The 121,975-nt window shown below is 39.7% G+C and overlaps 5 protein-coding genes across 9 annotated transcripts in view; 1 reads left to right on the top strand and 4 right to left on the bottom strand.

Annotated features, from left to right (window-relative positions):
- Positions 1–44,704: 44,704 nt before the first annotated feature.
- On the bottom strand, positions 44,705–49,360 carry LOC125778147 (uncharacterized). The gene is made up of 2 exons (XM_049454717.1): positions 44,923–49,360; positions 44,705–44,843 (listed from the first exon to the last, which is right to left on the bottom strand). The coding sequence occupies exon 1, from the start codon at positions 46,781–46,783 to the stop codon at positions 45,866–45,868; it is 918 nt and encodes a 305-aa protein (XP_049310674.1). The 5' UTR covers positions 46,784–49,360; the 3' UTR covers positions 44,705–44,843; positions 44,923–45,865.
- A 176-nt stretch (positions 49,361–49,536) lies between these two features.
- On the top strand, positions 49,537–81,363 carry LOC109579478 (transmembrane protein 203). 4 transcript variants are annotated; one of them, XM_049454738.1, is made up of 3 exons: positions 49,580–49,724; positions 69,504–69,672; positions 80,804–81,363. In XM_049454738.1, exon 3 carries the CDS (start codon positions 80,920–80,922, stop codon positions 81,337–81,339), a length of 420 nt encoding a protein of 139 aa, XP_049310695.1. In that variant the 5' UTR covers positions 49,580–49,724; positions 69,504–69,672; positions 80,804–80,919; the 3' UTR covers positions 81,340–81,363. The 4 variants fall into 4 exon arrangements, with proteins under 4 accessions (XP_049310697.1, XP_049310695.1, XP_049310698.1 ...); XM_049454739.1 differs by having other exon boundaries at positions 49,606–49,720; XM_049454740.1 differs by lacking the exon at positions 69,504–69,672 and having other exon boundaries at positions 49,537–49,653.
- On the bottom strand, positions 57,647–76,056 carry LOC125778132 (uncharacterized). Its single transcript, XM_049454663.1, has 2 exons — positions 75,012–76,056; positions 57,647–59,399 (listed from the first exon to the last, which is right to left on the bottom strand). The coding sequence occupies exons 1-2, from the start codon at positions 75,183–75,185 to the stop codon at positions 58,221–58,223; spliced, it is 1,353 nt and encodes a 450-aa protein (XP_049310620.1). The 5' UTR covers positions 75,186–76,056; the 3' UTR covers positions 57,647–58,220.
- A 15,931-nt stretch (positions 81,364–97,294) lies between the features above and the next one.
- LOC125778134 (uncharacterized) overlaps positions 97,295–121,975 on the bottom strand; it is a 171,888-nt gene continuing 147,207 nt past the window's right edge. The window contains exon 2 of the mRNA XM_049454665.1: positions 97,295–97,834. Coding sequence (XP_049310622.1) covers positions 97,613–97,834 — 222 coding nt within the window. The 3' untranslated portion in view covers positions 97,295–97,612. The remainder of the gene's footprint in view (positions 97,835–121,975) is intronic.
- LOC105224823 (asparagine synthetase domain-containing protein CG17486) overlaps positions 111,589–121,975 on the bottom strand; it is a 39,664-nt gene continuing 29,277 nt past the window's right edge. For both annotated transcript variants that reach the window (XM_049454655.1, XM_049454654.1), the window contains exons 2-5: positions 118,402–118,631; positions 116,728–117,137; positions 116,492–116,675; positions 111,589–112,061 (exon numbers count right to left, since the gene is read on the bottom strand). In XM_049454655.1, coding sequence (XP_049310612.1) covers positions 111,633–112,061; positions 116,492–116,675; positions 116,728–117,137; positions 118,402–118,631 — 1,253 coding nt within the window. In that variant the 3' untranslated portion in view covers positions 111,589–111,632. The remainder of the gene's footprint in view (positions 112,062–116,491; positions 116,676–116,727; positions 117,138–118,401; positions 118,632–121,975) is intronic.

The following is a 121,975-nucleotide window of genomic DNA, read 5'->3' as shown; positions in this document are numbered from 1 at the left end:
CTGCCCTCGTAATTCGTGATCAACCCATATCGTTCCACAACCACCGTATTTACCTGATCTGGCGCCGTGCGACTTCTGGCTGTTCACCAAGCTCAAAAGACCGATCCGGGGACACCGTTTTTATACGAGACGGAACTGAAGGCTATCCCGGAAAGTGACTACAACCAGTGTTTCGAAGATTGGAAAATCCGTTGGCATAAGTGCATTGCATCGGAGGGGATTACTTTGAAGGGGATGAAATTGATTATAAATAAAGAATTTTCAAAATAAATACAATGTCATCTTTTTGGACACAGTAGTATATAAATGTATGAACATGCAGATTAATGCGCGAGTTAAGGAACGTATTCCTTATAATAGTAACAAACAGCAAAACAACCTTTTGTTTCAGTAAACAGAATGCAAACAACCTTAAGTTGGAACAATTGAAATGCACTATCACTACAACAAACAATCCTAAACAAAGAAGTATCAAAACAACATTGAGTTTGAATACCACGACAACCTTATCTTAAAACAAAGAAAATGTATCTAAGCAAAGAATATATATGTAAACAAACCCTAACAAATAATTAATCTGTATGTAGACAAACTATCAACTATTTAGTAATAAGTAAACATACTAGTTAGTATAAATAGAAGTAAGAACCATGTAATAAGTTAGTCTTAAGAGAATAAAAAAAGAGTACACATTTCGGTGCAGCTCAAAATATATTCTTTTGACTCATTTTGACTTCTGGTAAAAATTAACTCGCGCACATGTAATGCATTGATAAGTGATAAAATCATGATTTGAATTTCTGAACGCGCACATGCGTATACATTAGGGTGGAGCGATTTTTATTAATTTTTGATTTCTGTTTCGGTACACCTGTAGAAAGTTGTTGTTTTAGGTAAATACTAAACACAAGAAATATCAGTAATCTCATGCTATGTTTAGAGGTGCCCCTTCGACTTGAAGTTTTGAATATTTATTCCAAATACTGATAAATTCGCAAACATTTTATAAACGTTCTAAGCGGTTCTATGTTAGAGTAAGATAGAAATAAATGATCTTAAAACATATATATCACTCTCTAATCTTATTATAATAACATAACTCGTTCCGCACTTTAATTTCACATTCCTAATTCCACACTCCAAAACTTCCCACATTCCATATGTTATGCTAATTTTCCTAGGCACTCACTTTACACAATCCCAGGCCTACAATATCCAAATAACGGTAGATTTAAGCAAGCAACTGACTCCGATCTGTCAATTCTGTATAGTCTTAAATTTGAAGTAGAGTAAAGTGGCTTGATGTTAACAAAGTAAAAAAACTTAAGTTGATACCTATATTATTTCGTTCGCCTTTTATTTATTTGTGACATCAAATTTTACTGCTGGAATCGGAATATTTACAGTAAGTAGTACTTTTCATGTATATTTGATGCTTGTAGCTTAGCTTATAACTGTAATTAGTACCTATTACTTGTCTTGATTGTAGAAATATCTTCTTCATTACTGCGGCGACTTACAGAAGGTTTCAAGACCGGAGCATACTCTTCTAGAACCCCCCAAGGTGATCTAGACAGCGATGCCCAGAGCATACTTAAATTATGGAGGGAACACTTCTCCAGCCTGCTGAATGGCAGTGAACGCACAACACCGGGAGAAGACGAACCCGATACCCCAATCGATGACGATGGAGCAGACGTTCCATTGCCCGGCCATGAAGAAGTTCGAATAGCAATTGCCCGCCTGAAAAACAACAAAGCGGCAGAAATATCAGAAATTGTAGCTGTTTAAAATAGTGTCGTGTTGTCAAGGAGGAAGTAAGTTTCTTACTCCATCAAAAATCATCCACAAAAATGATGATAGGCGGTGTCCATATAGTTTCAACTGTGAAGAATAAAAAAAAAAACAATATAGAAAAGAAAAAAGTTTATCGCGTAACACAGAGGCACACTATTTTGTCTAACCGTGTTGTTCTAGTTCTTTGGCTGATGTATTTTTAATTGAAAGCAGCAGCTCATGTGATAGTTTTTTTGTACAATCTAGTCCAAACCAAAAAGACACAAAACAGGGCTAGGGAAAATTATCACCACCTTTGAAAAACATGAGATTAAATTTACCGTCATTAGCCCTTGCATGTGATCGTACTGGAGTCAGAGCTGATGCAATTATAGCTTCTTCAAATTGCGTTATTGATCCTTCAAAGTTGCGCCATGAAAGACCTAAGGTCAGAACAACTTTACAAGAAGCGGACTGCAATAAAATACTTCGCGGTTTGTATTTTGATGGAAGGAAGGATAAGACTTTGGTTCGTATTGATAAAGAAGGGAACGACACATAGAAGATCATTATGTGATTTTATCGGAACTGCAAACAGGAAGCAACTATTTTGGTCACATCACCTGTGAGTTGGGTACTGATAAAAATATTAAAGACTCTAATTTTGTAAATTTGAGTAAATTTGCTGTTGTTGGGTGCGATGGAACTGTAGTGAATACAGGTTTCAAAGGGGATGTTATTCGTCTGAGGGAGGAGAAATTCAATAGGTCCAGAGGTTTATTTGTCAATTGCATTCAAATGAGTTACCACTACGTCATCTTTTATTACATTTAGATGGAAAAACTATAGGACCTAAAAGTTTTTCAGGCGCCATCGGTTCACAATTACAAACTTGTCAAACAATGCCGATAGTCGAATTTACTGTTATATCTACAATATTACCTGAAATAACTAGGGAAGAGCTTAGTATCGACCAAAAGTATTTATACGACGTTATGGTCGCTATAAGTACTGGTATATTTTCATCTGATTTAGCTAATATGGAAGCTGGAGCCAAAAACATTAACCTAAGTCGTTATTTGAATTCCTATATAAAAGCAATCGGTCTCTCAGAAAATCTTCTCATTGCCATGTTTGGTGGTGACAGAGAGATTATAAGAGCTCTTGCATATCGAAGAATTGTAAAGCAAGATCAGAGAATGCTCGAAGACTTCGAACGTTTAAAGTACCTACATTCAACTTCGATGGCAAAGATTACACTGAGATTATTATGTGGCAAGACTGTGATATAACTGAGCCACCTCTAACTTTAAATATGTCTGATGAAACCTTGAAAGACATTGTCAAAAACGTCTTGGTACATATCAGAATATTACAGATTTTCTTTGCCACACCCAAGCCTGCATCAAGGGCAAATAAACGAGATTGTTTCATTAGGGCAAGACTGCTATCACGTCAACGAATGCCTCATATCAATGAAAAAAAACAGTTTTATGCTTAAATAGTATTTTAAGTAATGTAAGAGAATATTTTTCGTAATAAATGCTTAGAATGCCATTTTTTTGTTTTATTTAAATGTTTGACTGTAATGGGGCACCTCAAAACATTAAGCCAGTTTGATATTTCGCATGTTTGTTTTATATATCCAAAGGAACTTTTCATAGCTATGTCATTAAAAAAAAAACAAGAAAAAAGAAAGTTCTCCATACATTATCGCTCCTCCTTAGTATACATATAAAAAATCATAAATTGAACGTATCTCTGAAATGTATGGGGAAGGAAAAAGGGACAACGCCGCAAATAAAAGTATATTCAAATCCAATAGAATAAAATTGACAACATAGTTTATTTCTCAATTTTCAAGTCAAGAAACGTCTCAAAGAAAATATTCAATATTCCTCTGCTGTATATGTACAGTCAATCCTGGTTTAGTAGTACTCCGCTAAAGTGCCAATCCCTCTTCACTTCCTGTATCTTGCTGCATCTCAAGCTTTGTTTTTTGAAATACATTCAAACTATTGTTTTAAGTACGACTCGGTTAAGTATCCACAGTCGCTTATGTACCCTATGATTTCTTTATTTTTAACAAACCACAAAAATTTGCAAATTTTGCAAAAATTTGTGGTTTGTGCGTGTGGTTTTTTAGAATCTTTTTACATGTACATGCAATTATATGCATATGTGAATCTGTGCGACTGCTTGGTTATAAGATGTTATCAAAGTTTCTAATGCCCAAAAAAAATAAATTCATACATAAATAAATAACTTATCATACCTATATTAATTAAATATTTATGTAAAAATACAAATATAACTTTATTATAAATTTCAACAGATTTAATGGAATTCATCATTAAAAGGGTCAAATTACACATACATACATACATATGTGTATACTTATGTGCTTTGATATCAAATACATACATACAATATGTACTTATATCTTTCATAATATCTATAAATGATATCCATAGTCGTTTGCGCATTGTAAATACGCGAATCTGTAAGCGTATATTTGTAAACATTGAAATTAACATCACTTTTCTCATTTAACACTGAAAATGCTCAATTCTACTATATTCGGCCCCTTCATGTTAAATATTGGTGAAATCCGCTAATTGGTGAAATCCGCTAATAATATTTTTTGGCTCGGCAGAAGAAACTTTAACAGAAATGAGTGAACAGAGCTGAGAATTCAATGAAAATTATGCTCAGAATTATACATTGCTTTTACAGACGCCTGTTGGCCTTTCGGCTTATATTTTTGGAACGAAGTTCCTTACGGCAGGCTTGCAGAAGATAGGATTTTGCTGCGGGAGCTAACTGAAAAAAAAGTGATAGTAAAAACCGTAAGAAATAACCCGTAAGAAATATCCGTAAGAAATAACCCGTAAGATCGCTAGTTATAGCCTACCTTTAGGTTTTGCAAAATAATTAGGCATGAAAATCTGTAACATTATTGTGTATGCAAATTAGTTTTGAATGAAGTGCGGAACACATAGAGCGCGACAGACTGCAAACTACATCTGTCAAATATTAAAATACAGACGTTCTTATGGACACTGTTATTTTGACAGCTGCAGCTTGATACGCTGAACACAATGGTTGCGACAGACGACAAACGACATCTGTCAAATATTAAAATACACACGTTCTTATAGACACTGTTCTTTTGACAGCTGCACGACTACACGACGGTAGGCCGACAGTAGAGTTGCCAGTAGAATGGGAGATAGAGAGATGAGGAAGAGTGGGGGTGCCACTAATATGTAAAATGTAAGATTATTCACAGATCTTACAAACTTAACGTTATTTTACAAATAAAAGCATAAAATTGCTCTATTATAGCTCTATTATATCCTTTGTAATAACAATTGATAATTTAAAACAAACAAAAATTTACCAAATTTTACTAATTTTTTGCATAAAAAAAATTTCACTTTGAACAAAATATTAAAATTTCATTGAAGTGAGAGGTAATAGTATGGCCACAACGGTATTGTGTACATGCAAAATGGACAGCTGTGTTGTCTTGTGTACATGCCGGCCATTGTTATGTTGCTGCCTTCTTACGAATGTTCATGTATTATCATGTGGTATTTTTTTTGCAAATTGTATCGATTCTACATTATCCGAAGGAACTTTGTTTCTGCCTGGTGGCCCACGACAGCGCATTTCTTGTTATATGTTTAAATGCTATCATATGAATTGATACGAATGTCATTTTTGTGAATTCATGCAAAATTGATAACATTATTATTAAATTATGCTATTTTCATGGTAATATTGGTAGTTAATGTCCAAATAAAAGCTACTTTTAAATATTTCTTATCGTTGGTAATATTATATAATTTCGTATGCATGTATATATCTTAATATATAAAAATCACGTGTCACGTTGTTTGATTTCGATGGACTCCTAAACTACTAAACCGATTTTAATGAAATTTTTAACATTGTGTGCAGTTTGGTCCAACTTGAAAGATAGGTTAGTTTATAACTCTCCTTATAGTCGCATTATTTAGTTATTGCAAATTATTTGTTTATTATTAGCAAAGAGCTATCCACCAGTTGGTGGCGCTAACAGCGGTATTGAGTAAGTGCGGTATGTTACAGTAGATGGCGCTACATTTCTAGCAGCTGGCGGTGTTTTATCAATTTCAATATGTAGTAAATTTTCATGGATTTACCGTGCGATTCTGTAACTTGAGACAGTCTCAAGTCTCTAAATTTGAGATTTTAAGTTAGAGACAATTTTTGAGACTTGAGATGATATTGCTATTCTGTAAGTGACACTCACAAAATCTATTACATTTCATCATTCAGAGATGTTTTTACACTTGAATGGAAATAAATATGTCGATAACAAATATTAAATTTTCAATAACATGGCGTTGCATCTGTGGGCTTTTCGAGAGGTAAACTTCCACCTTCTTAGCTTTGCTTAGGGAATAGCGTTTCTACCACATTTTTTAGCAAAGAGGGGCAGGTAGGAGCTTGTCGCTTTCTCCCTTCTATCTTTCCCATTACTATCTTATACGCTTCGCCCCATGGATTTTCGTCAACTTTATCGCGTAACATATTGAAGCAAGAAGTTTTGCTCACCTTTATCGCCTTTTTGGGGTCCCTGCGCTTTTTTTTTTGAAAATGTCTCTCAGTCTCTCAGTCTCGTAAAATCGCTGCCTATGCTACGTTGGAACCGGCGCCTCGATTTGTGACACTCGCTTCTCAGTAAAGCGTTTTCACGATTCCACCAATATACCGGTTTTCTTTGTGTTGTTTGCTTCCTTTTGACCATAGCCGCATCGCAGGCTTTGGATATGTGGTCCACCAGCAGTTTGGCCTGGATATCTACGTCAGTATCTTCCTTTAGGTTATCGTCCAGCATAAATTGGAAGAGTTCCTTGTCAAGTGTTTCAATGCTCCACCCTTTGGACTGCACACTTTGGCGACAAGTGGTTCTACGTAGTCCTTGCATTGGCTTGCTGATATTTATTAATATAGCCAGGTGATCGCTCTGGGTATATATGCACACCCGCTAGTCCGTTGATCGTATTAAGGTTCTGCTAGCAAAGGATACGTCAATAATCCATAATCCCATTCTTTTCAAAAGTGTTCTTTGTCCTTGTATTCAGTAGGACAGCGTCTAACACAGCAAAGGTTTTAAGCAGTGCCCTTCCTCTTAGGTTAGTTGCTTTGCTTCCCCATTCTATCGCCCAGGTATTGAAGTCCCCCGCAATTATATTTGGTGTAGTTGTGGTTGCTTTGATCACAAGTTCGTCAAGTATTTTTTCATATTCGTCAAGTGGGATACTTGGCGGTATGGAGCAGCTGTAGAGGTAGATCCCGTATATTTTCGCTCTTGCGTAATAGGCCCTTCCAGTCAGTGGTTTGTGTTGAAACGTTTTGTCTCCACATGCCCATATTGCTATCTTTTTTATGGTATTCGAGATCACACATAATTGCTACGTCAATACTATTTTCATATACCGTTTGCGTCAATAGCTCCTGAGCCGCTGGTGTTCGATGTTCGTTTTTCCACTCTTTTTGCACGCAATGCAAAAGGGGTATTTGCAGGAAAGTGCAGGATTTTACAAAATGACCCTCCTCTCCGCACTTAATACAGCACTTACTCCTGTCTTCCAGGTTGCTGCACGCCTTTACCACATGTCCATATTCGAGACACCTAAAGCACTTCTTCAGTTGAGCCTTCTCCCTAATCCTGCAGATTGTCCAGCCAATCCTGATCTTTTGGGCTTGTAGTAAGTGTCTTGCTTGTTGTGCAGGAAGACTTATCACGGCTATTTGGGCTACATGCGTTCACATGTCACCCGCAAAAATTACAAATATTGTCCTACAAAAACAACCATCGTTTGAAAAAGCATCAGAATCCAATATGGCAGCCAAATTGGCGACGTCAAAATTTATAGTAAATTACACAAAGTATATTCGATTCATTCATAAAAGCAGACGCCATTACATCTTCCCGAGCATGCCTTGCCCACAAGCGTCTTTTCGCGACGATTTCAAAAGCTAAAATTCATAAATTGAATATATAGTATTTCTAAAATTTTATGGAAGGAAAAAGTGACAACCCCGCAAATATATATCTTATATATATAAAATTGCCAACATAGTTTATTTGCCGATTTTCAAGTGTAGAAATATTTCAAAGAAAATATTCAATATTCCTCTAATTTATGTGTACAGTCAATCCCGGCTAAGTAGTACACCGCTTAGATCAAAATCAATTCCCTCCTTCATCACTCTTAACAGGCTATATTATATTTTGCTGCATCTCAGGGGCTTTTTTTTTGAAATACATAGAATTTATTGTTTTAAGTACCACTCGCTTAAGTATCCACACTCGCTTATGTGCCATAGTATATTTTTATTTTTACAAACCACAAACATCTGTAAAAAATATTTTGTAATGCTGAAATATTTTTACGAAGCTCACGCACAAACATACATATTTACGCTGGTTTGTAGGCGGAGCTGTACAGCGGCAAGAGAAGCGGTGACAATCGACAATTCGTTTATTTTTTTGGTTGCCAGTGACAACGCAGATTTTGTATGAAACAATGGGTGTATATATTTATATACAAAGTTGTGTGTAGACAAAATTACAAACATTATTATGTTTACATGAACACAAAATTACATACATATGTGAATATGTGAACTTTATGCGTACGGTTTTTTTAAATCTGTTTACATGTACATAATTATATGCTTATGACTTTTTATCAAAACGGGATTTTGTCATTCCGGGTATGGTTTTTAAAAATCTGCTTATGTACACATAATTACATCCATGTGGAAATGCGTCGGCTTGGTCTTTAAAATGTTATCAAAACCTCTTTTGCCCAATATACATACATATATTTATGTATATTTATTTAGGTAATAATGGAAATATGATTTTATTATAAATTCCAACAGATTTATTGGAATTTATCATTAAATAGGTCAAATTGCACACATATGTACATATATTTGTTATCTAATATAGGAGGATGGAGTCATGTGTAGAAGTTCACTCAAGAGAAGAAAGTTCTCTGATCGCCATTCACTTGGGAGTGGCCAGAAACGATTCTTTTACATATGACTCAAGCAGCTCACGACTTCCGGTCGTTGACCAAGTATCCTCTGGGTAGCCTAAGAACATCCGTTTGAAGGCGAACTAAAGTGAGAAGGCGAAACATCCCCTCCGCAGGGTTGTGCGCTGGGTTTGGGACCCGTCACGTAAAAAATCTTACCAATGAAAAGGAACAACAAGCCTCGCATGAGTGACCCCCCTTTTGATGACGACCATGGCAGACGAATTAAGAACTATGATTTAAGGGCATGCACCTGGAATGTCCGGTCCCTTAATTGGGAAGGTGCCGCTGCCCAGCTGGTTGATGTCCTCGTGAAAATAAAGGCTGACATCACCGCCGTCCAAGAAATGCGATGGATGGGTCAAGGACAGAGACGAGTAGGTCCTTGTGACATTTACTACAGTGGCCATATAAAGGAGCGCAAGTTTGGTGTTGAATTCGTAGTGGGAGAGAGACTCCGTCGCCGAGTATTATCATTCACTTCAGAGAATGAACGTCTAGCCACATCCCGCATCAAAGCGAGGTTCTTCAACATATCGCTGATTTGCGCCCACGCCCCGACGGAAGAGAAGGACGATGTGGCCAAAGATGCCTTTTATGAGTGCTTGGAGCGCACTTATGAGAGTTGCCCCCGCCTCGATCCCAAAATCGTGCTTGGCGACTTCAACGCCAGGGTGGGCAAAGAAGGTATCTTCGGCACTACGGTCGGTAAGTTCAGCCTCCACGAGGAAACATCCCCAAATGGGTTGAGGCTGATCGACTTCGCCGGGCCCGAAATATGGTTATCTGTACTTGTATCTGTACATCAAGCTACCTGGCTGTCTCCGGATCGAAAAACCACCAACCAGATCGATCATGTTGTGATAGACGGAAGACACGTCTCCAGTGTTTTAGATGTGCGTGCGCTCCGAGGTCCTAACATCGACTCGGACCACTATATTGTTGCAGCCAAAATTCGCACCTGCCTCTGTGCAGCAAAAACGCACGCCAACAAACACAAGGAATGTTCGACGTCGAGAAGCTGCAATCACAACAGACAGCCGAACGATTTTCTACTCGGCTTGCACTCCTGCTCTCTGAGAGCACTCGTCAACAACTCGGTATAAGGGAACTGTGGGACGGCATTTCAAACTCCTTACGTACAGCTGCAACCGAAACCATTGGTTTTCGGAAAGTGCAAAGGAACAGCTGGTACGACGAGGAGTGCCGTGTCGCACTCAGGCTGCCTACCTCGCAACGTTACGATCGACCACAACATGTGCGGGATGGGATAGATACCGGGAGTTGAAGAGGGAAGTGAGACGCATTTGCAGAAAGAAAAAGAAAGAGGCCGAAATGCGTGAGTATGAAGAGCTTGATAAGCTAGCCGACAGGGGTAATGCCCGAAAATTCTACGAAAAATGCGGCGGCTTACAGAAGGTTTCAAGACCGGAGAAAACTCTTGTAGAACCCCCAAAGATGATGTAGTCACCGATGAATTGCCGGCCGAGCTATTCAGACACGGCGGCGAAGAGCTGATAAGGTGCATGCATCAGCTTCTTTGCAAAATATGGGCGGACGAAAGTATGCCCAACGATTGCAATTTAAGTGTGTTATGCCCAATCCATAAAAAAGGAGACCCCCCTATCTGCGCCAACTACCCTGGGATTAGCCTCCTCAACATCGCATATAAGGTTCTGTCGATTGTGTGAAAGATTAAAGCGCCCACCGTCAACAAACTGATTGGACCTTATCAGTGTGGCTTCAGACCTGGCAAACCAACAACCGACCGGATATTCACCATGCGCCAAATCTTGGAAAAGACCCGTGAAAGGAGAACACAAACCACCTCTTCGTCGATTTCAAAGCTGCTTTCGACAGCACGAAAAGAAGCTGCCTTTATGCCGCGATGTCTGAATTTGGTATTCCCGCAAAACTAAGACGGCTGTGTAAACTGACGTTGAGCAGCACCAAAAGCTCCGTCAGGACCGGGAAGAACCTCTCCGAGCCGTTCGATACCAAACGAGGTTTCAAACAAGGCGACTCCCTATCGTGGGACTTCTTCAATCTGCTGCTGGAGAAAACTATTTGAGCTGCAGAACTTAATCGAACAGGTACAATCTTTTATAAGAGTGTACAGCTGCTGGCGTGTGCTGATGATATTGTTATCATCGGCCACAACACCCGCGCCGTTAGTTCTGCTTTCTCCAGACTGAACAAGGAAGCAACGCAAATGGGTCTGGCAGTGAACGAGGGCGAGACGAAATATCTCCTGTCATCAAACAAACAGTCGTCGCACTCGCGATTTGGCTCTCACGTCACTGCTGACAGTCATAACTTTGAAGTTGTAGATAATTTCCTCTATTTAGGATTCAGCATTAACACCACCAACAATGTCAGCCTGGAAATCCAACGCAGGATTACTCTTGGCAGCAGGTGTTACTTCGGACTGAGAAAGCAATTGAAAAGTAAAGTCCCCTCTCGACGAACAAAAGCCAAACTCTATAAGTCGCTCATAATTCCCGTCCTGCTATATGGTGCAGAGGCTTGGACGATGACAACAACCGATGAGTCGACGTTGCGAGTTTTCGAGAGAAAAGTTCTGCGAAAGATTTATGGTCCTTTGCGCGTTGGCCACGGCGAATATCGCATTCGATGGAACGATGAGCTGTACGAGATATACGACGACATTGACATAGTTCAGCGAATTAAAAGACAGCGGCTACGCTGGCTAGGTCATGTTGTACGGATGGACGAAAACACTCCAGCTCTGAAAGTATTTGACGCAGTATCCGCCGCGGGAAGCAGAGGAAGAGGAAGACCTCCACTCCGTTGGAAGGACCAAGTAGAGAAGGACCTGGCTTCGCTTGGAATATCCAATTGGCGCCACGTAGCGAAGAGAAGAAACGACTGGCGCGCTGTTGTTGACTCGGCTATAATCGCGTAAGCGGTGTCTACGCCAGTAAAGAAGAAGAATATATGGAGAATATCTATAAATTGTATATACATATGTACATAGTCGTTTGCGCATTGTAAATATGAGAATCTGTAAGCGTTTACTTCTAAACATTAAAATTAGCTTTATTTTTCTCCTTTAACGCTGAAAATGCTCAATTCTGCTATTTTCGACCCCTTCATGTTTGGATCGTACCAAAAAACTTTGACACTTCTAAAAAAAAAAGAAGTATAGAATGGTAGTCGGTTAGAGAAAATTTTATTTTGTTACTATTCCAGATCGCTACTCCATTCAGCAAATAAATGATGTATTAGCTCAAAAAAAATTTTTTCAGTAATGGACTTAAAAAGTGGACTCTACCAAATATCATTAAAGGAACCCGATATCAATAAAACCTTTTTTTTTTTATAAGTGACATAAAATATGAGTTTACATGACTCTTTTTCGGTTTGAAAAATGCTCCATTGATATTTCAAAAGACACTTAACGACATTTTTCGGAAACATTTAGGGAAAATTATATTGATGACATATTAATTCTTGGTGAAAATGAGGAATCTGATATTAAAAATAGAAAAAATAATTTTCAGACATTCTAATAAGTTGATTCAACTTGACAAAAACGAATTTTTAAAACAAGAAGTTGATTTTTTAGGCTTCTTAATATCCATTAATGGAGTACGAACAAATTGCTAAAGTTAATGGAAACTCTTAAGGATCTTCGGCCATTTCTTGGCATAAGTGGCTTTTATAAGAGCTTCTTAGAAGATTAAGCAAAACTCGCACAGCGCTTCTTAGAGGGAAAAGAGACGAAGTTCCAAGAATATGTTCATTAAAGAAATCGATACTTTTAATAACCTGAAATGTTCTTTGACGACACAAGATGTTATGCTAACCTATCCTGATTTATTCCAAGAATTTCAACTGACAACAGATGCGTTAAATCATGCTAAAGGGGCTATCCTGTCACAAGGTGATAAAGCAATCATGTTGATTTCCCGAACGCTTAATAAGAGCGAAGAGCATTATCCAACAAATGAGAAGGAAATGGCTGCTGTAATATGGGCTCTTAAATCATTATGAAAATTTTTATACAGCTCCGCAAAGGTTTTCTTGTTTTTTTTTTCAAAATTATTTTATTTATTGAATCTGCTTTTTCTTAAAGCCTAACAATAAGTTATAAAATCTTAAATCTATTTAAAAACTAGGCAGGATCAAGCAGGTGATTGAGCTGTTTTGATGATACGCCGCTCTTTAATACGCAGGCATATTTCTTTTTTTAAGTCGTGTTTGATTGCAGGAATGTACCAAGGCATTAGCCAAAGGATTTGGGTGATCTCGGAGTTTAGACATATATTTAATTCTGCTATCTTCTACTTCTTTTTCATTTCGCGTGTACCATGGTGAACATGTAATTGTTCATCATTTTTGATTGAAACCTTTGTAATACGAGTATATCACTATTAGTTGCACAGGTCGTACCCCAAAGTTAAATGCCATACATCCAAATCGATTTTTATTTTACTAGAGATGTGTTTTCTATCTAGGTGAATACCAAGATATGTTACTTCGTTCGCTTGGGGTACTAAAATATTGTTTATTTTTACTGCCGAGCACATCTTTGGTCTTAGCGAAAATGTAACATGCTTACACTTCTGTTCATTTACATTTATACAACAGTTGACTAGCCATTCTTCGACCACCATTTTATAATTTCCATATTTTCAGTGTTACGTTATTCCTCACGTTTAAGCGCTTTTTTTAGCTTTCGTACAGCAGATTTCAGTTGAAGCCCGTTCGCGCCTAGCTCGCCTTTTCTCATTTACAATTTTCTCTATTTCATTATTGGTGATCTTTGTAAAACCAACTGGTTTATTGTTTCTTTTTGGTGGTGCCAATACAGCTGCATTAGTTATTACGTCATTAAATTCTCTTATATTTTCATCAATGTCTCTTCCTGTATTTATTTCGCAATCAATATTCATGTGGCTGCTGATATACTTTCTACTTCAACTAGTTAGTTTTATGTGATGTTGGAGAAACTTTTGACTCAAATATCATGGGCTGTTCGTATAACTTTATTATTACAGGAGAAGTTTGTACATGTATCTACTGTCATAAGCGATCTATCTATTCTTTTGACTACAGCAAAATCTATTAAGTCTAGTATTTTTAAGCTTTGCATAGCTTCTATCGCGGGCTTCTGAGCGCGGGGACCGAATACAGAAATTCTGTAACGGAAACACCTAACGCTCAAAATGTCGCACACAGGTGGCGCTGTGTGGCGTGAAAAACAAATTCCAGTGACGAAAAATGTTGCACACCACGAAGGCGCTACCGTAACGGAAGTGTGTGCATACAGGATGACTCATTAGGCAAAATATTTTCCCTGATTTGTTGGACACAGGTGGCTCATGAGAAAAATATTTTCTGTAAAATGTCGCACACTGGTGGCGCTGTGTATTGCGAAAAAATAAATGCTGCGTAAATATCGTAGAAAATTGACTTGAAGCACTAGGCGCCCATAACCACGCAGTAGGGGTGTTGCCAAACTAAAAACTCGAATAACTCCGCCATTTATAAACCGATTTAGAAGAATGAGGTGTCGTTGGAAAGCTTATCGCGTGAAGATTTTTATTTTTTTATTTATTTAATAATAGAAAAGTTTGTTTCCTTATTGGTCACCAAAAAGTGTAACTTGAATTAATATCAAAGAAAAAGAAATACTGCATGAATAATATAAATAAATAATTATAATTGCATAAGTTGAAACAAAATGCTATGCAATAGCTTTACCGCGGCAGTCCCCGAGTGCCACACGTCTTTTTTTTCTATCACAGGGCCAGTATGTCGGCTTACCAGGAGATATTATATCCAGCTTATTATGCTTATTCATAATAGTGTAGTATAGCTGTCGTCCTTTCGGATTACTAAGACGTGAGCCCCAGTAGGTTTGTTTTGCATTGTAATCTCTACCTCTTAGAAATCTTTGATCTAGTGTTCCAAAAAGTCTTTAAATTCGCTATCTGTAATTTTAAAACGAGGTGGACCCGATTTTTTAATGATATTGTTGCTTGTAACTGTGGTGTAGCATGAGATTCCATAGCATAGTGGTTTAAACGATTTCTAATCAACACTGCCGTGCCACCATGCGCTTTTCTATCCGGATGATTTGTAACATAGAGTCTAAATCCCGGTATTTTTATTTGATAAATAAGTTTCTGATGTAAGCATTACATCTATATTCTTTTCAGACAGAAATCTGATAATCTCTAATTTTTGATGGTTAACACCGTTAGCATTCCATATACAGATATTTAATAAGCTCATTTTTTACTTATAAAATTTTGCAGCATTTGAGTTTGTGATTTTATTAAAACTTGAATCATGTTTTGCATAGTAGACATAAATTGTGTCATACACTGTGTAATAGGTTTAATACCTGCATTTAGAGGATTGTGTGGCAGTTGCATTTGCACAGTGTTGCCTTTCACCACATTTGCCTAGCTTCCTTGCATTATTATTGTTAGAAGTAATAGGATTTGAACTTTTTTCTGAGGTTGCTATAATTTCATTACGGGGCGTTTGTAACATCGGGTTACGACGTGCTTGAATGCCCTGTGACAACTTCGATTTCAAATCTTTATATACAGGGCAACCTCTGTAGTTAGCAGTATGATTTCCTCCGCAATTGCTGAATTTTTTATTTAATACTTCTTTCTTAAGGGTGCATTTAGAAGTTGGATGTTAATCACCAGATACTACACAAACACTGCGTAGAGTGCAGTATGATTTAGTATGCCCATATTCTTGGCAGTTAGTACATTGTACCGGATCGTTTCTTTTTTGTGGTTCTTTCTAGAGATGAGCGATATTGCGATTTTTAAATCACTGTGATTTCAGTGATTGCTATTTTTAAATCACTGTGATTTTATATTGCTATTGCGATCGCAACTAAGTCGACGTTCAAACGTCGTTGTTGTTGTTGTAGCGGCAGATTCTGCCAATTTGACACTGTTTGGCCGAATAAAAGTCCGGGTCTGTTCCACTTACCACTTACGTAGGTTTTCCGCCTTTCTTTTCACTACATTTTCGCAAATATTGGAGCGGTTCGGCTACCTGACACTTAGAGCGTAGTTCATTTGTATGTTGGTATGATGGTTTCACACATTTCTTAGAAGGAATTACCATTAGTGTGGTTGATAATTTGTTTGTTTAGAATACCCGCTTTTAATATTTTCAAGACCAAATAATTAACGCGAGTTTCCTAATCTTTGGGAAAATATTAAAAACTCGTAATTTTTTTATTCCATCATTTTTTCTGAAATTAATTAGTTACAATTCTTGTTTTCATCACAAAATGCTTTATATAAGAACGTTACACTCAAAACTTCAAACCGCTATGACGAAAAATAGCATATACGATATATACAATACCCTGAAGAAAGTTGTTACTTTTCTGATATTTGCTATTGTGATCGTAATTCACAGGTTCGAACTGCTATCGTAAATCACAGGTTCGAACTGCGATCACAGTTTCGAACTGCGATCGCAATCGCAGTTCATAGAAGCGAACTGCTATTTATAAAAAGTGATCGCAGTTGCGATTTGCGATTTTTCAATCACAGTGAAAAAATCACCGGTAGTGAAATATCGCTCATCACTAGTTCTTTCACAGTTACTCTACGATGAAGCAAATATTTCAAATAATATATTGGATAGGTCTCATTTTTTTAAGTTTATTCCAAATCGGCAACAATTCAATTTTAAACATTAGCAGTGGTACTTTGTTTCTGTTAAATATATTTACAACTCTTTTAATTCCAAAACCACATTCTTTCAATTTTTCTCTGACTTCACTAGAGCATTACTGCTACGTTCTCACAAATATATTGGAGGTGGTTTGGCATTAACGACTGTGGTGGTACCCTTCGCTTCGTCGTCTGATCCATTGCTTAGTAAAGCAAACCTATTGCCATTTAAAACTTCCGGTTTATTCTTAATTGGTGTACAGCCTTGAAATTTCTTTGGATTGACCGCTGACTTTGAAGGACTTAATTTCATTTTTATGTTAATGTAGCGGTCAATGCCAGTTTGTTCAGACTGGCTTTTTTATTGGTACATTCTCACCTTGCTTTATGTTGTTCTTCGCTGCTTGCGTACTTGCTGGTACCTGCTTAGTTGCTGGTGTGATCACGTTTGCTGCTGGCCGTTGTTGACTGCCATTCTCTTCTGCTTTTGTTTTTTGTAAGCACCGCAGCAGCACCATAACTGCTCAGTTGGTCGCTGCGATGATTCATCCTTCTCACTGTTGCCTTGTTTGTTTGTAGGAACTGAACTTGCAGGCTCGACAAAGCTGAAGAATGCCGACGGCCTTGTGGTGGGGCTGCGCTGCGCTCATGCTTTTGTATTTTTTGTTTTATTTCACACTTATTATTTGTTTTTTTTTTATTATGTTTATTGTTTGTAAACAGTTTGTGATTTTTTATGTTTTGATTTGCACTTTCGGCGTTATTGCGTAACGTTTGCATTTAAGGCATGAAAGAAAGGCACTTTCGGAAAGTAACATAAGAATACAAAATAAAATAATACATATACAGAAAAATAATAATAATAATTAAATCTAATATACTGTGCGACAAAACATAAAATCAAGTACTGTAAAAATACAAAATATGTTCAGTGCTCTACGAGTAGGCCGTGAATTTACATATTAATATACCAAAAACGTATACACAAGTAAAAAAAATTAATATACATACATATACAAAATTTAGAAAGTAAAAAGTGTCTACAGCAGTACAAAGTGCTTGTTAAACAAAAACACAAAAGAAAGAATATATCTCACCTCATAAAAGAAAAACAAAACAAAAAGAATCCAAATGGGCGCGAACTAAATTAAAATATCTAAAACTATTCTAACAAGGATCAAAAATAAAACATCGATTTGTCGCATTTTGACCAAACATTTGGGCTTACGAAAGATGTGTGCACGGTTTGAACCGCACAAATTGACTGACAACCAAAATTTGCTCAGAATCCAACATTCGAAGGACATCATTAAAGAGGTCAAAAGGGACAAAAACTTCCTTTACAATATTGCGACTGGCGACGAAACATGATGTTTCCAATATGACCCCGAAACGAAACGCCAAAGTGCTAAATGGAAACTAGTCAAGGAAGCAAAGCAAATAGGTCTGGCAGTGAACGAGGGCAAGACGAAATATCTCCTCTCATAAAACAAACAGTCATCGCTTTCGCGACTAGGCTCCGACGTCACCGTTGACAGTCATAACTTCGAAGTCTTAAATAATTTCGTCTATCTTGGAAACAGCATTAACAATAACAACAACGTCAGCCTGGAAATTCAACGCAGGATAACTCTTGTCAACAGGTGCTACTTCGGACTGGGTAGGCAATTGAAAAGTAAAGTCCTTTCTCGACGAACAAAAGCTAAAGTCTAAAAGTTACTCATAATTCGCGCCCTGCTCTATGGTGCAGAGGCTTGGACGATGACAACAACTGATGAGTCGACGTTGCAAGTTTTCGAGAGAAAAATTCTGCGGAAGATTTACGGTCCTTTGCGCGTTGGCCACGGCGAATATCGCATTTGATGGACCGATGAGCAGTATGAGATATAGAACAACACTGACATAGTTCAGCGAATTAAAAGTCAGCGGCTACGTGGGCTAGGTCATGTCGTCCGAATTCACGAAAACACTCCAGCTCTGAAAGTATTTGACGAAATACCTGCGGGGGGAAGCAAAGGAAAAGGAAGACCTCCATTCCGTTCAGTGATTAGAGTAGCAAGTGAAGATTACACCACCACCCAGGGTCTATTGTGCTGATATTGCTATGATATTTGAACAAACATCTTGTAAAGCGATGTTTAATATTTGTACAAATGGAAATAAGTATTATTAATAAAATAATTGGTTTGAATTTCGTTTTATCGTATTAATTTTAGAATATAATTAAATATGTGATTAGCGTTTACTGTGAGCAGTAAAAAACGCGCTGTTTAACACTTTAATTTACGTATGTCAGTTATAAATATGTCAGGGACTTCGTTTATAGATGATTCTGTAGAGGGTTTGCTTGTTGATGACTCCATGTTGTTCTATCACTTTACACTTTACTACAACTCAATAACTTCACTTTTTATTTTCACTACACGTGCACAGTAAGTTCTGCTCCTATCAAAATCCCTTCTTGAACTGATTCTGCGAGGACATAGCGCCTAATTATAAGCACACTCCTTCATTGCTCTAAAAGTAGCTAACGGTTCTTGCCTCTCTTTACTCTGTTCGCAGAATACGATCAGACCTCACTCAGTAACAGTTTCTCTAGTCCTGTTACTATGCTTATTTGCACATTTACATTCTGTAGTACCGTAATATGTATATGCCGCCAATGCGTCGCCTACTTCAAACGACGCATAAAGGACAAGCGCCTACATGCCCTAGACTATTAAAGACGGTTGTCCAAGCGCTTTTTCCGACTCAATTGCTACAAAGGCCGCAAATAAAAGAAGCTACAAACGCACCCCTAGTTATTGACCAAGAAACTATTGAAGCAGCAGAGAGACTCGAAAATACTAAAGCATCAGGCCTAGATGGCATACCGAATAAGGCCCTGAAACTCGCTATTAAATATAAACCCACCCCATTTACGGAAGTCTGTACGCAATGCTTAAGGGAGTGAGTATTCCTTAAGATTTGGAAAAAGCAGCGGCTAGTGCTTCTACAAAAGCCGAATAAATAAGCAGGAGAGCCAGGCTTCTACCGACCATTATGTATGTTGGACACAATGGAAAAAATACTGGAGCGTATAATCTGTGTGCGGCTAGAGGAACATCTAGAAAGACAGCCACCGGGCTTAACCGAAATCCAATATAGTTTTCGAAGGCACAGGTCGACAATAGACGCCATAAAAAAGCTAACAGAGGTCGCAAGCAAGGCAATTGAAGAAAGCAGATGGATATATGGCACCAAAGAATACTGCGCGGCTGTGACGTTGGTCGTAAAAAATGCCCTTAATTCGGCCGCATATCATGGAAGTCTGAAACAAAAGAAGACACCACTCTACCTACTGAAGATCATATCAAGCTACCTCTCCGACAGATTATTGCTGTATGACACAGGCGGTGTACCACAAGGCTCAGTACTAGGGCCACTACTATGGAATGTTTTATACGACGGTGTGCTACGTCTCCCATTGCCCAAAGAAATACAAATAATCGGGTACGCTGATGATATAGCAGTAACGGTAGTGGCAAAAGAAATAAGCCAGATAGAGTATCTATGCAACCACGTGGCGATAAAAAAAAAGAATGGCTCACAAAAGCAAAGCTCCAGTTAGCAGGCCAAAAAACTGCAGCGGTACTAATAACGAGTAGGAAAAAGCTAGAGACAATATCCCTACACAACAATCGTTGAAATACCTGGGTGTAATTATTGACGCGAAGCTAAATTATCGGAGTCACATCGCGAAAGTCTGTGAGAAAGCAGCAAAGGCTGCATTAACTAGAAACGTGGCCAACATAGGTGGACCTAGTCAAAATAGACGCGCGACATATGCGAATACGGCAAAAGCAGTAGTTCGGTTAAGTGCAATCAGGGTAGCTTGCGCTTTCCGGACTGTATCACACGAAGTGGCTGGCATTATTTCAGGTATCATGCCTCAAGATATTATGGCGATGGAGCTAAAAAGAATTTATGACAAAGCGAAAAACACAGACAGACGACAAAATAAACAAGAGAAGCAGCAAGAAAGACAAACCAGCCTTAATGAGTGGCAGAAACGATGGGACGAAACAGCAAAAGGTAGATGGACACACACGTTGAGCAGAAACGTGCAGGTGTGGGTAGAGAGAAATCACGGAGAAACTGATTATTACTTGACGCAGTTCCTGACACATGTTACGTTCCCAGGAGGTGTGGAAGTTTGTTAGAGAATGGAGCGCGACAGCTCTAATAGAGCTTAGAAGGAAAGAATGGCAAAGAAAGAAAGAAAGACGGGTGATCAACTTGGAGCTGGAAAATTCGTAGAACGAGAGCCAACCGGCTAAAGCTATCCTTACGAAGAAATGCCTAGCGGCGGTCCCGCAGGGAAAATAAATAGCTTGAGGAGACGGAGTTAGAGTTTAGTACGTAGGCGTCCTACCCCGCAGGTACCGCACTTGGTAAGATGAATCGTGCATTCCGTCTGAAACAGGATGGTATCCTTCACAAATTCCCCCTCCGGCAAAAAAAAAAATAGCACTTCGACATACGCATGTACACTGACATACAAAATACAAGTACTACCGCTCCGACACGGCCTTCCTGACAAATCACACGTCCTCGTGTGTTTACTTCAAACCACAATATTCTAACAAATCAGTTGCTACTGCTTTTGCCACTTAGAAACATTTCATTAATTTTCCCTTTTTGAGATTCCAAAGCACCTACCATTCACATCTTCCGACCCCATCTGGTATAGTGCGGTCATTATATCTCCTCTTGAGATTTCAGGACACCAACTGTGCCATTTTTTATCTTCATTTCTCTTTTTAAAATCAGACACATCTCCTCTTGAGTCGACCAAATCAACTTCTTTACTTATTTGTCTATTTTTATACTTATTTTTTTCTTGTTAATGATTTTAAAACAAAACTCTCTCTGAACTTAAAAGTTTTCTTTGGTAACTATTTTTTTTTTTTTCTTCTTTAAGGTCCGTATCCAGCTCTTAAGTATTTGCTGAAGAAAAAAAAATACATTATTTCTTCAAGTAATTTTGACGCATTGTGAATGAGCCACATTAGAAGAGCAAGAGAGAATAAACAAAGAAAATAAACTTTGTGCATAATATTGTTACAAAAGTAGTATTAAGTTATATTTGTATTACTATATGCATCCCTGATTATGAACAATAGCTGTAGGTATATGGAATAGCATTTGTCTTGTTGTAGACATCTGGCGCCACGGCTGTCTGCTCGTCGAAACAATAGACATCTGGCGCCGCACTGTCTGCTTGTCTAGGTAAACAATTGCTGAGTCTGGCGCCGCGACTGTCTGCTTGCGTCTGGCGCCGTATAGCCGTATGTTCTGGTAATTTCCAGACGCGATATTCTAGAAGGACACGTCGGCATCAGCGAGAAGTGCGTGGCTATATAAGCCGTGGCAGCGCCAACGTAATCAATCAGTGCTAAGAGTAAACTGCTATAGTGTAGACGAGTTGTGAAATAAAGAGTTGTTGAATTAAATTAAACAGTGTTGATTTTATTTGTCAATCCAGAGATACGAACCTAACAAAGTAAACTAGCAAGAGTAAATTCGTAACAATTGGTGTCAGAAGTGGGATTGTCAAATAATCCAAATTCAAGATGGTTAAATTCGGAGAATTGAGAATTCAGCAATTAAAAAATGAACTGGAGGAGCGTAATTTGCCGATAAGCGGGCAAAAGGCGGATCTGCAGGCACGATTACGTGAAGCAATGGAAGCGGATGGAATTAATGTGGACGAGTTCGAATTTGTTGGGCCAGAAACTTCTACAAAGGTAGAAGAGAAAGTAGAAGAACAACGAACATCATCAAGTGTAGACATGAACACGTTGTTAGTGGCTATTAAGCAAATGGCAGAAAATGTAGTGCAAACAGAAAATCGTCTGGCACAGCAAATGGCAGAAAATGCAGTGCAAACAGAAAATCGTCTGGCACAGCAAATAGCCGAAAATGCAGAAAATGCAGTGCAGGCAGAAAATCGTCTGGCACAGCAAATAACGCAAATAGCTGAAAATACATCACAGTTAGAGTCTCGCCTTACACAACAAATAACTGAAAATAATACGCAGTTAGAAAAGCGTTTGGTACAACAGATTACAGAAAATAATACACAAGTGCAAGAGAAATTTTCAAAATTTGAAGACGAATTAAGCACTTTAAAAAATGACGAAGAAAATTTAAGATCAGAATTTCTTCAACTGAGTAATCGTGTGCGAGAACTGCAACTACATGGCCCTGCACCATCAACAAATAATCAAAGATTGAAGGCACCCACATTCGATGGAAGTATTCCATTTCAAATTTTCAAACTTCAGTTTGAAAAGACAGCAATGGCCAATAATTGGAATGCAGCGGACAAAGTGGCGTCCTTGTTTGTATCATTGAAAGGACCTGCGGCAGAAATCCTTCAGACTATTCCAGACTGTGAACGGGACAACTATGAGGCATTGATGAGTGCGATAGAAAGACGATATGGTAGTGAGCACCGGAAACAAATATACCAGATCGAACTGCAAAATAGGGGTCAGAAAATGAACGAGTCATTGCAAGAGTTCGCAACTGAAATAGAACGACTGGCTCATTTGGCAAATGCAGATGCACCTGTGGATTACATTGAGAGGGTAAAAATTCAATGTTTCATAAATGGAATTCGTGATGTGGACACCAAACGCGCCACATATGCATTGCCAAAAAGAACGTTTGCTGAAACGGTTTCGCACGCCCTCACACAGGAAACAGCTTCCCTACTAAGTAAACCAGCACACAAGGTACAAAGGGTTGAAATGGAACAACCGGCGCTGATGGAAGAAATATTGAAGACTCTGAAGACAATTGCTGCACCGCGAGTAAATACAACAGGAAGATGTTTCAACTGTGGAAAAGCGGGTCACTTTGCCCGTAATTGCAATATAAGGGTAAACCCATCGAAACGGAATCATCCAACAGATAACGAGGACGGAGCATCCACATCTCACAAGTCGTTAAACTAAAACGGAACAGTTCAAAGGGGCGTGAGCTGGTTCCCACAACTATTTGCCCCGCCATCTCGATATCACAAATAGGTCGCCATGACAACAATCTTACTATCAACGGCATCGTAAATGGACGACTGTCAACGCTTACTTTGGATACTGGTGCCACACATTCAATTATCCGACCGGATGTGGTAAGAGGAACGGTTGAACCATTAGTCGGTTGCAAGCTTCGAACGGCCACCGGGGAGGAAGCAGCTGTCGCGGGAAAAGTGTTTTGCGAAGTGATGATTGGTACCCTGGAAGTTAATCACACCTTCATCGTAGCAGAAATCACGGATGAAATTATAATGGGAGTAGATTTCATGATTGATCACGGGGTTACTTTGGATTTAAACAAACAAATGCTGTTTTGCCAGAACATGGAGATGCCTATAAACACCGGATATGTGACCAACGTTGAAAGTAAGAGGGTGATTGTTGATGATAATCAGAGTATTCCACCAAAATCTGAGGCGATTGTATGGGCTAAAGTGAATGGAGGAGGTGGGACTGAAGAATTGTGGATTGTGGAACCAACAAAAATAGATACACCCATATTGGTAGGAAGAACGCTTGTGAAAATTAGAGAAGACGCCACCATTCCGGTCAGAGTAGTGAATGAATTCAACACGCCTATAAGTCTGAAGAAAGGAGCAGTAATTGGACAGTGCCAGAATATAAGTGCAATAGCACGATGCGAACGGTCACAACAGAAACCTACTATTGAGCCACAGCAGATAAGTCCTACACTCCTAAACAATTTGCTGAACGAACTGCATGGAAATGAAAAATTAAAAGCAGAAAAACTATTAGAAAAATACGCATCCATATTTGCAAACGAAGGAAACACAGGAAGAACAGGCATTGTCAAACATCGCATAAATACTGGAGACGCTAAACCAATCCGACAAGCTCCGCGTAGGGTTCCACTAGCAAAACGTGAGGATGCTAACAAAATTATTGAAGACATGCACAAAAACGGTGTAATCGAACCTTCAATAAGTCCATGGAGCTCACCTATCGTCTTAGTTAAAAAGAAAGATGGTAGCACCCGTTTCTGCGTAGATTATAGGAAGTTGAATGATGTCACAAAGAAAGACAGTTATCCTCTACCGAGAATCGACGATACATTAGACACCTTGTCTGGAGCGAAATGGTTTTCTACATTAGATCTACAAAGTGGATATTGGCAAGTCGAGATTGATGAACGTGACCGTGAAAAGACCGCTTTCAGTATGGGCGACGGGCTATGGGAATTCTCGGTGATGCCATTTGGGTTATGTTATGCGCCTGCAACGTTCGAGCGACTGATGGAACATGTGTTAAAAGGACTCAACTGGAAGACATGTTTGGTGTATCTTGATGACATTATCATCATGGGAAAAAGTTTTGATGATCATCTGAAAAATCTAGAGGAAGTCTTTCAGCGAATAGCATCAGCCGGATTACGCTTGAATCCCAAAAAGTGTTCATTATGGAAGAAGCAGGTCACATATCTCGGACATAAAGTGTCAACTGAGGGGATTCACACCGAGGAGGGAAAAATAAAAGCAGTTAAAGATTGGCCTCAACCCACCAACATACATGAACTCCGCAGCTTCCTCGGCTTATGCACGTATTACCGCCGTTTTGTACCTGGATTTGCGAACGTGGCTAGAAGTTTACATGATTTAACAAAGAAGAATCGCCCGTTTGTATGGCAGTTGGAACAAGAAAAAGCGTTTGAGCAGCTTAAAGAACTACTTTGTACGGCGCCGATGTTGGCTTATCCAATACCTGGAAAGAAATTCATCCTGGATACAGATGCGAGCGCTTATGGAATTGGAGGTGTCCTGTCTCAGCTCATCGACGGACAAGAAAGAGTAATTGGGTATTACAGCAGAGTGCTCGGGAAACCAGAGAAAAACTACTGTGTGACGCGAAAAGAACTACTAGCTGTGGTGGAATGTGTAAAACATTTCCACAAGTATTTGTATGGACAACGATTCTTGCTGAGGACTGATCATGCAGCATTAAAATGGTTATTACAGTTTAGGAATCCGGAAGGCCAAATTGCACGATGGATCGAAAGATTACAGAATTACGACTTCGAAACGGAACATCGAAAGGGGATTCACCACAAAAATGCGGATGCATTATCACGTCGCCCTTGTCCACTGGAATGTAAACATTGCTCCAAATCAGAAGGAAAAGAAGGTATAATCGACGTGCGATTACTGAATATAGAACCTGAAGATGATTGGACTCCTCACCGCATCAGAATCAATCAGCTGGAGGACCCTGATCTTGCAAAGCTGATAATAGCCAAAGAAAATGGGGTACGACCACCAAAGGAACAAATAAGTAGCGAGAGTCCAACGGCAAAAGCATATTGGGCCCAATGGAACAGCATAAACCTCGTTAATGGATACCTTCATCGTACCTGGGAAAGTGAAGATGGCAAACAGTCTCGTCTGTTGATCATAGTACCGAAGTCCATGATCCCGAAAGTGTTGAAAGAATATCACAATGGACCTAGTGGAGGGCACCTTGGAATTACAAAAACTATAGAGAAGATTAAACAACGGTTCTACTGGATCGGTTGTCGAGATTCCATAGCAGAATGGATAAGTAATTGCGTAGAGTGCATGGCAGCTAAAGGTCCTAAAGCCAAAAGTCGCGGTAGGCTACAACAGTACAACGTGGGATCACCATTTGAACGAGTCGCAATGGATGTTGCAGGTCCGTTCCCAACCAGTACGGCCGGTAACAAATATCTACTGGTTGTCATGGACTATTTCAGTAAATGGCCAGAAGTATATGCCTTACCAAACCAGGAAGCGAAGACCGTAGCCGAAGCGTTTGTAGAAAATTGGATAACAAGGTTCGGAGTGCCCGTCGAATTACACTCAGATCAAGGCAGAAATTTCGAATCTTCCATTTTCCAAGAAGTCTGTACATTATTGGGCATCCACAAGACACGGACAACAGCGTTACACCCACAATCAGATGGGATGGTAGAGAGATTCAACCGAACGCTCGAAGAACATCTGCGGAAAATCGTTGATAAAGACCAACGAAATTGGGACAAGTGCATCCAGATGTTCCTGCTGGCGTATCGTTCAGCGAAGCACGAGACAACTGGTTACACGCCAGCAAAGATTATTTTCGGATCTGATCTGCGACTCCCTGCTGATCTTAAGTTTGGAACGAATCCTTCAGCTGTAAGAAATGATGGAGATTATTGTTCTGCCTTAAAGGAAGAAATGAATGAATTGCATCTAATGGTAAGACAGCATACGCATCTGATGAGCAATAAGATGAAGGACCGGTTCGATCAAGCGGCAAATTCAAAAGGTTTTGAAGAAGGTGATCTGGTCCTGTTGTACAATCCACTTCGAAAGAAAGGCTTGTCCCCGAAACTGCAGACAGCCTGGGAAGGACCCTATATGGTGATGAAACGACTTAATGACGTGGTATACCGCATACAAAGAAATGGAAAAGCACGATGTAAAATGAAAGTAGTACATTTGGAGAGGCTCGCCCCATTTGGTTCAAGAGGATTTGTGCCTAATCGGGACGATTAGGCTTTAGTGGAGGGCAGTGTTACAAAAGTAGTATTAAGTTATATTTGTATTACTATATGCATCCCTGATTATGAACAATAGCTGTAGGTATATGGAATAGCATTTGTCTTGTTGTAGACATCTGGCGCCACGGCTGTCTGCTCGTCGAAACAATAGACATCTGGCGCCGCACTGTCTGCTTGTCTAGGTAAACAATTGCTGAGTCTGGCGCCGCGACTGTCTGCTTGCGTCTGGCGCCGTATAGCCGTATGTTCTGGTAATTTCCAGACGCGATATTCTAGAAGGACACGTCGGCATCAGCGAGAAGTGCGTGGCTATATAAGCCGTGGCAGCGCCAACGTAATCAATCAGTGCTAAGAGTAAACTGCTATAGTGTAGACGAGTTGTGAAATAAAGAGTTGTTGAATTAAATTAAACAGTGTTGATTTTATTTGTCAATCCAGAGATACGAACCTAACAAAGTAAACTAGCAAGAGTAAATTCGTAACAATATGAATGTATGCATGTGTGTAGTAACATAAATATTTTCATTGCGATTTAAGGAATGTTGTTGATGATTGGTAAGTTTTATACAACACTAGCTTTTTACCCGCGGCTTCGCCCGCAGTGGAGCCATTAAATAAGTATGAGAGATAAAAGGTAAGGGTATAATAATAGAAATGAGTCAATATGATAACTAAATTATATTGCTTGGCTGAGATCAACAATTTTTAAAAATTACTACAGACAATGAAGTTTCAACACCTTAAAATATGCGCATTGAAATGCAACAACAAATGTTAAAATATATTTCACCGTAACAAAAATAAATAATTCTGAATCCTAACAATTTAGAAAAATAAAATACAAAGTATTAATCTAGGATATTTTTGTAGACAATGTTATAAGTTTTCATGTCGGGTGCAAATATGTGTAAAATGCGGGCATTAGGTTTACGTGAACAGGCCACATAAAGTTGACCATGAGAGAAGCATAAGTTTCCTAAATTCACTCCTGCTATCTGGAATTTCAGCCCAAATTATGTTGTCAATTTGATTAGGAAGTAGCTTCTGTTTTAGCCAAATTAATATGTGGTAGACCCCGTTTCTGCCATTCATAGAGTACATATGGCACTGGGCATCTCCAAATATTTGTCCCTTTGTTACAACGTTCATTAACTTTTGGACCTTTAATCGAAACACGCGACCAACTATGTCATGTCGATCAGTAGCCTTTTGCCCAGACATAAGCTTTTGAGTTATATCCTGCCACGAAGGATTACAGTTAAAAGTTACGAAGAGATTAGACCTTCCGTAAGTTCGTACATAAGAAAATGCGTTTTGCGTGTACTCATGGAAATAACGGGGACAGTTCATAAAAGTGGACGGCAAAATAACCATTTTGCTAATGTCGTTAGGTCTGATATTATTGCCTGCGCTAATCGCATCTTGTATTACATACATTTACATTTCAGTTCTTAATTTTTCGGGTTTATAGAAATGTAACGAAGACATTCGCTCTCTACTTTAATATACATACATATCTACCAAGAATTGGTGAAAAAGTTAACTTTATGCAGAAGAAGGTTGAAGTCATTCTCTCGAAGCATCATGTAATACGCATAAAAGTCCATGCAAGAAACTTTTTTATTAAGAATTGGTTGTCCCGTTGTTGGATTAACGACTGGAATATTAAAATGATATCCAGATTCTCCTTTACTGAAAATTAATGGGTACTGCAAAGCATCATAGAATCTATGAGTATCGGCTATACGCTTTAGCGTATTGTCATATGCCTGTGGTACTATGTCTTGTGGAGAGCTCGGGTCACCAGTAACCAAAACAGCAACTTCATTGACCATCGGCTCATTATAACGCCTTTGTACGTATGTATTAAAAATTAGTACTGGATTTCTTTAGAGCTGCATACCAGCACAAGAAAATTTACCGCAGGAAATTTTCTTGATCATTTCTTAAGCGTTTTTTTTTATACGAAGTTTTTACATTTCTTGAGAGCTGGATACTAAGCTTGTGCATGACACATTCATGCATTTTATTATTTTTGCCTAAATAAAGCACCACGTTTGTCATAACGAGCATTAGCTTCAATATTTTCCTTTGCTTGTTTTCTTAAAGATTCCCCAACAAATAAATTATTCACTTCTTCGCCTATTGGTAATAGGCTAAAAGGTCTAACTTCTCTACCGATTAGCTTTTCTAAAGATCTTGGTGACTTGATTGACCATACAATTCATTGCCAACTGTACTTTGGTTAACGAATTTCGCCACAACCTCTGACTGATTTCATCGGCGGTCAGCATACTCTTTAACATGCTCATTATACATTCTACCCTGCACTCCTCACACATGTAGCAATTAAATGTAGCTCTCTCTCCCCATATATATTTTTTTTTTGTTTTCACTGAATCCTGATCTTGCAAAGTTACGGTCCTAATCCGCTATAATTCGAGTAGGCATACCAAACAAACACACAGCGGATTTAACGACTTTAATAGAACTTTCAGTGTCAATGTTTATCTTCACCTTATGCCTATACGAGTATGCACCACGGAATGCCTTTCTCTGAAATCGGATTTAATTCAGCCCACAATTTTTTATTGATAGCTTAGCTAATTTGCAGCTGATATGATTTTCGACAAATCAATGAACATACTTTGACATATTTGCGAACAAATAAAATCCATCGACTTTATCCAAGTTTTTTTTTCCAACCTAAATGCATAAAAGCTTCGTGGACGTGATTAATCACTGCGCATCTAAATGCCCTAGGAATTACGAAAAAACATTTAGCTTTACCGTTTTTATGTATCTTTCCTATGTTTTCTCTAAATTTTCTTTCAAATCATTATATTTTTTAACTTAGTTGATAACTTGGCTACCTCAGGATCACGTTATTCAGATACTAGCCAATTATCATTTACCTAAGCGAATTGATCCATATTTTAACTATTTTTTTCCATACTCAAACATTCTTTTTTTTATTAACTTTCCTATTATTTATTGAATCTACCCTACTTAAGAGCCTAACAATAAGTTTTCGAATCTTAAACTACGCACTTAATTTACACCCTACATGGGTGATTATTTTTTTTAAACTGGGCCTAAAATATATTAAATCTGGGCTGGTAAGTCGTTTCTACGTAATCTTGAGCTCCTGTTCACACGCAATAGCGATCTTGCTAGTTGGTTTGGGTGAACCGAAAGTTTCAATGCATACTTCGCGCTTCGTTGCTCTATTTCAGTTCGTACGTCTGGAATTCTTAAGTCGCGTTGGATGTTCTCATTTTGGATATACCACGGTGCTCCGGTGATTGTACGAAGAATTTTTGATTGCGCACGACGAAGAATTTCGATGTTGCTGCTACTCGCGTTGCCCCACAGCTCACACCCATAGGTCCAGATTGGTTTTAAAACAGTGTTGTATATAATGATTTTATACTCCAGACTCAGGGCCGAGCGAGAGTTAATAAGCCAGTGCAAAGAACGTGCCTTTAACTTAAGGTAAGTCCTTTTAGCCTCTATGTGGTTTCGCCAAGTAAGTCGCCTATCCAGATGGACCCCTAGGTAAGTAACATGATTGCTTTGTGGTATTTGTACGTTGTTCAGTGTCAAAGGCGAACAGCTGCTCTTGTTTATGGTAAATGTAACGTGCTTACATTTTTGCTCGTTAACCTTTATCCTCCAGTTTGCGAGCCAGTTGGCCACAGCTACGATATGATTTCCTAGCAGCGCATTTGCATGAATTGGGCACTTGGAGCGGCTGATTATTGCAGTGTCATCGGCAAAAGTAGACATAGTCAAGCGGTCGCTTACTGGGATATCTGAAGTGAATAAAACATATAGCATTAGGCCAAGAACACTACCTTGTGGTACACCAGCTTCAATCGTTTGGGCTTCAGATGTAGTGGTGTTACATCGAACTACAAAATTTCGATCATAAAGGTAGGACTTAACTGTTTTGCGGGAGTAGCGTTTTTATTTTGTACATAAAACCATCTAACCATACTCGATCAAAAGCCTGCGCGACATCAAGAAATATTGCAGAACAATATTCCCCTTTTTCAAAAGCTGTTCGAATTTCAGATGTGATCCTATGTATTTGCTCGATCGTTCCATGCTTTTCCCTGAAGCCAAATTGGTGAGATGGTATTATGTTGTGGGTTTCAAGATGTGGCTTAATGCGGAGCATAAGAAGTCTTTCAAATAATTTCGACATGCACGATAACAAGCTGATGGGCCTATAGGACGATGGCTGCGTTTTGTCCTTTCCAGGCTTAGGTATCATCACTATAGTTGACTTTTTCCATTGTTGAGGAAAGTGAGCTTGTTTTGTGATTGCATTGAAAAACATACAGATACAGATTATAGCACAATTTGGTAGCTCAATAATCATTTTTGGCGTAATTAAGTCGTGCCCAGGAGCTTTTCTTGGATTTAATTTCTCCATAATTATTTTTGATATCTCTTCAGGTACGAATTTCACTGGCTCAGATTCCATCAAATAGGGTACGGTTGGAAGTGTAAAGTCATTAGTTTCTGGGTTTGGCTGGAAGACATTTTTTAGATGAGCAGCGAAAGTTGCTGACTTTTCTGCATCAGTCCGAGCCCATTTGCCATTATTGTCACGTATTGGAATTTCACACTCTATTGGCGCACTTAGAGTTTGATGTGCTTTCCACAATGGGTGCTTTGTACTAGTCGGTGACAGCTTTTGAATATACTGGTACTGCGCACGCTGTTCCTCACTTCTGAGCGCTCTCGTCAGTGCATGTGTGGCCGCTTTCAACAGTTGTTTTGAGGCTGGTGATCTATGAACCTGCCACTCCCTTCGTAGGCGTCGTTTTTGTAATACGAGTATTTCAATTTCCCTATTAGTTAAGCTATGCTTTTTGTTTTGAATGTAACCTTTTTGAGGAGTTGAAATTTTGGCGGCTGTTATAATGGTTGATTCGAATGCTGCGATGGTATTTTCAATATCGACCGGTGTATCTAAATTTGGTTCGAGTTCTATGTGTGTGCTGATGTATTTTTTGTACTTTAACCAGTTTGTAGCTTTTGACGTGAGCATATAAGGTAGCTCTTTATAGTGTGACTGATGCCGCAAAGTGAAGAGAACTGGTGAGTGGTCTGATGAGAGGTCTGCTCTTGTTTCTGCAGTAATAAGGCTGTGAGGAATTTTCCTAGTTACTGCGAAGTCTATTAAATCTGGCAGCTTATTCGGGTCTGTCGGCCAATACGTAGGCTTTCCAGGAGATACGTAGTCCAGTTTGTTTCTTTTACATATAAGGGCGTTATATAATTGCTTGCCTTTAGGATTACATAACCGGGAACCCCAATGAGGGTGTTTCGCGTTATAATCACCTGCAGCAAGAAAGCACTCTCCCAGCGAGCTGAAGAAATCTATAAATTGCTTTTCTCTAATCGGGAAACGTGGGGGACAATAAACGGCGGACAAAGTAATGTCACCTTGCTTTGTCTGCACGCATATTGATGTTGCTTGCAGATAATTTTCAGCAGTTCCAGTTAAATAATGGTGTTTAATGCGACTTCTGATTAAGATACCAGTTCCACCATGCGCCTTTCCATCTGGATGATTCGTACAATAGAAGGTATATCCCGATACATTAAAGTTGTATTTATTGGTTAGGTGAGTTTCTGCAAGAAGCATTATATCTATTTCCTTGTCGTTGAGAAATTTTGCCAGCTCCAGTTTATGGCGAGGTATACCATTTGCATTCCATAAAACAATTTTAAGCGAGCTCATTATTTTGAACTTTGGTTAGCAAGCAGTTGCAGCAATGTGTTTTGATTTCGCATGAGTTCTTGCATTGTGTTCTGCATGAATGCTTCATAACATTCATCATGCTATTTTGCATTGACGCTATCATTGCTTCGATATTCGATTGACTACCAGATTGAACGTGGGGCTGCTGTTCTTGCGGCTCAATAAGACTCGCTGTTGCTGTAGTTATGGGTCTTCCTAGGCCTGATTTTAGGACGTTTGCAAACGATACGCCCGTGACGGTTTTTGATGGAGCTGTCAGAGGATTCATATTGGAGGATACAACGTTCGGTACATTATGATTGCGTTCGGAAACTACACGTTGGTTGATCCGATTTTTTAGCTCCTTGTAGACTGGACATCCTCTGTAGTTTGTTGTGTGGTTTCCACCGCAGTTTCCACACTTTTTTGCATTTTGGTCTTTTTTGTTTGACGTGCAGGTGGCAGAATCATGCAACTCTCCACAAGCTACACATACTGCGCGAAGTGTGCAGTAAGACCTGGTGTGACCATACTCTTGGCAATTGGTGCATTGTACAGGGCCGTTTCTTTTACGCGGTTCCTCCACCGTGATCCTACGATGTAGCAAATATTGTAGTTTGTAAATGGGGTGCACACAATTTTTTTCAAGTTGTTTGTTTTCTGGTTCTAACTCAACTTTGAACATAGGCTGTGGGATTTTCTTTTTATTAAAAATATTTGCAACATTTTTGGGGTTAAAACCGTGATCCTTAAGTGCTTCGTGAATTTCCATGGGTTCTACACTTGGCTCAATACCTTTAATAACAACTTGCAGGCCTCTCGCACTTTTAAGTTGATAAGTGTAGAATTTAATCTTTTTCTCATTTAGGTATTTTGACAATGTACGAAAGTTATGTTCGGAGTATATTTGCACTTTCGTTTCTCGAATGTTTCCCTTCGACAGCGGAACTATATGAAAGTTATTATTGCCGATAAGTTCAGTAAATATTTTAACGAGAGCGCCAGAGTTTTCCTCTCTTACGTATATTGGCGGAGGTTTGGTGACTTTGTAAGACTTTCAGGAGTTTTGTTACTCTCACCGTCAACGGTGTCACTTAAAAGCGCAAATCGATTTGTGCTTAATGGCTCAGATGCATTTCCTCGGCTTATTTTTTGCTTAGCGTTTGTTGAGTTTTGCGGACTAAGCTTACGCTTAAAGGTAATGTACCGATCCATTCACCTTAATGGCTCAGATGCATTTCCTCGGCTTATTTTTTGCTTAGCGTTTGTTGAGTTTTGCGGACTTAGCTTACGCTTAACGGTAATGTACTGATCCATTCCGGTCTGTATAGCCACTTTTTTAGGAGTTTGGGTTTTCTTATCTTGCGCTTTGTTGCCGGAGTCAGAGCATGCACCGGCCTCAACTTGTAGAACATCAGCCATAACGAGCTCTGGCGTTGGAATCGTTGACATTGAACAAGATCGGACTTTCAAATTTGGAGGGGGTTGAAGCGTGGACGATGAGTTTGATTTTGCGCTTTCACTGTCACTCTGAGACCTGATCGAAAAGTATTGTTACAAAAGTAGTATTAAGATGTATTTGTATTGCTATATGCATCCCTTATTATGAACAATAGCTGTAGGTATATGGAATAGCATTTGTCTTGTTGTAGACATCTGGCGCCGCGAAACAATAGACATCTGGCACCGCACTGTCTGCTTGTCTACTTAAACAATTGCTGAGTCTGGCGCCGCGGCTGTCTGCTTGCGTCTGGCGCCGTATAGCATTATGTTCTGGTAATTTCCAGACGCAATATTCTAGAAGGACACGTCGGCATCAGCGAGAAGTGCGTGGCTATATAAGCCGTGGCAACGCCAACGTAATCAATCAGTGCTAAGAGTAAACTGCTATAGTGTAGACGAGTTGTGAAATAAAGAATTGTTGAATTAAATTAAACAGTGTTGATTTTATTTGTCAATCCAGAGATACGAACCTAACAAAGTAAACTAGCAAGCAGTAAATTCGTAACAATTGGTGTCAGAAGTGGGATTGTCAAATAATCCAAATTCAAGATGGTTAAATTCGGAGAATTGAGAATTCAGCAATTAAAAAAGGAACTGGAGGAGCGTAATTTGCCGATAAGCGGGCAAAAGGCGGATCTGCAGGCACGATTACGTGAAGCAATGGAAGCGGATGGAATTAATGTCGACGAATTCGAATTTGATGGCCCAGAAACTTCTACAAAGGTAGAAGAAAAAGTAGAAGAACAACGAACATCATCAAGCGTAGACACGAACATGCTGTTAGTGGCTATTAAGCAAATAGCAGAAAATGCAGTGCAAACAGAAAATCGTCTGGCACAGCAAATAGCAGAAAATGTAGTGCAAACAGTAAATCGTCTTGCACAGCAAATAACGCAAATAGCTGAAAATACATACATCACAGTTAGAGTCTCGCCTTACACAACAGATTACGGAAAATACTACACAACTACAAAAACAAGTGCAAGAGAAATTTTCAAAATTTGAAGACGAATTAAGCACTTTAAAAAATGACGAAGAAAATTTAAAATCAGAAGTTCTTCAATTAAGTAAAAAAATTCAATGTTTCATAAATGGAATTCGTGATGTGGACACCAAACGCGCCAGATATGCATTGCCAAAAAGAACGTTTGCTGAAACAGTTTCGCACGCCCTCACACAGGAAACAGCTTCCCTACTAAGTAAACCAGCACACAAAGTACAAAGGGTTGAAATGGAACAACCGGCGCTGATGGAAGAAATATTGAAGACTCTGAAGACAATTGCTGCACCGCGAGTAAATACAACAGGAAGATGTTTCAACTGTGGAAAAGCGGGTCACTTTGCCCGAAATTGCAATATAAAAGTAAACCCATCAAAACGGAAACAACCAACAGATAACGAGGACGGAGCATCCACATCTCACAAGTCGTTAAACTAAAACGGAACAGTTCAAAGGGGCGTGAGCTGGTTCCCACAACTATTTGCCCCGCCATCTCGATATCACAAATAGGTCGCCATGACAACAATCTTACTATCAATGGCATCGTAAATGGACGACTGTCAACGCTTACTTTGGATACTGGTGCCACACATTCAATTATCCGACCGGATGTGGTAAGAGGAACGGTTGAACCATTAGTCGGTTGCAAGCTTCGAACGGCCACCGGGGAGGAAGCAGCTGTCGCGGGAAAAGTGTTTTGCAAAGTGATGATTGGTACCCTGGAAGTTAATCACACCTTCATCCTAGCAGAAATCACGGATGAAATTATAATGGGAGTAGATTTCATGATTGATCACGGGGTTACTTTGGATTTAAACAAACAAATGCTGTTTTGCCAGAACATGGAGATGCCTATAAACACCGGATATGTGACCAACGTTGAAAGTAAGAGGGTGATTGTTGATGATAATCAGAGTATTCCACCAAAATCTGAGGCGATTGTATGGGCCAAAGTGAATGGAGGAGGTGGGACTGAAGAGTTGTGGATTGTGGAACCAACAAAAATAGATACACCCATATTGGTAGGAAGAACGCTTGTGAAAACTAGTGAAGACGCCACCATTCCGGTCAGAGTAGTGAATGAATTCAACACGCCTATAAGTCTGAAGAAAGGAGCAGTAATTGGACAGTGCCAGAATATAAGTGCAATAGCACGATGCGAACGGTCACAACAGAAACCTACTATTGAGCCACAGCAGACAAGTCCTACACTCCTAAATAATTTGCTGAACGAACTGCATGGAAATGAAAAATTAAAAGCAGAAAAACTATTAGAAAAATACGCATCCATATTTGCAAACGAAGGAAACACAGGAAGAACCGGCATTGTCAAACATCGCATAAATACTGGAGACACTAAACCAATCCGACAAGCTCCGCGTAGGGTTCCACTAGCAAAACGTAGGGATGCTAACAAAATTATTGAAGACATGCACAAAAACGGTGTAATCGAACCTTCAATAAGTCCATGGAGCTCACCTATCGTCTTGGTTAAAAAGAAAGATGGTAGCACCCGTTTCTGCGTAGATTATAGGAAGTTGAATGATGTCACAAAGAAAGACAGTTATCCTCTACCGAGAATCGACGATACCTTAGACACCTTGTCTGGAGCGAAATGGTTTTCTACATTAGATCTACAAAGTGGATATTGGCAAGTCGAGATTGATGAACGTGACCGTGAAAAGACCGCTTTCAGTATGGGCGACGGGTTATGGGAATTCTCTGTGATGCCATTTGGGTTATGTAATGCGCCTGCAACGTTCGAGCGACTGATGGAACATGTGTTAAAAGGACTCAACTGGAAGACATGTTTGGTGTATCTTGATGACATTATCATCATGGGAAAAAGTTTTGATGATCATCTGAAAAATTTAGAGGAAGTCTTTCAGCGAATAGCATCAGCCGGATTACGCTTGAATCCCAAAAAGTGTTCATTATGGAAGAAGCAGGTCACATATCTCGGACATAAAGTGTCAACTGAGGGGATTCACACCGAGGAAGGAAAAATAAAAGCAGTCAAAGATTGGCCTCGACCCACCAACATACATGAACTCCGCAGCTTCCTCGGCTTATGCACGTATTACCGCCGTTTTGTACCTGGATTTGCGAACGTGGCTAGAAGTTTACATGATTTAACAAAGAAGAATCGCCCGTTTGTATGGCAGTTGGAACAAGAAAAAGCGTTTGCGCAGCTTAAAGAACTACTTTGTACGGCGCCGATGTTGGCTTATCCAATACCTGGAAAGAAATTCATCCTGGATACAGATGCGAGCTCTTATGGAATTGGAGGTGTCCTGTCTCAGCTCATCGACGGACAAGAAAGAGTAATTGGGTATTACAGCAGAGTGCTCGGGAAACCAGAGAAAAACTACTGTGTGACGCGAAAAGAACTACTAGCTGTGGTGGAATGTGTAAAACATTTCCACAAGTATTTGTATGGACAACGATTCTTGCTGAGGACTGATCATGCAGCATTAAAATGGTTATTACAGTTTAAGAATCCGGAAGGCCAAATTGCACGATGGATCGAAAGATTACAGAATTACGACTTCGAAACGGAACATCGAAAGGGGATTCACCACAAAAATGCGGATGCATTATCACGTCGCCCTTGTCCACTGGAATGTAAACATTGCTCCAAATCAGAAGGAAAGGAAGGTATAATCGACGTGCGATTACTGAATATAGAACCTGAAGATGATTGGACTCCTCACCGCATCAGAATCAATCAGCTGGAGGACCCTGATCTTGCAAAGCTGATAATAGCCAAAGAAAATGGGGTACGACCACCAAAGGAACAAATAAGTAGCGAGAGTCCAACTGCAAAAGCATATTGGGCCCAATGGAACAGCATAAACCTCGTTAATGGATACCTTCATCGTACCTGGGAAAGCGAAGATGGCAAACAGTCTCGTCTGCTGATCATAGTACCGAAGTCCATGATCCCGAAAGTATTGAAAGAATATCACAATGGACCTAGTGGAGGGCACCTTGGAATTACAAAAACTATAGAGAAGATTAAACAACGGTTCTACTGGATCGGTTGTCGAGATTCCATAGCAGAATGGATAAGTAATTGCGTAGAGTGCATGGCAGCTAAAGGTCCTAAAGCCAAAAGTCGCGGTAGGCTACAACAGTACAACGTGGGATCACCATTTGAACGAGTCGCAATGGATGTTGCAGGTCCGTTCCCAACCAGTACGGCCGGTAACAAATATCTACTGGTTGTCATGGACTATTTCAGTAAATGGCCAGAAGTATATGCCTTACCAAACCAAGAAGCGAAGACAGTAGCCGAAGCGTTTGTAGAAAATTGGATAACAAGGTTCGGAGTGCCCGTCGAATTACACTCAGATCAAGGCAGGAATTTCGAATCTTCCATTTTCCAAGAAGTCTGTACATTATTGGGCATCCACAAGACACGGACAACAGCGTTACACCCACAATCAGATGGGATGGTAGAGAGATTCAACCGAACGCTCGAAGAACATCTGCGGAAAATCGTCGATAAAGATCAACGGAATTGGGACAAGTGCATCCAGATGTTCCTGCTGGCGTATCGTTCAGCGAAGCACGAGACAACTGGTTACACGCCAGCAAAGATTATTTTCGGATCTGATCTGCGACTCCCTGCTGATCTTAAGTTTGGAACGAATCCTACAGCTGTAAGAAATGATGGAGATTATTGTTCTGCCTTAAAGGAAGAAATGAATGAATTGCATCTAATGGTAAGACAGCATACGCATCTGATGAGCAATAAGATGAAGGACCGGTTCGATCAAGCGGCAAATTCAAAAGGTTTCGAAGAAGGTGATCTGGTCCTGTTGTACAATCCACTTCGAAAGAAAGGCTTGTCCCCGAAACTGCAGACAGCCTGGGAAGGACCCTATATGGTGATGAAACGACTTAATGACGTGGTATAACGCATACAAAGAAATGGAAAAGCACGATGTAAAATGAAAGTAGTACATTTGGAGAGGCTCGCCCCATTTGGTTCAAGAGGATTTGTGCCTAATCGGGACGATTAGACTTTAGTGGAGGGCAGTGTTACAAAAGTAGTATTAAGTTGTATTTGTATTACTATATGCATCCCTGATTATGAACAATAGCTGTAGGTATATGGAATAGCATTTGTCTTGTTGTAGACATCTGGCGCCACGGCTGTCTGCTTGTCGAAACAATAGACATCTGGCGCCGCACTGTCTGCTTGTCTACTTAAACAATTGCTGAGTCTGGCGCCGCGGCTGCCTGCTTGCGTCTGGCGCCGTATAGCATTATGTTCTGGTAATTTCCAGACGCAATATTCTAGAAGGACACGTCGGCATCAGCGAGAAGTGCGTGGCTATATAAGCCGTGGCAACGCCAACGTAATCAATCAGTGCTAAGAGTAAACTGCTATAGTGTAGACGAGTTGTGAAATAAAGAATTGTTGAATTAAATTAAACAGTGTTGATTTTATTTGTCAATCCAGAGATACGAACCTAACAAAGTAAACTAGCAAGCAGTAAATTCGTAACAGTATGCATTGTTGCGCTGGACGGAGAGCCGGCGTGCATCTTGTTCGCGTTGTCTCTGGGCACGGATATCGCTTTGGCTCATGATCATTGAATCATTTAATTTTTTTTTTTATTATTTTTATTTATTTATTTATTATTATTATTATTATTATTTTTTTTTTTATATATATATTTTTAATATTTTTATTTATCTATTTTTTTATTTATTTTTTATTTATTTATTTTAAGATACACGTAAGTGTTTCTTTATGTTTAACGTTTAACGTTCTCAGATTACATTAAGTTATATGAACTGCCTTATCAACTGCTTTACCGACTGTGGGTGTAGAAATGATCCTGACCACTTACAACTCTGCGTAGACAGATGATTTGCCGTGTGACAGAAACAGCTGATAAGCACTTCTGATATGCGAAGGAGAATTTTTCCGCAAAAATTAATTGAGTGTTTTTTGTTTTTTTTTTTTTGTTTTATAATTCTAAGATTTTACAATCAAACATTTATGGATTTCAAACACCAATGCACCAAGCAAATTGTTGTGCGCGAGGTGCCAACGATGATCAGGATCTCCAGCGAATCTGCCTGTAAGCTTTCACAGCCTGGAATTCACGTAAGTTAACACAAATTGAGGAGCACACTCGATTGTTGACCGTACACTTAGACCTCTGAACGCGAATAATCATTCTTTGATAAAATGTTTACGTGTGTCATTTATAACTTTTGGTTATGCTTTTATCAACTGCTGGGCATCACAGTCCATGTGAAAGCAAGCTAATAAATAAACGCATACTACCAAACATACACACGCCCACCGTATAATAGTCTGCCGCACATTTAAGGAATAGGAAAGACTTCCCTTCATTATCTATTTGCGGCCTACGCTCATTTCTTCTTTCGATTATCTAATAATTTTGGTTCCTTCTCATTTTCCATGCACTTAATTTTGATTTATTACATCCTCGTTTCCACTTTGTATTTCGCTTCACATTTTTAACTCTATACTGGATTAGGATTGACATTCAAATTGAGGTAAATCAATTTCGAAATTACCAACCAACCACAACTTTTACTAACACTTGTGTCCATTTGGTATATTAAAAAACACTAACAATTACTTTCCTTCAATGAACATTCAGCTCCAGAGCTAAATCAAAATGGAACGGACTCACCTAATAATTTTGCCACAGCCTTTGGCGAAACTAATATCTTCACGCATCTTCTATATTTTCTCTCTCCCACTCATCCGGACTTCAGGATATGAAGTAGCGTAATGTGCCATCGTTGCATTTGAAACATCGCGTACTGTACCGATCTATTATTCCAAAATTGACGCTCTCATTTTAATTTTCCTTATGCATTGTTTCGCCTTTCCTGTCGATTGGAACTTGAACTTCTTCCGCCAGGGCCGGTTACACATGCATCCTCTTCCGTGTTACACCTCTCAGAAGCGTAGGCCTCCAGTGGTTGTAGCTCATTGCGGCTTGTTACATGGGAGGTACATGAGAATTGAGAATTATTAATTGAGGTAATGCACCGCGACCTAGGGTCTATTGTGCCCTCTCCTATATCACATGACCTCACAGAGCCCAAGCAGCCTGAACAGTTCCAGGAGTTTGCTGGGCTCAAGCGAGGTTATGTGATCCCTGCTGATATACACTGAATCCAGGGCCTTAAGCCTTTTCCCACAGATTGCTGTGCAATCCTGGATAAGGTGTGCTGGTGTCTCCTGTTCCAGGTCGCAGAACCGGCAGTTGGCACCGGAGACCATGCCCATGTTGGACAGGTGCTTCCTGAGTTTACAGTGGCCGGTGTATATTGCGACGAGGAGACGGAATTTCTCACGAGGTAGGTTAATTAACGCTTTACCTGGAGAGGTTATACCCTCCCAGGAGCAGCTTAGCGTGGCACATACCTGCTGCCTGCCGCCAGTGCCGCTCTCTATCCTCTCTTTCCTCCGTGCGTAGCAGCTCCTTAAGAGTTTGGGGTCCTACCGCTATATATGGCTCTGGTCCCAACATCTTGGATGCTGCTGCCGTGCGGGCCAGCTCGTCGGCCTTCTCATTACCTTCTACTCCCTTGTGCCCTGGTACCCAGATTAGATGTACTCGATTGCACAGGGACAGGCGGTTTAGCCTTTCTATACATTCCTCGACTAAAAGCGATTTGGTCTCGTATGATAGAATCGCTTTTAGTGCCGCTTGACTATCACTGAGAATAGCTATGCGCTGGTTGCGATAGTTGCGCTGAGGTTGACTTCCGCGCACTGACTGATGACAAAAACTTCAGCCTGGAAGATACTTGGGAAGCTGCCCATAGGTATGGACAGCTTAGTACGCGGTCACGCAATACCTGCCCCAATACCTTCCGGTGTTTTTGAGCCATCAGTGTACCACTGAATGGTACTGTCTTTCAGTAGCTTTTCCAGAGTGGAATCATTCCACTCCATCTTGCTGCCTAGAGTTACTTTAAAATTCTTTTTGAGATTAATTTTCTTTGTTGTGCCATCTCGTGAGAGGAGGGCCAGCGGTGTGCTTTCCGCTAGGGCGTCCATCTGTTTAGAGGACATGATCTTCCCTCTTCCACAGCCTTCTGCTGACATTAGCAGCATGGTGTGCTTTGCTGCTAGCTTGATCACTTGATGCAGCGGTGTGAGCTCTAGTCTGACTTCCAGTGCCACCGTGGGGCATGTGCGCATTGCCCCCGAAGCACAGACATGCAAGTCTTTGCAGCTTTGACAGTCTTCCAATCACCGAAGACTGCGCCGCTTTGGTGGCCCAGGCAACCGCTCCATAGGTGACGATAGGTCTTACTATCATGGTATACAGCCATCTAATGATGCTTGGCTTGCATCCCCATGATCTGCCGGCCAGGCGTCTACAAATCATAAGTGCTCTTGTTGCCTTGGATAGCGTTAGGTCCAAATGCCTACTCCATCTTAGCTGTGAGTCTAAGGTGAGGCCAAGGAATTTGACCTCTTTAGACATTTCCACCTCTGTGCCTCCGATTGTAAGGGATCTCAGGCCCGGAAGAGATCTCCGCTTTGTGAATGGGATCACGGTGGTCTTTGCTGGGTTGATGTTTAGCCCTACCGTGGTGCACCATCCTTTCGCCAAGTTTAGGCCCCTTTGAACAATGTCACAGAGAGTGTTCACAAATCTGCCTCTCGCCATTATGACGATGTCGTCCGCATACCCTTGGCAGCGGATTCCATTGCTTGTGAGTAGCTCGAGTAGCTCGTCTACTATCAGGCTCCATAGCAGAGGGGATAGTACTCCGCCCTGTGGGCATCCCCTCGTGGTGCCAAGACGAATCTTACTTTCTCCCACTGTTGTTTCTGCTACCCTAGTGCGCAGAAGGGCTTCAATCCATCTCTCGAGTGCCTTGATCACGCTGGTGTGAGACGCATTGTCAAAGGCACCCTCAATGTCAAGGAAGGCGCAGATCGCTACCTCGCCATTGACTAGTGAATCCTGCAGTTCAGACGTGAGTTGGTACAGAGCAGTATTTGTGGATCTTCCCGCTCTGTACGCGTGTTGTCTGTCATGCAGGGGTGCGACCTTCAGCACCTCCGATATTATGTGGTTGTCTATTACCTTTTCCATCCCCTTCAGAAAGAAGGAGGTCAGACTTATGGGCCGGAATGATTTGGCTAACGAATAGTCTCTTCTTCCTATCTTGGGGATGAAAATTACTCTAGCAATTCTCCATGACTCGGGGATATACGACATCGCCAGACTGTCTCTCATCAGCCCTAGCAGGTGTGGTAGGAGAATGTCCATACCTTGCTGCAGAAGGGCCGGGAAGACGCCGTCCACTCCCGGTGACTTGTAGCTCGAAAAGGAGGCCAGTGCCCACCTGACTGAGTCTGCAGTGAACAGATTCCTTGCAGTCAGCCAGTCTGAGCGATCTGGCCTACGCGTGACCGAAGCTGGGGTTAGGTCAGCTTGAACTGTCTCCGGGAAGTGCGTTTGTAGGAGTGTTTCCGCCCTCTCCTCCGCGCTTGTCGTATAGGTCCCGTCCTGTCTTTTTAGGGATAACACTGTGTCCGTCTTACCCTTCGACATCGCCTTGTGCAGTCGGGCTGCCTCCGGGGTCGAGGAGACGCTCTCACAGAATTTCCTGAAACTGTTTGTCTTGGCAAGCCTAATCTCCTTATTGTAGATTGTTAGCTGCCGCTTGTATTCTTCCCAGCTGCCCGTGCGCTTGGCTTTGTTAAACAGCTTGCGCACCCTAAGTCTAAGAGCGGAGAGTTTACTGGACCACCAGGGACAGCTTTGTTTACTGGTGGTCGCTTTCAGTGGACAGGCACAGTGGTAGGCGTCCATAATGGATTGGTTTATGGCGTTTAGCCTACTCTCCAGCCCAACTGTGGTGGACCTACGATCCGCCTGCTCCACTGCACTTAAGTTCCAGTTTAGATTTTCTCTGAAGAGACCCCAGTTTGTATTTCTCGGGGTACGGGTCGGAGGTCGGTCACCGACTGTCACCCTCAGAACAAAGCGAATGATCATGTGATCTGACAGTGAGGGTTCTTTTGAAACCCGCCACTGCGAGATCAGCCCAATCATGCTGTCGTTGCTCAGGGTAATGTCTAGGACCTCTTTCCGAACGCTGGTTACGAAGGTTCCTACATTCTCTATGTTAATATTATTACTAAGTATAAATTCTAGAAGTGACTCACCCCTCACGTTACAGTCCGTGCTGCCCCATTCCGTGTGGTGCGCATTGGCATCGCAACCTATGGTTAGGGGCAGATTGTTGGCCTTGCAGTGCTCCACTAGTTTGAGTATCGATGGAGGGCGGTGCCGTGGCCGTCTCTCCTGGAAAATATGCTGATGCGAGGACGAAGTCCGATCCTTCCTTGTCCTTTATCTGTACTGCCACCAGATCTTGCGTTAGAAACTCTGAAATACAGAAAAGGTCGATATCGGCTCTAACGACTACACAGCAACGGGGTCTCTCCCTAGAGAGATCCCAGATTACCTTGCTCTTTCTTGTGTTGAGGCCTCTTACCTCTCCTCTGAACACCCAAGGTTCCTGGATTAGGATGATGCCCAGGTTATCCGAGATGAACCTCTTCACGATGACCGCCGAGGCTGCCGATGCGCGATGGAGGTTCACCTGAGCCACCTCTATGCCGGTAGTGGAGATTATAGTACAGGTTCGACGAGAGACGGGTCCTCGTCTTCAATCCCTCCATCGACCTGCATCTCCAGCCCTTCCAGGAGCTCTTGGGTAGATGGCAACCTGCCTTCCTGCTCCTTAGGGATCTCGTTGCTGCTGTTCACTTCTGCAGTGGAGGTCGCAACCTGCCCAGCCGAAATTGTTTCGTTGGTGGGTTCCTCTCTCTCACACGAAACCACAGCGGCAGTCGCTTCATGCGCTGCTTGGCGGGCTACGGGTGGAGCTGGTGCTGCGGTCGTCTCCGTCGGAGGTTCCTGGCTCGTAGACGTGGTCTTGGGCCTCCATGGCCTCACGACGATCTTGCCGAAGCGGAAATTCAGTCTGAATCCCTTCTGCCGGATATACTTGTATGACTCATCGTCCATCGTTATGTTGAGGTTCCACCCAGAACCCTCAACTTTGCTCGCTACGACCTTCCACGCCGAGGTACTTAAACCTTCGTTCTGGTTCCTTACCAGATTGAGCGCGATGTCGTAGCCTTTATCTGCGCTTCTTGGGAAGAACGCCACCATGTTGTGTAGCTGTGGGATCTCGTCTCCCCTTCTTACACACAGGGCCGGACCCCTCCAACCCTCCAGTCTTGGTACGATCCTTTGTAGCCAAGTGGCCGACTTTTCATTTTGGCAGTCAACCAGCAGCATTCCTCCCTTGAAGAATATGCCGTTAAAGGCGCCGGTGAAGCCTATGCTGACAGACAGAGCGTCCACTATGCAGTCCTGGAGAGCCGTCAATTGTTCGGATCCTAGGGCCTCCGCGGGTAGTTGCGGGGCAACACAGCCATCCGAATGCTGCTCACAGCCTCTGCGTATTTACGGCTTGCGGTTGGCTGCTGGTTGGGGTTGGAGCGCCTTCCACTGGTTTCCTGTGGTTTGTCCTCTCTTACCCTCTTTGGTCTAGGTGGCTCCTGAGGTGTTATCTGGCCACTCTTTCTCTTTTCCATTCTGGGTGCCTCTTGGGGCGCAGTCCTTGCTTCGCTCCGTCCTTCTAACGAAGCAGCGTGAGCCTGGCGACGCCTTCGATTCCTACGCCTTGTTGCCGCCGATCCACCGTTGGCACCAGTGCGCTGCGCATTGCTGGGAGAGGGGTTATTCCCGCTGCTCCTACTCAGAGCCCGCTTTTCAGCTGACTCTGGTGTCTTACCGTCCTCCAGGAATCTTAGGTACCACTTAAGAGTGGCTCCGCTCATTCCTGCTCTACGAGGATCGCCATGACCTCCTGGCTGTCCTGGCTCCGGGGTACGTGGAATGTTCCCTCGTTGCCTTCTCCGCTTTCGTTCACCCTTAGATTCCACTTTCGTGAAACCACCCTCCTCTCTGCAGTCGATCCTTCTCAAGGGGGTTGAGGGGGCAGCATTTGCGCGATTTACCGTGGTCTTTCCTGACTCACTACGCTGTGTACCGCTGCCGGAGGGCACATCGTCGTCATCGCGAGCGTGCTCCTCGAAGAGTGCTCGCTCTTCAGGCGACAGGGCATCCATGAAGCTAGCCTTTCTTCTAGCTCCTGGGCCACTCTTGCTTGCGGTACTGCTGCTGCTTCTACCCGTTGCTCCGGTTGTTGTTGTCGTTGTTTCGGTTGCCGTTGTTGTTGTTGCCGTTGTAGTTGCTATTGTTGTTGCCGTTGTCTGTTTGTTGTTTTTTGTTCTGTTGTTTTGTTGTTCCATCTTGTTCTTACGACCGTTTGGCCCGTGTTGTGGGCCTCCCGGTCTAGTCTTTGAAAGGGGAATCCAGAAGTCCGCTGCGCCAGAGCCCCTTGACGCAGTAAGGCCACCGTTACTTCCCAAGGCGGCCCGGTGTTGGGAAGGCTCCGTGCGAATACAGCCGAATTTACCTCCTGGCTGCAAATCATCCAATGGGCACGGGTCGCATAACACCCTGGATTAGGAGGTGGTAGCTCTTGGTTGCCGCGCACATGCGGCCTCTGCCATTCCCCAGGGGAGATGCTGAGCAGCATCATCCCTGGTGGGTGGGAGCTGCCGTGCTGTGCTGCGGTTTAAGCCCCTGCACCTCGACAAGGTGCCTACCATTCGCAGAGGATGGGAGGTACATACCCAGTGTAACAAGCTATTGTCGGTTTACGCTATGTGTGCCAACATTACCGACTTTGCGATTTCCTCCAAATCTTCTTTCCACTTGGTTATGCCTGCGAAACATATTTGCAATAACCATTGTAATGCGCTATCGTTAAGCGCCTTGCTAAACACTATCCCAAGTGCCCTGCCTTCGAGGGTATCGGTTCACCGTTGTACATCTTGCAGAGACATCCGCTTCAGCACAATCGGTATTGAATTTTGTCACTGTCCGGTCTTGGTATCTGTATGAACTTCATTATGTCCATTAGATTCCGGTGCTATGGTTCTAGCGCTAGGAGGCTCTGGCACGAACCTCGCTTTGTAGGATTAGCCGATCCCACTTCTGATGTCGGGGATTTCGTTTGTAGATGTAGATTCTGTATAGGATTTGCTTGTTGATGACTCCATGTTGTTGTATCACTTAACACTTTACTACAACTCAATAACTTCACTTTTTATTTTCTCTACACGAGCACAGCAAGTTCTGCTCCTTTCAAGATCACTTCTTGAACTGATACTGCGAGGAAATAGTGCCTAATTATATGCGCACTTCATTGCTCTAAAAGTAGTTAACGGTTTCTGCCTCTCTTCACTCTGTTCGCAGAATACGATCAGACCTCACTCAGTAACAGTTTCTCTAGTCCTGTTACTATGCTTATTTGCACATTTACATTCTATAGTACCGTAATATATTATTATATATGCCGCCAATGCGTCGCCTACTTCAAACGACGCTGTGCCACATACAGTTACCTACAAAATATTAGCACTCTGACATACAAAATACTAGTACTACCGCTCCGACAAATATGTTGCAAGAAAAGGACCATAAATCTTTCACAGAACCTTTCTCTCGAAAACTCGCAACGTCGAATCATCAGTTGTTGTCATCGTATACCATATAGTAGGACGAGAATAATGGGTGACTTATACGGTTTGGTTTTTGTTCATCGAGAGAAGACTTTACTTCTCAATTGCCTACTCAGTCCGAAGTAGCAAGAGTTATTCTGCGTTGGATTATGAGGCTGACATTTTTGGTGGTGTTGATGCTGGTTCTAAGGTAGACGAAATTATCTACAACTTCGAAGTTATGACTGTCAACAGTGACATGGGTCCCTAGTCGCGAGTGCGGCGACTGTTTGAAGATATTTCGTCTTGCCCTCGTTCACTATAAGACCACTTGCTTCGCTTCTTTATCCAACCTGAAGAAAGCAGAACTAGCGGCGCGGTTGGTAAGGCCAATGATACCAATATCATAGGCATATGCCAGCAGCTGTACACTCTTATAAAAGATTGTACCTGCTCTATTAAGTTCTGCAGCTCGAATTATTTTCTCCAGCAGCAGATTGAAGAAGTCGCACGATAAAGAGTCGCCTTGTCTGAAACCTCGTTTGGTATCGAACGGCTCGGAGAGGTTCTTCAAGATCCTGACGGAGCTTTTGGCTTTTCTCAACGTCAGCTTAAAAACCCGTATTACCCGTATTAGCTTTGCAGGCATAACAAATTCAGACATCGCGGCTCTCAAAAGCAGCTTTGAAATCGACAAAGAGGTGGTTTGTGTCGATTCTCTTTTCACAGGTCTTGTTCAAAATTTGGCGCATGGTGAATATCTGGTCAGTTGTTGATTTGCCAGGTCTAAAGCCACACTGATAAGGTCCAATCAATTTGTTGAAGGTAAGCTTTAATCTTTCACACAATACGCTCAAAAGAACCTTATATGCGATGTTGAGGAGGCTAATCCCACGGTAGTTGGCGCAGATTGTGGGGTCTCCCTTTTTATGAATTGCGTATAGCACACTTAAATTCCAATCATTGGGAATGCTTTCGTTCGACCATGTTTTACAAAGAAGCTGTTGCATGCTCCTTATCAGTTCTTCGCCGCCGTGTTTGAATAGATCTTCCTTCAATCCATCGGCCCCACCGCGTTGTTGTTTTTCAGACATACATATAATTGCTATACGAACTTCTTCATGGTCGAGCAATGAAACGTCTGCTCTATCGTTAATTACATAACTAAGTATATATATGTTAGATTCATGTTTTAATGGCATTTGTTATCATATGTGTAAATATTATATTTATTTATTTTATTGATAAATCCGTACAAAATTTTAAATGTTTCAGGAGCACAAAGCATGCGCAAAGCATCCTGAACCTACCTACCTGACTCCAATTCGCGAATGATTATTATCATGATATCAAATACCCACTTAAGGATATTGCCAACCTCAATGGCAATATATTCGACAGATCGCTACACTTGTATATTGCTTGTCGAGGAACCGTATAAAATTATCGATAACTTTTATGTATAAGTTATATATTGCAATCGAAAATACTTTATGTTTAGAACTTGAATTAATAATATGGGAAATAACAGATGTAATCAAACAAAAAAAGTTTCTAAGAAACAATTTAAAAGTGAACGTGATGTTTATGTTACATCAAAGTCAAGTTTTGAGGTTTGTGGTGCTTAATATCCCTATCTTACCTGCCTATTATTACAATATCGATGGATTATATGCAATAGTATGTAAGTTATGGAAAATCCTTAGAATGTCGTCACCGAAATAGTGTAAACCTTATATATACCGTCCTAGAATTTCGGGAATAACAGATGTGGTCGGATAGAGGACGTTGGCACAATTACGATTTCTTTGACGCCGCGATTTGAAAGTACCTTTGGAAAGAGGAAGTCCTCCTGTTTAACAAATAACTATATAGGGTTATAGCCAGGGTTCTCATTTACTACTCCGTAGCAGCGAAATTTCTAGAATTATTGCTATGCTATCGCTACCGCTATCACTTTTCCGGGAGCCACAGCATAGTCGTAGCATAACAATGTATAAGAAGTGCTCTACTCTGCTCCGAGTTTTGTTAGGTAAAAAACTATAGCTGGAGCGGGAGCAAAAAATTAAATTCTGCGCTATGCTCTGGCGTAGCGGTAGCAAAAAATTGGGAGCGGTAGCACAGCAGAGCTAATGAAAATTTTCATGTGCTACAACTCCCGCATGTGTTTGTTGTTTTTTTTCTTTTTTTTTTGCTATTTTCTGTCATAATATTTGAATTAATTGAATAATTCAAACAAAAAAATGTTATGCAAATCATTTTGGCACTTGTTGCGTCAAGTGACTTTATAAATCTAAAATCAAATATTTTAAGAAATATAGGGTGATTTTTTAAGAGCTTGATAACTTTTTAAAAAAAAAAAACGCATAAAATTTGCAAAATCTCATCGGTTCTTTATTTGAAACGTTAGATTGGTTCATGACATTTACTTTTTGAAGATAATTTCATTTAAATGTTGACCGCGGCTGCGTCTTAGGTGGTCCATTCGGAAAGTCCAATTTTGGGCAACTTTTTCGAGCATTTCGGCCGGAATAGCCCGAATTTCTTCGGAAATGTTGTCTTCCAAAGCTGGAATAGTTGCTGGCTTATTTCTGTAGACTTTAGACTTGACGTAGCCCCACAAAAAATAGTCTAAAGGCGTTAAATCGCATGATCTTGGTGGCCAACTTACGGGTCCATTTCTTGAGATGAATTGTTGTCCGAAGTTTTCCCTCAAAATGGCCATAGAATCGCGAGCTGTGTGGCATGTAGCGCCATCTTGTTGAAACCACATGTCAACCAAGTTCAGTTCTTCCATTTTTGGCAACAAAAAGTTTGTTAGCATCGAACGATAGCGATCGCCATTCACCGTAACGTTGCGTCCAACAGCATCTTTGAAAAAATACGGTCCAATGATTCCACCAGCGTACAAACCACACCAAACAGTGCATTTTTCGGGATGCATGGGCAGTTCTTGAACGGCTTCTGGTTGCTCTTCACCCCAAATGCGGCAATTTTGCTTATTTACGTAGCCATTCAACCAGAAATGAGCCTCATCGCTGAACAAAACACGCGCGCGAAACACATTTCGAACCGAACACTGATTTTGGTAATAAAATTCAATGATTTGCAAGCGTTGCTCGTTAGTAAGTCTATTCATGATGAAATGTCAAAGCATACTGAGCATCTTTCTCTTTGACATCATGTCTGAAATCCCACGTGATCTGTCAAATACTAATGCATGAAAATCCTAACCTCAAAAAAATCACCCGTTATATTAATAAAGTCAATTAGATAATAATTGAATAAATTATATGTACATATATATTTTTTTATTATGTAAAATATTTACCATTTTTATATTACCAAAAACATCATCTATTCCTAATGTATTACAATACTCAATTCTATGAATTTTCGAAATTAATTTTAATTAAATTACTTTCCCCTTTTTTATATACTGTTACGAATTTACTCTTGCTAGTTTACTTTGTTAGGTTCGTATCTCTGGATTGACAAATAAAATCAACACTGTTTAATTTAATTCAACAACTCTTTATTTCACAACTCGTCTACACTATAGCAGTTTACTCTTAGCACTGATTGATTACGTTGGCGCTGCCACGGCTTATATAGCCACGCACTTCTCGCTGATGCCGACGTGTCCTTCTGGAATATCGCGTCTGGAAATTACCAGAACATACGGCTATACGGCGCACAGTGGGGTAAATGGTGCTCAAAATGGAGATTAATTCCCACAAGTCTTCTAGTTATGAAAAAGTTATTTTTTTTAGGTAATTAATCATAAAGAAGTAAGAAAATAATGCAATTAGAGTTTTTTTATTGTTTTTTTTTTTTAATATCTTAAAAAACAAAAATATGCTGAACATCGGTTTTCTAAATTTTTAATTTTTTTAAGTTTCAAATTTTATTTAAAATATATAAACTGTTTCTTCATCACTATAATCATATTCATGATCATTGTCGTCTTCGCTTGAATTTTTATCATCGCCTTCATCATCATCGTCATTATCAACTTCATTATTATTGCCACTTTCTATCACGTTCAACTCTAATGCTTCTTCGGGTAAATCCTGCACTTTTTTTTGTAATTTTCTAGTGGTTGATATAACGGGGTTAGAACTGATTAAAAGTCTGTTAAATATGTCTTCATTTGCTTTTTTTCTGCTGCATTTACGAGAAAAATGTTCTCTAAAATTCTTAATATCTTTGTTTCGAGCTTCCTGAGCTTCTTCTGATAATTGTCCGATTGACAACATAGCGTGCGATATTATCTCTGGTCCATGGATAAAATATTTGTGAAGTGTTGGAGGCATGTTATACCAAGGATAACATTCAACGAAATATCGTGCCCACTAGAAACAACTACGAGTATTGTATGCATCTTTTTAATCAAATTTATGTCAACTTTACTGTATTGCCATCGTTAGAATTCCCAAAGCTAGGTTTCGGTTGGTCAACAATCAGACCAATTTTATCTTTAAATCCTTTTTGAATCCTTACTTTATTTTTCGAAACTAATAGTTTCTCACTTTCTGTTCGAGCTTGCCACTTTTTTATAGACAATTTATATGATAAGTGGAGAAGACATTGAAAGAACCTAATCCACCCATGAAGTATAGAAAGCCCAAATTGTAAATTTTCTGTTTTTACAACTTTCTTCACCATTTCATCAATTTTATTAAAATCTTTCGAGCTAGCTCCACATAAATAACATTTTTGTGTAGATGTTGTTTCTGTTAATGCGTTGCATACTTTTCCATCAACCATAGATAAAATTAAATTGTGTTTAACTTCCAAATATTTATTTCCATAAGGTATAACCGAATTAACAAGATTTCGTATTTCTATACCAACTCTTTCGTTTTCAGTTCTAGAAACAGCTGTGGACTCTTTTACAAATTCAATTTTTAAAGGCCTGCAGAACCTGGTAGAAGCTGGGCGCGGATTTTGCCACATAATTTTGCTTCCACAAATCAACCTGATTGGAACAATACAGGTGATGAAAACTGATGAATCATTTGCACCCGGATTATGGTACGCTTGCTTATATGAGCTGTGTCCAGAGCTTCTATCGAATCCCCACTTAGTGTACAACCATAAATTCGTCATTTCCTCATCGTTCAATGTTTTAATTACGTTATTTTGGGCTAAATTTATACGCTCAGTGGTATGGTCTAAAAGGGCTTGCAAGCTTACTTGTGCTGAAATCTCGCAAAAATGCATGCTCTCACGTCTAGGATAACAATCCGTTTTTGCTGATTGGACATATGAATAGCAAGGAAACCTATCTGGAGCAGATTGCCTTATAACGTTGTACTGTTGTCAAGATAACTTTTCTTCCACCAAAACAAATAAAGCGTCTTCTTTGGACATTTGCTGTAATAGTGATGATTTGGCAATACTTTTATGAAATTTTTCCGCTCTCGATGGTGAACTTGCAACCTCTTTCACTATCTTTGACGCTTCCACTTGCCCTGAAGCTCTAAAGCTCATTTGTGCAGCATAAGCTAATAAAGGCAAAGGCACACTATCTCTTAAAAATTTACTTTCTTTTTGCTTCGTTCTCAAAATTTTATTTCAAAAATTTATGTGATGATGTTTATTATTATACATATGTAAGTAAAACGCGAATTTTAGACTATTCCGGAATATGTTCTTATGCATTTAAACTGCCGCTTATCGTAACGTAGGGTGTGAACAAAGCAAACAGCCATCCACTGAACAACAAAAACAATAACAAGCCTTTTTTTTGCAATTGCTGTATTTGTTCTTCTGCCTTGAGAAATTCGTATATATTTGACCAGGCAGTTCGCATAAAGAAATGCATATGCTGAGAAAGTGCGCAGTATTGGCGCAACTTTTTTTTTTACAAAAAGAAACTACAACAGACATAGATTACAGGAATGAAACACGATTTGCTTTACCCCGCTTAACTCACAACTATATGTCTGCATATAAGGTCGAAATCCCAATATTTTAAGGCTTTTGCCAAAAAAAAAATTAAAATACTTAGAGACACGTAAAAACACAAATGAAATCTTTTTGTATTTACTAAATTACTTGAACAAGAAGGCTCCATTACAATTTTCTCAAGATTTGTCCAGTTAAAGAAAATAAAAAACTTCGAAAAATGAAAAAAATCACGTATATCACTGAGCGCATACAAAAAGAAATAAACTTGCAATTTTCAGAGAATATTACGAGAAAACTGTAAATTTTTTGCCAAATATTTGTTCAGTTAGTGATGTAGAATTTTATCTACTTTTGTTTGATACCAAAAATTTACTTGTACCTTGAATTTTGATTTTTGAATTAATCTCCAAAATCGGCACATTTTACCCCAATGTGCGGCGCCAGACGCAAGCAGACAGTCGCGGCGCCAGACTCAGCAATTGTTTAACTAGACAAGCAGACAGTGCGGCGCCAGATGTCTATTGTTTCGACAAGCAGACAGCCGTGGCGCCAGATGTCTACAACAAGACAAATGCTATTCCATATACCTACAGCTATTGTTCATAATCAGGGATGCATATAGTAATACAAATACAACTTAATACTACTTTTGTAACACTGCCCTCCACTAAAGTCTAATCGTCCCGATTAGGCACAAATCCTCTTGAACCAAATGGGGCGAGCCTCTCCAAATGTACTACTTTCATTTTACATCGTGCTTTTCCATTTCTTTGTATGCGGTATACCACGTCATTAAGTCGTTTCATCACCATATAGGGTCCTTCCCAGGCTGTCTGCAGTTTCGGGGACAAGCCTTTCTTTCGAAGTGGATTGTACAACAGGACCAGATCACCTTCTTCGAAACCTTTTGAATTTGCCGCTTGATCGAACCGGTCCTTCATCTTATTGCTCATCAGATGCGTATGCTGTCTTACCATTAGATGCAATTCATTCATTTCTTCCTTTAAGGCAGAACAATAATCTCCATCATTTCTTACAGCCGTCGGATTCGTTCCAAACTTAAGATCAGCAGGGAGTCGCAGATCAGATCCGAAAATAATCTTTGCTGGCGTGTAACCAGTTGTCTCGTGCTTCGCTGAACGATACGCCAGCAGGAACATCTGGATGCACTTGTCCCAATTCCGTTGATCTTTATCGACGATTTTCCGCAGATGTTCTTCGAGCGTTCGGTTGAATCTCTCTACCATCCCATCTGATTGTGGGTGTAACGCTGTTGTCCGTGTCTTGTGGATGCCCAATAATGTACAGACTTCTTGGAAAATGGAAGATTCGAAATTCCTGCCTTGATCTGAGTGTAATTCGACGGGCACTCCGAACCTTGTTATCCAATTTTCTACAAACGCTTCGGCTACTGTCTTCGCTTCTTGGTTTGGTAAGGCATATACTTCTGGCCATTTACTGAAATAGTCCATGACAACCAGTAGATATTTGTTTCCGGCCGTACTGGTTGGGAACGGACCTGCAACATCCATTGCGACTCGTTCAAATGGTGATCCCACGTTGTACTGTTGTAGCCTACCGCGACTTTTAGCTTTAGGACCTTTAGCTGCCATGCACTCTACGCAATTACTTATCCATTCTGCTATGGAATCTCGACAACCGATCCAGTAGAACCGTTGTTTAATCTTCTCTATAGTTTTTGTAATTCCAAGGTGCCCTCCACTAGGTCCATTGTGATTTTCTTTCAATACTTTCGGGATCATGGACTTCGGTACTATGATCAGCAGACGAGACTGTTTGCCATCTTCGCTTTCCCAGGTACGATGAAGGTATCCATTAACGAGGTTTATGCTGTTCCATTGGGCCCAATATGCTTTTGCAGTTGGACTCTCGCTACTTATTTGTTCCTTTGGTGGTCGTACCCCATTTTCTTTGGCCATTACCAGCTTTGCAAGATCAGAGTCCTCCAGCTGATTGATTCTGATGCGGTGAGGAGTCCAATCATCTTCCGGTTCTATATTCAGTAATCGCACGTCGATTATACCTTCTTTTCCTTCTGATTTGGAGCAATGTTTACATTCCAGTGGACAAGGGCGACGTGATAATGCATCCGCATTTTTGTGGTGAATCCCCTTTCGATGTTCCGTTTCGAAGTCGTAATTCTGTAATCTTTCGATCCATCGTGCAATTTGGCCTTCCGGATTCTTAAACTGTAATAACCATTTTAATGCTGCATGATCAGTCCTCAGCAAGAATCGTTGTCCATACAAATACTTGTGGAAATGTTTTACACATTCCACCACAGCTAGTAGTTCTTTTCGCGTCACACAGTAGTTTTTCTCTGGTTTCCCGAGCACTCTGCTGTAATACCCAATTACTCTTTCTTGTCCGTCGATGAACTGAGACAGGACACCTCCAATTCCATAAGCGCTCGCATCTGTATCCAGTATGAATTTCTTTCCAGGTATTGGATAAGCTAACATCGGCGCCGTACAAAGTAGTTCTTTCAGCTGCTCAAATGCTTTTTCTTGTTCCAACTGCCATACAAACGGGCGATTCTTCTTGGTTAAATCATGTAAACTTCTAGCCAGGTTCGCAAATCCAGGTACAAAACGGCGGTAATACGTGCATAAGCCAAGGAAGCTGCGGAGTTCATGTATGTTGGTGGGTCGAGGCCAATCTTTGACTGCTTTTATTTTTCCTTCCTCGGTGTGAATCCCCTCAGTTGACACTTTATGTCCGAGATATGTGACCTGCTTCTTCCATAATGAACACTTTTTGGGATTCAAGCGTAATCCGGCTGATGCTATTCGCTGAAAGACTTCCTCTAGATTTTTCAGATGATCATCAAAACTTTTTCCCATGATGATAATGTCATCAAGATACACTAAACATGTCTTCCAGTTGAGTCCTTTTAACACATGTTCCATCAGTCGCTCGAACGTTGCAGGCGCATTACATAACCCAAATGGCATCACAGAGAATTCCCATAACCCGTCGCCCATACTGAAAGCGGTCTTTTCACGGTCACGTTCATCAATCTCAACTTGCCAATATCCACTTTGTAGATCTAATGTAGAAAACCATTTTGCTCCAGACAAGGTGTCTAAGGTATCGTCGATTCTCGGTAGAGGATAACTGTCTTTCTTTGTGACATCATTCAACTTCCTATAATCTACGCAGAAACGGGTGCTACCATCTTTCTTTTTAACTAAGACGATAGGTGAGCTCCATGGACTTATTGAAGGTTCGATTACACCGTTTTTGTGCATGTCTTCAATAATTTGGTTGGCATCCTCACGTTTTTGTAGTGGAACCCTACGCGGAGCTTGTCGGATTGGTTTAGCGTCTCCGGTATTTATGCGATGTTTGACAATGCCGGTTCTTCCTGTGTTTCCTTCGTTTGCAAATATGGATGCGTATTTTTCTAATAGTTTTTCTGCTTTTAATTTTTCATTTCCATGCAGTTCGTTCAGTAAATTATTTAGGAGTGTAGGACTTATCTGCTGTGGCTCAATAGTAGGCTTCTGTTCTGACCGTTCGCATCGTGCTATTGCACTTACATTCTGGCACTGTCCAATTACTGCTCCTTTCTTCAGCCTTATAGGCGTGTTGAATTCATTCACTACTCTGACCGGAATGGTGGCGTCTTCTCTACTTTTCACAAGCGTTCTTCCTACCAATATGGGTGTATCTATTTTTGTTGGTTCCACAATCCACAACTCTTCAGTCCCACCTCCTCCATTCACTTTAGCCCATACAATCGCCTCAGATTTTGGTGGAATACTCTGATTATCATCAACAATCACCCTCTTACTTTCAACGTTGGTCACATATCCGGTGTTTATAGGCATCTCCATGTTCTGGCAAAACAGCATTTGCTTGTTTAAATCCAAAGTAACCCCGTGATCAATCATGAAATCTACTCCCATTATAATTTCATCCGTGATTTCTGCTACGATGAAGGTGTGATTAACTTCCAGGGTACCAATCATCACTTCGCAAAACACTTTTCCCGCGACAGCTGCTTCCTCCCCGGTGGCCGTTCGAAGCTTGCAACCGACTAATGGTTCAACCGTTCCTCTTACCACATCCGGTCGGATAATTGAATGTGTGGCACCAGTATCCAAAGTAAGCGTTGACAGTCGTCCATTTACGATGCCGTTGATAGTAAGATTGTTGTCATGGCGACCTATTTGTGATATCGAGATGGCGGGGCAAATAGTTGTGGGAACCAGCTCACGCCCCTTTGAACTGTTCCGTTTTAGTTCAACGACTTGTGAGATGTGGATGCCTCGTCCTCGTTATCTGTTGGTTGTTTCCGTTTTGATGGGCTTACTTTTATATTGCAATTTCGGGCAAAGTGACCCGCTTTTCCACAGTTGAAACATCTTCCTGTTGTATTTACTCGCGGTGTAGCAATTGCCTTCAGAGTCTTCAATATTTTTTCCATCAGCGCCGGTTGTTCCATTTCAACCCTTTGTACTTTGTGTGCTGGTTTACTTAGTAGAGAAGCTGTTTCCTGTGTGAGGGCGTGCGAAACCGTTTCAGTAAACGTTCTTTTTGGCAATGCATATGTGGCGCGTTTGGTGTCCACATCACGAATTCCATTTATGAAACATTGAATTTTTACCCTTTCAATGTAATCCACAGGTGCATCTGCATTTGCCAAATGAGCCAGTCGTTCTATTTCAGTTGCGAACTCTTGCAATGACTCGTTCATTTTCTGACCCCTATTTTGCAGTTCGATCTGGTATATTTGTTTCCGGTGCTCACTACCATATCGTCTTTCTATCGCACTCATCAATGCCTCATAGTTGTCCCGTTCACAGTCTGGAATAGTCTGAAGGATTTCTGCCGCAGGTCCTTTCAATGATACAAACAAGGACGCTACTTTGTCCGCTGCATTCCAGTTATTGGCCATTGCTGTCTTTTCAAACTGAAGTTTGAAAATTTGAAATGGAATACTTCCATCGAATGTGGGTGCCTTCAATCTTGGATTATTTGTTGATGGTGCAGGGCCATGCAGTTGCAGTTCTCGCATCCGATTACTCAAATGAAGAACTTCTGATTTCAAATTTTCTTCGTCATTTTTTAACGTGCTTAATTCGTCTTCCAATTTTGAAACTTTCTCTTGCACTTGTGTATTACTTTCTGTAATCTGTTGTACCAAACGCTTTTCTAACTGCGTATTATTTTCAGTTATTTGTTGTGTAAGGCGAGACTCTAACTGTGATGTATTTTCAGCTATTTGCGTCATTTGCTGTGCCAGACGATTTTCTGTTTGCACTGCCTTTTCTGCATTTTCAGCTATTTGCTGTGCCAGACGATTTCCTGTTTGCACTGCATTTTCTGTATTTTCAGCTATTTTCTGTATAGCCACTAACAGCATGTTCATGTCCACACTCGATGATGTTCGTTGTTCTTCTACTTTTTCTTCTACCTTTGTAGAAGTTTCTGGCCCAACAAATTCGAACTCGTCCACATTAATTCCATCCGCTTCCATTGCTTCACGTAATAGTGCCTGCAGATCCGCCTTTTGCCCGCTTATCGGCAAATTACGCTCCTCCAGTTCCTTTTTTAATTGCTGAATTCTCAATTCTCCGAATTTAACCATCTTGAATTTGGATTATTTGACAATCCCACTTCTGACACCAATTGTTACGAATTTACTCTTGCTAGTTTACTTTGTTAGGTTCGTATCTCTGGATTGACAAATAAAATCAACACTGTTTAATTTAATTCAACAACTCTTTATTTCACAACTCGTCTACACTATAGCAGTTTACTCTTAGCACTGATTGATTACGTTGGCGCTGCCACGGCTTATATAGCCACGCACTTCTCGCTGATGCCGACGTGTCCTTCTAGAATATCGCGTCTGGAAATTACCAGAACATACGGCTATACGGCGCCAGACGCAAGCAGACAGTCGCGGCGCCAGACTCAGCAATTGTTTAACTAGACAAGCAGACAGTGCGGCGCCAGATGTCTATTGTTTCGACAAGCAGACAGCCGTGGCGCCAGATGTCTACAACAAGACAAATGCTATTCCATATACCTACAGCTATTGTTCATAATCAGGGATGCATATAGTAATACAAATACAACTTAATACTACTTTTGTAACAATACATTAGGGTGTTTTTTTTTTTAACTATTATTTTTTTTCAGTTTCCTTGAAATGTTTAGCCCTAAATATTAACATTAAAAACTGGACCAAGGCATGTAAAAATTGTCCATAGAAAATACACGACAATCCTGATTTCTTATCTTTAAATTCCCACAGATCAGAGGTATTTTAAGGCATCGCTTGACTTTAGACACATGTTTCTCAGAATTGTTCACTCTACAAAAGTGCCCACAGCAACAAAGTCGAAACTCACACCGGCGAGGTATTACGGGGCTCTAAACTTGATTTTTCCAAGAAATTCGCATTTGCACGAAATGTGAAGAAGAAGAGTGATCAATTCTGAGAAACATGCGTCTAAAGTCAAGCGATGCCTTAAAATACCTTTAAAGATAAAAAATCAGGATTGTCGTGTATTTTCTATGGACAATTTTTAGATTCCTTGGTCCAGTTTTTAATGTTAATATTTAGGGCTAAATATTTCAAGGAAGTTTTTGTATGGTATTTCCAAGGTAAATAAATGGTAAATATTTTACATAATAAAAAAATATATATGTATAATTTATTCAATTATTATCTAATTGACTTTATTAATATATTTCTTAAAATATTTGATTTTAGATTTATAAAGTCACTTGACGCAACAAGTGCCAAAATGATTTGCATAACATTTTTTTGTTTGAATTATTCAATTAATTCAAATATTATGACAGAAAATAGCAAAAAAAGAAAAAAAACAACAAACACATGCGGGAGTTGTAGCACATGAAAATTTTCATTAGCTCTGCTGTGCTACCGCTCCCAATTTTTTGCTACCGCTACGCCAGAGCATAGCGCAGAATTTAATTTTTTGCTCCCGCTCCAGCTATAGTTTTTTACCTAACAAAACTCGGAGCAGAGTAGAGCACTTCTTTTACATTGTTATGCTAAGGCTATGCTGTGGCTCCCGACAAAGTGAGAGCGGTAGCAAGAGTAAAATGAAATGCTATGGGAGTAGCGTAGTTTTTCAAACGCTGGTTATAGCTACCGCAAACGCCCATTAAACACTTTATTCACATTTTCACCTCAAATTAAATAAATTACACTATAAACTTTTTATATAAATCCACATTTTACACTTTTCGCAGGATTTTTACCTTATTTTAAAAATTGCATTTTACACTCGTTTGAACCTCATTTGTTTACCAAAAATTGCGATGAAATGGAGCGCTGTCATGTGATGATATGGCAATTCTCTGAAAGTCCTCTGTCGCAAAAAATTCCTCTATTCATGCATAAGGATATTTTCTTTTTAAAATGTATTAAGCAAATAAGTAATATTATAACAGTCGCAACCGAGTTGTCAAGCCGTACGGTCGCATTTTTCTTTTTCTCTCGCGGTCATTCTAGTGGTGTCTGTTATAACGCTACTTTACAGTTGTGCACAAATAACTTTTTTACTGTTAATTTCTCGCTGTATTTATTTCTTATTGTTAACTGGTGCTACATTTATAAATTTTTGCATACATAAAAAGTAATATTTTCACAATGCCCCCTAGGGCCAACAATCTGGGTAGGTTTGCCCTATTATCCTCAGCCCAGAAGACTAAAGGAAAAAAGCCTGAACAAACAACGTTGGACCCATTTCCGGAACTCCCCATTACAAAGAATGATGACCCCAAATACCTCGTTATTAAGTCGCGGGATGCCAGTAAACCTATCACTTCCATCTCCTGCTTCGCGACTTATAAAGGTATTCAATCTATCAGTAAAGATATTAACAACGTCTCGTCACTTCGCGATGGCAGCGCCTACTCCACCTTGTGAAAAATCAAAAAATTGCTAATAAATTCCTTTCTACTAAGAATCTACCCGGTGCAGGTGCTGTTGAAGTTGCTCTTCACAGCACCCTTAACTCAGTCAAGGGCACAATTTATGCCCTCTTTATTTGCCAACTTAGCGACGATGAAATAATTGAAGGTCTCAAGGAACAAGGTGTCTCTGCAGTCCACAAGTTTAACAAAATTGTTAAAGGCGTTCGTGTACCTACTGGTGCCGTATTATTAACATTCAATAAATATACACTTCCTAACAGAGTTGATGTAGCCTGGAGACCTCTTGATGTCCGTCCGTACTACCCTAATCCTATGCGCTGCAAAACTTGTCAGCTATTAGGACACACCGCTAAACACTGCGTAAAAACTCCTTCCTGTGTCATTTGCAACCTTCCTCCTAACCACTCTCCTCCTTCTGATTGCACCAGAGTTTACTGCGCTAACTGCGCAGGTGAACACCCCTCGTCCTCAAATGCTTGCCCTAAATTTATTCAATCGAAAGAAATATTAAAAATTAAAACTATACACAAATGCACCATGCGTGACGCCATTACCATGTATAATTCGGCACTATAGAATCAATACCATGCTAAAGCAACCCTACTTCCCTCGACTTAACTGTCTTCCTTGTACACCTTGAGTCTTCTTCACTTGCGACGCCACCATATAAGTTCTTCCATCAGGTCCGTGTAAGTTGAATTTAGATTAGTCGCCCTAAACTACAGAATTCCAAAAAGAAAGACGTTAACTCCTATGCAACCTGACAAATTCCAATCGCGCCTTTCGATTATTGTGTATAGCTTTTTTAAACTATAGCATCCCCGAAGGTTGTTTTCCAAAAGTCGCTGTCTAACAGTCCTCCTAGCATATGTTTTCGCCATATTTCTCGTGCATTGAAGCTCGTTTTTCTGTGGAAGTTGCAAAAGGATATTTGAGCGCCTTTTAAACCTACCCCTAAGTTGTCACTTTATAATGGCAAAATAACAACATATTAATATGCAAAAAAACGTTATCTTCAATTTTCAAGCAATACTATTGAAATAAGTAAGGGTGTGCTAATTAGTGTGCCACCGGTGTACATGTGTGCTGATATTCATAATTCCTGGTAATTCGCACTTATCAATTTTAACACCGAGGCAAAACAAGCTTTTAAAAATGATACAGAACCTCCCCTGACACCACTCCACTGTACTTCATAAAATAACGCAAAATTTCATTTAAAATACTATAATACAATTTATCAACACATCTGAACTTTTCTTTCATAACTATAGTTAGCATTTTATATATGTATACTTACATATGTATTCTTATTTCTTTTCAAATGGATTTTTGTTGCTGATGGAATGATTCCCGTTAAGAAAGGAATATAGAATTTATGCCCTTTGCGGCATTATAACTTTTTAACAAAACGACTTTCGGCCACGCTTTAAACAATTATTCTAGTTGATCCAATTCCGAGATATGCTTCATCTTTTCATGTAGAAGTCTATTCTGCACGCGCTTTAAAAATAATAACCCTGGTCGATCCTATACCGAAGTATTCTGAGATCTTCCGGGTAGAACTCTTTTTTGCACTGGCTTTAATAAAATAAACCTATTCGATTCAACACCTTTTCAAATTTTCTAAAGATTTTTACGTTTTTCATTGTTTATTATTAATTTCTTTTCTTTGTTGACAAAAAGGCAGATATGGCAATATCAATTATTTGCTGGCAAATGAACAGAATTGAATAAAAAGTAAATTAATGAATTAAAGCTAAATTTCTAAAATGTTTAAAAAATTACATAAGATTGCTCACTTCGTTAGTATTTTGTACAACTTCCACCATTTTTATTCATCCATTCACGTCTTTGTTGCATGCTGTCCACCAATTTTTGACATCATTCCTTTGGTATTGAATACCAAGCCATCTCAATTCCATCCCTTAAATCTTACACATTTTTGAATTTTTTGCTTGCTATTTTTGTCTTGTCATCATTCCAAAAATTTTCTGTTGCATTCAGATCCGGGCTTTGCACAGGCCAATCCAATATTCATTGTCGAGCCAATGCTTTACTACTTTTGCGATGCGCTTTGGATCATTATCTTGCATAAATGTCCAATTTAATTTTTTGTTTTTAATTTTAACCGGTCTGTATAAGATTCTTCTTCTTAATTGGCGTAGACACCGCTTACGCGATTATAGCCGAGTTAACAACCGCGCGCCAGTCGTTTCTTCTTTTCGCTACGTGGCGCCAATTGGATATTCCAAGCGAAGCCAGGTCCTTCTCCACTTGGTCCTTCCAACGGAGTGGAGGTCTTCCTCTTCCTCTGCTTCCCGCGGCGGGTACTGCGTCGAATACTTTCAGAGCTGGAGTGTTTTCATCCATCCGTACAACATGACCTAGCCAGCGTAGCCGCTGTCTTTTAATTCGCTGAACTATGTCAATGTCATCGTATATCTCGTACAGCTCATCGTTCCATCGGATGCGATATTCGCCGTGGCCAACGCGCAAAGGACCATAAATCTTTCGCAGAACTTTTCTCTCGAAAACTCGCAACGTCGACTCATCGGTTGTTGTCATCGTCCAAGTCTCTGCACGATATAGCACGACGGGAATTATGAACGACTTATAGAGTTTGAGAGAGGACTTTACTTTTCAATTGTCTACTCAGTCCGAAGTAGCACCTGTTGGCAAGAGTAATCCTGCGTTGGATTTCCAGGCTAGCATTGTTGGTGGTGTTAATGCTGGTTCCTAAATAGACGAAATTATCTACAACTTCAAAGTTATGACTGTCAACAGTGACGTGAGTGCCAAGTCGCGAGTGCGACGACTGTTTGTTTGATGACAGGAGATATTTCGTCTTGCCCTCGTTCACTGCCAGACCCATTCGTTTTGCTTCCTTGTCCAGTCTGGAGAAAGCAGAACTAACGGCGCGGGTGTTGAGGCCGATGATATCAATATAATCGGCATACGCCAGCAGCCGTACACTCTTATAAAAGATTGTACCTGCTCGATTCAGTTCTGCAGCTCAAATAATTTTCTCCAGCAGCAGATTGAAGAAGTCGCACGATAGGGAGTCGTCTTGTCTCAAACCTCGTTTGGTATCGAACGGCTCGGAGAGGTTCTTCCCGATCCTGACGGAACTTTTGGTGCCGCTCAACGTCAGTTTGCATAGCCGTATCAGTTTTGCGGGGATACCAAATTCAGACATCGCGGCATAAAGGCAGCTCCTTTTCGTGCTGTCGAAAGCAGCTTTGAAATCGACAAAGAGGTGGTGTGTGTCGATTCTCCTTTCACGGGTCTTTTCCAAGATTTGGCGCATGGTGAATATCTGGTCGGTTGTTGATTTGCCAGGTCTGAAGCCACACTGATAAGGTCCAATCAGTTCGTTGACGGTGGGCTTTAATCTTTCACACAATACGCTCGATAGAACCTTATCTGCGATGTTGAGGAGACTAATCCCACGGTAGTTGGCGCAGATTGTGAGGTCTCCTTTTTTATGGATTGGGCATAGCACACTTAAATTCCAGTCTTTGGGCATGCTTTCCTCCGACCATATTTTACAAAGAAGCTGATGCATGCTCCTTATCAGTTCTTCATCGCCGTGTTTGAATAGCTCGGCGGGCAATCCATCGGCCCCTACCGCTTTGTTGTTCTTCAGGCGGGTAATTGCTATTCGAACTTCTTCATGGTCGGGTAATGGAACGTCTGCTCCATCGTCATCGATTAGGGTATCGGGTTCGCCTTCTCCCGGTGTTGTGCTTTCACTGCCATTCAGCAGGCTGGAGAAGTGTTCCCTCCATAGTTTAAGTATGCTCTGGGCATCGGTGGCTAGATCACCTTGGTTGGTTCTACAAGAGTATGCTCCGGTCTTGAAACCTTCTGTAAGCCGCCGCATTTTTTCGTAGAATTTTCGAGCATTATCCCTATCGGCCAGCTTATCAAGCTCTTCGTACTCACGCATTTCGGCCTCTTTCTTTTTCTGTCTGCAATTGCGTCTCGCTTCCCTCTTCAACTCTCGGTATCTATGCCATCCCGCACGTGTTGTGGACGATCGTAACGTTGCGAGGTAGGCAGCCTGTTTTCTCTCCGCTGCGACACGGCACTCCTCGTCGTACCAGCTGTTCTTTTGCACTTTCCGAAAACCAATGGATTCGGTTGCAGCTGTACGTAAGGAGTTTGAAATGCCGTCCCACAGTTCCCTTATACCGAGTTGTTGACGAGTGCTCTCAGAGAGCAGGAGTGCAAGCCGAGTAGAAAATCGTTCGGCTGTCTGTTGTGATTGCAGCTTCTCGACGTCGAACCTTCCTTGTGTTTGTTGGCGTGCGTTTTTGCTGCACAGAGGCGAGTGCGAATTTTGCCTGCAACAATATAGTGGTCCGAGTCGATGTTAGGACCTCGGAGCGCAGGCACATCTAAAACACTGGAGACGTGTCTTCCGTCTATCACAACATGATCGGTCTGGTTGGTGGTTTTTCGATCCGAAGACAGCCAGGTAGCTTGATGTATCTTCTTATGCTGGAATCTAGTACTACAGATAACCATATTTCGGGCCCCGGCGAAGTCGATCTGCCTCAACCCATTTGGGGATGTTTCCTCGTGGAGGCTGAATTTACCGACCGTAGTGCCCTACTTAGGGTTGTGCGCTGGGTTTGGGACCCACCACGTAAAAACAGTACCAGTGAAAACTAAACGACAGCCTTGCTGTTAACTCGGCTATAATCGCGTAAGCGGTGTCTACGCCAGTAAAGAAGAAGAAGTGCCAAAGATACCTTCTTTGCCCATCCTGGCGTTGAAGTCGCCAAGCACGATTTTGACATCGTGGCGGGGGCATCTCTCATAAGTGCGCTCCAAGCACTCATAAAAGGCATCTTTGGTCACATCGCCCTTCTCTTCCGTCGGGGCGTGGGCGCAAATCAGCGATATGTTGAAGAACATCGCTTTAATGCGGATTGTGGCTAGACGTTCATTCACCGCAGTGAATGATAGTACTCGGCGACGGAGTCTCTCTCCCACCACGAATCCAACACCAAACTTGCGCTCCTTTATATGGCCACAGTAGTAAATGTCACAAGGACCTACTTGTCTCTGTCCTTGTCCCGTCCCGCATTTCTTGGACGGCGGTGATGTCAGCCTTTATTTTCACGAGGACATCAACCAGCTGGGCAGCGGCACCTTCCCAATTAAGGGACCGGACATTCCAGGTGCATGCCCTCAATTCGTAGTCCTTATTTCGTTTGCCATGGTCGTCATCATTGGGGGTTTTTTTTTACGTGGCGGGTCCCAAACCCAGCGCACAACCCTATGTAGGGGATGTTTCGCCTTTTCACTTTAGCTCGCCTTCAAACGGATGTTCTTAGGCTACCCAGAGGATACTTGGTCAAAGACCGGAAGTCGTGAGCTGCTTGAGTCATATGCAAAAGAATCGTTTCTGGCCACTCCCAAGTGAATGGCGATCAGAGAACTTTCCTCACTTGCGTGAACTTCTACACATGACTCCATCCTCCTGTATAAGATTACAATGAACAACTTTATTTTTAGCACTAGTTTTAGCTTAGCTGAATGCAAATAGCAAATAGCAAAAGAGAAGAAATACCGCTACAATCAGGCGATATTTGTTTCATTGGCGTAGCGTATGCAACTAAGATGGGGATGCGGAAGTACCCGTTCGCGGGGAAACGAAGCCATTTTCTGCATTTCGGAGATGCCCGCCGACTCGCAAAATGTCTTCAGGATCCACATTTGATTTCGACTGTCTTCCTGGAATTTGATTTGAGAGCCTTAATTTCTCGTCTGTATGCCTTACCTTAAGCTTGTTTAACAGTTACAAGCAGAGCCCATTCGTATTCTTCTAATGTCATAATATTTGACCTTGTAACATGGCAAAAAAAAGATCTTGGGTTAGTTCGTAAACGCAGTAATTTTGTGCAACCCTGCTGCATTCTTGCCGGCTGTGGTTGCTACTGCACAATCATTGCGATTCTACTGCCTTGCCATTGCGATTGTGCTGCGAAGAATTTTTTCGCATTTACGAACGCCAGAGAAATGGAATTTTTAATTAACGTAATTATTGATAACCAGGAAACTCAGAGTGAGAATATTTTATTGAATTACAATAAAAAAAAGGATTAAACAAGTAGAGAGAAGAAATCTTTTACTAAAAAGTGATTTAAAAAATTCGTGGGATCTAAATGTAAATAAGGCCTATTATTATTATATAATCATATTAATAATTAAAGTCATACATATGTAGAATTAGAAATCATTTTACTCGCTCTTCCATTTCGCCTTTGGTTCTACGCAGTTTCAAAAAAATTACTGCAATGGCTGCGACAATTTGCCGAAGTGCTGCAAACTGCATGCATTAAAAAACTTTTGACGAAGAGCAGTATTGCCGCAGGTTTTTTTGACGAACGAGTTGCCCCTGCAAATATGCAGTGCAACCAAGTTACTGCGTTTACGAACTAACCCCTTATTCGCACTCTTGTATTGAAGACACGACTAAGTATGCTGAATTTTCCAATGAAAGGAATTCGCTGACCATACGCAGAAGTCTTAAGTGATTATCTTGACTAGTGGTTATAAGAGTACGAAAAGGTTCACAGTCTGTGCCTGGAGTTGCCCCTCCGTTAGTTCTGGCACAACTGGATCGTTTTCGATGCATATATATCCAGAAGGTGGACCTGTGCACCATAGCGGATGATGCAGAATGCCTCTTCGGACCCGAAGAAGTGCGTGAGCTATTTTAGCCGCCAATTTACACCGCACCCTTTGGTAGACAAAACCAAGCGATGTGTTAACCGACGGCTGCGCAAAATGCCAAAAGACTGCCCGCCACTTACTTTCACCGATGAGGAGGTTCAGAATGTCATCAACAAATCGAAATCTTCCAAATCCATAGGCCCTTATTCCATGTTCAGACCGGCACTTAATCGCACGATTTCGGCTGTTGAGTGGTGTATCTAATCTTATAAATTTATCAAGATTTCGCCACTCAAAAATGACAGTTCCCTTCACTTCATTGAAATGATTTCAAACTGATAAGAGACCGTAGTGCCAAAGATACCGTCGTTAAAGTCGGCAGGCACGATTTTGATATCGTGGCGGGGGAAGATCTCAAGTGTTCATAGAAAACAGCTTTGGTCACATCATCCTTCTCTTCCGTCGGATTGTGACTAGACGTTCATCCACTGGAATGAATGCCAGGACTCGATGATGGAGTCTGTCTCCAACCACGAATCCCATTCTGAATTTGCGCTTTTTATATGGCCACTTTAGTAAATGCCACAAGGACTTACTCGTCTCAGTCTTTCTCCCATCCAGCGCACTCCTTAGATAGCGTGATGAACAGTTTTACCTTAGTGATATTTGAGCTTTGCAATAAAAATGGGGAAAGTTGGGGCTAACGATAGTCAGTAGTTTGAATAATTCGTTTGTAACCATTTCCTCACAATAAAATTGCATTTTCATAAAAAATAGTAGGAACTTGGTGACGCGCCTAATAAAGAAATAAAAAACTAACATAAAATAGCAAGGTAACAGCTAAATGTTATGTGTTTATCCCTTGTACATAAAAAATTGATTCAACCATAATAATTGAACTCTTTAATTTCAGACACAAGTAAAGTACTGTACGGATATTTTCAATACAGGCGAAAATGTTATATATCTCCATTGCATGGGAAGTTCTATTAACCGTTGCCTTAACTTAGCTTTACACATTATCAAAAATTACGGTCAGAGATTATTATACTCTATACATACATCAACAATTAAATTAATTGGTAAGTATAAACTGGCCTGTATAAAGAAAATACATATTGTTACGAATTTACTCTTGCTAGTTTACTTTGTTAGGTTCGTATCTCTGGATTGACAAATAAAATCAACACTGTTTAATTTAATTCAACAACTCTTTATTTCACAACTCGTCTACACTATAGCAGTTTACTCTTAGCACTGATTGATTACGTTGGCGCTGCCACGGCTTATATAGCCACGCACTTCTCGCTGATGCCGACGTGTCCTTCTAGAATATCGCGTCTGGAAATTACCAGAACATACGGCTATAGCCACGCACTTCTCGCTGATGCCGACGTGTCCTTCTAGAATATCGCGTCTGGAAATTACCAGAACATACGGCTATACGGCGCCAGACGCAAGCAGACAGTCGCGGCGCCAGACTCAGCAATTGTTTAACTAGACAAGCAGACAGTGCGGCGCCAGATGTCTACAACAAGACAAATGCTATTCCATATACCTACAGCTATTGTTCATAATCAGGGATGCATATAGCAATACAAATAAAACTTAATACTACTTTTTGTAACACTGCCCTCCACTAAAGCCTAATCGTCCCGATTAGGCACAAATCCTCTTGAACCAAATGGGGCGAGCCTCTCCAAATGTACTACTTTCATTTTACATCGTGCTTTTCCATGTCTTTGTATGCGGTATACCACGTCATTAAGTCGTTTCATCACCATATAGGGTCCTTCCCAGGCTGTCTGTAGTTTCGGGGACAAGCCTTTCTTTCGAAGTGGATTGTACAACAGGACCAGATCACCTTCTTCAAAACCTTTTGAATTTGCCGCTTGATCGAACCGGTCCTTCATCTTATTGCTCATCAGATGCGTATGCTGTCTTACCATTAGATGCAATTCATTCATTTCTTCCTTTAAGGCAGAACAATAATCTCCATCATTTCTTACAGCTGTAGGATTCGTTCCAAACTTAAGATCAGCAGGGAGTCGCAGATCAGATCCGAAAATAATCTTTGCTGGCGTGTAACCAGTTGTCTCGTGCTTCGCTGAACGATACGCCAGCAGGAACATCTGGATGCACTTGTCCCAATTCCGTTGATCTTTATCAACGATTTTCCGCAGATGTTCTTCGAGCGTTCGGTTGAATCTCTCTACCATCCCATCTGATTGTGGGTGTAACGCTGTTGTCCGTGTCTTGTGGATGCCCAATAATGTACAGACTTCTTGGAAAATGGAAGATTCGAAATTCCTGCCTTGATCTGAGTGTAATTCGACGGGCACTCCGAACCTTGTTATCCAATTTTCTACAAACGCTTCGGCTACGGTCTTCGCTTCCTGGTTTGGTAAGGCATATACTTCTGGCCATTTACTGAAATAGTCCATGACAACCAGTAGATATTTGTTACCGGCCGTACTGGTTGGGAACGGACCTGCAACATCCATTGCGACTCGTTCAAATGGTGATCCCACGTTGTACTGTTGTAGCCTACCGCGACTTTTGGCTTTAGGACCTTTAGCTGCCATGCACTCTACGCAATTACTTATCCATTCTGCTATGGAATCTCGACAACCGATCCAGTAGAACCGTTGTTTAATCTTCTCTATAGTTTTTGTAATTCCAAGGTGCCCTCCACTAGGTCCATTGTGATATTCTTTCAACACTTTCGGGATCATGGACTTCGGTACTATGATCAACAGACGAGACTGTTTGCCATCTTCACTTTCCCAGGTACGATGAAGGTATCCATTAACGAGGTTTATGCTGTTCCATTGGGCCCAATATGCTTTTGCAGTTGGACTCTCGCTACTTATTTGTTCCTTTGGTGGTCGTACCCCATTTTCTTTGGCTATTATCAGCTTTGCAAGATCAGGGTCCTCTAGCTGATTGATTCTGATGCGGTGAGGAGTCCAATCATCTTCAGGTTCTATATTCAGTAATCGCACGTCGATTATACCTTCTTTTCCTTCTGATTTGGAGCAATGTTTACATTCCAGTGGACAAGGGCGACGTGATAATGCATCCGCATTTTTGTGGTGAATCCCCTTTCGATGTTCCGTTTCGAAGTCGTAATTCTGTAATCTTTCGATCCATCGTGCAATTTGGCCTTCCGGATTCTTAAACTGTAATAACCATTTTAATGCTGCATGATCAGTCCTCAGCAAGAATCGTTGTCCATACAAATACTTGTGGAAATGTTTTACACATTCCACCACAGCTAGTAGTTCTTTTCGCGTCACACAGTAGTTTTTCTCTGGTTTCCCGAGCACTCTGCTGTAATACCCAATTACTCTTTCTTGTCCGTCGATGAGCTGAGACAGGACACCTCCAATTCCATAAGCGCTCGCATCTGTATCCAGGATGAATTTCTTTCCAGGTATTGGATAAGCCAACATCGGCGCCGTACAAAGTAGTTCCTTAAGCTGCTCAAACGCTTTTTCTTGTTCCAACTGCCATACGAACGGGCGATTCTTCTTTGTTAAATCATGTAAACTTCTAGCCACGTTCGCAAATCCAGGTACAAAACGGCGGTAATACGTGCATAAGCCAAGGAAGCTGCGGAGTTCATGTATGTTGGTGGGTCGAGGCCAATCTTTGACTGCTTTTATTTTTCCTTCCTCGGTGTGAATCCCCTCAGTTGACACTTTATGTCCGAGATATGTGACCTGCTTCTTCCATAATGAACACTTCTTGGGATTCAAGCGTAATCCGGCTGATGCTATTCGCTGAAAGACTTCCTCTAGATTTTTCAGATGATCATCAAAACTTTTTCCCATGATGATAATGTCATCAAGATACACCAAACATGTCTTCCAGTTGAGTCCTTTTAACACATGTTCCATCAGTCGCTCGAACGTTGCAGGCGCATTACATAACCCAAATGGCATCACAGAGAATTCCCACAACCCGTCGCCCATACTGAAAGCGGTCTTTTCACGGTCACATTCATCGATCTCGACTTGCCAATATCCACTTTGTAGATCTAATGTAGAAAACCATTTCGCTCCAGACAAGGTGTCTAATGTATCGTCGATTCTTGGTAGAGGATAACTGTCTTTCTTTGTGACATCATTCAACTTCCTATAATCTACGCAGAAACGGGTGCTACCATCTTTCTTTTTAACTAAGACGATAGGTGAGCTCCATGGACTTATTGAAGGTTCGATTACACCGTTTTTGTGCATGTCTTCAATAATTTTGTTAGCATCCTCACGTTTTGCTAGTGGAACCCTACGCGGAGCTTGTCGGATTGGTTTAGCGTCTCCAGTATTTATGCGATGTTTGACAATGCCGGTTCTTCCTGTGTTTCCTTCGTTTGCAAATATGGATGCGTATTTTTCTAATAGTTTTTCTGCTTTTAATTTTTCCTTTCCATGCAGTTCGTTCAGCAAATTATTTAGGAGTGTAGGACTTATCTGCTGTGGCTCAATAGTAGGTTTCTGTTCTGACCGTTCGCATCGTGCTATTGCACTTATATTCTGGCACTGTCCAATTACTGCTCCTTTCTTCAGCCTTATAGACGTGTTGAATTCATTCACTACTCTGACCGGAATGGCGGCGTCTTCTCTAATTTTCACAAGCGTTCTTCCTACCAATATGGGTGTATCTATTTTTGTTGGTTCCACAATCCACAACTCTTCAGTCCCACCACCTCCATTCACTTTGGCCCATACAATCGCCTCAGATTTTGGTGGAATACTCTGATTATCATCAACAATCACCCTCTTACTTTCAACGTTGGTCACATATCCGGTGTTTATAGGCATCTCCATGTTCTGGCAAAACAGCATTTGCTTGTTTAAATCCAAAGTAACCCCATGATCAATCATGAAATCTACTCCCATTATAATTTCATCCGTGATTTCTGCTACGATGAAGGTGTGATTAACTTCCAGGGTACCAATCATCACTTTGCAAAACACTTTTCCCGCGACAGCTGCTTCCTCCCCGGTGGCCGTTCGAAGCTTGCAACCGACTAATGGTTTAACCGTTCCTCTTACCACATCCGGTCGGATAATTGAATGTGTGGCACCAGTATCCAAAGTAAGCGTTGACAGTCGTCCATTTACGACGCCGTTGATAGTAAGATTGTTGTCATGGCGACCTATTTGTGATATCGAGATGGCGGGGCAAATAGTTGTGGGAACCAGCTCACGCCCCTTTGAACTGTTCCGTTTTAGTTTAACGACTTGTGAGATGTGGATGCTCCGTCCTCGTTATCTGTTGGTTGTTTCCGTTTTGATGGGTTTACTTTTATATTGCAATTTCGGGCAAAGTGACCCGCTTTTCCACAGTTGAAACATCTTCCTGTTGTATTTACTCGCGGTGCAGCAATTGTCTTCAGAGTCTTCAATATTTCTTCCATCAGCGCCGGTTGTTCCATTTCAACCCTTTGTACTTTGTGTGCTGGTTTACTTAGTAGGGAAGCTGTTTCCTGTGTGAGGGCGTGCGAAACCGTTTCAGCAAACGTTCTTTTTGGCAATGCATATGTGGCGCGTTTGGTGTCCACATCACGAATTCCATTTATGAAACATTGAATTTTTACCCTCTCAATGTAATCCACAGGTGCATCTGCATTTGCCAAATGAGCCAGTCGTTCTATTTCAGTTGCGAACTCTTGCAATGACTCGTTCATTTTCTGACCCCTATTTTGCAGTTCGATCTGGTATATTTGTTTCCGGTGCTCACTACCATATCGTCTTTCTATCGCACTCATCAATGCCTCATAGTTGTCCCGTTCACAGTCTGGAATAGTCTGAAGGATTTCTGCCGCAGGCCCTTTCAATGATACAAACAAGGACGCCACTTTGTCCGCTGCATTCCAGTTATTGGCCATTGCTGTCTTTTCAAACTGAAGTTTGAAAATTTGAAATGGAATACTTCCATCGAATGTGGGTGCCTTCAATCTTTGATTATTTGTTGATGGTGCAGGGCCATGTAGTTGCAGTTCTCGCACACGATTACTTAACTGAAGAACTTCTGATTTTAAATTTTCTTCGTCATTTTTTAAAGTGCTTAATTCGTCTTCAAATTTTGAAAATTTCTCTTGCACTTGTGTATTATTTTCTGTAATCTGTTGTGCCAAACGCTTTTCTAACTGCGTATTATTTTCAGTCATTTGTTGTGTAAGGCGAGACTCTAGCTGTGATGTATTTTCAGCTATTTGCGTTATTTGCTGTGCCAGACGATTTTCTGTTTGCACTACATTCTCGGCTATTTGCTGTGCCAGACGATTTTCTGTTTGCACTGCATTTTCTGTTATTTGTGATATATTTTCAGCTATTATTTGCTTAAAAGCCACTAACAGCATGTTCATGTCTGCACTTGATGATGCTCGTTGTTCTTCTACTTTTTCTTCTACCTTTGTAGAAGTTTCTGGCCCATCAAATTCGAACTCGTCCACATTAATTCCATCCGCTTCCATTGCTTCACGTAATCGTGCCTGCAGATCCGCCTTTTGCCCGCTTATCGGCAATTTACGCTCCTCCAGTTCCTTTTTCAATTGCTGAATTCTCAATTCTCCGAATTTAACCATCTTGAATTTGGATTATTTGACAATCCCACTTCTGACACCAATTGTTACGAATTTACTCTTGCTAGTTTACTTTGTTAGGTTCGTATCTCTGGATTGACAAATAAAATCAACACTGTTTAATTTAATTCAACAACTCTTTATTTCACAACTCGTCTACACTATAGCAGTTTACTCTTAGCACTGATTGATTACGTTGGCGCTGCCACGGCTTATATAGCCACGCACTTCTCGCTGATGCCGACGTGTCCTTCTAGAATATCGCGTCTGGAAATTACCAGAACATACGGCTATAGCCACGCACTTCTCGCTGATGCCGACGTGTCCTTCTAGAATATCGCGTCTGGAAATTACCAGAACATACGGCTATACGGCGCCAGACGCAAGCAGACAGTCGCGGCGCCAGACTCAGCAATTGTTTAACTAGACAAGCAGACAGTGCGGCGCCAGATGTCTACAACAAGACAAATGCTATTCCATATACCTACAGCTATTGTTCATAATCAGGGATGCATATAGCAATACAAATAAAACTTAATACTACTTTTTGTAACAATATTTATAAGATATAAAGACTGCAAAGTTCCTATTTTTTATGAGATGGCATCTCTAAAATTGATCCCATATGTTTTGTAGTTCAACTTGAACTTTAATAAACAAATCGTTCGTAAGGTAGGCCGCATAAGTTCATTATGCTAACTGGTATAAACTAATTCTGGGACAAACATAGAAGAATTATTATCTACTAAAACTTTCCCTTAATTAAGATATATCCCATGTTGATAAATATGTGCAATATAAAGTCAACCGTAAGTTCATTGACTTAGATATATGGGAGTTAAGGAAAGTACTAAATCGCTTCTATCGATGTTTAACATTACACCACTTTACTTTGAAGAAAAGATTTGTATTTGTTGTATAAAATTAGCCGTAGTTCTTCGTAGACGCTACTGGAAAGAGAACCAATCTGATGGAATTTAAGATGGTGTCATGGAAAGTAGGTATAGCTGCAGTCGTTTTCTCTACTTTTCATTCGTAACAATTCGGTCAAGTAATTCCCGAAATATATCATTTATTTGTTTGCGTATATTTTGATAAAAATTCAAAAGTACATCTGCTCCTCAAGTTTTCAGCAATATTTAAAATAACAGTAACATGTTCATCAGAAACAAATGATTCCACTAATCCTCCTAAATATAAGTTTACTAGTTTGCCAGATAAATAAGCAAATTAACCTTTTTACGCGCCTAGACCATGTCCGAGCCATATTTTCTTGTTCTTTATTGGCGTAGACACTGCTTAGGCGGTTATAGCCGAGTTTACAACAGCGCGTTCTTCTTTTTCGTTATTTGGCGGCAATTAGGAGTTTTTGGTATTACTCAACGTCATAATTTGTTTAAACATTTTAATTAAAATTCGCCAGGCAGATCATTTCCGGCTACACTTTTGTACCGCTTGACTATCGCTAAGTAAGCCGTCGCGCTCTTGATGATAGTTGCACTGGAGGTTTATCTCTGCATACTAATTCTTCTTACATAATTCTGTGTGAAAACTGCTCGGAAAAATGTCCATTTAAATTCAGTACAAATGCCGACATTTTATAGTCGTTTTGTATCACCTAAAACTAATCGAGTTAGATATAGGTTTATAAGTATAAAAATGAGCAAGATGACCAGACGGGTTCAAATCCGGATCTGTCCGTCTGCCTTCCTGTGCAAGCTTTAACTTGAGTAAATCTTACAATATCATCATGAAACTTGTACTCGTGTTCCTTAGTCGAATCGGGAGGACGAGTTTATAAATCAATAAATTGCCATAAGTAAGCTGAAAATTAAAATAAAAAAATGTAATATGACACTCTAGACAGTGTTGAAATAAATCAAATCGGATCGCCATATAACGGTTTTGTTAAAAACTATCAAGAGTGCCATAAGTTAATAACTAAATGCGTCAGAGACATTTAATTTTACACCCGGGGTGGCAAAAGGGGAGCATATTTCAAAATTGGACATGGATATGGCACCGCCTAGATTTAAATGAAATCACGTGCCTCCGAACCTATTGGACCCATTTCAACCAAATTTGGTACATAGGATTACTTTGACAACGCCTATTTCCCATATAACACAACTATAAATTCCATATATGCCGTCTAAAATTCCAAAATTGTTTCAGCTCATGAATGTCTGGTCAATGTGTAGTAAAATCCCTACTATTGCGACAAGGTGCAATAAGTAAGGCTTTGGAAAAATTTTTGCCGGACCTACACCCACAAATTAAGAGAAGCCACACACAGCCTATATTATTTGACTGTCAATTATTTTTATAATAGTTAATTAAAGTGTACGCTCAATTTTATGATATGAATTTCTCTTAATAATTATTCATCAATGATTTCGCCGGGGGAAGCAGAGGAAGAGGAAGACCTCCACTCCGTTGGAAGGACCAAGTGGAGAAGGACCTGGCTTCGCTTGGAATATCCAATTGGCGCCACGTTGCGAAAAGAAGAAACGACTGGCGCGCGGTTGTTAACTCGGGTATAATAGCGTAAGCGGTGTCTACGCCAATTAAGAAGAAGAAGAAGTTCTAGGATATCTTGTTAATTAATAGAAACGTGTAAAGTAATGATAGATTCAACATACAAATCTTTTTAACGTGTTTCTTCAATAATAGTTATAAAAATAATGTACGCTGAATTTTGTTTTGATACACGTTCTTTATGCTTTTAAAACTGATTACCAACTTTGAAACACTGCAGTTATATGTTTCTTAATATAATCGGACATTTTCTCCACATGCATTAGATTGGCACATTGTTCAGTTCAGACCACTCTATAGTCATACAATCTGACACTAAACTGTCAAAAGTCAAAAGTAACTATTGTCATTAAATGTAGTATTTTGGAGATGTGGTAATTCGAAGATTGATTCCATCCATTTTCACCAATTTAGTATATTCATCTGTTTTTCAATAATATATTGAGTACTCGAAAAAGTCTCTTCGCATTTCTAACAAACTTCAACTTATTCTTTTATATTTATAATAATAAATAAATAATGAAATATGTATCATTTTGGTCGACCATACTGACCATACTGACATACTTGTATCATCGTCTCCGTAAACTTCACAAATTTTATTTGTAGCTTGCGTGGGATTTTTCCCATCTTAATACAAAAATTTCAAAATATTTTTGAAGAGCTGTAACTTTTTTCAAATTTCCCGCATTTTTTTGTTTGTTAAATGGAGCTTAAAATCTCACCATTCCAACATTATATGATATGACACAATGTGATTCGACTACCCAAAATATAACATTCACTACCATTGGAACATAAGGATCATTTTATTCACCAAGCTTCGACATTTGAACTCGGTCGAGTCGTTCTTGAGGCCTAAGATTCGTCTTAAAAGTTAACTTTTTATTAAGTAAGATAAGCCGATAGTTTTAAACATAACCATTGTATGGAAGAGAGCTTGTCCTTAGAAAGTTTACATACATAGCTTTGGTGGTTTGTGAGATATATACATTAAGCTTGGGGCAAGGGCACGCCCACTTTTTAAAAAATGTTAAATTGCAGATTAAAACTACAAATACGAGGGTTGTCCGATAAATAACCGACCTCAACGTGAAGCTAGCGGCACATCTGAAAAAAAGGTTCCTACTTCAAATTGTGCATATTATAATAGTTACTCGCCGAAATTTCAGAAATCTATCTTGCGCAATTATCTGTTGACAGTCGTTTTTGTGAGTCTATTTCGGTGATTTCCCCAAAATGGAAAAAATTGAATATCGAGCTGTAATTAATTTTTTATTTTTGAAAGGCAATACGCCTTCACAAATCAAAGATGAGTTGGACTCTGTATATGGTGACTCTGCACCATCGTTTACCACCGTAAAATTTTGGGCAGCTGAATTTAAACGTGGTCGCAGGAGCTTGGAAGATGATGAACGTCCTGGGCGTCCAAAAACTGTAACCACTAACGATAACATCGCTAAAGTTCATCAATTGGTACTAGACGACCGCCGGATTAAAGTTAGGGAAATAGCTGAGATTATGAAGATGTCAAAAGAAACTGTTTGCCACATATTAAACCAAGATTTGGGCATGAGAAAGCTTTCCGCGCGTTGGGTGCCGCGTTTGCTTACGCTAGACCACAAACGTGCGCGCATGAACATTTCATGTTGGCTCAGTTGAGAGGCAATAAGACCCGAGTTTTGGCGCCGATTGATAACTGTAGACGAAACTTGGATTCATCATTATACGCCCGAAACAAAAAACCAATCTAAACAGTGGATTGAAAAGGGGGAACCAGCCCCAAAAAAACCTAAAGCTGTGTATTCGGCTGGGAAAGTGATGGCGAGTGTTTTTTGGGACAGCCATGGAATTATTTTTATCGACTATCTTGAAAAAGGAAAAACTATAACAGGAGCATACTACGCATCATTATTGGACAAGCTAAAGGAAGAAATTTCGAAAAATCGGCCACATTTGCAAAAAAATAAAGTCTTGTGTCACCAAGACAACGCACCATCTCACACCTCAACAGTCGCCATGGCGAAAATCCACGAATTGCGGTTCGAACTGCTTGACCATCCACCTTATTCACCGGATCTAGCATCAAGCGACTTTTTTTTGTTTCCTCAACTTAAAGCTGCGCTCGGCGGCCAGAGATTTTCGTCAAATGAGGAGGCAATCTCTTTCGTGAACTCGTATTTTGCAGACAAAGACGCCAAGTACTATTTGGAAGGGTTGCAGAGATGGGAGCATCGCTGGGAGAAGTGTGTGGAGTTACAAGGAGACTACGTAGAAAAAAAAAAAATTTTGAAAAAGTCGCGTGCATCATGGTTAGGTCGGTTATTTATCGGACAGCCCTCGTATATATACATATATATATATACTAGCTGACCCGGCGAACTTCGCCCCGCTCAATTTTTATTTTTTTTTTGAAAGTCATAGACTCGTATAACTTTACCACAAATAATATAAACTTCAAACAACGCATTTTCATTTAATGTTTTTAATGTTTGTAGCGCCATCTACTGTAACATACCGCACTCAATACCGCTGTTAGCGCCACCAACTGGTGGATAGCTCTTTGCTAATAATAAACAAATAATTTGCAATAAATAAATAATGCGACTATAAGGAGAGTTATAAACTATCCTATCTTTCAAGTTGGACCAAACTGCACACAGTGTTAAAAATTTCATTAAAATCGGTTCAGTAGTTTAGGAGTCCTTCGCAAACAAACAACAATATATATATATATATATATCTTAATATATAAAAATCACGTGTCACGTTGTTTGTTGGCGAAGGACTCCTAAACTACTGAACCGATTTTAATGAAATTTTTAACACTGTGTGCAGTTTGGTCCAACTTGAAAGATAGGATAGTTTATAACTCGTTTATATAAATTGCTAACATCTTTGCAAATGTCTTAAATATCCCAATGATTTCAATTAATTTGATGAATTATTTGCAAAGATATTAGCAATTTATATAAACGTTATATGAAAAATTATATACGTTCTAATGATCCGACCTCTTACTCTGTAGGAATTTTACTTATTTTATATAAACTACATATGCATATTTTTTTATTTTTTTTCAGATGAAACTCATCCTTTACACGAGAATGAAGACATTGCCTTAAGAACACGTTATAATTCTGCTTTACATATAAAGTTATCACGTCATCTAACGGAATAAAATTCGATCTGTTTAACTATGTTCAAATTGTCAGAACTCGTTCGTTGGCTCGGCCTAACCGAATTTGAAATATTGGTTAACCTATGTGGAATGCTTACATTTACAATCATACTCGCATTGAAAATATCTGGAACTTATTCAAATTCTGTAATCGATTGGTTTACTGCATTTAGTCCATTATTTTGTATAGACATTTTTAATGCATATTTTTGTGTGATCGTGGGCATTCGAATGTATTTGGATTCCGATAACAAGCGGAAAGCACTCCACAGAGTTATGTGGAGTACATACTTCCTGGTACTTATATCAATATTTAAATATTTGTTGTGTTTAAAATTATCTGGGCAAACTGGCCTTGAATATAGTGAGGTTTTTTCCCCAATTTTTGTTTTACTTCAGTTGGTTGCAATAAGAGCTTGTCAAATACCTAATTCATAATAAAATTTATACATATCTATAAAATTTTGTGTTATTTAATTTTGATGATAACAAATGTTGCATATTATATGACTTCCTACACACAATATAATACAAAATGCATATGTTTATGGTTCATATATTTGGAACATTATAATGGATTCTCTGCTTGAGCTGCTCGGACCATTCTGTAAGTGTTGTGCGTATGGGAACGACCTTCTTCTGGTCGAAGGTTGCTCGCGGTCTGAGCTAGAGCGCGCGGGAGGACATTTATTTATTTGTCGTTGCTAAGGAATGACTGGATTTCCGATGATGTTGTGGAGAGGGAGGGATGTCTAGAGAGCTGGAGGCTTCTGGATAATAGGGTCAGATGTAAGTGGCAAGAACGTTAGAAAAATAGTCCTAACGGCCGAGTGACTTGTGACGGGACGTTGGGTTTGTTGAGGATAACCCAGACTTCAGATTTTGTCTGAGTCTTTTCGCACCTCCTCAACATCGCGTACAAGGTTCTATCGAGCGTATTGTGTGAAAGATTAAAGCCCACCGTCAACAAACTGATTGGACCTTATCAGTGTGGCCTCAGACCTGGTAAATCAACAACCGACCAGATATTCTCCATGCGCCAAATCTTGGAAAAGACCCGTGAAAGGAGAATAGACACTCACCACCTATTCGTCGATATTAAAGCTGCCTTTATGCTGCGGTGTCTGAATTTGGTATCCCCGCAAAACCAATACAGCTGTGTAAACTGACGTTGAGCAGCACGAAAAGCTCCGTCACGATCGGGAAGAACCTCTCCGAGCCGTTCGATACCAAACGAGGTTTCAGACAAGGCGACTCCCTATCGTGCGACTTTTTCAATCTGCTGCTGGAGAAAATTATTTGAGCTGCAGAACTGAATCGAGCAGGTACAATCTTTTATAAGAGTGTACGGCTGCTGGCGTATGCCAATTATATTGATATCATCGGCCTCAACACCCGCGCCGTTAGTTCTGCTTTCTCCAGACTGGACAAGGAAGCAACGCAAATGGGTCTGGCAGTGAACGACGGCAAGACGAAATATCTCCTGTCATCAAACAAACAGTCGTCGCACTGGCGACTTGGCTCCCACGTCACTGTTGACAGTCATAACTTTGAAGTTGTAGATAATTTCGTCTATTTAGGAACCAGCATTAACACCACCTGGAAATGCAACGCAGGATTACTCTTGCCAACAGGTGCTACTTCGGACTGAGTAGGCAATTGAAAAGTAAAGTCCTCTCTCGACGAACAAAAGCTAAGCTCTATAAGTCGCTCATAATTCCCGTCCTGCTATATGGTGCAGAGGCTTGGACGATGACAACAACCGATGAGTCGACGTTGCGAGTTTTCGAGAGAAAAGTTCTGCGAAAGATTTATGGTCCTTTGCGCGTTGGCCACGGCGAATATCGCATCCGATGGAACGATGAGCTGTACGAGATATACGATGACATTGACATAGTTCAGCGAATTAAGAGACAGCGGCTACGCTGGCTAGGTCATGTTGTACGGATGGATGAAAACACTCCAGCTCTGAAAGTATTCGACGCAGTACCCGCCGCGGGAAGCAGAGGAAGAGGAAGACCTCCACTCCGTTGGAAGGACCAAGTGGAGAAGGACCTGGCTTCGCTTGGAATACCCAATTGGCGCCACGTAGCCACGTAAAGAAGAAACGACTGGCGCGCTGTTGTTGACTCGGCTATAATCGCGTAAGTGGTGTCTACGCCAGTAAAGAAGAAGAAGAGATCAACTCCCATCATCTGCCTGTAAAACTTTATCATTTCGTGACAGTCTACATTAGCTTGTTGGCCGTTCTTTACCTTTTTTTCCATAGTCGACATTTCAGATGAATGACAATTACTTACAATGATTGCTTTCTATATAATATATCGTAAGGATTATCAGTCCTTTTAAAACGTTGTCCTATATCTGGAATTCGAAGGCTGCTCACAGTTTTTCTTGGAACAAAATTCACAATGCATGGAGACCAATTTTCAGGTATTCTGAAAACTGCATGCAGAGTTTACCTCTTGTAAGTTATCTCCTACATCCTCGTCTTGATGATCAATATACACAGCATCACTGCTTTCAGTAGTAGACTTCTCACGATCTGTAGGCTTATATTCATTACCACTAACGCCCGAAAAGTCTTCACCTTCATCAGGAGACTCCAAGATATTAGCAATTGCATTGCGATCTATTGGTTTTGACAATGTTAGTCTGTACAAAAGTTATAAAATTATTAATTGATATAAACTGGTGCCAATAAATGTGTGCGTCGGATCCTGACTGGGAAATTTGTAGCCCAATAAGAATACTGATGGGACACATATATCCCACAAAATTATACATACCAATAATTATAAAAATACAATAAAATATTATTACTCACCAACTTCACAATATGTCAAGAACACTAGCACAACTATTTATCAAGGTTTCAGCCGATTTAGAAACAGTAAACATACAATTATCACAAAATTCACTACGAATTATGAAATACGCGTCCAACCATTCGCTCTATTTTGGCAAATGAACACGTGTTTACTATCTAAAATATCACAAATGCAAACAAATAGCGTTAAGAATAGTATACGGTCCGAAATGGGTCTAATTTAAACCATTTTAACCACTTATTTTCTACGCCAGATATCTTTGAAAAAAGATGCAATTTTTAATTGGCTATAAGTGCTTTAGAGAGTACCTAGTATGACCATGATAACGGAGTGACATGTTCCTTTTGTGGCAATAGTAATGAAAATCAGCACATTTTCTTATACTTTTCGCCCGAAATTTAATGTAGAAAGAACTTTACAAAAATAGCAGAAAGCAGAGTGTGTATCACCGGATAACATAGTACCGCGATTCTTCCAGAGAAAGTACCATCTTCCATAAGAGTGTACAGCTGCTGGCCTTAACAACCGCGCCGTTAGTTTTGCTTTCTCTAGAATGGATAAGGAAACAAAGCAAATGGGTCTGTTAGTGAACGAGGGCAAGACGAAATATTTCCAGTCATCAAACAAACAGTTGTCGCACTCGGACACATACGTCCCGTTCGGATTAAAGGGTTAAAACACCGGACGTTCTCAACAATGACGTGGGAGCCAACTCGCGATTCGAAATAAGGCCGATATTACACGCTCAGCTTTTGGAACGAAGTTCCTTACGGCAGGCTTGGAGAAGATAGGGATTTTGCTGCGGGACCTAACTGAAAAAAGTGATAGTAAAACCGTGAGAAAAAACCCGTAAGAAAATAACTGTAAGATCGCTAGTTATAGCCTACCTTTAGGTTTTGCAAAATTGTATATGCAAATTAATTTTGGGTGAGAATTGTGCTCGCACTAAGTACGTTTATGGGGAGTTGAATTGTTGCATATTTTTTGGCGCAGGCTGGTTAATGGTTTGAGGAAATAACCCGTAAGAAAAAGACTGTAAGATCGCTAGTTATAGCCTACCTTTAGGTTTTGCAAAATAATTAGGCATGGAAATCTGTAACATTATTGTATATGCAAATTAGTTTTGAGTGAGAATTGTGCTTGCACTAAGTACGTTTATGGGGAGTTGAATTGTTGCATATTTTTTGGCACAGGTTGGTTAATGGTTTGAGTTTTTGATATACAGCCCTATCACGCAATCCATCGTAGAGTGTTTTTTCGGGAAAGTTACGAAACTGCTATCATGCAATTCGAACAGTTCCGAAAGTAAGTTCGAAATTCGTAGAGTTGCGTTCACTGAATTCACTCGGAACGGAAAATTTTTAAGTTTAGCGGAATTTTTGTACCACAGGTTTGTGCTAACGGAGAAATAAATTTTCATATGTGAGAGTCATGATTGGAGGATGGAGTCATGTGTAGAAGTTCACGCAAGTGAGGAAAGTTCTCTGATCGCCATTCACTTGGGAGTGGCCAGAAACGATTCTTTTGCATATGACTCAAGCAGCTCACGACTTCCGGTCTTTGACCAAGTATCCTCTGGGTAGCCTAAGAACATCCGTTTAAAGGCGAGCTAAAGTGAGAAGGCGAAACATCCCCTGCATAGGGTTGTGCGCTGGGTTTGGGACCCGCCACGTAAAAAAACACTCCCAATGAAAAGGAACAACAAGCCTCGGATGAGTGACCCCCCTTTTGATGACGACCATGGCAAACGAAATAAGGACTACGAATTGAGGGCATGCACCTGGAATGTCCGGTTCCTTAATTGGGAAGGTGCCGCTGCCCAGCTGGTTGATGTCCTCGTGAAAATAAAGGCTGACATCACCGCCGTCCAAGAAATGCGTTGGACGGGACAAGGACAGAGACAAGTAGGTCCTTGTGACATTTACTACTGTGGCCATATAAAGGAGCGCAAGTTTGGTGTTGGATTCGTGGTGGGAGAGGGACTCCGTCGCCGAGTACTATCATTCACTGCGGTAAATGAACGTCTAGCCACAATCCGCATCAAAGCGAGGTTCTTCAACATATCGCTGATTTGCGCCCACGCCCCGACGGAAGAGAAGGGCGATGTGACCAAAGATGCCTTTTATGAGTGCTTGGAGCGCACTTATGAGAGATGCCCCAGCCACGATGTCAAAATCGTGCTTGGCGACTTTAACGCCAGGGTGGGCAAAGAGGGTATCTTTGGCACTACGAAACATCCCCAAATGGGTTGAGGCTGATCGACTTCGCCGGGACCCGAAATATGGTTATCTGTAGTACTAGATTCCAGCATAAGAAGATACATCAAGCTACCTGGCTGTCTCCGGATCGAAAAACCACCAACCAGATCGATCATGTTGTGATAGACGGAAGACACGTCTCCAGTGTTTTAGATGTACGTGCGCTTAAAGCCCACCGTCAACGAACTGATTGGACCTTATCAGTGTGGCTTTAGACCTGGCAAATCAACAACCGACCAGATATTCACCATGCTCCAAATCTTGGAAAAGACCCGTGAAAGGAGAATCGACACACACCACCTCTTCGTCGATTTCAAAGCTGCTTTCAACAGCACGAAAAGGAGCTGCCATTATGCCGCGATGTCTGAATTTGGTATCCCCGCAAAACTGATACGGCTGTGTAAACTGACGTTGAGCGGCACCAAAAGCTCCGTCAGGATCGGGAAGAACCTCTCCGAGCCGTTCGATACCAAACGAGGTTTCAGACAAGGCGACTCCCTATCGTGCGACTTTTTCAATCTGCTGCTGGAGAAAATAGTTCGAGCTGCAGAACTTAATCGAGCAGGTACAATCTTTTATAACAGTGTAAAGCTGCTGGCATATGCCGATGATATTGATTATGGTCCTTTGCGAGTTGGCCACGGCGAATATCGCATTCGATGGAACGATGAGCTGTACGAGATATACGATGACATTGACATAGTTCAGCGAATTAAAAGACAGCGGCTACGCTGGCTAGGTCATGTTGTCCGGATGGATGAAAACACTCCGGCTCTGAAAGTATTCGACGCAGTACCCGCCGGGGGAAGCAGAGGAAGAGGAAGACCTCCACTCCGTTGGAAGGACCAAGTGGAGAAGGACCTGGCTTCGCTTGGAATATCCAATTGGCGCCACGTAGCGAAAAGAAGAAACGACTGGCGCGCGGTTGTTAACTCGGCTATAATCGCGTAAGCGGGGTCTACGCCAATTAAGAAGAAGAAGAGAGTCATGATTGCTGCCAGGAAACTGAACATTCACATAACGTATTTTCATTTTATTGTCACATATCTGCAAAACATTGATTAAGATGTTTGAAATGCGAATTTGTCATCAAACTTACAATCATGGCATTGATACTAAAGTATCCTTTGCGGTTATAATAGAGAAACTTATCTTTAGTTGGGCAACGATTTTAATACATATGTGTCCCGTCTACATAACATAAAATCGCGCCTGGAAATCCGTATTTCTGAAAAAAATCCTTTTTCGCTTCCCTTTTTTCTACATCTCTTAAATCGAGGTTTATCCACTGAGGGCACAAATGAGATTGAAGCAATCCCAATACTTCTTTTAAGATGCAACAAAATGTTGACTAAGCCATTGGAATATCGAAGTCTTTACCCACTCCATGCTGATAGCCTCCTTCAGCTAAAAACCGTAAAACTGAAGACAATCGATGAAGTAAAGATATAGACGACGATCTTGAAGAACTTGCATTCCTCTCTAGAACATCGAGGACATACGTAAAGGCCGCCTTATTTAAGCGATAGTTTTTAATAAACCTGTTTTAGAAAAATAATTTTAATAAAATTTAACAATGAATTTTTATGGATTTATGAACTGCACATTGTTTCGTCCACATCGAAATGGTTACTCCTGTCCCTCAGTGATTTTCGGTGAATTTTTATATCACGCCGACTTCTCTCACGTTCTTCCTCAAGCAACATAAATGAAAACGTTAGCGAATACATATTTTTTGTTCGTAAAATCAATTTGAATATAAACGTTTCCACTTTTATTAATTCTAATTTTTATTTTTTCTTCTACACAGCTGATTTCGAAATGTCAAAATTCAAAATTAAATATGGCAACAAAAGTTTCGAATTCACATGAATTCAATGATAGCAAATTGTTCGTATTCGTAGCGGACATTGGTATTCGTAGCTTTGCTACGATGGATTGCGTGATAGGGCTGGTAATGCTCAAAATGTAGTATTTAACTTTTATTTTAGCTAAGAATTGTTGGCAGTTCCTTACGGCAGACTTGGAGGAGATAGGGATTTTGCTGCGGGACCTAACCGAAAAAAGTGAGAGTAAAACCGTAAGAAAAAAGTATTAATTGCATACTTTTAAGCGGGCTCTAAGTGTTCGCTCCCCTGCACACTTCTTCACCATTGAAAAAGTTTACGTTGCGCTTTTGTGAATAAGCTTTAGAGCTTTGAATGTGTCATTGTGTTGTCATATTCTTTCAATTCGTTTTCCTTAAAAAGGATAATTAATTGAAAACAATACATATTGGAACGAAGTTCCTTACGGCAGGCTTGGAGGGGATGGGATTTTGCTGCGGGACCTAACTGAAAAAAGTGATAGTAAAAACTGTAAGAAAAAGACCGTAAGCTCTTCGAGCTCAAAAAGCTATATATAAGTATCTTTGTTTGAGACCCAGGATCTTAGGCCCCTGTCACAAAGACTCCAGATAGCGTTTTGTTTCCGGTATAGAAAAAATTAATGAAATGATGACGCTTCCCTCTTTATCTCATCTTTATCGACTTCCAAGAGGCGTTCAATGGGTCTAATTATTGAATCCGCATTGAAATCGAATTCGCTGCGGATAGAATTTTCGATCGAAAATGTTTATGCGATTATTGATACCGTCGATAACCTGCTTTACCATACCATAAAGAAACTGTGTTATCAACAAATTTGACAAGTTTGAAAAATTAAATAAATTGTCTTAGCTTTTTGATTCGTTTTTACAAATATTTGAAATGGATACAATTGCATTATATTTAAGTGATAGTGATAATGAAAATAGTGTAAACATTCGTCGTGAGCGCAGAAATTTGAGAAATATTTCAAAAGACGTGCTGGAAATGGATGACTATAAGTGAGTTGAACTATTTAAGCTAAAAAAACAAAATTTTATTTATATACATATGTTTGAATTGAAAAGGGCATTTATATACATTTTGGGGGAATGCGAAAATGAACTTGGAAATGACAAAAGACAAGGTTCTCTTTCTCCAAAAATAAAACTTGCTGCATGTCCATTTTTCTTAGCCACGGGTAGTTATCAACATTGTATTGGAAAGGACTTCAATATAAATATGGCCCATTCGACATTTTGTGTTGTATTAGATGAAGTACTCAACATTCTTGAGTACAGGCTATGTTCAAGGTGGGTCTCCATTGACATGACCGCCAGCGAGGAATTGGAAGCAAAAACATATTTTTTTGGCAAATCAAAAATTCCTGGTGTGGCAATGGCAGTTGATGGAACTCACGTAAAGATAATGGCACCGTCAAGAGATAAACATCTGTATTTTAACCGCAAAGGATTCTCAAGTCTGAATGTTATGCTGGTTAGGCTTTTTCAAAATTAACTTATTATTCAGTATTCTATATATACATATATTTTTCATATGTAGGCGTGCGACCATAAGATGCAAATTCGATGCGTTTGTGCTAAATATCCCGGCAGTAGTCATGATTCTCACATATGGGATATGAGTGATTTGAAAATCATTAGCGCATCAAATTATCGGAGAGGACAAGCATATTTAATACTAGGTAAGAATAATTTGCTAAAAATGCTATCAATTTATACGAATGTACTAATCGAATATATATTTTGTAAAGGAGACAAAGGCTACCCTCTTCAACCGTGGCTCATAACTCCGTTTAGGGAACCAATAACATGCGTCCGAAAAAGGAGATTCAACACATATCATGCTAAAGGCCGAATTGTTATTGAGAAAACAATAGGTTTATTAAAATCGGTATTTCGTTGTCTTTGTAGTGAACGAGGACTACATTACGCACCATATAAAGCAGCACGTATTGTCAATTTATGCTGCGCATTGCAAATTATTCGTTTGCATTTTAATTCAAATGAAAACATAAATGAGTTAAACCTGGACACAACTGAAAATGCATATTCCAACGAAGATGAGAATGATATACCCAAAACTTCCAAGTCGATTGTAGAGAACTCGAAAATGAGAAATTCTTTTAGTTGCTTGGGCAAGTTATAGGCATGCACATTTGGTTTTACCAAACTTGACTATTATTTTGTTATTTTAGTTATTAATTTGAATTACAATTTTTCTTTATTTTACGTAATTCATTACGAGTATTTCTTAAAATACTAAATTTTCTTAATACTTATCTCTACTTAAATCAAAACTAATCAGCAAAATTTTTTTGCAAATTGTATCGATTCTACATTAGCCGAAGGAACTTCGTTCCTACCTGGTGTCCCACGACACCACATTTCTTTTTTTTGTAGTTGAGTCTGGCATCAATAATTTAAGTGATGGCTGTGATATAATTGTATAGCCGTCGATGCAGTTAGCCAGTTTTTAATTTTCTGGTATGTAGATTCACATGCATTTTGGATTTGATGCAACTTCTTGACTGCTATTGTCACAACAATGTCGTCCGACTATTTTAGCCTCATTCGGTAGAGGAAGCATTGGGCTCAAAACAGACCCTTGTGGTACCCGCAATAAATATTCCGGTGTTTTGAGATTTTGTTACGCTTGTGTTATGTGGGGCCAGTGCGCAGAGTTATGCATTTTCACATCAAATGTGATAATTGAGATCTCCAACTGTTTGGTTTGGCTTCTGTAACAAGACCAAACGCTGTTGTTTCCATATTTTTTGGAGAAGAGCATTTGGGATGACATCCGGCTCCGGTGATTTAGCATTTCCGAAACGTCCAGCAGCTCTTATGACCTCCATGTGGGTAACCATCGGCAAAGTTATAGGCGCAGATTCCTCGGGTAAGAACCGATCTTCATGCATATCATGCGTTGAAAAAAGTGTTGCCAAACCATTCGAACGTTGGACATGACCAACATATTCGCTCCAAGGATTTTCATCGATTTTATTACAAAGCTCCTTGAAGCACGTAGCTTTACTATTTTATAGCTTTTTTGAGTTCCTTGCGGTTGGAGGACTGATTGTTTACGACAGTCCTTTCCAAAGTGATCAGCTTCTCCGCATTCCATACAGCATTTGCTCCAATCTTCAGTACACTCAGTCCTTTTTTTACGCGATTATTGGTTCTGCCACTAATCGCGTAAAAAAAAATCGCGTAAAAATGGTTAGTTTTCCTATATTAACTGACGAATTGGTTCCGAATATAAAAAATATCGCGTATAACAAAATATGCGCGCAAAAAAATATTCAAAAACAATACAATCAGTTTCAAATTTCATACATATGATTTATTCATTCATAACAAAATAAAAAATACAAAACAAAAACCATATATAAAAGAGAAGGAAATAGAAAATAGGTAGATTTATTGAAAAAAAACCGTTGAATGCTGATCAATCACTGTCATTATCCGTAGTGGAAATTATTCTTAGCCGCTTATTTTGATGGCCGGCGCTGATAACGGGTGATTTTTTTGAGGTTAGGATTTTCATGCATTAGTATTTGACAGATCACGTGGGATTTCAGACATGGTGTCAAAGAGAAAGATGCTCAGTATGCTTTGACATTTCATCATGAATAGACTTACTAACGAGCAACGCTTGCAAATCATTGAATTTTATTACCAAAATCAGTGTTCGGTTCGAAATGTGTTTCGCGCGCGTGTTTTGTTCAGCGATGAGGCTCATTTCTGGTTGAATGGCTACGTAAATAAGCAAAATTGCCGCATTTGGGGTGAAGAGCAACCAGAAGCCGTTCAAGAACTGCCCATGCATCCCGAAAAATGCACTGTTTGGTGTGGTTTGTACGCTGGTGGAATCATTGGACCGTATTTTTTCAAAGATGCTGTTGGACGCAACGTTACGGTGAATGGCGATCGCTATCGTTCGATGCTAACAAACTTTTTGTTGCCAAAAATGGAAGAACTGAACTTGGTTGACATGTGGTTTCAACAAGATGGCGCTACATGCCACACAGCTCGCGATTCTATGGCCATTTTGAGGGAAAACTTCGGACAACAATTCATCTCAAGAAATGGACCCGTAAGTTGGCCACCAAGATCATGCGATTTAACGCCTTTAGACTATTTTTTGTGGGGCTACGTCAAGTCTAAAGTCTACAGAAATAAGCCAGCAACTATTCCAGCTTTGGAAGACAACATTTCCGAAGAAATTCGGGCTATTCCGGCCGAAATGCTCGAAAAAGTTGCCCAAAATTGGACTTTCCGAATGGACCACCTAAGACGCAGCCGCGGTCAACATTTAAATGAAATTATCTTCAAAAAGTAAATGTCATGAACCAATCTAACGTTTCAAATAAAGAACCGATGAGATTTTGCAAATTTTATGCGTTTTTTTTAAAAAAGTTATCAAGCTCTTAAAAAATCACCCTTTATATGAATAGTATGAACTATGGATTGATGTTCTGATTGACTAAGCATCTCCGACTGACAAAATTAACTGAATTTATGGTGCAATTCAGTTAATTTTGTTTGAATGCTTCTTTTTGGACCCAATAAATTCCGATGTAGTTCTTTATATCTTAAAATACAGAGACTCAATTCTTTTTGAAAAATTCGTGCACGTTCGGCATCAGTATCATTTGCTACAAAATAATTTTCCTATTCTGCTGCAAGTTTAAAACCTTGCTTAATCGTCTCTGCTTTAATTGGATGATCGTCTATCTCGGTGTCAACATCCAATATCCACACACTATTAGGGTGCGCCGACATATTCAAAAATTATTACGCGTAAAAATATGTAAACAAGCAAAAAACGAAAACAAGCAATCGCGTTAAAGTGAGAATTTCGCGTAAAAAAAGGAATTTGCGCTGCAAAAATAACCGCGTTAAAGTGAAATAGCGTAAAAAGAGATCGCGTAAAAAAAGGACTGAGTGTATTCGTATGTACATGTTTTTGCGACATGGCCGAATTCAAAGCATCAATAACACTTTCTTAAGTTTTCTTTTTCTCGTTTTGTGCTTTACTGTAACCCAAGCTTCATCTCTCTGTGATTCCTCCCTTCTTACATTAATATTTGATTGTCCGAAAATTTTGGCATTCCTTCTCCATTCGACCTTTTGATCTTTTTTTGGTGAGGTTTTTCGAATCGAATTCGGTGAGGCCATAACGCAACCTTTTCAGTGTGAACAGCATTCAGTAAGAACTGATTTTATGAACCGGAGTTTTTGTACGCTCGCATACAGCTTCGGGATACTGCTAAGGAGCTCCCTCATGGGGTTATTTATAGAGGGAGACTCATCATACTTACTAACTTCTTCAGGATTTCCTTTTGCAGCTCGGGTGGAGATGACCAGGCCCGTAGGTGTTTCTCAACAGGCGTTTCTGTGGCGATCGAGCTAACTTTGGTGTTCGCCTAAATGGATTAATTTCTGCACATTTGCTTATACTTGTAATTTTGTCTTATACAATGGCCAAGTGGTCCACTATCACATCCTTGCATTATCAACTCCCGGGAGCCTGCTTGCTCACCCCCTAAAACCGCCGCTACTGGGCATTTTACACCCTCCACCGTAACTTTGAATTTGTCTAGCATGTTCGCCAAACTTTCATTGAAATGTAAGTATATTTTATTGTTACGAATTTACTCTTGCTAGTTTACTTTGTTAGGTTCGTATCTCTGGATTGACAAATAAAATCAACACTGTTTAATTTAATTCAACAACTCTTTATTTCACAACTCGTCTACACTATAGCAGTTTACTCTTAGCACTGATTGATTACGTTGGCGCTGCCACGGCTTATATAGCCACGCACTTCTCGCTGATGCCGACGTGTCCTTCTAGAATATCGCGTCTGGAAATTACCAGAACATACGGCTATAGCCACGCACTTCTCGCTGATGCCGACGTGTCCTTCTAGAATATCGCGTCTGGAAATTACCAGAACATACGGCTATACGGCGCCAGACGCAAGCAGACAGTCGCGGCGCCAGACTCAGCAATTGTTTAACTAGACGAGCAGACAGTGTGGCGCCAGATGTCTACAACAAGACAAATGCTATTCCATATACCTACAGCTATTGTTCATAATCAGGGATGCATATAGTAATACAAATACAACTTAATACTACTTTTTGTAACACTGCCCTCCACTAAAGCCTAATCGTCCCGATTAGGCACAAATCCTCTTGAACCAAATGGGGCGAGCCTCTCCAAATGTACTACTTTCATTTTACATCGTGCTTTCCCATTTCTTTGTATGCGGTATACCACGTCATTAAGTCGTTTCATCACCATATAGGGTCCTTCCCAGGCTGTCTGCAATTTCGGGGACAAGCCTTTCTTTCGAAGTGGATTGTACAACAGGACCAGATCACCTTCTTCAAAACCTTTTGAATTTGCCGCTTGATCGAACCGGTCCTTCATCTTATTGCTCATCAGATGCGTATGCTGTCTTACCATTAGATGCAATTCATTCATTTCTTCCTTTAAGGCAGAACAATAATCTCCATCATTTCTTACAGCTGTAGGATTCGTACCAAACTTAAGATCAGCAGGGAGTCGCAGATCAGATCCGAAAATAATCTTTGCTGGCGTGTAACCAGTTGTCTCGTGCTTCGCTGAACGATACGCCAGCAGGAACATCTGGATGCACTTGTCCCAATTCCGTTGGTCTTTATCAACGATTTTCCGCAGATGTTCTTCGAGCGTTCGGTTGAATCTCTCTACCATCCCATCTGATTGTGGGTGTAACGCTGTTGTCCGTGTCTTGTGGATGCCCAATAATGTACAGACTTCTTGGAAAATGGAAGATTCGAAATTCCTGCCTTGATCTGAGTGTAATTCGACGGGCACTCCGAACCTTGTTATCCAATTTTCTACAAACGCTTCGGCTACTGTCTTCGCTTCCTGGTTTGGTAAGGCATATACTTCCGGCCATTTACTGAAATAGTCCATGACAACCAGTAGATATTTGTTTCCGGCCGTACTGGTTGGGAACGGACCTGCAATATCCATTGCGACTCGTTCAAATGGTGATCCCACGTTGTACTGTTGTAGCCTACCGCGACTTTTGGCTTTAGGACCTTTAGCTGCCATGCACTCTACGCAATTACTTATCCATTCTGCTATGGAATCTCGACAACCGATCCAGTAGAACCGTTGTTTAATCTTCTCTATAGTTTTTGTTATTCCAAGGTGCCCTCCACTAGGTCCATTGCGATATTCTTTCAATACTTTTGGGATCATGGACTTCGGTACTATGATCAGCAGACGAGAATGTTTGCCATCTTCGCTTTCCCAGGTACGATGAAGGTATCCATTAACGAGGTTTATGCTGTTCCATTGGGCCCAATATGCTTTTGCAGTTGGACTCTCGCTACTTATTTGTTCCTTTGGTGGTCGTACCCCATTTTCTTTGGCCATTACCAGCTTTGCAAGATTAGGGTCCTCCAGCTGATTGATTCTGATGCGGTGAGGAGTCCAATCATCTTCAGGTTCTATATTCAGTAATCGCACGTCGATTATACCTTCTTTTCCTTCTGATTTGGAGCAATGTTTACATTCCAGTGGACAAGGGCGACGTGATAATGCATCCGCATTTTTGTGGTGAATCCCCTTTCGATGTTCCGTTTCGAAGTCGTAATTCTGTAATCTTTCGATCCATCGTGCAATTTGGCCTTCCGGATTCTTAAACTGTAATAACCATTTTAATGCTGCATGATCAGTCCTCAGCAAGAATCGTTGTCCATACAAATACTTGTGGAAATGTTTTACACATTCCACCACAGCTAGTAGTTCTTTTCGCGTCACACAGTAGTTTTTCTCTGGTTTCCCGAGCACTCTGCTGTAATACCCAATTACTCTTTCTTGTCCGTCGATGAGCTGAGACAGGACACCTCCAATTCCATAAGCGCTCGCATCTGTATCCAGGATGAATTTCTTTCCAGGTATTGGATAAGCTAACATCGGCGCCGTACAAAGTAGTTCTTTCAGCTGCTCAAACGCTTTTTCTTGTTCCAACTGCCATACGAACGGGCGATTCTTCTTTGTTAAATCATGTAAACTTCTAGCCACGTTCGCAAATCCAGGTACAAAACGGCGGTAATACGTGCATAAGCCAAGGAAGCTGCGGAGTTCATGTATGTTGGTGGGTCGAGGCCAATCTTTGACTGCTTTTATTTTTCCTTCCTCGGTGTGAATCCCCTCAGTTGATACTTTATGTCCGAGATATGTGACCTGCTTCTTCCATAATGAACACTTTTTGGGATTCAAGCGTAATCCGGCTGCTGCTATTCGCTGAAAGACTTCCTCTAGATTTTTCAGATGATCATCAAAACTTTTTCCCATGATGATAATGTCATCAAGATACACTAAACATGTCTTCCAGTTGAGTCCTTTTAACACATGTTCCATCAGTCGCTCGAACGTTGCAGGCGCATTACATAACCCAAATGGCATCACAGAGAATTCCCATAACCCGTCGCCCATACTGAAAGCGGTCTTTTCACGGTCACATTCATCAATCTCGACTTGCCAATATCCACTTTGTAGATCTAATGTAGAAAACCATTTCGCTCCAGACAAGGTGTCTAATGTATCGTCGATTCTTGGTAGAGGATAACTGTCTTTCTTTGTGACATCATTCAACTTCCTATAATCTACGCAGAAACGGGTGCTACCATCTTTCTTTTTAACTAAGACGATAGGTGAGCTCCATGGACTTATTGAAGGTTCGATTACACCGTTTTTGTGCATGTCTTCAATAATTTTGTTAGCATCCTCTCGTTTTGCTAGTGGAACCCTACGCGGAGCTTGTCGGATTGGTTTAGCGTCTCCAGTATTTATGCGATGTTTGACAATGCCGGTTCTTCCTGTGTTTCCTTCGTTTGCAAATATGGATGCGTATTTTTCTAATAGTTTTTCTGCTTTTAATTTTTCATTTCCATGCAGTTCGTTCAGCAAATTATTTAGGAGTGTAGGACTTATCTGCTGAGGCTCAATCGTAGGCTTCTGTTGTGACCGTTCGCATCGTGCTATTGCACTTATATTCTGGCACTGTCCAATTACTGCTCCTTTCTTCAGACTTATAGGCGTGTTGAATTCATTCACTACTCTCACCGGAATGGTGGCGTCTTCTCTAGTTTTCACAAGCGTTCTTCCTACCAATATGGGTGTATCTATTTTTGTTGGTTCCACAATCCACAACTCTTCAGTCCCACCTCCTCCATTCACTTTAGCCCATACAATCGCCTCAGATTTTGGTGGAATGCTCTGATTATCATCAACAATCACCCTCTTACTTTCAACGTTGGTCACATATCCGGTGTTTATAGGCATCTCCATGTTCTGGCAAAACAGCATTTGCTTGTTTAAATCCAAAGTAACCCCGTGATCAATCATGAAATCTACTCCCATTATAATTTCATCCGTGATTTCTGCTACGATGAAGGTGTGATTAACTTCCAGGGTACCAATCATCACTTCGCAAAACACTTTTCCCGCGACAGCTGCTTCCTCCCCGGTGGCCGTTCGAAGCTTGCAACCGACTAATGGTTCAACCGTCCCTCTTACCACATCCGGTCGGATAATTGAATGTGTGGCACCAGTAAGCGTTGACAGTCGTCCATTTACGATGCCGTTGATAGTAAGATTGTTGTCATGGCGACCTATTTGTGATATCGAGATGGCGGGGCAAATAGTTGTGGGAACCAGCTCACGCCCCTTTGAACTGTTCCGTTTTAGTTTAACGACCTGTGAGATGTGGATGCTTCGTCCTCGTTATCTGTTGGTTGTTTCCGTTTTGATGGGTTTACTTTTATATTGCAATTTCGGGCAAAGTGACCCGCTTTTCCACAGTTGAAACATCTGCCTGTTGTATTTACTCGCGGTGCAGCAATTGTCTTCAGAGTCTTCAATATTTCTTCCATCAGCGCCGGTTGTTCCATTTCAACCCTTTGTACCTTGTGTGCTGGTTTACTTAGTAGGGAAGCTGTTTCCTGTGTGAGGGCGTGCGAAACCGTTTCAGCAAACGTTCTTTTTGGCAATGCATATGTGGCGCGTTTGGTGTCCACATCACGAATTCCATTTATGAAACATTGAATTTTTACCCTCTCAATGTAATCCACAGGTGCATCTGCATTTGCCAAATGAGCCAGTCGTTCTATTTCAGTTGCGAACTCTTGCAATGACTCGTTCATTTTCTGACCCCTATTTTGCAGTTCGATCTGGTATATTTGTTTCCGGTGCTCACTACCATATCGTCTTTCTATCGCACTCATCAATGCCTCATAGTTGTCCCGTTCACAGTCTGAAATAGTCTGAAGGATTTCTGCCGCAGGTCCTTTCAATGATACAAACAAGGACGCCACTTTGTCCGCTGCATTCCAGTTATTGGCCAATGCTGTCTTTTCAAACTGAAGTTTGAAAATTTGAAATGGAATACTTCCATCGAATGTGGGTGCCTTCAGTCTTGGATTATTTGTTGATGGTGCAGGGCCATGCAGTTGCAGTTCTCGCATCCGATTACTCAAATGAAGAACTTCTGATTTCAAATTTTCTTCGTCATTTTTTAACGTGCTTAATTCGTCTTCCAATTTTGAAACTTTCTGTTGCACTTGTGTATTACTTTCTGTAATCTGTTGTACCAAACGCTTTTCTAACTGTGTATTATTTTCAGTCATTTGTTGTGTAAGGCGAGACTCTAACTGTGATGTATTTTCAGCTATTTGCGTCATTTGCTGTGCCAGACGATTTCCTGTTTGCACTGCATTTTCTGCATTTTCAGCTATTTGCGTCATTTGCTGTGCCAGACGATTTTCTGTTTGCACTGCATTCTCTGTTATTTGTGATATATTTTCAGCTATTATTTGCTTAAAAGCCACTAACAGCATGTTCGTGTCTGCACTTGATGATGTTCGTTGTTCTTCTACTTTTTCTTCTACCTTTGTAGAAGTTTCTGGCCCAACAAATTCGAACTCGTCCACATTAATTCCATCCGCTTCCATTGCTTCACGTAATCGTGCCTGCAGATCCGCCTTTTGTCCGCTTATCGGCAAATTACGCTCCTCCAGTTCCTTTTTTAATTGCTGAATTCTCAATTCTCCGAATTTAACCATCTTGAATTTGGATTATTTGACAATCCCACTTCTGACACCAATTGTTACGAATTTACTCTTGCTAGTTTACTTTGTTAGGTTCGTATCTCTGGATTGACAAATAAAATCAACACTGTTTAATTTAATTCAACAACTCTTTATTTCACAACTCGTCTACACTATAGCAGTTTACTCTTAGCACTGATTGATTACGTTGGCGCTGCCACGGCTTATATAGCCACGCACTTCTCGCTGATGCCGACGTGTCCTTCTAGAATATCGCGTCTGGAAATTACCAGAACATACGGCTATAGCCACGCACTTCTCGCTGATGCCGACGTGTCCTTCTAGAATATCGCGTCTGGAAATTACCAGAACATACGGCTATACGGCGCCAGACGCAAGCAGACAGTCGCGGCGCCAGACTCAGCAATTGTTTAACTAGACGAGCAGACAGTGTGGCGCCAGATGTCTACAACAAGACAAATGCTATTCCATATACCTACAGCTATTGTTCATAATCAGGGATGCATATAGTAATACAAATACAACTTAATACTACTTTTTGTAACATTATTAACAATTTTCTTAATATAAAAAAAATGTATTTATGAAATAAGATCTATTAGTCTAAGATCCGACCATAGTACGACCATCACCCATCGTATTACGGGATGAAAATAATTTTTATATAAAATTTATTGCAATAAAATATTAATTTCGAGGAGGTTGACTGGAAACTGTGATTCTAAGTGTAATTAATTAATAATTAAAAAATTTTTTTTTTAAACATTACATGCACTCTCTTACGCAATAAACTGTAGACTAATCGAAAGTCCATAGCAAACACTGGGTTGTCTTCTTTTTCCCGGTGCATTTATTGGGTAGGCAGGTACATAGTTATATGTAGGTAAATTGACAATAGTTGTTTGCAACTATCCACATACGCGATGAACCTTATATCAAAATAAAGATAATTTTATTGCCAGTATAATGCTATAAGGTTGGCTGCGAAAAATTGGTGCTGAATTCCGGTTGTAATCGATGGAAACGAATTAAAATTCTCCATCATAATTTCAGTCGCCGATGGAAAGAAGCCTATTTAAAAGACCTCCACGAGAGGTATCGATGGAAAACATCAGAAAATGCGCCTAAGCTTGGAGATTGTGTCCTAATTAACGATTATTGTCTCCCTCCGACTGAATGGCGGCTTGGCCGCGTAGAAAAGCTTTACTATGGCTCCGAAGGTCATATCCGAGTAGTCGATCTCCGTACCCAAAGCCGAACGCTAACTAAACCGCTTGTAAAACTATGTTTTTCACCAACCACCATTAATAACGAAACGGTGTCAAAACTCTTTAAAACCACCGCCGAAATAAACAATATAACTAAATTCTTTAAAAACTCGTCCGAAATGACGATCCATTCGTGCCACATATTGTGGAATCAACTCCGAATGATATAAATCTATAATCACTTACTCTTCTTCCACACAGGAGAATATGGATGCTGATATGCCGGTTACACCAAGGCCAACTATACGTTCGGCTGTCACTGTGCCGCGCACTACGGCTGCCCCGTAGCTGCGCCCCGAACAACGCATGTCACACAGGAGTGCGTGTCTGACAATATGTGCCAGCACTGTGAGCGGCCACATCATACACTGCTACACCGGAATCCCAGACGCACTGTCGCCCGTCCATCTGCTCCCCGTAGCCGCAATCTCGTCCGACATGCGCAGCCAAGCCGTGTGGTACGGAGCCATCAAAGAGAAGTCCTCACCACACCTCGTGCCTGGCGTCCACATAACGACAATTGGATGCGGCGCCAATTATCAAGGCCACAACCTCGCCGCACGACAGGCCTCAGCAACGTGGTCGCCACCTTTCAACAGCTACAGCGTCTCCTAGGCTAACCATTCGCCGGGGCCGGGATGGCCAAAAGAGCCTCAGCGTACTACACCGCATTCATCATTTCACTATACACGTTCCACATCACTTCCCCACACAACATCCACAATGTCACCGCTACATCATATCTCGCAGCTGACCAACACTTTACACCAAACACTAAAAAAGGGCCGGCTTTTTTCCGACATTACGCTCAAGGAAGCACCAACCGCGCGCTCGACCTCCTTTTTTTCATCTTTAGTGATATTTTCCGAACAAAATTCTATTAACGTTGTGCTCTTCTTTAAAAAAAAAAACGTTGATTAAAGTGGTGATTTTTTATAAAAATGTTTACTTTATTTTTTTAGTAGTTTATGGCCAGAAGTCTGGAGTTATTGGGGAAAATTTATTTATTTTTATTTTATTTTATTTTTTTTGCCAAAATGTTACAACTAAGCGAAAAAACATCAAGATAAGGAAAAAATTTAAAAGGTTATAAAAAAAGAACTGACACATACGAACGCCAAACCCTTTGAGAGTTTTACTATACTGACCTAGTACCATCACCCTGACTTGGAATTTCTCACCCCCAGACAATAATCCCAAAAATGTTCCACAGTGTTATTGTACTTTCTTCATCGGAAACCGAAAAAAATGTAGTTTTATTGTTCAAGGTGGTGATATTTCTTATAAAGTGAACAGAAACCAATAAAGAATATATAAAGATACAAACAAGCGATGCTGATATACATAGTTTAAGTCATACATAACAATACTTCATGTAATAAATCCATAAGAAACTAAAATAAACACTATCACACCCCCTGCTAAATGCAGTAAGAACCGTACAGAAATGACTTTATGATACCATGGACGATAATGATAGACAAGGCCTCGACCATTTCCTCAAGATTATCGACATAAACAACTTTAAGGCTATTGAAACAATAATTTCAATATTAACTTCAACAAAAATTGTCTCAAATTAGAAAGACTTATACAGCACGACAGAGATATGGTATCTGCGAAATTAGGTTAGCATAAGTAAAAGGACCCAATACGAAATATTATACCTTGACTTTTCTCTAAAACTTAAAATATTACAGGACAATGTAGAACACATACAAGACAATATAGCAGCAAGTGTTTTAAGCATTTTACACAGCAATATGATAATCGATCAAGAAACAACAAAGTATAACACAGATTTCCAATTTTTTTTTTATTTTTTTACAATATCTTTTTTATTTATTGAATCTATTTTTTGTTTGAAAAACCTAACAATAAGTTATCAAATTTTAAATCTATTTAAAAACTAGACAAGCTCAAGCAAGCGATTGTGCTGTTTTGGTGATACGTTGCTCTGTAGCCCTTTGTTGTCTACGTTAGGTTTAGAGTTTCTATTTAAAATCCAATTTAAATTTGCAGCTCTTATCTTCATCCAAGTTATTTTACTAGATACATATATGTTTTCTCCACGTAAGTCTTCTATCTAGGTGAATACCAAGATAAGTTACTTCATTCGCTTGGGGCACTAAAATATTGTTAATTTTTCCTGCCGGACACATTTTTGGTCTAAGCGCAAATGTAACATGCTTACACTTTTGTTCATTCACATTTGTACGCCAATTGGCTAGTCACTCTTCGACAGAGCATAAGTCTCCGCTAATATTTGTGATACTATAATATGGCATTTGTTATGGCTCACTAAAGCTGTGTCAACCGCAAAAGTTGCAGTCAATATGTTATTAGCTGTTGGAAGATCTGCTGTATATATGATGTATAGAGCTAGGCCTAAAACACTGCCCTGTGGTACACCAGCAATTATCTGTCGTTCATCAGATATGAAATTCCCCACTTTTACCATAAATTGTTCATTTTTTCCTCCAATGTTATATACAATTCCAAAGGTAGAATGTTTTTAATCTTATATAAAAGGCCCTCATGCCATACCTTATCAAACGCCTGAGTCACGTCCAGAAATATAGTTGAACAGTACTCTCTGTGCTCAATTTCGTTAGCAATTCTATTTACATGCTCTGTCGTCCTATGTTTTTCACGAAACCCGAATTGGTGTGTTGGTATTATATTATTTTCGTGCAGGAAGGGAGTCATCTTTCATAGTATCAATTTTTCAAATATTTTAGTAAGATAGGGGAGAAGACTAATTGGTCTGTATGAAGACGGCTGTCTTAAGTCTTTCCCAGGTTTATATATCAGAATAATCTGCGACTTTTTCCATGAATTAGGATAATATCCGATATTAAGAATTGCATTGAAGAGCAAAGAGAGCACTTCTGAGGCAATATTTGGTAACTCAATCAGCATTTTTGGGGTAATATTATCATGACCTGATGACTTTTTGGGGTTAAGTTCTTTTATTTTTCTAATAATTTAAGAAGGTGAAGTCTTAAAAGGCTCGAGTGACTCGTCAACTGTGTGGGGTAAGCTGGACAGCTCAAAGTTTTTCTTTGGACAATTAGGTTGAAATACCGTTTCTAGGTGATTTGTAAACCAATTAGCCTTTCCACCCATGTCTCATATAGGCATGTTGAAGTCAGTTGGTGGTTTCATGAGCTTTTGGGCTTTCCGAAGGAAATTTTGCTTGCTTGAATTTGGACAAGGCTTCTTTATATACATTTCAGTGTTCAATTCTTCCTCATGCTTAAGCGCTTTTTTTAATTTACGTACAGCTGATTTTAATTGAATACTTCAACTAGTTAGATTTATGTGATGTTAGAGAAGCTTTTGGCTTCAATATCATGAGCTGTTCTTATAACTTTATTAGTACAGGAGAATGATCAGATGATAAGTCTGTACTAATAAGCGATCTATCTATATTTTTGACTACAGCAAAATCTACTAAGTCTGGTATTTTTTTTATCACTGGGCAAGTATGGCTTACCAGGAGATATATCCAGCTTATTATGCTTACTCATAATAGTGTAGTACAGCTGTCATCCTTTTGGATTAATAAGACGTGAGCCCCAGTTCGCGTGTTTTGCGTTGTTGTCTCCACCTGCTAGAAACTTTTGACCTAATGTTCCAAAAAAGTCTTTAAATTCGCTATCTGTAATTTTAAAACGAGGTGGACAGTATGATTTCTAACATAGAGTCTAAATCCCGATTTATTGAAATTATTTTCATTTGTTAAATGAGTTTCTGATATAAGCATTACATCTATATTTTTTTCAGACAGAAATCTAATAATATTTAATTTATGTTGGTTAATACCGTTAGCATTCCATATACAGATATTTAGTAAGCTTGTTTTTTACTGAATACATTTTACAGCATCTGATTTTGTTATTTTATTAAATTTTGGATCATGTTTTGCATGCTAGACGTACGTTGTGTCGTACACTGTGTAAGATTTATAATCATAGTTTGAATACCTCCATTTGGAGGATTTTGTGGCAGTTGCATTTGTACCGTGTTGCCTTTCACCACATTTGCATAGCTTCCTTGCATATTATTATTGTTGGAGGTAAAAGGATTTGAACTTTTATCTGAAGTTGCTATAATTTCGTTAAGGGATGTTTGTAACATTTGGTTACGACGTGCTTGAATGCCCTGTGACAACTTCGATTTCAAATCTTTATATACAGGACAATCCCTGTAATAAGCAGTGTGATTTTCGCCACACTGCGTGGATTGCAATTTGATTTGGTATGCCCATATTCTTGGCATACCGTACCGTCTGGTGTTTGACTCATCCTTCCGGAACATTTCTTTTATGTGGTTCTTCAAGAGTTACTCTACGATGCAGAAAATATATCATTCTCATTTTTTTAAGTTGATTAGAATTCGGCAAGAATTCAATTTTAAACATTGTTTCTATTAAATATATTTACAGCAGTTTTAATACTAAAACCCCATTCTTTCAATGCTTCTTTGACTTCGCCAGAGTCGAGAGGCCCTTAGAACTCTTGTTTTTATTTGACAAAAACTTAATTATTTCCATACAACTTTTTTCACTGTAGGCGCTATATGAAAATTGTTAGTACCTACAATTTTATTTAATTCAGCAACAAAAGCATTACTGCTACGCTCGCGCAAATGTATTGGGGGTGCTTTGGCATTAACGACTGTGGTGGTTCCCTTCGCATCTTCGTTGTTGTTGCTTTAACGGATTGACCCTTCGGTGCTCATACCCATGATCGGAAAGGCAATTATATGCCTCCAAAAGTCGGTACATATAATTGACCCATCGGCACGATTCCGATTACTTTGGCGGAGGGGTAAAAAAAAGCGAACTTTCGTATAAATGGGGTATGTACGAATAGCGGAGCTTCTCCAGAGGAAGAATATCTAAAACTAATATAAAAACAACTAATAGTTTTTAAACTATTCACATTTAAAAATTCAAAAATTTGCTCAGAACACATGTTATTTCTCTATGTTTCACTAAATTTGGGGAAACTTTAGTACATCATCCCTCGGTTTCAAGGTTAAAAGTGGTATGGTTGGATAGGGCTGATGCTCCAGATTAAGAAAATATATATAATTATTGCCACCGCAAACTTATATTTTTCGTGATATTTGCATTTAAAGTTGAAATTTTCGCAAATTTAATTCCGCAATTTCTCGATTTATGATAACTTTTTCTTTCATACTCTTCTTCTTCTTTACCGGCGTAGACACCACTTACGCGATTATAGCCGAGATAACGACAGCGCGCCAGTCGTTTCTTCTCTTCGCTCCGTGGCGCCAATTGGATATTCCAAGCGAGGCCAGGTCCTTCTCCACTTGGTCCTTCCAACGGAGTGGAGGTCTTCCTCTTCCTCTGCTTCCCGCGGCGGGTACTGCGTCGAATACTTTCAGAGCTGGAGTGTTTTCATCCATCCGGACAACATGACCTAGCCATCGTAGCCGCTGTCTTTTAATTCGCTGAACTACGTCAATGTCGTCGTATATCTCGTACAGCTCATCGTTCCATCGAAGGCGATATTCGCCGTGGCCAACGCGCAAAGAGCCATAAATCTTTCGCAGAACTTTCCTCTCGAAAACTCGCAACGTCGACTCATCGGTTGTTGTCATCGTTCAAGCCTCTGCACCATATAGCAGGACGGGAATTATGAGCGACTTATAGAGTTTGGCTTTTGTTCGTCGAGAGAGGACTTTACTTTTCAATTGCCTACTCAGTCCGAAGTAGCACCTGTTGGCAAGAGTAATCCTGCGTTGGATTTTCAGGCTGACATTGTTGGTGGTGTTAATGCTGGTTCCTAAATAGACGAAATTATCTACAACTTCAAAGTTATGATTGTCAACAGTGACGTGGGAGCCAAGTCGCCAGTGCGACGACTGTTTGTTTGATGACAGGAGATATTTCGTCTTGCCCTCGTTCACTGCCAGACCGTTGCGTTGCTTCCTTGTTCAGTCTGGAGAAAGCAGAACTAACGGTGCGGGTGTTGAGACCGATGATATCAATATCATCGGCATACGCCAGCAGCTGTACACTCTTATAAAAGATTGTACCTGCTCGATTCAGTTCTGCAGCTCGAATAATTTTCTCCAGCAGCAGATTGAAAAAATCGCACGATAGGGAGTCGCCTTGTCTGAAACCTCGTTTGGTATCGAACGGCTCGGAGAGGTCCTTCCCGATCCTGACGGAGCTTTTCGTACTGCTCAACGTCAGTTTACACAGCCGTATTAGTTTTGCGGGGATACCAAATTCAGACACCGCAGCATAAAGGCAGCTTTGAAATCGACGAATAGGTGGTGAGTGTCGATTCTCCTTTCACGGGTCTTTTCCAAGATTTGGCGCATGGTGAATTTCTGATCGGTTGTTGATTTACCAGGTCTGAGGCCACACTGATAAGGTCCAATCAGTTTATTGACGGTGGGCTTTAATCTTTCACACAATACGCTCGATAGAACCTTATCTGCGATGTTGAGGAGACTAATCCCACGGTAGTTGGCGCAGATTGTGAGGTCTCCTTTTTTATGGATTGGGCATAGTACACTTAAATTCCAATCGTTGGGCATACTTTCGTCCGACCATATTTTGCAAAGAAGCTGATGCATGCACCTTATCAGCTCCTCGCCGCCGTGTTTGAATAGCTCGGCCGGCAATCCATCGGCCCCTACCGCTTTGTTGTTTTTCAGGCGGGCAATTGCTATTCGAACTTCTTCATGGCCGGGCAATGGAACGTCTGCTCCATCGTCATCGATTGGGGTATCGGGTTCGCCTTCTCCTGGTGTTGTGCGTTCACTGCCATTCAGCAGGCTGGAGAAGTGTTCCCTCCATAATTTAAGTATGCTCTGGGCATCGGTGGCTAGATCACCTTGTTTGGTTCTACAAGAGTATGCTCCGGTCTTGAAACCTTCTGTAAGCCGCCGCATTTTTTCGTAGAATTTTCGAGCATTATCCCTGTCGGCCAGCTTATCAAGCTCTTCGTACTCACGCATTTCGGCCTCTTTCTTTTTCTGTCTGCAATTGCGTCTCGCTTCCCTCTTCAACTCTCGGTATCTATGCCATCCCGCACGTGTTGTGGACGATCGTAACGTTGCGAGGTAGGCAGCCTGTTTTCTCTCCGCTGCGACACGGCACTCCTCGTCGTACCAGCTGTTCTTTTGCACTTTCCGAAAACCAATGGATTCGGTTGCAGCTGTACGTAAGAAGTTTGAAATGCCGTCCCACAGTTCCCTTATACCGAGTTGTTGACGAGTGCTCTCAGAGAGCAGGAGTGCAAGCCGAGTAGAAAATCGTTCGGCTGTCTGTTGTAATAGCAGCTTCTCGACGTCGAACCTTCCTTGTGTTTGTTGGCGTGCGTTTTTTGCTGCACAGAGGCGGGTGCGAATTTGGGCTGCAACAATATAGTGGTCCGAGTCAATGTTAGGACCTCGGAGCGCACGCACATCTAAAACACTGGAGACGTGTCTTCCGTCTATCACAACATGACCGATCTAGTTGGTGGTCTTCTTATGCTGGAATCTAGTACTACAGATAACCATATTTCGGGCCCCGGCGAAGTCGATCAGCCTCATCCCATTTGGGGATGTTTCCTCGTGGAGGCTGAATTTACCGACCGTAGTGCCAAAGATACCTTCTTTGCCCACCCTGGCGTTGAAGTCGCCAAGCACGATTTAGACATCGTGGCGGGGGCATCTCTCATAAGTGCACTCCAAGTACTCATAAAAGACATCTTTGGTCACATCGTCCTTCTCTTCCGTCGGGGCGTGGACGCAAATCAGCGATATGTTGAAGAACATCGCTTTAATGCGGATTGTGGCTAGACGTTCATTCACCGCAGTGAATGATAGTACTCGGCGACGGAGTCTCTCTCCCACCACGAATCCCACACCAAACTTGCGCTCCTTTATATGGCCACTGTAGTAAATGTCACAAGGACCTACTTGTCTCTGTCCTTGTCCCGTCCCGCATTTCTTGGACGGCGGTGATGTCAGCCTTTATTTTCCCGAGGACAGCGAGGGCAGCGGCACCTTCTCAATTAAGGGACCGGACCTTCCAGGTGCATGCCCTCAAATCATAGTTCTTAATTCGTTTGCCATGGTCGTCATCAAAAGGGGGTCACTCATCTGAGGCTTGTTCCTTTTCATTGGTAAGATTTGTCACGTGGCGGGTCCCAAACCCTGCGGAGGGGATGTTTCGCCTTCTCACTTTAGGTCGCCTTCAAACGGATGTTCTTAGGCTACCCAGAGGATACTTGGTCAAAGACCGGAAGTCGTGAGCTGCTTGAGTCATATATAAAAGAATCGTTTCTGACCACTCCCAAGTGAATGGCGATCAGAGAACTTTCCTCACTTACGTGAACTTCTACACATGTCTCCATGAAGTGGTTTTCATCACTTCATATAATACTGGATCTTTCTCTGCATCATTAATTTCCGCAGAAATGAGTTTATCAATTTGATCTGGTGTGACAACCATCCACAATCTAAAGAAGAATATGATGTACGTGCGACAAACCTCTTTTGCCACTAAACAGAGTACATTTAGCATCTAACAGCACCACATATACCTACTCTACTCCAAAATAAAGTCCATGAAACATCGTAACTGTTGTTTGAAAAGTCGTGCTGTGACATCGTGACGATCGCTTGCTGATTGAACGCGATCCATAATTCCGCACGTATGTCACTGCATCATGGGAGTACTTCTTGCCTTGCCTTGTGCTGCCATACTTTGATGGACCGATATTAGGGCGACCTCTTGGTGGCTTCGTAACAAATTTCAATCTGCAATTGACCTTTTTGTGTGAAACGCACGTAAAGTTTTCACTGAATAATTTTCAATAATTTTTCTTTTGAATAGCCGAAATAAAAAAGCAAGCGACCGAAATTGAACTATTCAAATAATTTACAAATCAAAATATTGAAAAACAAAACAAACAAAAATTAAAAAAAAATGTTTGTGGAAAAAAGTTACTTTTTGGAATTATCCAATTTGCCGACTTTTCATGAAAAGTATAAGATATTTTTATTTCTAAACCTTCCTTGATCCACAACGAACAACCTCTTAAAATTTCATCAATATTGGTTCAGCCGTTCTCTTAGCGTTACTAACGAACAAACATTCATTCGTTTGTATGAGAAAAAGAAAAGGGCTGTTTTTAGGGGTTTTCCGGCAATTATTCGAATTTTTTTCTCCGCAGAAACCATCCCTGAACCTCAACGAACATTTTAAAATAAGAATTATCAAATTTGGTTGAGTCGTATGAAAGTTATGAGCGTACATACATACATTTTGGCGATTCATTTTTATTTATATAGATTTCCATAATGTTATGTGCGGGCTTTGCTCCAATGAGTATTCATTATTTATTACCGTTTTCAATGGTAAATACATTTTTACAGTGTCGGTAAGGCAAATTTTTAAAGTAATATGATGGTAAATACCACGCGCTTGTCGCAATATTCACCGCAATTATACCGGGAACTAAAATCCAGTATACTTGAGCAATAGAGGTGATAGATGATAAATAAAAAATGGAAAAGTTTTATTCATTTAAAATTCTTCTTACGATTTTTTAATAATCACCCCTTATCATGCGTTTCGATTACGTTCCCGCTCTACGCTCCGCCGGAGTCGAAATTAGGTATCATGCGTTGCAATTGGATTGAAAGAAGAAGAGGAAGAGCTATAACTCTAATCAGCTGTTTGCCTTGAAATATGTGAAACTGGAACATAACAAAGCAAAAATACACAAATTACTGCTGTTCAAAGAAAATAAATAAAAGTAAAATTTTTATATTGTTATTATTTTTATTAAACGTAACTATGGAATCTTTATCCGCGGCGATATTACTGGTTGAGGAGGAGAGCAGCGCATCTCAGAAGGCTGGGGTGAGAATTGAAAGGAGAAGATTACGAGATATGTATGTGCGATCCCTTAGAGATGAATGACGGGCTGTAAGTAATTTCACGTGAAAGTATAAGTAGATTCAAAAAAAACTTTCGTCTGAATAAGGACGCATTCAAGTATCTCCTAGATACGTTTGCGGAAGAGACGACGGCAAGTAAATTTGATGCTACCTCTTTCCAAAAAGCCTGCACATCTTCTTTAGGACGCTGGTGGAAATGTTGACTATATCTAGCTTACTCTCCATCATATCTGCCAATTTTCCATATTGCTCTGGTGTTGTTGTTTTTGACCTGAAAGCATATCAAAAAACATCACTAAAATATCGTGTGTTTTACAACTTTTAAATACAAGTTTTACTTACATTTTTAGAAAATTCAAAAAAAAATCACGCAAATAAAATTTTCGCAGCAAAATAAAAACACAAAAAGTTCTCCGCCAACAAAATTGCAACTTAGCAAAACGGAGCTACGATCGAAAAGCATGATAGGCAGAATTGTAAATTTCGAAGTTTAACTGAACGGGAACGGAACGCATGATACCAAAGTCGCCAAACGGAGAAAATTTCAATCCAAGTCGAAATGCGTGATAGGGGTGAATATGTTTTCTCAAAACACTTCACTTCGCGAGAACGAAGCCAGTTTTCACCGAATAATAAGTTTACTGCAGTCCATGAGCAGTACGTTATAATAATATAGTACTTCTATCTACGACGGTTACAGCGAGCGTTCTTGCTACACATCTTTAATATTTAGAACACGAAAGTTATCTATTATGTAAAAGCGATAGAGAGTAGCGAATCGAACAAGCTATACTAGCAAAATATACCGTATTTAGACGAAGATTGAAAATAAATATAAGTGGAACTAGAGAGAAAATTGCAGAAGTAATCCCATTTTTAAAATAATGAAACAGACTGAACTTAATATCAACCACAATGATGCCTTCCATTACTAGGATAACAGAGACTATAAAGCAAACCCAACCACCTAACACCACTTTCCTTATTGTGCCAGCTATGTGACTTAACACTTTTCCCTAAATAAAGTCTAGGTATTGACTATAAAAACTGCTAAGAAATATTAAAGGAGAAGTGGGGTTCGCTGGCGACAGTCCAAGTCGATTAGTTAGTAATTGTTCGGAATGATAACTAGGGATCACAAAGCATAAACAAATTTGAGAGACAAGTTGGGTTGGCTGACTATAGTCCACGGGAAAGGTTAAGGTCACAAGTCATTTTCAGATCTAGTGTACCATTCGAACGAATTGGGAAAGATATATGGAGAAATTTTCGTTATGGATTATTTGGCCGAGTGGTCTGGAGATAGTTCCAATATATTGGTATGCGAGGTGCTGGGTTTGTATTTTTTGCAAACAATTAATTAACACTTAAAAGTAAAAAAAATTTGAAATCAAATTTAGGCTTCTCATTTTTCAATAAATATTATATTACAAATAAATTGAAGGATCAGTCGCATTTTGTTTCTTATTAGCTATTTTTGATCCAAACTGTATTGCTCTTTTTTTTTCATAAGCTATATTTCTTAAACCTAATTGGAAACCATATAGTCGTAAAAATAATTTATCACCTACTCCTTCTTTCAGTAGAAAGCAACAAAGCTGCGATGGTGAGAAGCTGCGAACATACTGAACTAGATGTTCTTCAATGAAAGGGGCTCTTAACGTTTTACTATTATCTGCTACAACCCTATCATCGCGCCCTAAATTTCGAGCCCAGATTCGGTTCCAATCCTTATCCAATTCTTTATGAAGGTTTTCCAGTTTTTCGATATCAGTACCTTTAAAGCGCCAAAACGCATTCCTATGACGCGTATATCCTCCAAACAGCTCATCCGCGCCACTTCCAACTATAACAACCTGAAAGTATGAATCAATATTAAACATGAAGTTAGGCGTTTGTTTACATCTTGATCATATATAGACATACATATGTGTCCAAATATTACACAAAATATGTTTACTATAATATATTCCAGTTTTTTAAATTTTAACTGGAGGACATTATAACAGTAGAAAAGCCTTAAGGGATGTGTGAAATTTCCGAAAATTCAATTTTTTTTTTTGCATTATGGGATATTACACACGGTAATAATCATTCTCTCAAATTTTGAAATCGAAATTCAAATTATCACGGTCGCTACAGTGTTTCTTGTAAAAAGGGAACAGAGTGGAGAACGGATCGAGACAATCTTTAAACGCGTTTTTCTCAGAATGGTGTTTTTCAAAAGGGTTTCCACTCTCAAAGCAAGAGTTTTGAAGATATGTATCTAGTTCCAATTTGAAGAGAACATTTCTAACGTCATTCTGTATCGCGCAATGGAAGTTTTTTTTTTGAATCTTCCTATTTTTTCTACGAAAAACTAAAAAAAATCAATTTGTATTCATCATAAATGTATTTATTTATTAAAAAAAACCGGACCGATTAGTTAATTTCAACATTAAAAAAATGGCGAAAATCAGTGATTTTTCGGAGAGTCACACTGAGACGATCCCTTAAATAAAAATGTTCAACACATAATTGCGATTTTAACGATAGAAAATTAAGGTTTATTTTTTGTGTTGATACACATTTTGAAATTTTAACTCCTCAAATGTTTATAGGAAAGTTCAAGGCTTTTGAATTTGGTCAACAAAAAACCTCTAAACTTTATTTGTCACAGGTTGTTTTTAGAATGTGATTACACTAGTTGAGACGAATTCACCGGGGTACTTGAAACGTGTTTTTTTTTCTAATTACATGGGTTTTCTCGAGTTGGCAGAATAACTCCTTACAAGATAACCTAAAGTGAAAAAATACGTGGTTTAGTTAAAACCTTAATTTAGAACTTGGAAGAAGGAAAAAATACTGAAAGTTGGATTTTTGGACACATTTTTACAAATAAATAGAATTTCAGTAAATATTTCGCGACGTTTTTTTCAAATAGTTGTAATCGAAAAAAAATCCTTCGTCGAAGTCTTTAAGAATTATATCTTAAAGACATGTGTTAAATTTCATGAAGATCGGTTGAGTAGTTCTCGAGAAATCTTGTCAACCGACTTCAAAAACACAGTTTCGAGAAAAACGCGTTTAAGGACGGCGCACTTAGCCTAGCTAGCCTCAACAACAAGTTTTGTAGAATTTAAGAAGACTATACAAATATTCGATTTTCTGAAACTCGTAAACCCATGTAACGACTTCAACTGTTTATGTATTTATATGTAATCAAAACACTCAAGCGCAACTGACACTTTAATCTTAACCTTAGCGAAAATAAATGATTGCTGGTTCGTTGCTTTTAGATTCCAACCTGTATTCTGGTTGTTAAGGGGCAGAATTTGAAAAATCGAATATATTTTTTTTTGTTTTTCCATTTAATTGAAAAAAAATCAAAAAATTTTCTAATAATTTTTTAATTGCAGCTTCCAGTGTGGTCAGTTTTTTCTTAAAACTACTTTTTCAAATTGGCTACAAAAACCACTTTGATTTTTTCCGCTTATTTATTTAGTATAAATGCATTTCTCCGTACAATGTTTACTCAGTTATTTGATGGTATGGAAAAATTCGACATTTCTTTCAAAGTCTGGCATTTTGTTAAATTTAAAAGTCATTCTATAAACAATATCTTAGATATTTATTTTATTTTTACATTCAGTGTTCCTAACCACAGTCAAGGATTTCAAAGTTGATGTTTTGGTTGTAATTCGTTACCTTATTAGTTGACGGTGAGACAGAATATTTGTTGAAAAGTAATCGCAAATTATTAAAATGTTCACTTTTATTTTAATGTTATTTAGATGGTACTAAGAGTTCAGATATAGACTTATGTTTTATGTAACGAAATCTAAGATATTGTAATGTTAGTATTGTATTTCAGTTCGTGGCAAAATCGTACTTCTCATATATACATACATTCATACATATGTACATATGTATGAGTTGATAGGTAGCTAATCTTACTTAAGGGGTTAGGGGTAGTCAGAGGCACGAAAAATGAGAGTTTTCAGTATTTTTTTTTTTTGCTACTAAATCATGTTATTTTACAAAAGTAGTTATTATAGGATGTGTTGACTTGAAGTCATGAAAATTTCAAAAAAAAAATAATAATTTCCAAAGTTATAGTTGTTTGTGTTTTCAAAAAAAGGTACTTGCGGTGACAAGCATAAGTCCTTGGAGATTCATCTAAAAACAATCGGACAAAAAAAAATTTGTTTTATAAATAGATAATCCCGGGCGGATCGAAGGATTTTATTTTTTCTTCAAAATTAACATAATGACGGCCTCAGGAATTTTTTTCTAAATTTTCGCGAAAAAACCGAAATTTTTGAAAACATAAAAATCCTTCGATCAGGCCCGAGTTTATTATGTATTCTAAAAGCTGTATAAATTTCATTAAAATCTACTGAACGGTTTTCAAATTACAGTTGTCACCGATTCAAAAAATATAGTTTTGAGAAAAACGCGTTTAAAGTTTCACACTAGCGCTTTGATGTGCCCGAGATCTCTTTCTTATTTTTCGAATAACTCAAAAACTAATTATCGGATCAACATGAAAATTTCAGGGAATATTTTTAAGATATTACACATAACAAAAATGCAAAAAAAACTAATAATAATTTTTCGAAAGTTCTAACTACCCCTAACCCCTTAAACTATTCAAGGAATGAGTAAAGGGAATTATTTCCACTTTAAAATTCTTCCAAAGATAGCAGATGTGTTCAATTAAAAAAAGTATTATTTGCTGGGAAATGTTATGTGTATCTATTTTTAGGATGCACAAAAGCAAATATGTAATGAAATATGCATAAGATAAAAAAAATATTTTAGAAAGCTAGCAAATGATATTTATTTTGAGAGAATGATATGAAAGAAATAGGAAATTTACAGACTCCAATTGCTACAAAAGTTTTCTCATTACAACCGTATCAAAATGTTAAAACAGTTTTAGTGAAAAGAGTTGCGAAATATTTAAAATCAACATAAAATATATATGTAAATCAAAAAAAAAAGGGACGATAAAAACTTACTTAACACTATGACATTCTATTTTTAAATCAGGACTTTGTAACGGGTGATTTTTTTGAGGTTAGGATTTTCATGCATTAGTATTTGACAGATCACGTGGGATTTCAGACATGGTGTCAAAGAGAAAGATGCTCAGTATGCTTTGACATTTCATCATGAATAGACTTACTAACGAGCAACGCTTGCAAATCATTGAATTTTATTACCAAAATCAGTGTTCGGTTCGAAATGTGTTTCGCGCGCGTGTTTTGTTCAGCGATGAGGCTCATTTCTGGTTGAATGGCTACGTAAATAAGCAAAATTGCCGCATTTGGGGTGAAGAGCAACCAGAAGCCGTTCAAGAACTGCCCATGCATCCCGAAAAATGCACTGTTTGGTGTGGTTTGTACGCTGGTGGAATCATTGGACCGTATTTTTTCAAAGATGCTGTTGGACGCAACGTTACGGTGAATGGCGATCGCTATCGTTCGATGCTAACAAACTTTTTGTTGCCAAAAATGGAAGAACTGAACTTGGTTGACATGTGGTTTCAACAAGATGGCGCTACATGCCACACAGCTCGCGATTCTATGGCCATTTTGAGGGAAAACTTCGGACAACAATTCATCTCAAGAAATGGACCCGTAAGTTGGCCACCAAGATCATGCGATTTAACGCCTTTAGACTATTTTTTGTGGGGCTACGTCAAGTCTAAAGTCTACAGAAATAAGCCAGCAACTATTCCAGCTTTGGAAGACAACATTTCCGAAGAAATTCGGGCTATTCCGGCCGAAATGCTCGAAAAAGTTGCCCAAAATTGGACTTTCCGAATGGACCACCTAAGACGCAGCCGCGGTCAACATTTAAATGAAATTATCTTCAAAAAGTAAATGTCATGAACCAATCTAACGTTTCAAATAAAGAACCGATGAGATTTTGCAAATTTTATGCGTTTTTTTTTTAAAAAAAGTTATCAAGCTCTTAAAAAATCACCCTTTATAACCTAAGCGATAAGAAAAAAAACATCAATAAAGAAGCAAATAAAAGTAGGTATTAATTATTTTTTTTTTAATGAATAACAATCATTTATTTCTTCCACCACATTAATATGTAAAATACGTCGTGCTCACTTTTTTTATTAAACTTCCTAAGTTTAAAATGTTATAAAACAGAAAACGATTGGTAATAAACGTCGCTTATAAGCTGGTTATGACAAACTGATCTGAGTAATAATCAATTATATTGGTGTCAAAATATGTCATAATTTTTAATAATTAATTTTTACAATATATTTAAGTTTAGTTACCCTTGCTGGTGATAAATATTCCTTTCCTAAGCATATTCCCTTGCCGCGGGAAGCGAACCAAAACGCAGAACCAATACTTTCATCCAAAACAGTTTTTAAAGGATATATAAGATGTTTGATATGGCTCTGCAAATTATCATATAGTTCTTGTCGCGATATATTAACTTCGACATAGTTCCAATTTCTAAAAAATATACATGTTTCAATGAAGTAGTTTACCTTATATTAATATTTACCTTTGAGGATATAACTTTTTTAATTCCGCAAAAGAATTTTTGGCAGTTAATCTATCAGGTACATCCCAACTGGTTTCTAGACCTGGACTCAGTCTTTCAAACGCTATATTTATGAGATCGATTGAATCATGATCGTCAACATATTTGTGTGATAACGCTGCTAAAATTGAGCAGTCAATTCCACCAGAAAATAGAATAGCGATCTTAGCATGATTGCAAATGCCTTGCTGATTTGAACAATTGACGCACCGCGGAGGAGTGTGGCGAACACGATTTTTGACAGATTCTTCTAGCAATAATGAGAAACTCTGCAATTCCTCTAATACATATTTGTTCTCCAACAAAATTTCAAACAAATTGTTACAAGTGGGTTCCAGATTTTTGCACATTTCATAGAAATTAAAAGATCTCTATAAAAATGAAAAATGTTATGTTATGTATTTGTTTATATTTTATCTTGATTTGACTTGATTTTCATACAAATACTTGATTTTCATAGAAACGTAATATAAATAGCAAACAGCATAGCATGTATAGCTCCCGAGCACTTCTTATAATTATCTCGCAAACTAGTTTGTATTTAGGCATAATCAATGGTAAAAAGGTTCAATTTCCATGAAGGAGAGGATTTCTTTCCTCTTCAAGAGGGAATAATTTTAACGAAGATTAATTTATTAAGGGATCGTCTCAGTGTGAAATTTTCGATAAATCTTTATTGCATTGTCGGATAGTATACACTATAATAATCATTCTCTCAAGCTTTGAAATCGAAATTCAAATTATTACGGCCGCTGCAATTTCTTGTAGGAAGGGAACAGAGTGGGGAACATAGCGACTCCAATCTTTAAATTCGTTTTTCCCAAAATGGTGTTTTTCAAAAGGGTTTCCCCTCTCAAAGGAAGAGTTTTGAACATTTCTACCTCCAATTTGAAGAGAACATTTTTAACGTTATTCTGTATGGCGCAATGAGTTTTTTTTTTTTAATTAATAATAATTTTAGGATTCTCGATAACAAACTGAATTGCATGCCAATACTTTTTCCCATTTTTCTCGTTGCGATTTGTCGCTTCTTGCACGGAATATTGATAAATTGCTTCCGCAATCTTGAGCTGATTGAGTCAAGTAATTTTGACAGATGGTTACGCAATGTGAATGATCCACATTAGAAGAGCAAGAGAAAATAAACATATGCGTATAAGTATATAAATATTTTCATTGCGGTTTAAGGAATGTGGATGAAGATTTGTAAGTTTCAAAATGAACTATATTTCATAATAATGATTTTATCTAATTGTGGGCTGAATTTATTGATGACTTTGATTTTTCTTCAAGAAACAATTGTTGATTTAATGTTTCTTCGTAAAACCAACATTGCCATATTCGTATTTTATTGAAAAAATGTATTAAAAATTAGTACTCGATTTCTTTAGAGCCTTTTTTTCTTGACCATTTTTTAAGTGTTTTTTTTTTTACAATTCGTGAGAGCTGAATACTAAGCTTATTCGTGAAAATGCTTTTGACAAGTTTGTTGGGTTGAGTGGTTATCGATAAAAACGAATTTCGAAACTTGAACTAACATCCAATTAGGTTTAAGTGGCTGGTGCAAATTCATGTCAACACAACGACTCATACAAATCTTAATTGAAAAAATAGCATGTGTTCATATGCACGTACCGTGGTTTCCAAATCATTGCATAACCATTTTGGTTGCAAGTAATTCTCAATAGAGACATTTATCCTAAAAATCTCATTAAATTTTTTTATTTCATTTAACATCGTATGGTCAATTTCTCTCCAAGGATATAGTTTCCATTCAGTGGGCAAAGTAACATTAAATGCATAAAGTCCCAGAGGTGGTAATTCCATTATCGCGGGCACATCATCTCCGTTGGCGTTAAAGTTATCTGTTAAATAGTTATACTTTTAAAATTAATATAATATAAATATTCAGTAGTTCAAAAACATTATTTTTATAACGCTATTGTAAGATTCACTTACATACAGTTGTCCACAAAAAAATAGGAGTGACCACATGGGAAAAACAAATTGTTAATTTTCATTAACAAAAAAGTTTTCTTTTTTTAATTTAAGCATAATGTAATTTGCTAAGGATCTATTAATATTTCCAGATTCCATCTTTTTCAATTAAACATAAACAAAGTTTTATATCGCAGTTTATATGAAGTAAACTAAAAAACTAGTTCCACACAAAATAGGAGTATTTTATATAATAAGAGACCGTTCTATAATTTTAATATATAATGTTTCCAAAGTTTCACAGCATATTGAAATAATTAATATTTTGTTGAATAACCTAGATTTTTTTAACACAGTATCACATCTCCGAGGCATGGAGTCTATGAGATCCTGGCAACGTTTTATTGGTATTCTTTTCCAAGCCTTTTTCACTACTTGCCATAAATCTCTCGAATTGGTTGGTTTCTCTTCAGCTACTTTCTTCCTGATATCTGTCCACAGATTTTCAATGGGGTTGAGGTCAGGAGACTGAGCTGGTCACCACATAATCTCAACTCCATTGGCCCTAAACTATTTTTTTGCGCACTTGCTGGTATGTTTAGGGTCACTATCCTATTAATATACATATCAATGGCCACACACATAGAGATACCACATACCATTACCTCATCTAATATTTTGACATATACCCTTTGGTTCATGTTGCCTTCAACTAAGTGTATTGGACCAACACCACAATGTGAAAAACAACCGCACACCATGATTTGGCATCGTCAAGTATATCGGTTTTTGTGGTAAACCAGGGATTACATTCTGAGTTAGGGGGACGTCGAACAAAGTTCCTAGATCCTATACTATCAAATAACTCAACTTTGTATTCGTTTATCCATAATATGTTTCGCCATTTGGACGCGGGTCAGGAGCCATGCTCTTTTGCAAATTGTATGCGGGCGTCCACGTGAGTGGATAGTTACACTATCATCCCAACCAGACACCACAAAACAAAATATTGCAAATTGGACAAAATAAAAGATTAAAGACAAATAAGTAAACATTACAAAAAATAAGATAACAAGTAGAGATAAAGAACATAATGCAAATGCATACAAACATGTTTTGGTCCTTATGTTTGACTGTAATGATAACCCAGACATTATCGGGTAAACCACACAATCATATTTGTTTGCATTCAATAGAAAATAAGATTACATTTAACAAATATTGTATTTCATAAGAAAATAAAAAAAACAAAGAAATAGATTAAGAAAATTGTAATCACTTTAGTAGTTGTATAAGCAGAACATAATTTGAAAAAGGATCAGAATGAAGTATAATGTCACAGAAGTAACATCGTTGGCATTTTTATTCCTCCGCTCGAACAACTAAAACTGGCGCAGCCGGTAAAAACAAACTGCAAAGTTGAGCGATACTCAAAACTGAAGTTTTTTAAGTTTCGTAAGCTTTAGCAACGGGAAGCAAATCCTAAGATTAGCTCCCATTTTAAAGATCTCTTATATATATAAATATATAAGTCGGTCGGCACGGATAGCCAAGTTTAAGAAACTTAAGTTTCTACACAAGTTATCTGGAACGTCGGAGAGCGACTCCGAGGATTACAATTTGTGAAGGCGAAGAATAGCTTCATTCCGCCCATCAACATTACCAGGAAAAGTGGGATTAAAGATTAATGCCCCACACACAGAAGACGCAGAGAGAGCGAAGTGCACCATACAAAGCAACAACAACAACTTCAGTTGTATTCAAAGATGACAGGATCGCAAATTTTGAAGGAAGCTTCAAGAATCATGGACTTTGACGGCAGAGATTTATCATCGTTCATCAGGGAAGTTGACATGACCCTTCCTTTATTCAACCCCAACCCATCAATGTTGGAATTTGCAACGCAGCGACACGTCACAACAAAAATTAAAGGAGAAGCAGCAAGTGTCATCCCGCCTTTGGGACCTACACCAACATGGCAGCAAATGAGAGAAGAGCTCATAAAGAATTTTGGAGTAAAGGAGTCGTACCACACCCTTTACAATCAGGCGATAACTATACGTAAGTCAACATCTTCAAAATTTAAAATATATTTTAGATAAACTAAATTTAAAACATGAATTCGATAGGATAAGGCCTATAGAGTTTTCTCCAATTAACAACGAAAGTTTAATTCTAAAAACATTTTTAAATGGGATACACCCCAACTTAAGCAGTGTAGTGATTAGTAGAAATATAAGCACCATTAGAGAGGCTTTAAGCGCTCTTCAAGAGACAGGTTTACTAATACAATTTGATAAAACACAAAACAATTATCAAAGAAATAATTATAGAAATTTTTCAAATAGAAATTCTTTGGCTCACAATTTCGGCAATTTCAATAATAAACAGTATATGCAAAATTCCAATAATTTTCAATTTGGACAAAATCAGCAGAGAGAATTTCGTAACAATTCTAACCAAAATGACAATTATCAACAATTTAGCTTTGGACAAAATAGGCAAAATAATTCTCAACTATCTAGAAGATATAATTCAGTCCAAAGGAGACAAATTTTCCAAGATTTGGCACATGGTGAATATCTGGTCAGTTGTTGATTTGCCAGGCCTAAATCCGCACATATAAAGTTCAATCAGTTTGTTGACGGTGGGCTTTTATCTTTCACACAATACGCTCGATAGAACTTTATTATCCCACGGTAGCTGGCACAGATTGTGGGGTCTCCCTTTTTGTGAATTGTGCGGATCACACTTAAATTCCAATCGTTGGGACAGATAAGGTTCAATCAGTTTATTGACGGTGGGCTTTAATCTTTCACACAATACGCTCGGTTGAACCTTATACGCGATTTTGAGGAGGCTTATCCCACGGTAGTTGGCGCAGATTGTGGGGTCTCCCTTTTTGTGGATTGAGCAGATCACACTTAAATTCCAAAGAACACACACAAAGAAGCTGATGCATGCTCCTTTACAGTTTTTCGCCGACATGTTTGAATAGCTCGGCCTACAATCCATCGGCCACCGCCGCTTTGTTATTCTTCAGACTGGTAATTGCTCTTCAAACTTCTTCATAGTCGGGTAATGGAACAACTGCTCCTCCGTCATCGATTGGGTAATCGGATTCGCCTTCTCCCGGCGTTATATTTTCACTGCCATTCAGCAGGCTGAAGAAGTGTTCCCTCCAGATTCACAATATTTGTTAAACCCTACCAAAGAAGAGTAGTGATAACGGAGAATTTTCAGGGATTTAGACTACAAGTTACAAATCATC

The sequence above is a fragment of the Bactrocera dorsalis genome, chromosome 4 (assembly GCF_023373825.1).
Source record: "Bactrocera dorsalis isolate Fly_Bdor chromosome 4, ASM2337382v1, whole genome shotgun sequence".
Classification (NCBI taxonomy): domain Eukaryota; kingdom Metazoa; phylum Arthropoda; class Insecta; order Diptera; family Tephritidae; genus Bactrocera; species Bactrocera dorsalis.
Note: the sequence above shows the minus strand (reverse complement) of the source record. Positions and strands in the feature narration are given on the sequence as shown.

What these genes read in the sequence shown, in the direction of transcription:
- LOC125778147 (XM_049454717.1), bottom strand. Translation starts at nt 46,783, where the DNA reads ATGGAACAACAAAACAACAGAACAAAAAACAACAAACAGACAACGGCA.
- LOC125778132 (XM_049454663.1), bottom strand. Translation starts at nt 75,185, where the DNA reads ATGGTTAAATTCGGAGAATTGAGAATTCAGCAATTGAAAAAGGAACTG. An exon ending in GGCCAGAAACTTCTACAAAG is followed by an intron (nt 59,400 to 75,011) that starts GTAGAAGAAAAA and finishes ACTTCTACAAAG; the next exon opens with GTAGAAGAAAAAGTAGAAGA.
- LOC109579478 (XM_049454740.1), top strand. Translation starts at nt 80,920, where the DNA reads ATGTTCAAATTGTCAGAACTCGTTCGTTGGCTCGGCCTAACCGAATTT.